The following is a 128,940-nucleotide window of genomic DNA, read 5'->3' on the forward strand; positions in this document are numbered from 1 at the left end:
ATGTTTTTCAGACAGAGCAGAAGAGCCCCTGGGTCTCTGTAGCATTCGGCTTCTCCGAGCTTGTTGGCCGCGCTCCTGGTGGAGTGTGCTTCTTGAGCCGTGCCAGGTCCCGGCCTCTGCACAGGCCCGGTGCTGTGGATGGCATTACCACCCTTTCCTTCAACTAAAAAAAAAAACAAACCTCCTCTTCCTCGAGGCCTAAAAATACTCCTCAGCCTTGGAGGGTAGCCTGGTTTTCATCAGTGCCTGTCCATTGCGCCAGTTCTTTTGGGACAAACCAAAAGCATAAAAGAAAAGAAGTCGTTTTGAGGGAGCTGACCCACATCTGGTTCTCCTTGAAATGCCCAGCTCATAGAAATAGCAAAAACCTTACCTCATTCAACTGTGAGAATTCTGTCCCACCCTCAGGTTACACTCTTTTTTTTAATTTCTTTTTTTGGGGGGGGATTTTTTTTTTTGAGGGGGATGATGTAGGCAGGACAGAATAAAAATTATTTTGATATGAGTTTTTATTCTTGCAGCTAAGATAAAGAAAACCGGATTAGGTGAATTGGATACCTTTTCCAGTCCTCCAAATTTAAAAATCTCATCATAATCATGTAAAATAAAATTTTCTCAGACAAATATTGGGTAGATATTGAGTGGATTTTATTTTAAGCTGTAGGTGAGATGATTTTAGTGCTTGGTGATACAGCATTCTACATTCATGGCAGTGTTGTTTTGGTTAATAGCCCCATATCTGGGGGTGGGGTGTGTTAAATATTTACTTTATTCAAATCGTTATCCCTTGTGCCCAGCATTCAAGGCCCTTTGGGATCACATGCTGTGAGTGGGCTCAGGAGGGTAGTGCAGGAGCTGGGTGGAAGTCAGCCGTCTGCAGCTTCAGGAGGTGTCAGTGGAGGAAGGACAATAGTCAAGGAAGAGGGCAAGGGGTCAGGGGCCATGACAGCAGGATCAAGTGTGGTCAGGTGAAGAAGAGTCAAGGGCAGAAGGGGAGCCCAGCAGTGAAGTGGCCAGGTGCCAAATGCGGATATGGCGAGTAGAAACACCGTGTGCAGAACTGACTGAAAAACAAGGAAAGCGGGGGCGGGGGGTGTCCACGGTTTGGAGAGAAAAGCAAAAACCTCCTGCAGCAGGTTCCTTGTTCAGCCTCACTTGCAGTCTGGGAACAGGACATTTCTTCTGTAATAAGTCAGTCACAGAAACAGCCTGTGGTACATCTGGTCTCGTCTCCCTAGACTTACTGCCTTACACATACGGTCGGCTCTAGCCAGACAAGATAGCTCCCACTTCCTCAGACTTCAGACTTTCGTTCTTCCCACCTTTGTTCCTTGTGTTTCCATTCTTGCACCTAGAACTTCTTTCTTCCTAGACCTTTGCCTGTCAAACCCAACCCATTCCTTCAAGGATCATCTCAGGTGTCACCTCTATCTAGCCTTCCCTAATCACTCAACCAGATGCCATCTCATCATTAAAGAAATTTGTCTACATTGTCATGGTCAGTACACTGATTCGGATGTAACTGAGAGAACAGGGTAGCAAAGGACAGAGAGAGGGGGAGCAACCATTCCATCCCATCTCTTCTGGGGCTCTTGAAATTTTCTGCATTTTGGAATAACCACTGATATATTTATATTGGTCTGTCACCTTACCTTCCCCACAATATTGTTAGATGCCTAGTTAAGGCTAGCAGTTTACTAACTTACATCCTGATAGTCAACCCAAAGGAGCTAGGGCAGTTCTGGAATGAAAGTAGCCAGAGTTACATATATTAGGCATTAAAAGCAATGGAGTGTGGAAGAGGAAATCTTTGAGTTTCATTCTGATTAGGTAAGCCATTTCTCACTGCTCTGATTCACAGTTTCCTCAGATATAAACTGTGGAGAGTTTATCCACCCACTCTGGATCCCAGAGTTTGAAAGAAAAAAAAGAGCTAATGCCCTTAAATGTTACAGGTTATATTTACAGGCTATAAAATGTTATGTAAATAGTGGCATTACCAAAATTATGTTCATTTGTTCATTGTTCATTCAACTAACATGTATTGATGCCTACTATTTAATAAGCAGGAGGGTAATTGAGAACATGTATATATGGATTATACCTCTTTATTGCATAATCAAATGAACCTGATACAAATTAGCAATTGAATGTTGATATGTGCAGAAATGAATACATTTTTCTCTGCATCCAACATTATGAAATAATTTCTCTTGACTTTAGTTCTTTTTCCAAATTTCTAGAATAACTATATATATATATATATATATATACATATATATATATATATATTACTTTTGTGGTTGGGGAAACAAAACAAAACATTGGTTTAGTTTTAAGGAAGTTAGTTTTGCTTCTCCCAAATTTCTCCATGAAGGGTCTTCCCTTATCTCTGAACAGATTCTGTGCTCGGTGCTGAGGTAAGTCACCACAAGTCCATCCTCCTTTCTCCTAAGTGCTTAATAAGCTGTTTTACATACAATAAGCCTCTGGATTCTTGTAGCACAGCACAGTTCCAGCAACTTCCTGGACAATTCTACCCATGAGTGCTCACAGATAAAAACCTTTGCTCTCCCACATTCAAATTAGGACTACATAATGTATGTATTCTCTGAAAGCTGAATCTGAGACTACTAAAAAGAGCCACGTAATACATGAAAAAATCAAATTATAAATGGCTTTTGAATGACCCTCACCATCTCTCTCAATAACTTCATGAGAACTCCCATATGTCTCTTGCTTATCTTGCTTGCAATATCTTTTCTTCTTTATAAACATATTCTCAGGAAATTCCACGGCTGGACATTTGGAAGTGCAGCTTTCTACTGATGGGACTTTTATACATGTGGGTATATGGTGCAAAGCTACCAAATTGGGACCAGAAAACCAACACATTCTGAAAACAACATCAACACCATCAGTTTTCAACATGTAGACTGATGGACCTAGAACCTAGTCCATGGAAAAGAGAAAGAAGAGGGCCACTGAAAACTTTCCTCTTGGACCCCAACTCCTCTAGGACTTAATGTCTAATCTCTAATTTTGTGGTCATACTACTTTCGATTTCAATATGAAAACTTTCCTATTTGAGAGGATCTTCTTCTGACAAATAATCGCTTTGAATTTTTAAAGCAGTAATAGATGCACCCAGCATAACATTCAAAAGGTACAAAAGGGTGTAGTATGAAACACCAGTCTCCCTTTGACCCTCAAACATTCAGCTCCCCTCCCTGGAGATCACCAGTTAACCGCTTCCCTGAGCATCCTTTCTTCATTTCTAACACCTAGACTGGACTCTCATTTCTTCATATCCATCTTAATGTAACAGCTTACACAAGTTTGTCTCTTTCTTGGCCAACTACCCTTCCTGCATCAGGTAGAATAGCCACAAAAAATGTCCAAAGGCTGACCTGGATTTTAATATACATAAGACATATAAATGATTCAAGAGCGAGGAGGGCATTGCATGGTGGCAGTGAGGCACTTACCTAAGAGCCTGGTACATGGTAATGCTCTGGAAGTGTGTTCTGGGTGATTGGAATGATTGGTGAAGCAAGCATGTTTTGTTGGAGGAGTCAGAAAGGAAGCTAGAGTTCAGAATAAGTGCAGTAGAGAATTCAGAATAAGAACTAACCAAAGACCGGGCCATTGTAATCACAGTAGTTAATATTTTTCGAATTAGTAAGGGGTGCCATACACTGTTCTAAGCTTCTAAGCATTCTATTGTCTTATGTATTCCTCAAAAATCCTTATGATTTTATTGATCAGGAAACGGAGTCTTGAAAAAGTTTAGTATATTTCCAAGAATACCTAGGTGGTGTGTAGTGAAAAGTCAAATCCAAGATACAGTTTCAGTTGATGGGGACCACAATGACTAGGATAAACCTGGAGCATTTGGAATTTGTAAACTAGAATTCAGAGACACTTTCTGTATGTTCTCACCATTCTAGGTGCTGATAAGGATCAAACAGCTGCATAAAATATGGCTCCTTCTCTGTAAAAATTTACACGCTGTATTTTATTTTCATCTGCTATCACATTGTTTTGAAGGTGACCTGAGCTTCTTCATTACTGCTCTCTTGGTTTCTCAGTTAGATTACAACCGCCTGATGACAGCGTCAGTGGCTACTCTTCCCCTGGAACCTCCTTGCTCTGCACAGACCAGTATTCACTCTTGAATTCCTTCCATTCCTGAGTGGTCGCTAGACCTAAATGTGACAGACAGCCTACAGGGTAAACAGTGGAAAGTAGAGAGCCCCTGACTCATGAGAGAAGTGGTCAAAAGATTGGTGAAATTTGAAAAAAAAATGCTTGAAGTGAATGTATATCTTTGACTTGTTTGCAGAGTAGAAAAGCAGATTATCCTGACTGACATCCTCCTTAAGCCCTAGTTCTCAGAGAGCATTTAGCCATCACAAATCATGGGCCAAGTGGCACAGGGAACTAGGAAGGTGTATCTCTCAACTGGGAATGAAACTTTGCATTTTCTTCTTTACATTAAAAAATAATACATTAGATTCTACTTATAAATATGCTTTTCACCAAAGGAGTTTGCAAACTGAGGAAGCAGAATATATTATCATGAGGTGACTGAAGAGTGAAGGACATTTTGTAGAGAATATAAAACAAGAAATACTTAATAAAGTATAAAGAAAATGCCTATGGGCAGCAGGAATGGAAGAAGAGAATATCAGAACTTTGACTTGGGCCCTAAATATGGCTGCTTAGTACAGGGAAATAGAACCACAGCTCACCTTAAAGCAGAGCTGCCCAACCAGTGTGTCTTGGCATCAAAAAGGCTACATACGTGCCATGAAATATGGATCCCTTGAGTCTTGGAGTGGCTGGGTGGGCAGGCAAGCCAGATCCTTGGGAGGTGGTCTCCAGCTCAGAGGGTAGCCTGGGATGAGTTAGAGTTTGAAGGCGTTCCCTAAAGTCCCCAGAGGAAGCAAGCATAATGGTGGCATTTGCCATGTGCTGAGTGGAACCCAAGAAGGGCATTTGCTTTAGCAGCCAGCTGGGAGTGTGATGGCGCTGGCTGCAGCCAGGAGACCCCTGGAGTTGCTGGGAAGGCTGGCATTCCAGGATGCCTGGAACAGGGCAGGCGGCCCAGAGAGTGGCCAGCCAGAGGAACGGTACTGGTAGGCCAAGTAGGTTGTTCTGGTGGGGGCGGCTCAGAGTGGTGGCTCCAAATCTTGGACTTCAAATGTATCAGGCACTTCTATATATATATATATGTGGCTGATGTGCCTTTTTAGTAGTGACCAACCTAGCAGCAGGGCAACTCCTTTAATAAACACATAGACTTTTTGCAGATGGGAGTTTCATCATCTTTTGAAATATTTGATATGAAGAAGAGTTCAAGTGCATTCAAAATTTATTCTCATCCTAGAAATTTCGACAGTGTATTCATCAATGAAGGGAAAAGGAGCTGGTAAATTTTAAATATATAATTTCAACAGTTGTGAAAAATATATATATGGTTTTACCTTTTCATCCTCTTCTTATGTAAAGATTCCCCATGATGGTAATTATTGGGAATTCAAATACTGTATGCCATCATTTAAAAAATTTTGATCAGGAACTGCATGTTATTTCAAGGGTAAAGCCAGATATTAACACATTTTGTTATTGGAATCAAGCTGAAATTTCTCCTTAGAAGTTTAAAAAAGACATTATTTAGAAACTAGACACATTAAATATTTTATATTTTCCTTAACCCTGTATATATATTTATATCACATAAAGAAATATAAAAACATAAAGAAATGTTCTCATCAAGCCCTTTATAGATATAGCCAAATCACTTCCACATTACTCTAGCCTACTACACTAATATATCTTTTTTTTTTCTCAATGTGCTAACATGAAAAATGTTGGGACACATTCCCTAAATGCATCTTTTACCACTAGAAAATAGTCATCCTTTTCTTATTGCAGGCAAGACAGGTGAGTAGGTAGACAGGGAATGGTATGCTATGTTGAGGACCGGTCTGGGCAAAAGCGAAACACTGAGAATGTAAGGATATCCTCCAAACTACCAGAACACCAGAACGAAGAGAAGACCTTTTTAAATTGTTGAAGGCACATACTTTAGTTTTGCAGGGCTGGAAGGAAAGGATCAGTAGGTGAAAATTAACCCTCATGAAATTAAACTGGTATTTGTATTTTATTCCTATCATTTAATATGTTAAATATGAAAAGTGATGCCAGGCAAGCCTGAGTGGCATGTCCAGAAAGGCCAGGAAGAATTTATGGCAGATGCCAGTTATTCTGGCTGCCCTGTCACTGCCTTTATCCACCAGCCTGAACCTTCCTTTCAGATCATCTTCTCAAATTATCCATAGGAGATTTATTCACATACTCAATAAGAAAAATATTTCTAATTATATCCAACCATTCTTCATATGAATGAGAATTATGCAGGGACGCAAGATTGCCAAGACTTTTTTTGCCAAACAATTCCTTTTGACTTAAGAAAGAAGAGGCAGCTGCATTGTTTCCATAGCTATCCATATAAAAGAGCCCTTGGAATGACACTGACTCGTCCTGCTTTAAAAAGCTCCAAGGTAAGTGGGAACAGGACTGGGCTTTCAGGAGGGACACTGGCCACACCGCCTGGTGTTTCCCTGCAGCTGCTCGTTCTGGTACTGCTCCTCCTGATACTGCATGTTTTACATCCATGACTTCCGTTGTCTTCTGTTTACAATAGCAAGTAATGCAGCAAATGGGTTTGGTTTTTGTTTTTGTTTTATTTTTCTGCTTTTGGTTAATAAAGTGTTTTTCCCTTTTCTGTTTTTTTTTTTTTTTTTTTTTTGCAGAACTGTCTCGCTTCCAGGGTAGATCTTCTCACTTGCTAACAAGGTAAGATTTGGACTAACCAGTCCCTGAAGGAGAAGAGCCTCTAGGATGGACTTGTGTCACTTAGCAACCTTTGAGAAACTGAGTGTCTCAGTAAATACCTTAACAACTGTACTTTGGTAAGGGAGCTGGAGAGGCAGAGAGGGAGAACTTGTCTTTTAGAACAGGGTATATATACTCATTGAGGACTCAAATATTGGTGGGATCACATTTTAGCAGAAGAGTCACTCAATAGAATTTTTTTTTCCATAGGGGGAGAAAATCTGCACCAGAATACCCTGGCTAACAGTCTCAAATTAGATACAAATGTATCCTGTTATTAGGATTCATTTAGTAAACAGGCTATCTTACAAATAAGAAAGGAGGTACTTAGGAAAATGATTCCTTTAAACTTCTTTAAAAACTTTTAAAAGGTTACCTTACCCAATACTGAATTTTACATGAAAACAAAACACTGAGAAACTTGTTACATATATGACGAAGGTGTTACTTTGCCCTAAGACCCCCTGAATTTCTAAAGAGAGAGTCTGGCAGATAGCTGATTAAAACAAGTTCAAGTAACTGCTCCCGTAATGACTGTGGTAGCATTCTTTGCCAAACCTTTGGTTCTATTGATGCCATTGGCAACCTGCAGATAACCCACATGGAGCACCGCCAGCTTGCATTCTTCAGAAGGAAATCTGGAATAGCAGAGGGAGCCCTTCAATGTTTGAAGAATGAGGTTAATGTTTGCCATGGCTTTGATCCTCAATTAGTTTAACCAGGTTAAACTGAATTAACTGAATTCAATAAGCAAAGAAATTATGTTTGGCACATTCTACTAAGCAAACAAACAAAAGGCGAACAAAATTACAATCCTCAAAACCACTGAATTTGAGCACTTATGGTTGAATATCAAAAGCAGGAAATAGAGTTCGCTTCCATTATATGTCAAGAAATGGAATTTATTACTTATCATAAGTGACATTTTATATATAAGTGGTAGCCTGAACGATTTCAAACTGCTTTTTCAGTCATCATTTTAACTTTTTTTTTCAAAGTATTTTTACAATACTTCATGGGCTGTGAATTAAGAAAGGCAAATACTGTAATCCCTATTCTTAAGATGGAGACACCAAGGCTCAAAGAGATCAAGGGTCTTACCCAAGGTCACAAGCTCCTTAGGAGCATGCTGAGTCCACAGCCCAGCTCCCTGATTAGCTGCCAGTCTTAGAGTATAAAAGAAGATAATGGATGTAAAGCCCCCAGTACAGTGTTGGGTACACAGCGTCCCCTGATATATCTGAGTCTTTATGGTCATGTTTATTTCAGTAACTATAGCGCAGTGGACAGAGGACATGCCTGTTGGAATTTATAACTAATGAGTTTTCCATGAAATATCATCAGTATAGAGATTTACTGATGCTCATGACAGTCCATGATCTCTAGTGTGAAGTGGTTTCATCTCCTTTAGGACCTCTGACTGAGTTCAGCAGCCATGAGTTCGGACCAGGAAATGGCCGTATTTGGGGAGGCTGCTCCGTACCTCCGAAAATCTGAAAAGGAGCGCATTGAGGCCCAGAATAGGCCCTTCGATGCCAAGACAGCTGTCTTTGTGGCGGAGCCCAAGGAATCCTTCGTCAAAGGGACGATGCAAAGCAAAGAAGCTGGGAAAGTGACTGTCAAGACTGAAGCGGGGGCAGTGAGTGAAATCCCAGGACCCGGCAACGTTTGATTGATCCTTTTTTTTTCGGTTGGGTCACTCAGTTAACGTAACAGTTACCTTTCCTGTTTACCAGACTCTGACAGTGAAGGATGACCAAGTCTTCCCCATGAACCCTCCCAAATTCGACAAGATCGAGGACATGGCCATGATGACCCACCTGCATGAGCCTGCGGTGCTGTACAACCTCAAAGAGCGCTACTCAGCCTGGATGATCTACGTGAGTGCCTCCCCACCCAGAGGAGGCTTCACCCTCATCGCCATGGCCCCCACCAGCCCACTGCTTCTTCCAGAGCATCAGTGGTTCAGAGTAGTGACTCATTTTACTTTCACTAGTAGTGTAACCAGTTAGTATAAAAGGTAACTAGTTAACTAATTAGTATGCTAGTTAGTTGACTAGTTAAAATATTCACTACTGCTATTGTAAAACACAACCGAAGAGCTGGAACTGTCTTCTCATTAAAAGCTGGGCAAGGCCATTGTCCACGTGGACTGGGTTTGCCACAGATCCCGCGGACAAACATTGGAGAGGCTACTGCTTCTATCTCCACTACATGCTTTCGTCTCTTACCATCCCCTCATCCCAGCTACAAAATCATCCAGAGGGAAAAGATAATACATTTTAACACATGAAGAAAATGTTTTACAGACTAGATTTCACTCATTTCCATTCCTCCCAAATAGCAGCATTTGTAGCTGTGTGTTCTGGTCCCTTCTGTGAATGTCACCTCCTTGAGGAAACCGTCCAAATTCCTCAGGCAAATTGGATGTTATGTCCTATTGTTTCTGTCCCTGCAATAACAACACTGACCACGTTTTTCTGCCATCATTCATTACCTGTCTGTCTCCTGTGTAGTCTGGGAGACCTTGAAGGAACAGCATCGCATTTGTGTTTTGTTCCAATGCCTTGCAGAGGCCCAGTACATAAAATGCTCTCAGTAGATATTTTATAGTTGAATTTATTAGGTGACATCAGCATTTTTGTATAATTTAGCCAGTGCTGATATTCAGCAGGACCACACCGATACAGGTGGACCTGGTCAGCATCGTCCTCATTGGTGGGTGCCTGTCTTATACCAATTGTCAAGATCTGGAAAATCCCCCTGTTGTAATCACAGTGTATTTCCATCATTCTGTGTTCTATTTCTTCCTAACTTAACAGTATGTTGCAAATATTTCCCCAACATTGCAGCCTACTTTCAAATTCACCTATTTCAATGCCTGCATCATAGTGTCTTAAGAAGATTTACCACATGTCACCTAACCATTTCCATATCGTTGTGCTCTTAGGTTGTGCCCCAATTTGTTTTCACGGATTTGAACTATCTTAATGCTGAAAAGGAAATATCTGCCTATATCCTAAAACACAGTAAAAATGTCTCACACTACCCACTGAACACAGTAAAATGTCTCATACTACATATTAAAAAAAAAAACTTTCAGAACTCTTGCTGTGACAAGGCCCAAGAGGTACAATAAAAGGTCTAAATTGTGGTCCCTTCCTTTGGGGGTTTTGCTGTCTCATTGTTGAAACTTCCAATTAGTTTTCAGGCTGATGCCTGAACAAATGTAGAATACTTACTTAAAGTGTTCCTTGTAGTTAGAATATTAATAAGTGAATTGTTCAACTAACAGAAAGGGCCTTTGGGTAGTTATTCCTTTTTATTTTCTGGCACAGACCTACTCGGGCCTCTTCTGTGTCACCGTCAACCCCTACAAGTGGCTGCCAGTGTACAAGCCTGAGGTGGTGGCTGCCTACCGAGGCAAAAAGCGCCAGGAGGCCCCGCCCCACATCTTCTCCATCTCCGACAATGCCTATCAGTTCATGCTGACTGGTGAGTCAAATGCTTTATGTGCACATAATCTTTTTGGAGCAGAACCACAGGAGAAAGATACTCTAACCATTTCAACATGATCTTTGAGATAGTCTCCTTTAGTTGAAGCTGGTGTATTTGTGAGGAAGAAGGTCCAGGAAGGAGAGAGTGTAAAAGATGACTTGCTATTATATAATTGCTAATTATCTCTTAAGCTTTTAAAAGTCAACAGAGGTTGGCCATAGTTAATAATTAGATAATTTTCTTTCAAATGACACAAAAACAAAAAAGCTTGTACAAAAATATAAATGTCTACATGTATGTATGCACACACACACACACACACAATCACACCTACAAACTGTGTTTCCATTACCAAGAGCTGAAAAACAGAATAAAAGTTGCTTATGTGGCCTTATCCTCAATATCAGAAATTATGACCAATGAACAGTCTCTCTCTATTAAGGATGATGTAAATACTATTGTCCTTTGCCCGGAACTGACCTGACATCACTTTAGATTTTAAGGCACATCTGGTATTAAAACAGTTACACAATGAATCTTCTTCCTGGAATATTGTCTCAGTAGGCCAATCTAAGGTACTTGTCCCACCTTGGGGAAAGGGCTTAAAGAACTTCTCTTTAGAGAGAGTAAAACGGAAAATGAATGCTTACCTTTCCCCAGAAATATGACTAAAGCCATGATCACTTCCAAAGCTACCACCTTTACTCTATTTACTCCTTTACACACTTTAAAATTTCTCCAATGCCTATTTTTCATTACTTCCTGCACCTGATACAAATATGTCACTACCTAAGCTGTCATCTAAATCCAACTAAAGACTCAAGTCCAATTTGACATTTATTTAGTGGCAGAGTATTAAAAAGAAAAGGGCTGGTGCTTTGTTGTAGTGTTCCCATTTAGATGGTTGTACCCATGCTAATGTTGGGAGTGGTGGGATGAAGAGCAGGCAAAGAGCATACTAGGAAAGGCAGTAGGCCCAGAGCCCAGGAAGCCCTGGGGATTGCAAAGCCCAGTCTGAAAAATACTAAGTTCAGTCCAGGTTACCTACAATTTACAAATATACAGGTAAACAGTGTTAAATGTCTGTAATTTCTCTTTCATAGACCGAGAGAATCAGTCAATCCTGATCACGTAAGTAGATTTTATGCCTTCTTTCCATGGCTGCAATAGCTGCCACTTTTGGGACCTCATCTGACTTAGTTTTTATTTGACAGTGGAGAATCTGGTGCAGGGAAGACCGTCAACACCAAGCGTGTCATCCAGTACTTTGCAACAATTGCAGTTACTGGAGACAAGAAGAAGGAGGAAAGTGGCAAAATGCAGGTGGGTCTGATTGCCAAGGTCAGAATCTGGGCTCTTGGGTAAGAAGTTCCTGAGTGCCAGACGTGAAACCTGCTCTTGCCTTTGCAGGGGACACTTGAGGATCAGATCATCAGTGCCAACCCCCTACTGGAGGCCTTTGGCAACGCCAAGACTGTGAGGAACGACAACTCCTCTCGCTTTGTGAGTCACTTGGCCACTGCTGCAGACATTGCCTGCTGGTTATAAATGATGAGATGCTGGTGAACACATTCTGGGAATCTTTTCCATTCACATTACATTGTTCTTTCCTTTTCCTCTGAGCATATAATGACCTGGATCCATGTCCCATCTAAAAAGATAGGTGACCCTACTTGGTTCTTCCTTATGTGTCATTACCTACAAATGTTCACAGTTTCTAAACTAAAGATAATTTTCATTTTGCCTACAAAATAGGGGATGCACCTTTTTTACCTGATAAACACAGTCTCTGACTTGATTTAATATTAATGAACTAGCAGTTCAAGTGTTTTGAGTTTCTCAAAGATTTGATATGACTTAAAACACAAAGCAGTAATATTGGTTTTCCTTTCAAGGGTAAATTCATCAGAATCCACTTTGGCACTACAGGAAAACTGGCTTCCGCTGATATTGAAACTTGTAAGTTCTTGGATAGCCTTTACCATTGTTTCTGTTTCTTACGGCCTATAAAGTTAGCCCATATTTGCATCCCATATAAATTGTGCATTTTTCCTCTTTGTTATTTGTTTACCTCCAGATCTGTTAGAGAAGTCTAGAGTTACTTTCCAGCTTAAGGCTGAAAGGAGCTATCATATTTTTTATCAAATCACATCAAACAAGAAACCAGAACTAATTGGTAAGAAATGTCATGACTTCTTTTCAGTATTGCACCCAGCACTTATCAATGCCTGCTCCAAACTAGTATTCCACAGAATTTTGTCAAGTTGATACATAACCTTGATTTTGAAAATAGCTTTATAAGGTTGGTAGAAATTTACATGTGCTTATTATAAAAATTTGAAAAGAAAACTGAAAACACTTCCAAATCCTATCACTATGAAATAACCATGATAAGCACCTAGATCAATATCATTCCAGTTATTTTCTGTATATGTATCTTTACATATAGGTACATACATAAAATAACTGGAATATAGTTTGATGTTCTTCTGTAATCTACTTTTTTCATTGATTAATATACTATATGAAGCATGGCTATTAGACAGATGTTCCCTCTACATTATTATTTCTGAGGATTATACAGTGTTACATACTAGAGATAGTATAATTTACTTAACGATATCATTTTAAGAATATTTAGGTTGTTTCCAATTCTGGATTTTAAATAGTCAACACTACACTGATTATCCCTACAGATATAACTTTTCCCAATATGTAATTATCTTTTTTGGCATCATGTAGTACCTAAGAATTTATCCTAGAAATCTCTTGTTTTAATGAAGACGATAATTCTGCTTGCCTTTGCTCTGTTCCTTGTACTTAGAAATGCTTCTGATTACCACCAACCCATATGATTACCCATTCGTCAGTCAAGGGGAGATTAGTGTGGCTAGCATTGATGATCAGGAAGAACTGATAGCCACAGATGTAAGTACAACAAAAGAAAATTAGAATGAATACATTGGATTAGAGCAATGATCCCTTCTAGGTAAATGTGCAATTTCTAGCAGAAATAGCAAAAGAGAGTTTAAAGATGAGCCACTGGAGTGGATGTACCACTGGAGTTAACTGACAAGATTAGGATGTTCCCCTACAACCTTTTACTTTCCTTAATAGTCTTTGAAAGGTCTTTCATTTCTGAATTCATCTAGACCATTGTAATCTATTGCATTAGGTACATACCACATCTCAGAATAGCAAGTTCCTTAAGTTCACTATCTTGTTCTCTGTCTTAAGTTTACTTTTGAATCCTCAGAGGGTATGTACCTATAACTCTAATGCTCAGTCTGGCTTTCGGTTTACTAGCTCCCTATACACCAGTCTAAGATGTGTCTTGTCCCTTATCAATACTGGTAGTTTCCTTGGTTTGATGAGCAAGTTAGGAATCGGAATGTGAACTCTTCATAGTAAGTGTGTGGAGATCATAACCTAACAGTATCCTATTGGTTATACTGGCAGAGTGCTATTGATATTCTGGGCTTTACCAATGAAGAAAAGGTCTCCATCTACAAGCTCACAGGGGCAGTGATGCATTATGGGAACCTGAAATTCAAGCAAAAGCAGCGTGAAGAGCAGGCAGAGCCAGATGGCACGGAAGGTATCAACTGAGTCATTCGCCTGACCTCATGTTTGTTTGACGATCACATTCTTAACTTGCTATTCTTGAGTTTTCCTAGGAAGACAAATTTATTTTTAAGAATTGAGTTTTAAAGTATACCTAGATAATATACTGTATGAAGCATGGCTATTAGATGTTCCCTGTAATTTCTGAGTTCTTTAGGGCACACTACTCATAATGACGGTCATGAGTTTAGTGAAAAAAATGGTCAGAAATGCTCAAAAAAATATTCTGAAAACACAAAAACCTGTAGCTTAAAAGATTTCTTTCTAAGGAAGTGGGTTGCTTTGGGCCAAGTAAACATCATTCTATCCTCTCGTCCTTTCAGTTGCTGACAAGGCAGCCTATCTCCAGGGTCTGAACTCTGCTGACCTGCTCAAAGCCCTCTGCTACCCCAGGGTCAAGGTCGGCAATGAGTTCGTCACCAAAGGCCAGACTGTAGAGCAGGTAGGTGCATAATTCAAATTCATTGCCAGTAATGCAAGCATTTTTAAGGTTCTTTAATAACCTCAAGAGATATATTTTTACCTATCAAGGTGACCAACGCGGTGGGTGCTCTGGCCAAAGCCGTCTACGACAAGATGTTCCTGTGGATGGTCGCCCGCATCAACCAGCAACTGGACACCAAGCAGCCCAGGCAGTACTTCATCGGGGTCTTGGACATCGCTGGCTTCGAGATCTTTGATGTGAGTAGGCAACTGGTTGGTAAGGGGATGTTACAGTGAGGCAATGACAATATTATTAAGAAGAATTTTGTGATTACGACCATTTCTTACCACTGTCAAAAAGTTATGCTTAGGCTTAAAAGAGTGTGACTGGGCAGCTACTAATCATTTATTGTAGTGGCAATTCCCTCTCTATAAGAAACAGTGCACTAAATAGGACTCTAACTTGCTATGTGATCCAAAGGGAGTGAGGAATTAGCTTAGTGTAATGGGGGGCTCTGAAAATCCCACTGTGCAAAATGAAGTTAACATAAAAACATCAAAGTAAGCCTGTGCAACATACACTACGTCTGAATACACAGTGGAAAAGCATTTGGAAGTGCTGAGGCAAGATAGTAAGAGCTAAGAAAATTCTGTCAGCTGAGTAATTTAGAGTCAGCATTAATTCTTATTAATGTGATAGCATAGCATAACAATTCATATTTGATGTTGAAATACATTTTTTTCCTGCTTACAGTTTTTAAGGTCTTTCTCTTTCCAATTATAAAAGCAAAACTTGGGCATTGCAGAAAATAGGGAAAATCAAGAAAAAGATTCCACATTAATTCCACTATTTATAGCTAGCTAATGCTAACATTTTGGCTTTTTAAAAAAACATGTTCAAGTTTTATTAGCTGTACGTGATATTAGGTATCTTGATTTTTTTTTCACTCCACATTAAAGAACCAGGGTGGTAATTAGTGTTCACATGCAATGAAGACTTCTATACAACAGAGATTCCTCCCAGCCAGCTTCTAATGGGTTGCAAATGAGCTCTTAATGGAGTCAACAGAAACAATGGGAATGCACATGGAATGATTAAATAGGAACTCAGAAAAATACCCAAGTAAACTTAAGCAAGTGCAGGGAAAGAGTATTTGTATGTATGATTTAAGATTTTGTATAAAAGGGCAGCAAATAATAGATTTCACAGTCCCCCTCACTGACTTTGATATCTGTAATCTAAGGGCTACTTAGTATATATTTTTAAATTAAAAGGTCTTATATTTTAGAATGTTCAATTTGCTAAATAGAAAACACACCTATTTATTTAGTACAACAGCCTGGAGCAGCTGTGCATCAACTTCACCAACGAGAAACTGCAACAGTTTTTCAACCACCACATGTTCGTGCTAGAGCAGGAGGAGTACAAGAAGGAAGGCATCGAGTGGACGTTCATCGACTTCGGGATGGACCTGGCTGCCTGCATCGAGCTCATCGAGAAGGTCTGTTTGGCTTTTCGGAAACCATTTTTTGTGACAACTAAATTATTCAATTCTAATAATTTAATTAGATTATTTAATCTAATAATAATTAAAATTATTTTAATTCTATAGACAGGGAAAAAGTTTAAATAGATTAAAATTTTGTGATGTGGTCTGCTTTTCAGCCGATGGGCATCTTCTCCATCCTGGAAGAGGAGTGCATGTTCCCCAAGGCCACGGACACCTCCTTCAAGAACAAGCTGTATGAGCAGCACCTTGGAAAGTCTGCCAACTTCCAGAAGCCCAAGATGGTCAAAGGCAAGACTGAGGCCCACTTCTCGCTGATCCACTATGCGGGCACCGTGGACTACAACATCACGGGCTGGCTGGATAAGAACAAGGACCCCCTGAACGAGACAGTGGTTGGGCTGTACCAGAAGTCTTCATTGAAAACTCTAGCTCACCTCTTCTCTGGGGCTCAAACTGCTGAAGCAGGTAACACTCAAACCTCTTATACTTTCTCTAAGTGTTACAAAATGTGATGTTAGGTTAAGGCTGCTGATAGCCCTGGCAGAAGGCTTAAAGGGCCAAGCCCATTGTTCTTCCAAGTTTTGAGTAAGTAGGCTGCATTGAGATCATACACTTGAGGCTCACTCCAGCATTGACAGAGGCCCTCCTGCAAAAGGCCAGAGAGGAACTATCAGGATCTCAACCAGTGAAAAGTCTCAGCTTCTTTGATCCTCTCCTGCTGCTTCTTTCACATCTGATGAATATTTTCACATCTGATTGAATGTGTGGGGATATGTAAAGCAATAGATCAACTAATTTCTTCTTCTCAATCTGAGCTTCTATTGGTGATTTTTGAAGTTACTGTGTGTCCCCAAATATCCTAATATTGAGGAGGCTCTTTCTATACAGTGAAGCGAATGCCCTTCACTGCATTTCCTAATGAAGAAAGAAATCACAGCAAAGTGGATGCAGACTTAATTGAGGGGTAAAAGTCATTCAAGTTCAGAGAGGCCAGTAGTGTTGAAAATGCTTCACTCGATGAGAACAGAAATTGGCAAGAAACAGTCCAAGAAATACAGTTGATTTGAAACTGTATTTGAGTGACACCTTTTCTTATTTTTTCTCCAGAGGCAGGTGCCAAGAAAGGTGGCAAGAAGAAGGGCTCTTCTTTCCAGACGGTGTCTGCCCTTTTCAGAGTAAGGAAGAAACTGGTTTTGACAGTCCCTGGTTGCTCTGGGAAATTTGTTTTTAAAAGCACAGGGTCTTCTTTCCAGAAGTCTTTTAGGAAAGGATGGACTTTAACTAATGAGTTGTTAATCTAGCTTTGGAGAGCAGAACTTTAAATTACTCATTGTTCTTAGTTCATCTTTCATGCCAACTCACACAATGAAGAATATTTTATAGGCTATTTTATAAAACATAATCCTCCTCTGCCATTCATAATTTAGGTGACTTGTGAAAGTAAGTGACACGTACTCAGAGCCACTAAGGCATCAGAAAGACTAATGAAATCTGGCAGCTAACCAATGAGGAACCTTAGGTATCCTTGTTTTTAATCCAGTCCAGTTCAGTTATAACAGTCAGAATTGCTTCCCTTATAGATATTTTTATGCCTTAGAATTTGAGAGTGTTGGAAAGGAGGAGTTACATTTATGAGAAAATGTCCAAATGCAGTTCTGGAGGAGAAAGGGTGACCATCTAGTACACAGGAAGGCAATGGTCTTGTAAATGCATGGGGGAGGAGGTGGGGGGGCCACGGACCAAGGCAGGAGGAAGGACAGTGCTTATATACACTGAAAAGAATCATGTGTCAGGCTGCTTTTCCTGTGTCACTCCTGCCAACTCAGTGGAGAGAGAGGAGAAAACTGCATCCCAGTAGAGGCATAATAAAGTGTAATCTTAAGCGAAAATGGTCCAAACTGGTCATTCAGCTCAGCCATCACCAAATGCACAGACCCATGTCTGAAGTCTGAAGCAACAAGATTTTTCCTGATTTTACAGGAAAATTTGAACAAGCTGATGACCAACCTGAGGAGCACCCACCCTCACTTTGTGCGCTGCATCATCCCCAATGAGACCAAAACGCCTGGTGAGCAGTTTTAGAGTGAAAGCACAAAGCATGGCTGCCACAGCCACTTTTAAAAAAAACTCTGTAATGAATAAACATGTATTATTTTAGGGGCCATGGAGCATGAGCTCGTCCTGCACCAGCTGCGGTGTAACGGCGTGCTGGAGGGCATCCGCATCTGCAGGAAGGGCTTCCCCAGCAGGATCCTCTATGCAGACTTCAAACAGAGGTCAGGCTCCCCTAATTATGGTATGTCTTAAAGTTCAGAATAAATGTATTTCGTGCAAGCAAAACAAGTTAGTGAAAAATATGTTTCTCTGTGTTATTTTTAATCTGCCACAAAAAAGTAGAAAATTATAAGCCTCTAAACACCTTTAAAATAAAGATAGGCCACGTATCAAGCACTCTGAGGCCTTTCTTTGGATGTACCAAGTTCTTGGCTTAGCTCATAGATGTATAACCTCAACTTCAATAATTTGAGAACTACCATTTTTGAGTGCTTCATAAATGGATTATCTCATTTAATCCTTACAAAAATTCAGTGAAGGGAAGTAATATCAGTACCTGATTTTATAGATGAATAAGCTGAGGCTCAAAGAGATTAAGCTACTTGTCCAAAGCTACACAGTTATTAAGTGGCTGAGTCAGGAACTCTTTCATGCATGGAGAGCTGCCAGTGAGTCATTTTCTGTCTCTTTGGTACCACCATTTTTTCTCTCATATGCAAGTTTCCCAGAACCAGGTCACAATTTCAGACCCTCAACTCTTCTTTTTCCTCCCTAGTAAAGTCCATCTTGAGAATCAAATAAGAGGAAGAGGGGACAAGGGGATGGCTGGCAGCACAGGGAGCTGGTCTTTCCTCAGTCTGGGTCTGGCAGAGTTGACAGAAAACTCAGTGCTCGAGAACTCCTACCTATAGTGTACCCTCTACCAGACTTCTCAATAAAAATTTACTTTCTTGGACTCAGGATCTTGAAAAGCAAATGCATCCAGCAAGGCTAACATGTTACATTTTATTGACCACCTACATCATAATGCTAACAGGATTACAGAATCCTTTCCTGAGAACAAGGTCTGATGGGCCAGAGAGTTGCAACTGTGCAGGAAGGTAAAATGGAGTAAAAATAGTCAATAATAGATTGACCATCCATGCAATGCACTTCCTGAGAACAAAGAATAATTTTTTAAAAGCTCTGAATTTCTAAGTGGATCATTTCATGTTGAGCTATTCTTAGTTGTCATTAATAAACCAAGTTTCAAAAAACTATATTTATTTTAACAGATACAAGGTATTAAATGCGAGTGCTATCCCCGACGGACAATTCATTGACAGCAAGAAGGCTTCTGAGAAGCTCCTTGCATCCATCGATATTGACCACACCCAGTATAAATTCGGTCACACCAAGGTAATAGTCTCTAAAGCCCGCCAGATGCTATTCCTGTCCCCTCAAAGTTTTTGCAGTTTCTGAGCTGCAGTTCTGCCCCCACACAGGTCTTTTTCAAAGCTGGTCTTCTGGGGCTCCTAGAGGAGATGCGAGATGACAAGCTGGCCCAGCTGATCACGCGAACCCAGGCCAGGTGCAGAGGGTACCTGGCAAGAGTGGAGTACCAGAAGATGGTGGAGAGAAGGTATAAAAACATTGTTTATTTAGTCACATCTTCCTTCTTCAGAAACACATTTGAGGTAGCTTACAGTTAAGACTTAGATATAATAAGGCCACCAATGTAAGAAGGAATGGATGAGTTCCATACTGAAGTGGGATCTACATGTACCAGAATACTTAAGGTGGAGCTCATCACCATGGAATACATTCTGAGTGTTCAGTAAAAAAAAGAAAAGCATAAAGTGTGTGTAGTTCTTATCCAACAAGAAAAAAATGTATCAGTGAGTAAGCAAAGACAAATTTTGCTCTATCACTTGGTTCTAATATGAATTTAATGGGCGGAAAATTAAATAAGTGACATTAAACTGTATATCAGACAGTATTTTCAACAGTGGTTTTATACAGGATACAGAAGCAACTTCCGTTTCATCATTTCTAATACCAAACTATTATGATTTAAGATGTTGAGGCCATTTATCTGTAAAAGATTATGTTTAGTAACCTGATACAATGTAGCCAAGGCACATAGCTTTCTAACATTCTAATGTGACTGCAGGACAGAGTTCTAAGATTAAAGATCCAGTCACCTCAAACTGCAAGGTGCATATGCACAGAATTCATAATGAGAAATGCATTTTATATTGCCACCTGTGCATCCATCCATTTTTGTATATATGTGTAAATAAATATAAATCATTTACATGAAACAAATTTTATTTCTATCATCTGTGGTTATGCTAATATTTTCTACCAAATTCTATTTCATTAAAAATAAGAAGTTTGGTTATGACCCATTATACATATCTTTGGGCAGTTCATTGCTTTTATGTGAGGGTAATTAATTTTTAAAATAATTAAGATTAAAACAAGCATGATATTACAGAACAGAATGCAAAATTCACACATTAAAACACAAAACCAGAGGCTTGCAAAGAAATTCTTGTGTTTTTAATGAGTCCATTTATCTCATGCCCCATATCCCTCAGGAGTCTAGTTTTCTCCCTTCACTGCTCTGAGAAGTTTGAGAAGCACTGATGTAGAGCAGTAGTTCTCCAAGGGTGGTCCTTGGACCCATATCAACAGCATCTCCTGCAAACTTGTTAAAAATGCAAATTTTTAGACCCCACCTAAGATCTTGCAAATCTGAATCTCTGACTATAGGGTCCAGGAACCCATATTTTAACAAGCCCTTCAGATGATTCTTAATGCATGCCAAAGTTTGAGGAACACTCATGCAGAGAAATGAATGATTCACAAGTCTTTGACCAGCACCCCTAAATATAATTTCTTTCATCTGTGCTTTGAAAGTAGGTGAGGAACATGGTGGGGACAGAACCTCCAACTCTCACTGCCGTGATTTCATCTCATTTCATCATCCCTACAACATCTAATCTGCATCAATTAAATTTCAGGGAGTCCGTCTTCTGCATCCAGTATAACATCCGTGCATTCATGAACGTCAAGCACTGGCCCTGGATGAAGCTGTTCTTCAGGATCAAGCCCCTCCTCAAGAGCGCAGAGACCGAGAAGGAGATGGCCACCATGAAGGAAGAGTTTCAGAAAACCAAAGATGAACTGGCCAAGTCAGAGGCAAAAAGGAAGGAACTGGAGGAAAAGATGGTGTCACTGTTGAAAGAAAAAAACGACTTGCAGCTCCAGGTTCAGTCTGTAAGTAGTGCTCTCATCCTGGGTGCTGCTACTCAGGCTGCAAGAACAGGAACCCCAGCCACCCGCGACCGGGAGCTGGGCAAGCACCAGAGGGAGAAGGTTACAGCACTCTGCTGGTACCGTCAAGTCCATATACTCCGTCATCCCCCAAGAGCCCCTCCCCAGCCAGGACCAGGGCAGTGAGGTACAACTGACCATTGTCTTCCATTTTATATAATCTCATCAAATTACAGGGCTTATGACTTTTTTCTCTTTGAAGACAGATTCTTAAAAGTGATTTTAATGGGAAACTATCCCAAATAAAAATTAAGGGGAGGATAGCAATAAGTGGGTTTTTTTCTCTGAAATTTCCTTGAACTTCTAGATGTCTGTGGGTCTTAAATCACAAAATGTACAGCTGACAAATGGCAGTATTTCTACATCAGATTTTACTGAATGGTTGTTAGTTATTGATCTCCAAAACTCAGATTTGCTCTTTCGGATCCATCTCTGTGGTCAGAGCCCCACAGTGCCACACCCGATCGCTGCCTTAGCACCTAACTGCTCTGCCTGGCCCCAGCTCTCTCTTCTTCCACCCACCCTGCTCCCTGCTCCTGAACCAATCATTTTAAAATTGCTTCCATCAACTCTGAAATGTAATTTTTAAGACTGTCTTTCATTTGAAGTGAACTGAATTGGTCTGGTATAATTTACTCATCACAAAATCATATTTTTTCCTGTTGATTAAGTAGTCTTTTCTTTCAAGTTTGGGTGGTGTAATCACTTCTTCTACAGAAGGAAATAACTACAGTAGGAAGTAATAACTACAGATGGAAAAAAAGGTGTTTTACTGCTCCCACCCCCCTCAAACCTATCCTGAATTCTCTTCTATTGTCCCTAGAGAAATACTTTGAATCTGTTCTCCACTACTATATTCACCACATGGCTATATTCAACACATTTTACTATTTTTGTGTATTCAAAGGCTGATAGGATATGAAGACTCAATGGTGAATGCATATATCAATATCTCTCTCATTTCCTGTCCATCCCTAACCTTCTTAATTGGGAACAGAGTAGGTTGCCAGGACTCTCTGGATTACTTTAGCCTCAACTTGAGTTTAGAGCATCATCACCAGGACCATCCTCCTGTACTACAAAGAGATACAGCTTAGTAGAAGTAGCATTTTGAATTTCTCCTGCTGGAATGCTTTCTCTCCTCCAGCTCTATACCCCAGTAAATTGATTTCTGCAAAACCAAATCCTACCCATCTTTCAAGGCCCAAGTCAAATGCCCCTTCATTCATGAAACCATCTCTGATACAACTTTTCTGATCTCTTATGTCACTAGTTGCTTTCTGTATTGATTGTAGCTGTGTGTGTGGTGGGGTAGGCTTTCTAACCTACCGCAGAATATACTCCTCTAAAGAAACGGTACAGTATCTGATATATTTGCATCTTTCCATGTTGTGGAGAATCCTGCACTGCACACAGCAGGTGACTCATAAAAGTTTAAATCTAAAGAACCAGCAGCAGAGATTTACACTGTTTTCATTGTGAAATATTTCATTCGTTCTTCCCAATTTTGATTTTGATTCCAACTCAAGGAAGCTGAAGGTTTGGCGGATGCAGAAGAAAGATGTGACCAGCTGATCAAAACCAAAATCCAGCTGGAGGCCAAAATCAAAGAGGCAGTTGAGAGGGCTGAGGATGAGGAGGAGATCAACGCCGAGCTGACGGCCAAGAAGCGGAAGCTGGAGGACGAATGTTCGGAGCTCAAGAAGGACATAGATGACCTTGAGCTGACACTGGCCAAAGTTGAAAAGGAAAAGCATGCCACAGAGAACAAGGTGTGAAAATATAGAAGAACATGTATGTTTTCATTATTATTATGGAGGACAAGCATAAATTTGAATCCACCAAAATATATGTAATGCAAAATATTTTTACTTCCCAAGGTGAAAAACCTCACAGAAGAGATGGCGGGCCTGGACGAAACCATAGCTAAGCTGACCAAGGAGAAGAAGGCCCTCCAAGAGGCCCACCAGCAGACCCTGGATGACCTGCAGGCGGAAGAGGACAAGGTCAACACCCTGACCAAAGCTAAAATCAAGCTAGAGCAGCAAGTGGATGACGTAAGTCTAGAATTAAGAAGGAAATTATTTCCTTCAAAAGGAAGCTAAGCATTCTTTTTGACTCAACAGTATTTATATTTAGCTTGAAGGCTCTTTGGAGCAAGAAAAGAAACTTCGCATGGACCTAGAAAGGGCTAAGAGGAAACTTGAAGGTGACCTCAAGTTGGCCCAAGAGTCCATAATGGACATTGAAAATGAAAAGCAACAGCTTGATGAAAAGCTCAAAAAGTAAGTAAGGAATAATTGCTTGTAAACTTGCTCCTAATGATGGATTTGGACTCAGTTGATCTCCTTTTCTACTTTTCAAAAAGGAAAGAGTTTGAAATTAGCAATCTGCAGAGCAAGATTGAAGATGAACAAGCTCTTGGCATTCAACTGCAGAAGAAGATCAAGGAGCTACAGGTAACTCCATGATTTCCATCAGACTAATTCAACAAGACAAAATTACTACCAGAAATAAGCTAAGTTTGTGCTTTTCACCACTTCCAGGCCCGCATCGAGGAGCTGGAGGAGGAGATCGAGGCGGAGCGGGCCTCCCGGGCCAAAGCAGAGAAGCAGCGCTCTGACCTCTCCCGGGAACTGGAGGAGATCAGCGAGCGGCTGGAAGAAGCCGGAGGGGCGACCACGGCCCAGATTGAGATGAACAAGAAGCGGGAGGCCGAGTTCCAGAAAATGCGCAGGGACCTGGAGGAGGCCACCCTGCAGCATGAAGCCACGGCGGCCACGCTGAGGAAGAAGCACGCGGACAGCGTGGCTGAGCTTGGGGAGCAGATTGACAACCTGCAGAGGGTCAAGCAGAAGCTGGAGAAGGAGAAGAGCGAGATGAAGATGGAGATCGACGACCTGGCCAGTAATGTAGAAACAGTCTCTAAAGCCAAGGTACTACAGACTCTGGGAAATTGTTATTAACAACGATAACCCTTTACATACACATCATAGTTTGCACAGGCCACTTGACACACATTATGCCATTTGTTCTTAGTAGTAATCTAGGAGGTAAGCAGGAAAGATATTGGCATTTGTATTATTTCCACTTAACACATGAAGAAGCTGAAATTCAAATAAATGCATCAGCCCCATCACACCATTAATAAATGACAGCACCAGGTTTTGCACACAGGACATCTGTGCTCTCTCTGTCTCCAATAATGTCAGTTATCCAAAGTTCCATTTAGCTAAAGGCAATGAGGTATTTGTGAACATGTTTTTAGGAAATATGCCCTAGAATTCTTACAAAATCTTAAATTGAGAACATAATCCATAAATGTTTTATATTAATATTGAATAGGACTTCATGGTTTACTTTTTTTTAAATCCCTAAATTCCCAATTTAGGACAGCAATCATAAAATACAAAAACATTTCCTATATATCAGATTACATGTAAGAGAATCTGGTTTATTTTGTATGTCAAAATAAATATTTTTTTTGTTTTAGAGGAAACTGTAGCTATAGCAAAATTATATTAAAATGTCCTACTTCTTACACTTTTTCTCACCTAGGGAAACCTGGAGAAAATGTGCCGCACTCTGGAGGACCAACTGAGTGAACTGAAATCAAAGGAAGAAGAGCAGCAGAGGCTCATCAATGACCTGACAACCCAGAGGGGACGCTTGCAAACTGAATCTGGTAACTGCCTCCTCTCTGATGGTGCCTAAAAGTAGAGATGATGCCGTTAAAAGGAACTGATTTGGTGATGTGAGAGCCTAATAAAAGCAACTGAGAGCATGTGTGATTTACCGAACAGCTCATCTCAACCTGCTTGCAAGGTCACTTGGGGACAACACTGAGATAAAGAATTCAATAGGACTGGATGAAGCTCTGTTCCTGAAAGGCCTTGAGTATTTGGCCATGTTGCAGGGGTGTTTGGGATTAGAAGTCACTCCAGCATGGGTCCAGGGTCTCTGTTTTAGACCAAGCTTCTTTTTATCTATATCAGAATGAACCGAATTCCTCTATAGGGCAGTGGATTACCCAGTCTCTCAAAAGTCTTATGAAACTGGGACTACACAGAATTAAATACTTTAGTTCCCTTTCTTGACAGGATCATAAGGTTTTACATAATATCATATCACCCAGAAACATTAGTTATGGAGAGAACAAGAAGAATTTAAGCTGCAATTTATTCATTCAGATTGCGTTTTGCCATAAAAATCAGAAATTTGACCTTAACCAAGAAGATGTCAACAAAGAATCCAGTTCTCTGAGAACTCAACTGAGGGGTGGGGTGTTAAGAGTTAAAATTTATTTCTTATAAGAGCTTGCAAATTTTTTTATCCACTGAAAAAAATGGTACCATTTCTTTTGACTCTCAGGTGAATTTTCACGTCAGCTAGATGAGAAAGAAGCTCTGGTGTCTCAGTTATCAAGGGGCAAACAAGCTTTTACTCAACAGATTGAGGAACTGAAGAGGCAACTTGAAGAGGAGATAAAGGTAACTATTATTATGACTCACTTTTCCCCCACGTCCTGGTCCTAATTGGAGTCCATTACACCAGCTTTTAAAGGGTTTTGAAACTTAAGAATTCAACATTTAAGCATCCTGTAAAAATGAAGGTGTGACTATCTCCTCAGGCCAAGAACGCCCTGGCGCACGCCCTGCAGTCAGCCCGCCACGACTGTGACCTGCTGCGGGAACAGTATGAGGAGGAGCAGGAATCCAAGGCCGAGCTGCAGAGGGCGCTGTCCAAGGCCAACAGCGAGGTGGCCCAGTGGAGGACCAAGTATGAGACGGATGCCATCCAGCGCACTGAGGAGCTGGAGGAGGCCAAGTACGTGTGCAGATGTGAGAGCATGCACAAAAGGCTTTGCACATTGAATTAGGAAGATACAGCCTCTGATGAGTGACTTTGCCTGCAAACGTTCATTAATTATCTCCTATTTCAGGCACTATCAGGCCCCAAGCACTATCAGGAATAAAGCAAACACGATCCCTGCCCTCCTAGCCTAAAATCCAGTCAAGGAAATAAAAAATAACAAAACATTATACAGATAATAGGACTTCCTGCCATTTGTCAAGCACACCAAGCTCACTGCCGAGATAAAGAATTCACTTGCTGGTCCTGTCTGCCATATCCTCCCCCAGGCCTCCTCTGGCTCACTCTCTGATGTCATTTAGATCTTGACCCAAGTGTTACCTCCTGACAGAGGCCTTTCTTAAGTATCTAGCACAGTTGCCCACCCCTTAACTCTATTTTATGTTTCTTCATTGCAGTTTTATCTGTGATGTGTTCTGCATTTTCTCATTTGCTTATTGTTTCTCTCACACATTCAGACATTTTTTGCCCTCTTCACTGCTGTGTATCCAGGGTCTGGCTCATGATTCGAGCTCATCAGTAACTGTTGAATGAATTCATGGATATTTTTAATGCAAAGTTCCCAATATTTTCAATGTGGTGATCATTCATAATTCTTGTTTTGGTTTGCTTCCCTCTCTACAAACCTATATAACCTTCAAGGAAGAAGCTGGCCCAGCGGCTGCAGGCTGCTGAGGAACATGTGGAAGCTGTGAACGCCAAATGTGCTTCCCTTGAAAAGACTAAGCAGCGGCTCCAGAATGAGGTGGAGGACCTCATGCTGGATGTGGAGAGAACAAATGCAGCATGTGCAGCCCTGGACAAGAAGCAAAGGAACTTCGATAAGGTAATTTCTGCACCAGCCTCTGCTCTCTCCTATCTCCCTCGATCCTTTACAGAAGGTGACCACTCTCAGTGTTTCAGATCCTGGCAGAATGGAAACAGAAGTATGAGGAAACCCATGCTGAGCTCGAGGCCTCCCAGAAAGAGGCCCGCTCTCTCAGCACTGAGCTGTTCAAGATGAAGAATGCCTATGAGGAATCCCTCGATCAGCTAGAAACTTTGAAACGAGAGAACAAGAACTTGCAGCGTGAGTCCCTTTCACTCTCAGTAATATTCCTGCCTTGGAGGACCAGTTCTCTAATGTCTTCTGTCTGACCAAGTCTCTACCTGTCTTTTACCCAAACAACAGAGGAGATCTCCGACCTCACTGAGCAGATTGCAGAAGGAGGGAAACGTATCCATGAACTGGAGAAAATAAAGAAACAAGTGGAACAAGAAAAATCTGAACTTCAGGCTGCTTTAGAGGAGGCAGAGGTACAGGACATATCGTACACTATAAACAAATAAGGCCAAAAAAGAATTAGGTCCACCTGCAGAGATTGAATAAAAAAAGATAAGTGGCACAAAAATCAATGAAAGGGTGAGTATGCAGAGAAACTTGTGAATGCTTCCATTCCCTGCTAACATCACCCCTTGCTGTCCATTAAGGCATCACTTGAACATGAAGAGGGAAAGATCCTGCGCATCCAGCTGGAGCTGAACCAAGTCAAGTCTGAAATTGATAGGAAAATTGCTGAAAAGGATGAGGAGATTGACCAGCTGAAGAGAAACCACATTAGAGTCGTGGAGTCGATGCAGACCATGCTGGATGCTGAGATCAGGAGCAGGAATGATGCCATCAGGATCAAGAAGAAGATGGAGGGAGACCTCAATGAAATGGAAATCCAGCTGAACCACGCCAACCGCATGGCTGCCGAGGCCCTGAGGAACTACAGGAACACGCAAGGTATCCTCAAGGTAAATGGGCGCAAGAGATGGTCCCAGGATGGCTGGAGTGACTGCAGCCCCGAGGACAAGGTGTCTCAATGATCATTCATTCCACAGGACACGCAGCTGCACCTGGATGACGCCCTCAGAAGCCAGGAGGACCTCAAGGAGCAGCTGGCCATGGTGGAGCGCAGAGCCAACCTGCTGCAGGCCGAGATTGAGGAGCTGCGGGCCACTCTGGAGCAGACAGAGAGGAGCAGGAAAATCGCAGAACAGGAGCTCCTGGACGCCAGTGAGCGTGTCCAGCTCCTCCACACCCAGGTGAGATTCAGCACAAAGAACACACCTTTAGTAAATGCTTATGTGTCCCAAAAAATATAAGACAAATGTTTTATATGACAGCTAGGTTTTTATATTTTTACCAAATTTTAACTCTATTTTGGAGAAATCACTTGTTGTTTTATTTTGCATAAATTACTGCTGATTCATTTCCTAAAATATTTTAAAGTTGTCCATATTCTTAACAAAATAATATTGAAGGGCATTTGACTTACAAATTATTATCTGAAAATGTTTTTAAATGGCTACCACTAAGTACTTTGGTAACATGATGAAAAATTTTATAACTTATTTTTTATCAGAACACCAGCCTGATCAATACCAAGAAGAAATTGGAAACAGATATTTCCCAAATGCAAGGAGAGATGGAGGACATCGTCCAGGAAGCCCGCAACGCAGAAGAGAAGGCCAAGAAGGCCATCACTGATGTGAGCAGAGGGCGACGCCATGGTCAGCGGGGATCTCGGCGTGCTATCGCAGCTCCCTCAACTGGCTTTGTTTTACTGCTGCTTAGGCGGCCATGATGGCCGAGGAGCTGAAGAAGGAGCAGGACACCAGTGCCCACCTGGAGCGGATGAAGAAGAACCTGGACCAGACGGTGAAGGACCTGCAGCTCCGTCTGGACGAGGCTGAGCAGCTGGCCCTGAAGGGCGGGAAGAAGCAGATCCAGAAACTGGAGGCCAGGGTGGGTGTCTCAGTCTCTACTCTTTCCATTTGTTCCCAATGCTTTATTGGATCAAAATTCTTAAGGGCCTATTTATTCATAGGTGCGCGAGCTGGAAGGAGAGGTTGAGAGTGAGCAAAAGCGTAATGTTGAAGCTGTCAAAGGTCTACGCAAACACGAGAGGAGAGTGAAGGAACTCACTTACCAGGTACAGCAATAGTTTTTGTCAGATAAGCGCAGCTCCAAATATATGTGAAACATCCATATGCAATAATACAGTAGTCATGTGCTTTTGAAGTAAAGTCTATGGTTTTTACAATCTTTCAGACGGAAGAAGATCGGAAAAATATTCTCAGGCTTCAGGATTTGGTAGATAAACTTCAGGCTAAAGTGAAATCCTACAAGAGACAAGCTGAGGAGTCTGTAAGTATCCTTAAGACAGAAGGGAGAAATCCTTTGTTAAGTAAAGCTAATAAATAAATAATTAGATTAACTAATCCTTGTAGTAAATAAGCTGTTTGCTTTTTAGAACACTGTTTACTTCTTAAAAACATTTGTGCATTTTTGTGCTTACTGCTTATTAGTTGTAATAGTAATAGCTTGACTTTCAAATTAAATTTTGATTCAGAAAGAGACATCAAAAAATTTCAAAGTATTACAGGCCACATTCTCTGGCCACAGAAGGATAAAATTGTAAGGCAATGAAAAAATATAAACAAATTCCCAAATGCTTAAATGTTAAAAAACTAACTTTCTTAAATAAGTGTTGGGTTAAATTGGAAATAAAAAATATAATTACTGACTATTAATTATAAATAAAATTTCAAGGGAGTTGCTACTTTTACAACTCCATTTAATGTAGTCAAAGTTCTCCTTGGAGGACAATTCACTGCTTTATTTGTTTCATTATGAATCGAAAAACAAATAATTGAATAAACTGATAGTCCAATGAAGAAATTTTTAAAATAATAAATTAATATAAGTAAAAAGTACTGTTAGAGATAGAAATGGATGAATCAGAGCATACTGTCTGCTAACTTGATAATTTCAGTAATATGTGATAATTTCTGGGGAGTTAATAAAATAAATAGACTTAAAACAAGTTTAATCAAGAAAAGGAAGGAAGAAAATACAAACTCATAACATTAGGGGTGAGGAAGGGGACAGACCATGTAAGTAGAGGATTTCTTTTTAATGTAAAATATAAATCTGTCAATGAAGGTGAAACCTTGAAGAAATTGATGCTTTTTATGGGAGAATATAAATTACTATGTTGGCTGAGTTAGTTACTTCAGAATTACTTCTGGAAATGAATTCAGGTCCAGGTAGATCTTTCAAAATTTCAAGGAACAGATAATCCCCAAGCTACATAAGCCATCCCAGAGCATGGGAAGATACGGAAAGCTTTCCAAATCATTTTAGGAAGCTCATATAATCTTGTACTGAAACCTGTCCCCAAGAGAATGGGGAGGGGAGGGTGACTAAAGGCAGGTTTACTCATAAGCATAGTTATAGCAAAAAAATATTAAGTCCCTGAAAACCTTACTTTATTGAGGGAATTGTCCATCAACAATCCATTGGTGATTAAATAGGGTTAATTCTAAGGATCACTTAATATTAGGGTATCTGTCTATAGAATCATTATATCCAAAGCAGGAGAAAAAGAGTGATTGTTTTGAAATGTACCGAAATGATATACGATAAAACTCAACATTTCTTTAAGGCAACTTTTGAGAATTCATCTTTAATATGATAAAGAATTTCTAACTGGAACCAACAGCCATCTTACAGCGAGCATTAACAAGCAGGCTCTGGTTTCTTGCCTTCTTCTCTGCTCTTCTATTTGGTTCTTGCTCTACTGGTGGTACATACTTTTTTTTAACATGTTTGGTTACAAAAAGAGGGATGCCATTATTTATGAGACACTGCGCCCCAAATGAATCATAAAGCTCATCTCAGTGATAAGCAAAATCCAGGAGGTGGTAAGATAGACAACAGTGTTCCCTGTGGAGTACCCTAAGTTTTCCATAGATACCAAGTCTTTTCTTCCTTTAGGCCTATGTGGCCTAGCTAGATGCACATTATGGGTTCCTGATGATTCCATTTTTATTCTCAGGAGGAACAATCCAACACAAATCTTTCTAAGTTCCGCAAGCTCCAGCACGAGCTGGAGGAGGCCGAGGAGCGGGCCGACATTGCTGAGTCCCAGGTCAACAAGCTGCGGGTGAAGAGCCGGGAGGTTCACACGAAAATCATAAGTGAAGAGTGATCATATCCTGGTGCTACAGAATGGCTGAAGAGACCCACACAATGTGGGCCTTCAGTCGTTTCTCTCTGTAATTATTGTCTATTTTACCCTATTGCGAAGGAAATAAAGAGCATAGGAGACTTTGTAAACAGTATCATTAGACCGGTCTTTTCTTTTTCCTCCTGAAACAGTTAACTTGCATTAACAACAACAAAAAGCTAGAAATAATCACAATGCTATCAAACAATTACATTCAACCTGCCACTAAGAAGTAATTACATATTCCCTTTTCTTTGAGGTCTATAACAGTATTTTAAGACTATAAAGTTGTGGCTTATCAGAGAATCCTGTTCTCAGGAACAGAAATCTGGAAGTCATTTTTCCTTCTTTTTAACCTCTCCTTAATATTGGGACATAATAGGATTTTAGAAAACTCCTGATTCCCCTAATGAGAACCTTATTTTTCAGGTCTGTGCAAAGAATGGCACCAGTGACATTCTCACACAGGGGATTCAGGCTGAATTGCATCAGTAATTCTCTTTGCTTAATACTGTTATCAAGGATACAAATCCACAGTATTATTATTAGCATATGAAGATTTTCATCATTAATGCCAATATGCTGTATATTCACATTATGTGCATTGGGTAATGGGGATGACATGAAAGAGTGAGATGTGACCTTTCTCACCCTATGAAAGCTACACGGTAGCTATAAAGTCTGGAGACAAAAAGAATATTATTCTAGATATTATAATCTAATATCAATAAGGTATTTATTAGCCTATGTTTCCAGACTTGATGGGCCCCTGTATAATCATGTGAAGAGTCAAAATAAAAGGTTAAAAAAGGGTCAGTAAAATATGAACCCTAAAATAGATCATTTAAATGTATATTCAACACACATGATAAGTACGAATTTGTTGCAAAAACCACATATAGTAGCAATCTGATTTACTTAGAGAAATTTCCCTAGAGGATCAAGATTTTTTTAAGCTGGATTTCTTTGAGATGCATATCCAAAAATATAACCTTCCTGGACAGCATAAAGGAGAAGCTAAATGGTAACTGACCCTCTGAATAGAAAGCAAGAGCAGATTAGTTTAAATGGCCCCGTGAGAGCATGCGGCACGTGGCCCTGGCTTACAGGTAACTCGGACTCACGCGGCCGCACCGGCCCCAGGAAGGCTGTGGGACCGCCCTTCTCACTGCGTTGGCTCCTCTTCCACTTTGTTCCCGAATCACCCTTAAATATTTCAGTGCCTCCTAACTTGGCAGCAATGACCAAAAACGACTTATTTCTATATATTGAAAAATCTATCCAGTGTAGGTCAAAAGGCTGCCTTAAAATTCCCATCAAATCCTATTGAGAGCATTAGTAAAACGTTCTCTCTTCCTGAGAATCATTGCCCACATTTTTGAGATGCGTGATAAAACAGACATGTAAGAAAGTAAAATGCTGTACCTGTGGTAGCCAAGTGGGTTAAGAGTTGGCGAGGAAAGCCCCTCTGAGATGCACGTCTCCCGTAAGACCCTTCCTGATGGCTTTAATCCACTCCAGGCAGAAGAGTGTTATCAACAATCAGGCTGGACGGCAAATCAGGTGACCAGGGTCTAGACTGCTGTGTAATTTGTGGAGACTCTTCTATTCTTTGCATCTCACTTGTTTTCTTAGTCAAATGAAGAATATGGATTAGATGGTCCCTTACAGTAATAAATCATGACCATTAAAACAGTACCTCCAGACATCTGCTTTCATAAGGCAACTTATTTCATTAAATCAATTGAAGTGCAAGTACAATAATACAGGAGTGGTAGCAAAACAGGGCATATGAAGCAAATTTGGTCTCAGTCCCAGAAAGACAGTGCTGACAGAGAGAGATGCAAAGCCATAGAGATAAAACCAGAAAATTTTTTTTATTAAAAAAAAATCAGAATAGATAGAAAATAATGTTCAGGTATTGTTTATGAGCAAAATGTAAAATATATACCATGGGTAGCTGATGAAGGAGAAGTCAGAGACACTGCATATTTAGACAGAGAAATGGCCTGTTTTCTACTATTTTCCTATGTTGAATTTCATAGAGGAAACAGGATTTCACAAGCAACTTGCATTAACAAAAAAAAAAGAGAGAGAGAGAGGAGGACAGCTCGGCCCAGGAAGGCAATACAATGTTGGAGCAGGTCTGAAGTGGGAGTGGTGTGATCTGACGATGAGGCAGACAACTCACTGGGAGAAACAAAAGACCCTGTCTATCTTTGGTTGTTTTTCACAAGGCAAGTTTTAAAGTTGAATTTCTAAGCATCCTTGGAAAAGCACAATAAATGGCAAGAGAAAAAAAGTAATGCCTTCTTGGGAGGAACTAACAATCTTTTTATAACACTCTGGTGAAAAGCAGAAACTTCCCTCCCTACCAGAGTCTCTGCAATTGTGTGGGCAGTTGAAAAGATTTCACATGGGCGAGTCAGTGAAACAGAAGGGCAGCAGGCAACAAAGTCCAGAGATTGCAGAACATAGCTGTCTCTGAAACAACACCTTACATTATTCCAAAGGCAGATCCCTTTCAAGTTGCCAACATCACAAATTATTTATAGGAGATTGATTCATATACTTAACCCAATGTGCGAGAAAATATTTCTAATTATATCCAAACATCTTTAATATGAAGGGAATTATGCTTGGAGACCTTCATTGCCAAAAACATGTTTTGCCAAGCGTTTTTTAAGAAAGAGGAGGAGACTACGCGTTTTCCATATTTGATCCTATAAAAGTACCCTTGGAATGAGGATGGCTTGTCTTTTCTCATAAAGTTTCAAGGTAAGTGTGTGTAAGGACAGGGCTCCGTCTGGAAGGTGGTAAGGGATATCTGGCTGCCCACACACATGCCACACATCCTGGCTCCCACTGCCCCTGGCAGCCCTGCCAGTGAGGCACCGACCAACTCCGTAGCAATCTTAATTAGATGTTTTAGTGTTCTCAAGTATTTCCTGGTTCTTAATGAAGAATTAAGCTATTATTGGGAATTGTTAGAAGTTAATCAGAAGAAATCTGCTCTTTTTTCTTACAGTTCAGACCCACTTCAAGGTTGCATCTCTAAGGTAAGATTCTGACTTTTTTCCTCATTCCTTGCAGGGTACAAAAAATCTTCTGCAGTGGTTTAGAGAGTGCTCAGGGGGTTATCAAATGAAAGCATTTCAATTTCATGGCTGATCATGCTTCCCTTGAAGAATGCTGAGGGGGACTTTAAAAACTTGTTCTCATTCATTTGTATCCTTTGTAATATATGAAAATGTTTTCTCAGAGGCTTTATATGTGTTTTATACACAGTTTTTCTCATTTTTCACTGCAGTTTGTCTTTAAATAATTGAATTATAACATGCAATACATTTCAGGGTCTTATTATTCATTTATAAAGAAAATGTAAATGTCCTATACTACAGAACCATATAATATGAAAAACCTTGAGATGCTGTCTGAATAGACTGAATGCTTACTTGGGAAAAGTAGCTTAAATCTGCATGTTGTTTCACAATCTGTAAAATGGAAACTTTGAAAAACATGATATGGAAAGCAATTGTGAGTGTTTTCATCAGGACAAACATTTTGTGTTCTCTGAATCACTGTAGTGTGAATGGGAAAATGTAGAAAAGTTTATCCAAGTGCTTTGAGTTTTCCTGGAAAAGATAAGATTATTATTATAAAATAGGTAACCTATGATCATTATGGACAGGTTTAATGAATGTCAGTTAAAGTGGCAAGAGACAGATCTTGAAAAAAGTTTTATGAAATATTAATGAGAATCTTAATAAATAAGGCAAGAAAACAAAGATAATAACATGGTATAATAAATGTTTGAGAAATACGAAATTGAAGCTGACTTCATCAAAATTATGATATAGGAATCAGAGAAATTGACATACAATAGAATATTTTTTAACAAAACAATCCAAAACAAAGCTCCTCACATTTCTGCTTTCCTATATCAGACAGTCTTTGTAAATACCAAATCTATAATGAAAAGATTTTCACCATGTAAGGAATAGTCCCTAGAATTTTAGCAACATTTTTCTATTGTTCTTTCAATTCCCAAAGCCAGCTTTGAGCTCTTCCTGGTATCCATCAGGTGTTGCAACAGGTGTGAAGGATGCCCCAAATGGAAACATAGTCCCTGCCTACAAGGTGCTTATAATCCAACTGGAAGATAAGAACTAAAAGCAAGAAAGGTGTAGAACACCCTGCCATCATCGTAGCTTTGTGTTCTGTATAAGCCTGTGATTGGCAGCGTATAAAGACTAATATACATAACAAATGAGACAGAGAAAGGGGCTACAATATCATACATCAGCTGGGCCAGGAACAACAGTGTCTTTCCAAATGCAAGATCAAATACTTATCACCACCGGCTCAGAACCAGAGACTTGACATTTCACCTCTAGCCTAGTCACGGAGGTGGTCATGTGCAATTCAATGCTGAGCGCTCACTGGGTCAGTGGAAAAATAATGTTTTGTTTCCTTAAAATGTGAATCTAATCATCCAGTTTCTGAATTTCAGTAATATCTTTTCTTCCTCTGCCAGGAAGGGTTTTCAACTAGGCTGCCATCAGTAAATAACCTGCAGCCATGAGTTCGGACCAGGAAATGGCCGTATTTGGGGAGGCTGCTCCGTACCTCCGAAAATCTGAAAAGGAGCGCATTGAGGCCCAGAACAGGCCCTTTGATGCCAAGACATCTGTCTTTGTGGTGGAGCCCAAGGAATCCTTCGTCAAAGGGACGGTCCAGAGCAGAGAATCAGGGAAAGTGACCGTCAAGACTGAAGCGGGGGCAGTGAGTGAAGTCCCAGGACCCGGCAACATTTGATTGATTCTTTTTTTTTTTTTTTTTGGTTTGGTCACTCAGTTGACATAACAGTCACCTTTACTGTTTACCAGACTCTGACGGTGAAGGATGACCAGGTGTTCCCCATGAACCCTCCCAAATATGACAAGATCGAGGACATGGCCATGATGACCCACCTGCATGAGCCCGCGGTGCTGTACAACCTCAAAGAGCGCTACGCAGCCTGGATGATCTACGTGAGTTCGTTCTCATGGCCTTTTTGTTCATGCAGGCAGTCAATATTTTTTGAAAGGTAGTGGATTGTGAAGGTCCCCATAAAGTAATCATATTCCTGTTTTTTTTTCTTTCTGGTGCAGACCTACTCAGGCCTGTTCTGCGTCACCGTCAACCCCTACAAGTGGCTGCCGGTGTACAACCCCGAGGTGGTGACGGCCTACCGAGGCAAGAAGCGCCAGGAGGCCCCACCCCACATCTTCTCCATCTCTGACAACGCCTATCAGTTCATGCTGACTGGTGAGGGCTCGACAGTTTTTCATGCAAATCATTTTACCACTTACAATCACAAAATGTTAGAGCTAAAAATTTAGAAATAATCTAATGCAACCCCCTGGTTAGACAAAAGAGGTGATTGAAGCACAGAGGGGTACTTGCTGTCTAAGCTGGAACTAAAACCCAGTTCTCCTGATTCCACCTCTGGGATTTTACCTGACCATCCTACTGCTCCATCCCTATTAATTTGTTTATAGTCTCCTTCTGGTAAATAATCACTTATTGTATATATTTAGGTAAGGAGAGGAGATTAACAACTGAATCGTATTGCCTGAAGAGAAATAAAAAATAAGTATTCAATCCTTTTGTGCCTAAGTTTCTTGTTGATTATACATTTGATACTTTAGAAGTATTGTTATCCCTTTACAGTCATCAGCAACCATCTCAGAGACGATATCCTCTCTTTGAATGAAAGTGATATTTGGAGGCTACATGCATATAAACAAGTTGTTTGTTTGCTTCCCTTAAAAGGATTTTGTTCTGACTGAGGAATCCTCCTCACCTGGTCTTTCTTTAGCTAGTGGCATCCTTTGGGGAAGGCTGATCAGAGCTAAGGCTCCAGTCTGTGGCCATGGGACAAAAAATTTTTTTTCTTTGTGAGGTCAGGTGAGGTCAGTTGATTCATTGAGAAACTAAATCAACCTTGGTTTGATTACCATTATTTTAACCTATTACACTACATTTCAAACCCTTAGCATATTATGCATTTTCCCGTTATATGCACTAACCAGCAGACAGTATGTCACTGAAATCTTCAGATGACAACTAAATAACGTATCTACCTTTGGAAAGTACTGCTTTTAATCCAGAAAAACACATTTTATGTTTCTCTTCCCCAACTTAATAATAATACCATAAATAACTTTACAATAAGCTACTGAAAAACTCCCTTGAAAATGACGCTTATACTCAATACCCTAAGTGTTTCCCTATAGAAAGTTCTGTTTGTTTAGCTAGCATACATGCTGATTGTCCACTGTTTTTCTTCTAGATCGGGAGAATCAGTCTATCTTAATCACGTATGTATTACTATTCTGAGACTTACTAGTATTGTATTCTCCCTGGGAAAATGACAAACCACACCAAGAAATTAGTTAACTCCCCCATATTAAAGCAATGGCATGATCAGGCTGGAACTAGATATTGCTTTCACTTTACTATAGGGTTTCAATGCACCAGAATATAAAATAACAATGTCCTAAATTATGTCATTTCCTACTTCAATCTTGGAGTTTCCACAGAACTTTCTTGAGAACAGGAGATGTAAAACCCCTTTTCTGCACAAGGTCAGAGCCCCGTACAGGGCAGTGAAAAACATTCTGAATGCTGAACAGTTTGGGAATGTCACCAGTGGCTTTATTTTAATGTCTACTTGAAGAATGTCTGTTCCTTCAAAGACCTACCTTGGGCCATGTCTTTATTCTAAGGAAGCTGAGGAACACATGCATTGCTTTGTAGAAGTTTTATTTTGTTTTGTTTTTTTGTTACTTGTTTCATTTACTACAAAGTTGTTGAGTGGGCTGCTCTTTGGACCCCTCAAGCCCAGGCCTCAGCACCTAGAAGAGAGTCTGGCACATTTTAAACACTTAAGAAATATGTGCTACGTGAATAATGAATGAATTTCTCTACTTCTTGCCAGTGCAAAGCAACAGAATATGAGCAATACCAAGAGAAAGATCTAGGAGACTCTGACAAAGACATAGAAAGATAAATGCCTAAGGCAGTAAATGCTGATTGTAGAAATAATTTCATTTGTCACAAACCTTAACTTATGTCTGGTCACTGTTTGGCAGCGGAGAATCTGGTGCAGGGAAGACTGTGAACACCAAGCGTGTCATCCAGTACTTTGCAACAATTGCAGTTACTGGAGAGAAGAAGAAGGAGGAATCTGGCAAAATGCAGGTGGGTCTAATCTCCAAGGTCAGAATCTGGGCTCTCAGGTAAGAAGTTCCTGAGCCCCACATGTGAGGACTGCTCTTGCTCTTGCAGGGGACGCTTGAAGATCAAATCATCAGTGCCAACCCCCTGCTGGAGGCCTTTGGCAATGCCAAGACTGTGAGGAACGACAACTCCTCCCGCTTTGTAAGTCTCTTGGTCACAGGAGGGTTTTCTTAGCCTTTAAGCACCAGAAAAAGCATGTCTGAATTATTATTTCAATCTCATCATTTCTGTGTACTTCAAGTTTTGCATATACCATCATCTTTTTTTCACTTGCAAGGGTAAATTCATCAGGATCCACTTCGGTACCACAGGGAAACTGGCTTCTGCTGATATTGAAACATGTGAGTAACAGGACCTTCCAAACAGAGTCCAAGAATGACAAATGATGGTTTGGAGGAACACTTTGAAGCTCCTGCCGAGCCCAGAGCCTGTGAAACACTAGTGGATGCCAAACATGCCCATGGTTAATGCCAGTCTTATCCATAGCCCACAGTGTGCTTTATCCACTTCAGTCATGAATTAGTGATTCTGTAGGAACTGCCAGGAGCCGCTGGGCTTGTCTGAAGTATTCCAGCCTCAGAATGAATTTCCAATTTTTCTAAGAAAAAACTAACACTAGGAGTAAATGAGCTACCTACAGATTGAGTATCTGTGATTTCTTCCTAGTCTGAGGCTTGATAAATAAATGTTGCCCTTAGTAGCCCCTCTATTATGCAGTGAGAAGAGACCCTGGGGAGGGAGGGGTTTCAAAATCAATTATATTCCCAATGTCAAGGATCTTCAGTGTAAGAAATATATATGTCTTGGGGCAGGCATGCTTAAGTTTCTTTCTAGAGGTGGTGAAAGCAACTGGAATGGTGTTTGTGGAGATGTAGTATGGGGTACCTCATGGGGACATTCAGCTGAAACCTCAAGGGGCCAGTGAGATTTCGCTAATGACCCCAAGTTCCAAAATCACTGCAGGAACTTGATAATGTTTCTGCCTAATTCAATGTCTACTTTCCACTGCAGATCTCCTGGAGAAGTCTAGAGTTACTTTCCAGCTAAAGGCAGAAAGAAGCTACCATATTTTTTATCAGATCATGTCTAACAAGAAGCCAGACCTAATTGGTAAGAAAGAGCTTGCATTTAAAAGACAGAAGTTAATCATTATATTAACATCTTCTAATATAAAACATATACCCTGAATTCTATTTCCCAGAAATGCTTCTGATTACCACCAACCCATATGACTATGCCTTTGTCAGTCAAGGGGAGATCACAGTCCCCAGCATTGATGACCAAGAAGAGTTGATGGCCACAGATGTAAGTTACACATGTAGTTTCTTTAAAAAATCCATTATATGTGGGAATGACAGTAACAACTTACCGCAGGTGTGGTTAAGGTATAGCATAAATTCTCCTAAATAAGTTAGTGTCTTCTGACCTAACTTTTGCCCTCTCATTCCTCCTGATAGAGTGCCATTGAAATCCTGGGCTTCACTCCTGAGGAGAGAGTTTCCATCTACAAGCTCACAGGGGCCGTGATGCATTACGGGAACATGAAATTCAAACAAAAGCAGCGTGAGGAGCAGGCTGAGCCAGATGGCACGGAAGGTACCATATGAACTTCCATCTGGTTTTAATAAGAGAATATAGGCCAAAAATCCCATTCCACACTCATGTCTCCTTTATAGCTGAGCTTCTGATGAAAATGTGCAAGTTTACCTCCCACACAGTCTTTCCAAAAAGTGATTCATTACTCTGCCCCTGTGAATTGTGGAACTCTCAGTAGGTCATGCTGGGTACCTGAATTGTGTTTCTGCAGTTGCTGACAAGGCGGCCTATCTCCAGAATCTGAACTCTGCTGACCTGCTCAAAGCCCTCTGCTACCCCAGGGTCAAGGTCGGCAATGAGTATGTCACCAAAGGCCAGACTGTGCAGCAGGTGAGTGCATGACCTCAGTGAATCACACACATACCAGGCCTTTGCGGCCTGTCTTTAATAACACCAACAATCATTACTCTAACCCTGAAGGTGTACAACGCAGTGGGCGCTCTGGCCAAAGCTGTCTACGAGAAGATGTTCCTGTGGATGGTCACCCGCATCAACCAGCAGCTGGACACCAAGCAGCCCAGGCAGTACTTCATCGGGGTCTTGGACATCGCTGGCTTCGAGATCTTTGATGTGAGTTAATATTAGATAAGGTCCATGAAAAAGAGCTGCATTACAAGCTAAATTAACACGTGAAGAAGCCAAAAGTCCATGAAAGGGCATGAACTTGGGAAGAGACAGATCTGGACTCAAACTCCACCTGTCAGTTCTTGCCTGTGTGACCTTGCATAATGGGAAAAGGGTATCCGACCAGTCACTGGGCAAACTGAACTAAGCCTGTATGTATGCAAAGCACCTAGCACTCCAGATAACACACTCACTTCTGAGACCTTTCTGCCAGTTACAAGATTTCTGAATGCCCTAAGCACCACCCTCAAGTGTGTAGATGGCATTTGGTAAATGATAAAGAAGGTGGTGAGGGTAGCACTGGCAGCCAAGATGCCAGTGGGAAAGACAGTAACAAATTCAAGGAAAGATTTTAAGATTCCTATCTGCCCTGCAATATCCAGGTGTAAGAAGGGAAATGGCATTATAAGGAAACTCAAATTCATTTGCCTAAGCAAGAATACCTCCCAGGTGGTTTAGGAAACAAGGTCACCAAAGTCGCCTACCTGACAGCAGAATCAGTGTCTGATCCACACGCTGCATTTCTGCACCTTTTTCTGAGTGACTGATAGATGCTGGAGGTAATTTTCTGTGTTTTAGAGACAAGAGCATTTCCAGGAATTCCCAAGCCCACATGAGAAGAGACTTATAATCTAGCACCATGCAAGAACAGGAAACGCAATCCACCATTTCTCAAATTAGAAAACCAAAGACAGTGTCAATTTACAACCTCTTAGCATATTTTTAGTAACAGCTTTATTAAGACATAATTCACATACCATACATTCACCTATTTAAAGTACTTAATGCAATAGTTTTTAGTACATTTACAGACATGTGCAACCACCGCAATAGATTTTAGACTTTCATCACCCCAATAAGAAGCCCCATCTCCATTAAGCTGTCATTCCCCCTCCCCCCTCACTCCCAGTCCCTGGCAGCCACTAGTCTGATTTCTGTCTCTATGCATATACCTGGACATCTCATATACATGGAGCTATACAATATACAGTCTTTGAATGACTGGCTTCTTCACTTAGCTCATCCATGTTGTAGAACTTCTTTGACTTCTGTGTATGGTAAAGCTGCTCTGACACAAGAGCATTCCCAGTGTGTGTTTTCATCTAGGTGTCCTGAATAGTGAAGCAAAGCGGTTCTCCTCAAGTTCAGGAATAGCTAAAACACTGGCTCTGCTGTCAGAGCCAAACCTCGCTGCTCACATGCTTGCATGCTCCTCTTGCACTGGGTATTTAATCTCTCTAGCTGTTTTCTCATCCATAAAGTGGGCAAATAGTACCACCATACAAGGTGGCTGTGAGGATTAAACTCAGTAACTTATGCAAAGCACTTAGCACAGTGTCTAGCATATGGTAAATGTTCAGCAAATGTTACCTGTTGAATTTTTACCACCATTATTAATAACAACATACAGACCCCAATGGCTCAGATATACACTTAGCTAGTTATATAATATAATCATAAAGAGATAAATTACTAAGAAACCTCTGATCAACAAATATAGATACTGTCAAAACCAAACAACTGTTTTATTGCACAGGAAAACATCACTCAGAAACTGTTTACCCCTGTTGAAGAGAGACTTCCAACAGTGTGCTGACACTTCCCGGCTGGCGGCCACAGAAAAGAAAGGAGAAAGGGCCTGGTAGAGGCAGGATAAAACCACACCATCCTAACAGGGCACTTAGGCTAACCAACCAAGAAGGGGCCCTTTCAAAGAGAAGCTTTTATTATAAGATGAATGTTAATTTGTATTTTCTACTTATTTAGTTCAACAGCCTGGAGCAGCTGTGCATCAACTTCACCAACGAGAAACTGCAACAGTTTTTCAACCACCACATGTTCGTGCTGGAGCAGGAGGAGTACAAGAAGGAAGGCATCGAGTGGGAGTTCATCGACTTTGGGATGGACCTGGCTGCCTGCATCGAGCTCATCGAGAAGGTTCGCTTGCGTTGTTCATACCACAGATTATAATGCTGAATAGTATTTAAATGAAAATCATAAAATCTTGATATATACTATGGTACAAGGTTTCTAATTTTAAACAAAATCAGGAAAAGTCCTTCTTTTGCCAAGTTTGAGGCAAGTGTTCTGTTAAAAGGGCACTGGATATTCTCTGTAGATAGCAGAAGTATATATTTCCCCACAATTTGCAATGCAGAGTCTTATACTTAAAGCCATTATTCCTTAAGAGAAAGCACTGATGAGAATTATTTTTTATGTACTATTTCTTTGTCATCGTTAGATTCACTATTACTGGCAATTAAAATATGGATTTCAGGTACTTTACAGCACAAGCTGTCAAACTTCAGTTGTGCCAAAGAGTCACCACAAGTATTTCATAAAATTGCAGATTTCCCTAATCTCACCTTAGATAGAGCCTTGGTATCTGCATTTTTTTCCCCAAGTGATTCTGACTAGTTTGCAAATCACATTTGGCAAAATATTGCCCAAAAGCCTTTAGGGCAAAGACACAAACTCCACAAGAGCACACCTTTCATTTATCACACTGTCCATCATATCCCAAAGCCTGACACAACACCTGGATCTTGATAGGCACCTGATAAATATTTGCTAAATTATCAACTCTGACCAAAGAAGTAAGTTTTCATTAACTATGGGAATTGAAGGATGAATCGACTCAAATAGGATCATAATGTTACATATATTTCTACAGGCAGACAAAATTCAAATGGCATTTCTTTCTTTCCATTCTTTCAGCCTATGGGCATCTTCTCCATCCTGGAAGAGGAGTGCATGTTCCCCAAGGCCACGGACACCTCCTTCAAGAACAAGCTGTATGAGCAGCACCTTGGAAAGTCCAACAACTTCCAGAAGCCCAAGGTGGTCAAGGGCAGGGCCGAGGCCCACTTCTCGCTGATCCACTATGCGGGCACCGTGGACTACAACATCGCCGGCTGGCTGGACAAGAACAAGGACCCCCTGAACGAGACAGTGGTCGGGCTGTACCAGAAGTCTGCAATGAAGACTCTGGCTTACCTCTTCTCTGGGGCAGCAGCAGCTGCTGAAGCAGGTAATTTTCAACAGAATTAATCTTTTATTTAATATATAAAACATAAACTCTGATTGTTTATGCTTTCTCTGCCCCCTGTAGAAGCCGGTGGTGGTGGTGGAAAGAAAGGTGGTAAGAAGAAGGGCTCTTCTTTCCAGACAGTGTCTGCTCTCTTCAGGGTACAAACTTCATTTTCTCTGTCTAATTAGATTCAGGAAATTAAGCTGGACTTTATTTATGGGGAAGAGGAAGTAAGTAAGCTTGCAAGTATTCTAGAACTGGGTGTGACTCAAGGAGACAGGTCAGCTGGTAGTGGTATAACTGAGTCTTAAAGGGTAGTAGTTTGGGTAGTTTGGAAAGGATGTCTCAGTGTATAGGAGATTCAGACACCAGGAGAAATGAGAGTGAATTGCAGATGTCGGTATCAGATGGTAAAATTCTACTCTGGGGCTGGAAAATGAGGTCATTTGATACCTAAGAGGTTCTGTTGGGATAGGACCAGTAAAACATGAGACCTGCATGAACCGAGGAAGCTTCCAAATGATGTAGGTACTCAGGTGTATATTGCCATAGAACTGAAATGAGTAGATTTTGAAAGTGGAAGATGAAGAACAGTGGTGGGAACTGGAGCCTGAGTTCTAAGGAGGAAATAGGAAACCAGAAGTGATACAAAGTTTTCTTTAAAGAAATTTACTTTTCTTTTGACAATTCCATCTGTAATATCTGATGTTCTAGTTATTCTGAAAAACTAGGACTTCCATAAGTTGGAAAACCTCTTACACTTGGTAACATGGCTGTCAGTTTTCTGCCAGTTTCCAGAAGGAGGCATTAAAAGACCACTTCTATAGAACACACAGTTTTGTAACTATGATAAGGAATAAGCATGTGATAGAGAAGCAGATACAAATGAAAGCCAGGTAAAGAAAGAAATGGGAGATTTGGAAGAAGACACTGAATTATTTGTAAAACCAGACCACATAACTAGGCAAAAGAGTAGGAGTGTGTTTGGAATGTCATGCTAAATTCACAACACATGCTAGGAAATCCAGTGGCAGTGAATAACCTCTTCCATAGCTAGACAAAAATACGTTTTCAATGCATAAAATAGGAAATAGAAGGACATGTTGGGAAGTGGAAATTCCAGAGATAACTGTCCAAATTCAAATCTGGATACTATTCATTAGAATCGAACCAATGTCATAGATTGTGAGGATTATGTCCATAAATATGAATGGATGACAACAGCACATTTGTAAACCAAATATTCAATATATTCCACAGGAGAATTTGAATAAGCTGATGACCAACTTAAGGAGCACCCACCCCCACTTTGTGAGGTGCATCATCCCCAATGAGACCAAAACTCCTGGTAAGACACTTCTGATACCCAGACGGGCTCCAGTGTGTTTGCTAAAGGCCATAAAAGAAGGCACGTGTGTTCTTCCTGTTAGGGGCCATGGAACACGAGCTCGTCCTGCACCAGCTGCGGTGTAACGGCGTGCTGGAGGGCATCCGCATCTGCAGGAAGGGCTTCCCCAGCAGGATCCTCTATGCAGACTTCAAACAGAGGTCAGGCTTTCTCAGTGTGAATTATTTCAAGAGGTTCTTGCTATTTACTTTAATTTTTCACTTAAAGAATCCTTTATCCCTTTTATTAAAACTAAGTAGAAGAGAAATGTAACAGACTCTGCACTGACATACCAAAAGTTTGACACCCTTTGAATATAAAGAGAATAGATATTGAGGTAGATGTGATTGCTTGTGTATGTTTGTTAGACTACCCGAGAGCTTTGTGGCTTCTGTGGTAGGGGGAAGGTTTCTTGTTGGCGACACGCCTCTATTATTTATTTGTTTGGCTTAAACAGATACAAGGTATTAAACGCGAGTGCTATCCCCGAAGGACAATTCATTGATAGCAAGAAGGCTTCTGAGAAGCTCCTTGGGTCCATCGATATTGACCACACCCAGTATAAATTCGGTCACACCAAGGTAATAGTCTCTAAAGCCCACCCGATGCTATTCCTGTCCCCTCAAAGCTTTTGCAGAGTTTCTGAGCAGCAGTTCTGCCCCCATACAGGTCTTTTTCAAAGCTGGTCTTCTGGGGCTCCTAGAGGAGATGCGAGATGACAAGCTGGCCCAGCTGATCACGCGAACCCAGGCCAGGTGCAGAGGGTTCCTGGCAAGAGTGGAGTACCAGAAGATGGTGGAGAGAAGGTATTATTATAGATACTTTACTGAATCCCATGAGCCTAGGCCTTTTAATTCTGCCTCCTGGCTTTGAACACTTCTGTTTCTATCACAGGGAGTCCATCTTCTGCATCCAGTACAATGTCCGTGCCTTCATGAATGTGAAGCACTGGCCTTGGATGAAGCTGTATTTCAAGATCAAGCCCCTCCTCAAGAGTGCAGAGACAGAGAAGGAGATGGCCAACATGAAGGAAGAATTTGAGAAGACCAAAGAAAGCCTTGCAAAATCGGAGGCCAAAAGAAAAGAGCTAGAAGAAAAAATGGTGGCTCTGATGCAAGAGAAAAATGACCTGCAGCTCCAGGTTCAGTCAGTGAGTATCAGGCCCATTTCTTGCACCTGATGCTAAAATCACAGTTCAGTACTTGCTAGGGAGACGTCTAGAGTCCACCTTACTGAGGGAATGATTATCAACCTTTCCTCATTCACAGCTCCTTAGAAGTTCTATAAAACTTCATATACAATATTACTAAATAGCACTGGGGTAGGACTCCTTGTTGTTGGAGGGAAAAACAAAAGCATTTTTATTTTCCCCCTGCTGTTTTTCCTAGCAGAATGCTGGCAAGAAATAAGGTGATCTTTGCTCTCTAAAAGTCTCCCTTCTGTAAATGCAAGTAAGAGCAGTGAAGAAAGAACAATATTGACAGGGAAGGAAAGAGACTTTATGATAAAAATATATCAGCTTGGAATCAATATCCTGAAGTTTTACATCTATGGCCTTTTGGTAACTTCTAACTCTATTTTTAGAATCTCTAATATCTGAAAGGACAGGACCATTGCGAGGATAATGGTAATGCTTTTTAAAGGTAGTGTTGATTTTTACACAGGCATGAGAAATAGGGTTGATATTCTTGTTCTGATGTCCCAGGAAATATCAGAGGGTTGGGGAGAAATATTTGATCAAATGACACTGTCTAACCTACTTTTGTGACCCAAATGACAAGAGAATTTCAGCTGCTGCTACTAAAATCAACAGAAACATAGGAGATTACCGTCTACTTCTCTGAATTCAGAAGGGAATCTGCATTGGTCCCCTTGAGCATATAGGTCTTGGTCATGCAACTAGAAAATTTAAAGACAGATGCATTGTGATTTTCCTTGTAGTTGATATAGAACATCATTTTCCAAACTGAAGAGAAGTACATCACATCTTCAAAAATGAAGGGATAATCATAGAGGGTGTCAGAGTTTGATCCACTCCTGCTCCTCTCCTTTGAATATGCTATGACTCCCTTTTAGTGTTTGTCTATCAACTGTCCATTTAATAAATATTTAATGAAGGTTCAAGCACTAGGAATATGACTCAGAGCAAGAGACACAGTCCCTGCCATCACAGTTTATATTCCAACTCTCATTTCGTTTCCTGAGAAACATACCAGCTGCTTGTCTACACACTACCTTTCAACACTTCAGCTCCCCATAGTTTTTCCACGTGCTCCCCTTAATTCCCAGCTACTCTGTCACTGCAGGACTTATCTTCCCTGTAAGTCACCTTTCTGATATTACTCTGCTCTCCTAGCAACTTGCAAGACACCCAACCATTGTGTTTGTTTTTCATATACTAAACTTTTCCAGAAATAATATTAAATAAAAAAACTGATCTGAAGTTATATACCAACCCATTAAATATAGGTTATTGTATAGGAATGGAAGAATTTTCCTCAACCCTCTTAGAGTCCCCTGGCCTGGGTCTGAAAATTAAACTGACAAAGACAGATTAACGGGAGAAAAGCACACACATTTTATTCAATTTTTTCATGGACATGGGAGCCTTGACAAAAGAATAAAGAACCAAAGAAGCGACTTATATCTGTTAGACAAAGAAACATTACATTTGTGATGAATTAACAGGACAATGGGGTTGGAATAAGAGTAGTAAATGATAAAGAAGTAACCAGGAAGATAAGGGTGAGTTTAACAAGTTTGTTTATACAGTCTTCTTGGCCCTAAATTCCCCATCTCTGGTGATATGAAAGTCTTCTATCCTCCTAGTACACAGAGGGTACCATTCACTCAGGAGTTTTATGTCCTGTTTCAGAGAAAAAGGGGAAGGGGAGAAGGTCAGGATGGGCTTCCCACATCTGCCATTTTTCAAACTTCTCAGCTTAAGATATTCGTTTTGCTAGGGTGCCATACTCTGGGATAGTGTTTCCTGAACCCCAAATATAATTGTATCATCATTTCACCAAGAACCATGACATAAATTCCTCCTTTTAAAATCCTTCATTGCCACAATAGGAGCCCAATAAATATCTCCTAAATGATGGAAAGCTAAGAAAATTTAACAAAAAGCTTTAAAATATAATTTATTTGTTTGATTTCAAGATATTAATAAAATCTGAAAGTGTCCAGAGGATTAAAATCTAAAACAATCTATTGTCCCTTCTCAGGAAGCGGATAGCTTGGCGGATGCAGAGGAAAGATGTGACCAGCTGATCAAAACCAAAATCCAGCTGGAGGCTAAAATCAAAGAGGCAGTTGAGAGGGCTGAGGATGAGGAGGAGATCAACGCCGAGCTGACGGCCAAGAAGCGGAAGCTGGAGGACGAATGTTCGGAGCTCAAGAAGGACATAGATGACCTTGAGCTGACACTGGCCAAGGTTGAGAAAGAAAAACATGCTACAGAAAATAAGGTATGAATCACACCCTGCACTACCACGGGGAGGTTCTGCCATCCAATAAGCTGCTTGGTGGCAGAGATACTCTCTTCCTTAACCTTCTAGGTGAAAAACCTCACAGAAGAGATGGCGGGCCTGGACGAAACCATAGCTAAGCTGACCAAGGAGAAGAAAGCCCTCCAAGAGGCCCACCAGCAGACCCTGGATGACCTGCAGGCAGAAGAGGACAAGGTCAACACCCTGACCAAAGCTAAGATCAAGCTAGAGCAGCAAGTGGATGATGTAAGCTGAACATCTTGTCAAAAATAATTTTTTATTTTGTAGCCAGCCAAGCAAGCATAGGTTTGCAGTCTTAGGATGTAATGAGCACCTTTCACGTGCTCCCAATGAACATGTAGTATAGGGCCTCATCCCCGCTACAAGGACTGAGGTGGACACCCAAGAAGTCAAAAACATCCATAAAGTCAGCTGTGAGTAACCAACAATACAGGTAAAAAGAATTAGGGGAAGAGTAGTTTAGTGTGTTCACCAAGAAAAGCTGTCCGACCAAAATGGGTTTGGGCTGGGCCTGAAACACCAGGGGCTGTGGGAAGCTATAGCAGAGAGGAGGTGCTCTAAGCGGGGAGTGTGGCAAGAGCCAAGAGGTACTCATCATCCGTAAAAGTTTTTCCTACAGGAACACGTGGGATTCTGAATACGGAATGTGGAGGATAAATTTGGCTTTAAACATGATCTGATAGTGAACAGAGAACTCACTGTAAATGTCTCAGTAAGGGAGAAGCTGACAAAGGTCATGGTTGGGAAATCTTGCTATGGTGTCCATCCAGGGTGGTGAGGTGGTCACAGTGGATTCCAGTGGGGACATATAGGTATATAGGTGGCATGATATCTCCCTACTAGTTTACTTTAATAATATGGTGATGAGGTACACTTCACCTTTTCAATGATGATGAATGCTTAGACTAGGTAAATAGTAATGAGAACAGAACAGATAGGGCAAACTTGCCTAATTCATAGAAAAATCAGCATAATTTGCTTATATGAGTTAAACGTTTACAAATTCAAGCTGGGACAAAAGGTGGTAACATTCCAAGAACTGTATTCATGGATAATTAATTTTAGCTTGAAGGATCTTTGGAACAAGAAAAGAAAATACGAATGGATCTAGAGAGAGCAAAGAGGAAACTGGAGGGAGACCTAAAATTGGCTCAAGAATCCACAATGGATATAGAAAATGACAAACAGCAACTTGATGAGAAACTTAAAAAGTAAGACATAAGACCAAAGTTTCTTGGGGAAACTGCATTAATATTTCTGCGACTGACATAAAGTGCTTTTCTAAAAGGAAAGAGTTTGAAATGAACAATCTGCAAAGCAAGATTGAAGATGAACAGGCCCTTGCAATGCAGCTACAGAAGAAGATCAAAGAGTTACAGGCAAGTCATAACCTCTACCTTTTCTGGGCTTTACAGATATCAAAACTGCCATGAATTCACACTAACATTGATACGTCTCTCCCAGGCCCGCATCGAAGAGCTGGAGGAGGAGATCGAGGCGGAGCGGGCCTCCCGGGCCAAAGCAGAGAAGCAGCGCTCTGACCTCTCCCGGGAACTGGAGGAGATCAGCGAGCGGCTGGAAGAAGCCGGAGGGGCGACCACGGCCCAGATTGAGATGAACAAGAAGCGGGAGGCCGAGTTCCAGAAAATGCGCAGGGACCTGGAGGAGGCCACCCTGCAGCATGAAGCCACGGCGGCCACGCTGAGGAAGAAGCACGCGGACAGCGTGGCCGAGCTCGGGGAGCAGATTGACAACCTGCAGAGGGTCAAGCAGAAGCTGGAGAAGGAGAAGAGCGAGATGAAGATGGAGATCGACGACCTGGCCAGCAACATGGAGACTGTCGCCAAAGCCAAGGTACAACCACGGCTTAAGTCTTAAAGAGGTTTCTGCAAGAAAGGCGTGAGTGAGTTTTCCCAGAATAATTAGTAACTGGCAGGAGACTAGGCAGTGGGGTGGGGTTGGGGGTAGCTTGGGTGCTTGTTCTTTAGGTGAAAACAGCCACATAGCCAGACCCAAAGAATATGCATAGTGAAAATTAGGCTCCTTCAAATAAACATAACTCAACTGTACATTTTGAGATTTTTAAAAATACCTTACCTTGATTAGGCTTTTTGTTTTTCCCTCAGGCACAAATTAATCGCTTTTCAAAAAAACCTCATGGGCTAAATCAAGCATCATTATACTCATATCACAGTTAAGCCATTTGAGTGAAGACATAAATTAAAAAAATAATTTAGTGGCAGCGTGTTCAGACTATGTATCCCATTACTCTCTCCATCACAATCTAAGGCCTCTGTCGTTTTAGTTTGTTTATAAAGATAGTTTAGTCTCAAAATAAATGAGTACCCCAGCTACTGTGGAATGCTTGGACTACTGAAAATGTCTATGATTTAAATATTTCTTCATGTGCCTTCTACCACTTTTTTTGAATGCAGGGAAACCTTGAAAAGATGTGCCGCACTCTAGAAGATCAATTAAGTGAACTGAAGACCAAGGAAGAAGAGCAGCAGCGGCTGATCAATGACCTGTCAGCCCAGAGGGCACGGCTGCAGACAGAAGCAGGTGGGCCACAGGCTAGCCCTGACCTTGAATGACAAGTTTGTCTTGGATGCTCAATTTGCCACAAAGCTCTGCATTGACTTACTGGAGATCACGTATTACCTCCCTGGGAGGCATCCACTCATATAAGCACATTCCTGGCCGCTGACTGGCATGGACATTTCTTTTTGTTGTTTTTAATAAAGAGATTCAGGACCTTTTGTTTTTTAACATCTTAAAGCAGATTTGACTTAAATCAAAAAGTTACCAAGTTAAAAGTGTCCCTTTCCCAGTATTTACTTTCACTTTTCAAAATGCTTGCACAAGTTATTCATTAAGTTTTCATTCTCATATAGTCTGTATTATTACCCCCATTTTAAAGACGAGATTATGGTAGTGCTGAAATGACTACCCCACGAGTGCTGACTACAGTTTCCTTCCTGAAGTCTTGCCAATTGCTAGCAGCTCACCAGTTAAGCAGGGAAATATCCAGTAGGACAGTCCAGGCCAGGAGCATCCAGGTGAGGTCCATAGTCTGCATTTGCTCCTCCCCTATTAACTCATCCAACTTTCTACCAAAGTTCTACCTCCCTAAGTGAGAGATAACAAGATAGAAATTGTTTTATGGGTCATTTGGACTATTAAAGGAATAAGCAGTTCAAAGTGTTTGGAGAACCACTTTAGTGTTTCATATTCATTCAAATAGTTCTTTCTAGAACAAAGATCTAAGATTTTTATTATTGATATACAGTGGTTCAGTTCACTTCATTAGGCTGTATTCTCAAAGAATCAATATGCTCCTTGAGTCTCTCTTCATCAGTGCTGTTGCTCCTAGTTGTGTGGGGAAAAGAAAGTTGTGCTTCTTATTAAAGACTAAATAGATGAGATTTCCAGTTAAGCAGTTCAGAAATGATGCTGAAAGGTTTCCTGCTTTAAATATAACATACTGTATTTTCTGAATTATGGTACTTAAAGATTTGGAGACAAATTTAAACGCCATTTAGTTTAGGAACTGATTAGCTGTCCATAAACCAACTCATTCTGAGGATGGAAGGATACATGACCATCCATTAATATAAAAATGCTTCCAGGGTTTTCTTTTGAGCATCACTTCCACTTACAGAGGGAATTGCTCAAAGTCTTCTCTTTCCAACAGAATAAATCATTTCAATCAATTTTGAATGGCAGGTACACTAGTACAACACTACTGCCCTAGACAAAAAGCCCTGGAATGTTTTGCTGGTTTGATCTATTTTTCTTCTCATGTACTTCTTCATCAATTTCTATTGTGATCAAATAATCATAAATATCTCCCAAAATATTCTGTATTGCTCTTAAGCACATAATCTGCCTGAAAGTTCTCCATGCCTCTCATTGTTATGCAGATTTGCTCATCACATAGGTTGCAGTGGATGTTGTGGTTTGTTATGATCTGTGCTCCCCATCCTATTTCAGACTCAGCTCCCTTTCCCTGATCCAGTGTTTAATTTAGAGCTTTAATTTCCAAAGTAAGGTGGAGTTTTCTGGATCTTGGTCTTTGTAGGTGAATATTCACGACAGCTAGATGAAAAGGATGCACTGGTGTCTCAGCTCTCCAGGGGCAAACAAGCATTCACCCAGCAGATAGAGGAACTGAAAAGGCAGCTTGAAGAGGAGATCAAGGTAAGCCCTATATATATATTGTTGCTCTCATTTTGTTTTTGAGGTTGTTTTTGCTTATTTCCATAGCTTTTCATTTGGTGGTGTACAGGAGCTTAAGGATTAAATATCACCTTCAAAATATAAAATTAAGTCACCAATCTCTATGTTCTCAGGCCAAGAGTGCTCTGGCACACGCCCTGCAGTCAGCCCGCCATGACTGTGACCTGCTGCGGGAACAGTACGAGGAGGAGCAGGAAGGCAAAGCTGAGCTGCAGAGGGCAATGTCCAAGGCTAACAGCGAGGTGGCCCAGTGGAGGACCAAGTATGAGACGGATGCCATCCAGCGCACAGAGGAGCTGGAGGAGGCCAAGTATGTTCTAGATTTAGTTAAAATGGAAATATCTCTGTTGCCAATCAAAGTGCATGTGCTATAAGCCTATATGGGCAAATGTCCATTGTTCCCAAAATAAACAAAACTCTAGGGAGAAAACATGTGTGGACATAAGCCTAAGCAAGAAAAATTAATATTCTAGGTTGTCTAGGGAAAGAAATCATGCTAGAGAGTATAAAGACAAAGGCAAGAAGAAGTTGAATGATTAGTTTTGAAAACGGGAGCTTTTGACATCACTCTATGTATACAGGTGTAGAGAGAATAATTTGTTAATCATACTCTTTTGTGTCTCTCCTCCCCCTTATTCACTAATGGCAAAATTGAGGCATGATAGTTATGTAAGAGAAAAACAATCAGGCTGTAGAGCATAGCTCTTCCTCTTGAGATGTGGCTATGTGAGGGAAAACTTAGCTATACATAGGGGGAAAAAAGAAATATATTCTTAAAGACTAAAAAGCAAACATAAAATTCTCTAATAAGAAATAAAAAACACTCTTTTATAAAGGATTAAATATTCAATGCAATCAAAAGTCCAAGACTGAACTGTAAGACAAAGTGGGCAAGAAGGGACCTACTTATTTAACAGAAAGTTTAAGGAAAGATTTAGTCATTTATTCTGTGAATAGTGTACAGCCATATAGTTGGAATTATAACATTTTGGTGGATGCCCTAGAAGAGATTCAGAGTGGCGCTCTCAAAGAAAATTATATTGGTTTGGGAAACCTACTTTTTATTAAATGACTGATGAAAAGAAGAAAAAAGTAAGAGACACAATTAGCCAAAACCAAGTGTATTTCATTGGGATTCAACTCATCCAACATTTGAATATTTGACATGTGGCAGCCTACAAGAATACAAAGATTAGCAAGATACAGACTCTTCCATCTGGAGATCAAAATCCAGTGGAATCACAAATCATCAGGGAAATGAAAATCAAAATTACAATGAGCTATCACCTCACGTCAGTCAGAATGGCCACTATCTAAAAGACAAGAAATAACAAGTGTTGGGAGAATGTAGAGAAAAGAGAACACTGCTACACTGTTGGTGAGAATGTAAATTGATGTAGCCACAGTAGAAAGCAGTATGGAGGTTCCTCAAAACACTAAAAATAGAAATACTATACCACCCAATAACTCCACTTCTAGGAATTTACCCAAAGAGAACAAAATCTCTGATTCAAAAGATATATGCACCCATATGTTTATCACTGTGTTATTTACAATAGCCAAGATATGGAAACAACCAAAGTGTCCATCAATAGATGGATGGATAAAGAAGATGTGGTACATATACACAGTGAAATGTTATTCAGCCATAAAAAAGAAAGAGATCCTGCCAGATGTTACAATGTGGATGGACCTAGAGGGTATTATGCTAAGTGAAATAAGCCAGAGAAAGACAAATACCATTAATTTCACTTATATTTGGAATCTAAAAGCAAAACAGAACAAATTGAACAAACAGCAGTAGATTCATAGACACTGAGAAGTGACTGGTGGTTACCATGTGGTAGGGGTTGGGGTGGGTGGGAGAGTGAAGGGAATAAAAAGGCACAAAATTTCAATCACAATGTAAGTTGGTCACAGGGATGGAAGTGCAGCGTGGGGGATACAGTCAGTGGTTCCATCTATGTTGACAAATAGTAACTGCACTAGTTGGGGGTGAGGATTTAATAATGGGTGCAACTGATGAATCACTGTGTTGTATACTTGAAACCAATGTAATATTGTATATCAACTATAATTCAATATAAAAAGGAGGGGAAAAAAAGAGAACATCATGCTGAGTAAAAACATCCAGTCACAAAAGACCACATGTATGATTTCATTTATGTCAAATTTCCAGAATAGCAAGTAATTAGAAACAAAGTAGATGAGTGGCAGAGAGGGGCTGGGGCCTAGGCATGTGTAGCAGGAATGGGAAGTGAATGTTATTGTGTAAAAAGTTTCTTTTTGGAAGCTGCAAATGTTCTAAAATCAGATTGTGCTGATGGCTCAATAACTCTGACTATTCTAAAAAACAGTGATCTGTCTACTTTGAAAGGGTGAATTATGTGGTATGTGAAATACATTTCAATAAAAATGTAAATACATTTTTTAAAACTCCAGGGGAGACAAGATGTAAATAGCAGTATCAAGGTATATATTAAAAGTCTGTAAAAGATGAATATATCAATTACCTTGAAGGGTAAAACATTAGCTTGGGCTGATCATGATGTCCTTAAAACCAGCCTTTAAAGTATGGTGACACTGAAATTTGGGTTGTTTTCAGTATTTGCTTGGTAGGAGAGCAGGAATGAGTTAATACATAACTGTATCTACAAAATAAACTTGAAAAGCAAAGTATCAGGAATCTGACTATAGAAATCCCTCTCTGGTACCCGCTTTGAAACACTCAGTTCTGCTAGTGGTCATTCACTTCTTTTGTCCTTATTTCACTTTCTAGAAAGAAGCTGGCCCAGCGTCTGCAGGATGCCGAGGAACATGTGGAAGCCGTGAACGCCAAATGTGCTTCCCTCGAGAAGACGAAGCAGAGGCTCCAGAATGAGGTGGAGGACCTCATGATTGATGTGGAGAGAACAAATGCGGCCTGTGCAGCCCTGGACAAGAAGCAAAGGAACTTTGACAAGGTAATTTCTGCACCAGTTTGTGGCTCAGCATTCAACATGTGATCATGTGATTGAAGATAGCCTGCCACTGTCAGTGTGCCTTACTGCAACCATCTGAGGGCTGTTCTCAGTAGCTCCTGCTCCATGGCGGGTGGAAAAAGAAGCAGCGGAGACTCCTGTGGTTCCTACTCTGGTCACTCATAATTATTTTTCAGTCCCAGATCATCTCAACTCTGAGAGTTTCCAGAATAAATGGTCCATCCCATCAAACATTCTCCACTAAATGTCTTGACTATTCCTTGCCCCTCAGGTCCTTTCAGAATGGAAACAGAAGTATGAAGAAACTCATGCTGAACTTGAGGCCTCCCAGAAGGAATCTCGCTCCCTTAGCACAGAGCTGTTCAAGATTAAGAATGCTTATGAGGAATCCTTAGACCAACTTGAGACCCTGAAGCGGGAAAATAAGAATTTGCAACGTGAGTACATTTTACCTTTTCATTAACGAAAGATTTGGAAGAATGTTTTCCCTCACTGATCAAATTTTTATTTTCATATTTTTGTTGACCAACAGAGGAGATATCTGATCTCACTGAGCAGATTGCAGAAGGAGGGAAACGTATTCATGAACTAGAAAAAATAAAGAAGCAAGTTGAGCAAGAAAAGTGTGAACTCCAGGCTGCTTTAGAGGAGGCAGAGGTAGACATTTTATTGTACACTCTAAAACAATTCCAAGAACAGTTACGGTGTACTGCATGCAAGAACTGATGAATCAAGAGAAAAATGTAATTTTGACTCTGTGTACTAAGTATGAATTGACCATGTATACAACTGACACAACTATATGTCAGGAACTGTGCAAGACACTGAGAAAACAAAGATGAGTAAATTAAGGATATAAAGTATGTAAAACAAACAACACCTTGTAGAAATTTCTATACCAATGGCACAAAAATATGTTATGACATCACAAAGGTAGGAAGATAATTCTTACTTCTATAATATTATACACTTGCATATCCTGCTAACATCACCCCTTGCTGTCCATTAAGGCATCACTTGAACATGAAGAGGGAAAGATCCTGCGCATCCAGCTGGAGCTGAACCAAGTCAAGTCTGAAATTGATAGAAAAATTGCTGAAAAGGATGAGGAGATTGACCAGCTGAAGAGAAACCACATTAGAGTCGTGGAGACGATGCAGAGCACCCTGGATGCTGAGATCAGGAGCAGGAATGATGCCATCAGGATCAAGAAGAAGATGGAGGGAGACCTCAATGAAATGGAAATCCAGCTGAACCATGCCAACCGCATGGCTGCCGAGGCCCTGAGGAACTACAGGAACACGCAAGGCATCCTCAAGGTAAATGGGCGCAAGAGATGGTCCCAGGATGGCTGGAGTGACTGCAGCCCCGAGGACAAGGTGTCTCAATGATCATTCATTCCACAGGACACCCAGCTGCACCTGGATGACGCCCTCCGGGGCCAGGAGGACCTCAAGGAGCAGCTGGCCATGGTGGAGCGCAGAGCCAACCTGCTGCAGGCCGAGATTGAGGAGCTGCGGGCCACTCTGGAGCAGACGGAGAGGAGCAGGAAAATCGCAGAACAGGAGCTCCTGGACGCCAGTGAGCGCGTCCAGCTCCTCCACACCCAGGTGAGTCAAACAGAATAGTGAAAAACACAAAGGAATGAAAGTGAAATTCTTGCTCATATCTTAGCACTATCTAAAAAGGTATCCCATGGAGAATAAAGTTTACATCTAACAATTTTTAGATTAACAATATTTTTGTTTATTTGAGCTGTGACATCCAGAGTTGATTATCTTTTAAAAATATTGTCAATTCTGATAACCTATGAAACAAGGAGGGATATTAGGTTAACTTAATTAACAAGTTTGTGAGTTCATTAGAACATTGGACATCCATGTACTTAATATTTCTAAATTTGATATTTTAACCAGAACACCAGCCTGATCAACACCAAGAAGAAGCTGGAGACAGACATCTCTCAAATCCAGGGAGAGATGGAGGACATCGTCCAGGAAGCCCGCAACGCAGAAGAGAAGGCCAAGAAGGCCATCACTGATGTGAGCAGAGGGCGACGCCATGGTCAGCGGGGATCTCGGCGTGCTATCGCAGCTCCCTCAACTGGCTTTGTTTCACTGCTGCTTAGGCGGCCATGATGGCCGAGGAGCTGAAGAAGGAGCAGGACACCAGCGCCCACCTGGAGCGGATGAAGAAGAACCTGGAGCAGACGGTGAAGGACCTGCAGCTCCGTCTGGACGAGGCTGAGCAGCTGGCCCTGAAGGGCGGGAAGAAGCAGATCCAGAAACTGGAGGCCAGGGTGGGTGTTCTGATCAACATATGTCCCATTTTACTCCAATCCAATGCATGGTTTTGAACACCTAGCACTGCCAGATGATGTGGGGAATACAGAGATGAATGAGAGATGATTCCTTGCTGCCCAATAGCTTTTACAGGGACAATTGGGGATCAAAACTATAGATAAAGCAGAGTAAAAGAAGTATTATGGGTCATTTGATGAAACAGAAATCCACTGAGTGAATGAATCATAGCAAATGTCTTTAAATGCCCATCTTCTTGCAGGTACGTGAACTTGAAGGAGAAGTGGAAAGTGAACAGAAGCGCAATGTTGAAACTGTCAAGAGTCTACGTAAACATGAGAGAAGAGTAAAGGAACTCACTTACCAGGTAAGAAAAATGGCCTGTCTAGGTTTGCACCCTAGTCTGCAAGGGATCAAAAACCAAATGTACAACAATACGTGACGGTATTTGTACTTTTAAGAAATTCACTCTTTATGTTATTATTTCAGACTGAGGAAGACCGTAAGAATGTGCTCAGGCTCCAGGATCTGGTGGATAAACTGCAAGCAAAGGTGAAATCTTACAAGAGACAAGCCGAGGAAGCGGTAAGTTCAGAACCCCTTGGGGTGACTGGACAGCCTCCAGTCTCAGACATGTCCAGGCCAATTTTGTTAAAGGGGTGAAAGAAAACAAGGGTAAAATGAAGAAGGATCAAAGGAAAATAGCCAGTCATGTCCAGAAGAATGAAAAAAAACAACCACTTGATGAGCCAGAGGAAAGTGTTCTAGGGAAGGGGAACAGCCTTGCAAACTTTTGAGTGGAAGAGAGTCTGGTTCAAGACCCAGAAAGAACAAGAGAGAGAGCAGTATGGATGGGGCTGGAGAGTGAGGCAGGAGGCAGATCACAGGATCATCCAGGCCAGGATAAGAAATCTGGATTGTCTTCTACGTGCAATGGCACTGGGGCCTCCTAGGACACTGGGGAGCCATAGGAGGGCTTTCAGTTGGTTCAGTCATGCCCTGATTTCTACTTCTTAAAAAGAGTATTTTGGCTACTATGTGGATAATGGATGGTTAGGTAACACAGGCATGCTCAGGGAGACATTTGGGGGCTTTTAGGGTGATCCTGTGGCTTGGATCAGGGCAGTAGTGGAGCAGATGGAAAGATGTGGAGAGAGTCAAGATATATTCTGGAGGCAGAAACCACAAGATGTGCCAACAGGTCGCACTTGAGAGGTGAGAGAAAGGAAATCAAGGGTAGCTCATCAAGTTCGTGGATGGTGTAACAAGTACTAAGGAGAATTAAGGAAAGACCAGATGTACAGGGCAAGAAGGAAACAGGAATTCTGTTTTGGAAATGTTGTGTGAAATGCCATTATATACATAAGTGAGCATGTGAAGTAAGCAGTTAAATATTAATTCATATCACTGGATTTTTCAGCCTCCACCTCATTTCCCCAATCTGTGATTAATCTGAAATAATTATCAAATAATATGGATTTCCTAAATATGGAAATATGGATAGACATACTTACATATCACCTATTAGTTCCTTTGTTCATTTACAGCTTTTACATTTCTCCTGACCTCTAAAGTCTGAGGGAGAGAGGGAATTAACCTCTCTCTAGATCCTACTTACCTCATTTGTACCAGGAAGTCCTGAGGTTTTTTTCAAACTCTATTGTATAGTGATTCTAAATTTTATCAGTGTTCTAAATCGAATGCCATATTTTGGACAGTTCTTAATGAGACTTTAAAAAAGAACTATAACCAGACACTAAACCAGAATTGTCCTCCTCAAGTCACTGTTACATATTCAAACATAATCAGAGACCACTAAGACTATTCTAGGAAACAATCAACTTCTCAGTTAATTTCTAAACTGCATTAAGTGGCCATAATTTATACTCAAGTGGCAATAACTCATATCCAAGTCTATTAATTTGGTATAATACAGACCGCATACCTGCATTTTTTAAAGATCTGGTTCCATTCTCAGGATTCTGAAAAAAACAAGTTGGACACTGGCATACATAATAGTAGTTTCAAGATGTTTGGACTTTTTAGAACTTTTAGAAGTTTTCCTTTTAGAACATCTTGAAGACAAATGTCATGGGTCCCTCCTTGTTATCCATGAGTTCAAGAAGCAAGAGAGGAGTTAATACCAAAAAAAATTATTCAAGAGTATTTCTCCAGGTTCTTAAAAAAGGTTTACTAGAGTGAATCATTTTTAAGTAAAAAGAAATTCAAGACCCATTGACTTCAGAAGCTAGAAATTCTGAACTTTTCTCCCTTCTAAATGCATTCTCCTTCATTCTCAGGAGGAACAATCCAATGTCAACCTCTCCAGGTTCCGCAAGCTCCAGCACGAGCTGGAGGAGGCCGAGGAGCGGGCTGACATTGCCGAATCCCAGGTCAACAAGCTGCGGGTGAAGAGCCGGGAGGTTCACACGAAAATCATAAGTGAAGAATGATTCCAGCCAGTTGCTAAGTGACCAAAGAAATGCACAAAATGTGAATATCTTTGTCACTCTGTTTTGTACTTAATGATTTTTGCAGATAAAAAATTTATCTGCAGGGAACGTGTGAGTCTCTTTTTTTCCCCCATGGTCCATTAGGTTTTTATGCACCAAGAAAAGAAACAAACAAACATTTTGCTTTTATCTTATGGAGAAGGGTTTAGCCACCAAGAATAAAACCTGACAGGAGCAGCCAGGCCCATCGCAGGTAGTAAACGCCCTAAACCATGCCTGTCTCTGTGGGAAGCAGGTGACTGCCAGGGGCAGATCCCAGGCATACAGAACATAAGACTATTCGGTAAACCAAACTTGGCAAAGCATCAGTTAGTTATCAGAAAAGCAGATTTCTGTTAATTGAGCCACTGATTTTCTTCATAAAAGAGTAAGAAATCCTTGGTCCCAAGACTAAGTAAAAATAAAGACACTAATTACCTGCAGAGAATAAAAGAAAATGTAAAAAAAATTGGATTAGACACCCAAAGATATTCAAACTGCAAACTCTCCATTATAACTCCATGAACTATTAAATTGAGATTAGGATCCCTAGAGAAGGAAATACGTTCCATAGATTTTTCTGGTGCTTTCTAAATGTAAGAGATTTTTAGTTTTTTGGTATCTGCAATATGCTTACTTGTTTGTTTTACTGAGCCTCCTGCCTTGTTACCACATTAGAATGATAAACAGGAGTTAAGAATGGCTGTATTCTCAGTATTTTTCATCTATCTCTCTGGAAACTTTGTATCTTTTACAAGGCTCTCTCTCTGTACTTCTGATAGCAATAGAAGGCCAGTTAATATTTCTTTTAAAGTCAGTTCCCCACACTCTATTGTATCTTTAGATTGCCACATCATGCCTTTCTACCATAGCACTGTGTCATCATGATTAGAATCGGTACTACTACAAATTTACATGTGTGGAGGGTAGCATGCGCCTTCTGCTTATCTCATGTTTAACAGACAGGGAGCAATTTTCTTAAAATAGCAAGTATCTTGCCTATTAGGAATATAATAAAGGTCTTACAAAAAGAGCACACAGCCTACTTAAAAGGAACAATACAAAATTAAATATTTTAAATTATATTATCTAGTAGGTTAAATCATCCAGCTGCACATGTCTGCACCTCATCTCCTGGAGAAGATTCCCACTGGGTTGTTCTGCCCCTCCACTGGTTTCCTGTTGATACTTGGAGAAAACTGTTTATTCTAACACTAAACTCTGAGCTGCACTTTAAAATAATTTAGAAAGCAGTTTTTAACAATCCTTAATATATTATCCAATTTTCTGCCAAAGATTACAAGCTAGTATTCCAAGTCCACATTGCCATTTCATTTGGTCATTGACTAAATGATAAAAATGAATAGATAAGCAGACAAATGTTAAGCAAAGAGGCAGGAAAGGAAGGTAGGGTCTGATCATGTTAGCCAATCTTAGTTGTACCCTCACTTAATACTGACACTCCTGGAAAACATGAGACTCCTTGTGCCCCTTGAACATTGTCCCCACCTCTTGGCTTAAACTGAAATCTGTCCCAACCTTGGAAGTGCTCTTATTCTCTCTTGCTTTAAGAACTTAAGTCCTAAGCTAGAAACAGTATCCTGCCTTGATCCCCACTGTTGCTTATCTCCTTGCAGAAAGCTCTTCCTTGAGATTCATGCTATTCCGCTGTTCCACATACCTACTGTGGTCATCTACTGACTTTTCATTCATGAAAACTTTGGGCACCTCTTCTCTCTCCCCGTGATTCATACCACATTTCTGGAAGAGTTCAGTGTCCACATGGATGATTCACCAAATTCATTGACCCCCACCTCCACTGCCTTCTCTTACACTCTACCTCTTCCACGGCCTCACTTAGGAAATGCCCAACCGTCACTGTCACCAAGTCAAGCGTCTCCTTTCTAATTTTCTAGCTTCTTGTTGGACTCTCCAACATAACAGTTCTTCAGCCCCACTGGCACCTCCAGTATTCTGACCTTTTACTTCTCCCATATTCATCAGCCCCTATTTTATCTTTATTTCTCTCCCAACCAAGCAACAGCTCATAATATTTCTGTACACTCCTTGTCATCACTTACCCATCATCGCACTTGAGTGGGAAAACACTAAACCTGAATGAATCCAAAAATTCACTACTCCACACTCTGGAGAAAACAATACAACAATAAATTCCCGATCACTAATCTCACTAGGCCTTCACTGCTGGAATTATGTAGTCAACTTACTGAGTCATTCTAGTTCTCTCTGTTGCAAATCTCCACTCTCTTCAAATCCCCATTCTCCCATTTGGCCCAGAAAATGATCTCAAATCCTCCTTAAAAGAAAAAATAGGAGCCATCGGATTAAATGGTCTCCCCTTTCTACTGTCAAGCAGTCTCATCTCCTCCAGTTCGGGGCCACCGCTGCTGCTTGGCTCTGACTCTTATCCCCTCCCTTCTTAGAATATTTATACCGTGGACTCTCCTTATCTTTCATTTTTTTTCCTAATATCTCCCATTCTACTGGATCCCTTCTCAAACTCACCCTTGACCCTATTTCTTTTCTCCAGTTATTGTCTCATTTCTCTAATTTCCTTTAAGATAAAATTTCTCAGAAGTGTTGCATTTCCACAGCCCCCATTTCCTCACCTCCCCCTTACTCAGCTCATTCTTATCTGGCATTTTCTCCCTCTACTCGATCTAAATGGACTTCCCCATGACCCTCAGTGACATCTTCATTACTAAATCAGATGGACACCTCTCAATTCATAATTAGCTCGACCTTCTAACTGCTTGTTATACATCTGACCATTCTCTCTTACTGAAAATGTTCCAATACTCTGCCCAGTTCTGCTTTTCTTCGTAGCTCATCTTTCTCTGTCTAACCATCAGGTGTTTTTGTGTACTTTATGTGATGTGGCCCAAGTTTCCACCTTAGCGCCTTCTTGTCTCACTTTGTATTTTCTTCTTGGATGATCTCATCCACTCCTATAATTTCTATTACTATCCATAACCTCTGAATCCCAAATTTATAACCCAACTCTGGTTCTCTACTCTGAGCTCCAGACTTGGTATTTCTACTAATAGGCACTTCAACTTAACAAAGTCAAGACAATCCATTACCCTGGCCTCCTCTCCCTTCAGCCTCCCCTGTGTTCCTATGCTGTTTCTCATCATAGTGGGTGGCAACAGTAATCACTCAGTGGCTCAAGCTAAATATTTAGTGCCGGGAGCCATGCTACTCAAGCTGTGTAGCAAAGCTCAGGCTGGAGGAAGACCCCCACAAAGCAGGGGCCTTCGCAGCTGGCTCCCCCTATTACCCACCTTGATTTTGTTTTTTTCCATTATACTATTGGCTTTGCTTTTGCTTGCATTTTTGCCAAAGACTAAGCTAAACTTTGCTAAGCAGCACGGAAAGGAGGACAGCATAAACTTCTCAGAAGCTTTTCAGGACAGTGCTCCTGAAGAATAGAACATGCAGAGGCCAGATGGCATTCTTGGCATGGAATACCAAAACCTGCAGGTAGCTAGTCAAACATTGACTGCCCCATCTCCACCTAAGTGGGAATGCCCCCCTTGTTTGCAATGCTAGTGAAATTAGTGATGAAGAGTTATATAGGAAAATTAGAGAAATAGAGTTATAGGGGAATACTGAATGGAATATCCCTGTCTGACACTTAATCCATCTTCTCATGTTTCCTTCCATCTGCTACTTCTATAACTTTTCTTCTTTCTTCCTAATTACAGCCTTTTACTAGAACCTGTGCCTCGTATTTGGAATTACCGAGTACCATAATTTTTCCAAGAGGTAAAGATACCTCAAGACAAGTGCTGGGCCTGGAAGCCACAGGGCATAAATTTGCAAAGAAGTAAAAAGATAACATTTTCAAAGAATATTGCTTCTCTCTCACTTACCAGCTTTACATCTCCCTGTATGGCCCTGGAAGATGGCTGGTTAGCCAGAGACGGGTAAGATTCCTCATGGGAGGAACAACCTAAGACAGGCACAGTCACAGGGGGGGCCATCAGGTGAGAAAATGGGGGCCAACAGAGGTGAGGCTTAGAACCTCACCCCCCGAGTGTTGAGAGAAATTGTCTACCCCCATGGATATTTTGTTGCCCTTGTCTAGCTTGGATCAATACCTGGTCTATAAGCACAGACCTGATCATCTATACTTGCCTTCTAACAGCACTAAATCATGCTTTCTATCTTCACTTTGCATCTACCTATGATAGAATAAATATTATGAGGGGATAAAATGTACCCATTGCATTAGAAATATAGATGATGATACCTGCCTAACTAACTGTAGTAGTGAGTGACCTGTATTTCACCCTGAGCTGATAGACTCCATAGTTGCTGCTACATGCTGCACGTTTCTGTGGTCACATGCATTACTCAGAAACCACTTTGCATAGAAGCAAGAGACACAATAGAGTACATGTTGCTAGGAAAAGTTTAGGTCAAGGAACAGAAGAAAGATCACCTGTCTAACACTTGGCTAACCATGTATAGATTAGAAAGAAACAGAAAGAAAAAAGCTTGCCTATGCTTGTTAATCAAAAGAACAAATAAAAAAAATCATATCCTTGTGCAAAATGGTATAAATAAAGCTGTCATCGGCACTTTGTCAAGAGACCTCCTCCAGCTGACTCCATGTCCTGCCTCTCCGTACGCCTACTCCATCCTGCACCTTCGGGCATCCCACCCCTAGGCTGGAGCTGGACTCCCACAATTTAGGAATAAGCCTTGAAATCTACCTGTCCTTAATGCACCAGAAAATGATGGATTGGATATATACCCAATCAATCATCATGTTTTTTCTTTATTACTCCTAAATATCTTTCAAGACTATCAACTTCTGTCTGTATTGTCTGCCATATTCCCCACCCAAACTCTCATCACCTACTGCCTGGTCTCTCACACATCTATTCTTCCTTCCCAAATCTAAACCATTCTGGCAGAATCTAAACTGCATCCAGAGAGATCTTTCTTAAAAAAATCATAGACTGATCATGTTTTTCTCTGGCTTAAAATCCTCCTTTTACCTTATCATAAAGACTAAAGTCCTGAAGATGGTCCTTGTCCACCTTGCAAGCTCCACCTGGTGATACTCTCTTCCTCCCTTTATGTTTTAGCTACACTGACCTCCTTTCCATTCCATGAATATACTGTGAGCACATGTTGTTCCTTCAGCTTCAAGGACTCTTTCTCACTTCTCATTGTACTTTGCTTAGCTAAGACTTACTTATCCTCTAAATATCAGTCGAAATTTTATTTCTTTAGGAAAACTTCCCTAGAACCTCCTGAAGAGGTCAGATGTTCTGCGTTATATGCTCTCTTCACCTATCACTTACTAAACTATAAATAAATCATGCCTTTCTCCCTCATTAAAATGTAAGCCACACTGAATGTAGGTTTGGGGTCTTACTTGTTCATTCCTGTATCCCTTCATTTGGCATTGTGCCTGGAAAACAGTACATGCTCAGTAATTATATTTTGAAAGTATGAATGAATGAATGTTTCTGTACCCTTGAATTTGTTGCCTGCATGCCCTCCAACTTTTGTCCATTGGACAAATGTTACCCATTGTTTAAGTCTCAGCTTAAACATTATGCCCTTTACTGCCTTCTTGAGAACTCAAAAGCATTCACTCTTACATGTTCTATGACACCCAAGTAGACATAATGATATCTTTCCCATACTTTAATATCACTGTCATATTCTTCTTGCTCCTGTTGCCTCTGACCTTAATGCTTTCCTCTTTCAGGGGCTCTGTCTCCAGGAAACTTTCCCTAATAGAAGGGAGAATCTCTCTAGAGCAATTGCCTAATACTTTCCACTGTTAAATTATTGCTTCCTGTCTTATTTCTCTCATTGAGTTATTCAAACCTGTCTTATCTCTTTCGGTCCATTATTGCAACCTGTCTATGTCTCCTGCTCAATTTCTGTATCTTGTCTTAACTCTCTTTAAGAGAGTTATTGCAGTTATTTCATGCTTTCTCACTTCTCCTGCACATTCATTGCGTCCTATCTTATTTCTCAGTTGCATTTACTGCATTCGGTCTTACCTCCTCTGTCCAGTTATTCCACCCTGTCTTATCTTTTCATTCAGTTATTCTATTCTGTCTTATTTCTCCTGCTCATTTATTACATCCTGTCTTCTCTCTCCTTCCTTTCATCTTTCTCTCTCTTCTTCTCTTTCTCCCTCTCCCTGTCTCTCATTTGTTGTACTCTTGTCTTTTCTCTCCCTCTCATTTATTACATGCTTCCTTATCTCTCCCCTTCAGTTATTGTCACCTGTCCTGTCCCCCTATTCAGTTATCCCATCCTCTTGACTCTCTGGTTCAGTAACTGCATCCTGTCTTCTTTCTCTTTCCTGCTCTCATTTATTGCATCCTTTATAGCTCCCCTTCACTTATTACGTCTCGTCTTATTCTTCTGTTCAGCTATTCTATCCTGTCTTATCTTTTACGCTCAGTTATTGCATCCCGTCTTGGGTCTCCTGCTCAGTTAATGCCTCCTATCTTATTGTTCTTCTTCAATTATTGCATCCTGTCTTATCTCTCCTGTTATTCAAAGAAAGTCCAGATTGTGGATTGATTCATTTCCTTTGCTTATTTAAAGAAAAATAGTTACACTTACTCACATTTTACTTCTGACTTTTCCCCAACTACAACATATCCTTAAGAAAAAATTGGTTTTTAAAATGTTTTCTCTTAGTTTCAGCACATTCAAAATCAATAGGTAACCTTTTACATGGTAAAGTTCATAGAAATCCAGAATATCCTCAAACTGAAACATTTACTCCAGTTTCCCTACAAACTGCCTCCTACTCCTTTACCCTTATCTCTCGTTGATATCCCTCTACTTTGGAGCAGTGTGTTTTCCTCCCACCTCTACTTGCAATTCTATAGCAGACTCCAGCTGTCAACAGGGACAGCAGTGATTTTCGTGGTACTTCTTTTCTAATAAAGATAAAGGTATTTTGGTAGCATACCTAAAACTTGAACCGACAAAAAAAAATCCCAAAAGTAAACATGATATTAAACATAAAAGTCCTCCTTCTGGAGCAAGATGCCCAGTGTGTCTTGCTGTCTAACTCAAAGTAAGAAACGAGAATTTAAGGAGACTTAAGTTAAAATTAAATTTGTCCACTGATATTTTTAATTATGCTTCATCAGCACACAGGAAATTAGATTCTCAAATAGTAACTAATTAATATTGCCTGAGCAGTGTGGGCGGCACATGATTTTTTACCACTTAAAGTAGAAATGTCAGATAACAACTAGAGGGGAAAATAAGAGTAAGGCATACAAATAAATACCAATGCCTAGGAATCAGAGAAGCCCCAAATAATGAAATAGAACAACTGGGGAGACTTGAATGATTCTGTCTCCCCATTTGTTTCCCATTTAGACTCACTTTCACAGGAATCAATGTGCCTCTGAGTTAATTATAACATCTAGCAGATGCTTCTCTATTCACTCTGTTCAAGCACGAGGAAAGGCGCAGACAGCTATAAGGGGAAAGTGGTGAATGAGCAAAATATACATACATGTAGCAACAAATGATGGCTATGTTACCAAGACAGAATTTCTGAAAAACATTTTCAAGGCTCTACTTCTATCCTGTAGCACAGAAAATGTTAAGCCCCTTCATATCTCTGTCTTTTCAGTATCGTGTACTTCCCATAGTTCTGTGTACCTCGGGGTAGTTTATTATGCTGGCTTCTGGTAGGACAGCATTACGGCATGTTCAACAACAGGGCACTGTAACACCACGTGAGATAAATGTAGGTTTTCATCAAGAGTAAGTACTTTGGCAGAAGGTCTCTCACTTACTATTCTGTTAGCTTTTACTTCTGCCACAGTTTTTATTGTGTCAGTAAAATCATTAGATAAATTCAGAATCTTCAAGATGAAAGGGACACTAGAGGCTGCACAGCTAGAAGCAATGGTCTCCAGGGCAACCCTGCCTGAGCTGAGTCTTGACTCTATCACACACCACACCAGCACTAGGCAATTTATTTAACCAGACTGTGGCTTGATTCCTCTCAGTCTGTGGCAATAATTACACTTTTTACTCTTTAGGTTTGCATGAGGATAAAATGAAGCAATATATATCAAATTTTTAGAATATATATATATATATATATATATATATATATATATATACACCTTTTTAGAATGTCTACTAAAAACCATGTAGTAGACATTCTAAATATGGATCTATTTTTCACTCTCTCATTTCCCCATAATTTTCCCCATTTAGAATGGTCTTCATTCACATTTTTGCACATTATTCAAGTCACAGCTCAAGGAAGCCTACCCAGTTGCCATACCAAATATGGCCCCCTGTCCATCACTCCCTCATCAGTCTCTACTCACTAATTTATGGGTTCCATAGTATATCATTTAAAGTAAGAAAATACTTTTGAACTTTTAAAAATGGATTTATTGTCTCCACCATCCCCCACATCAAAACATCAATTCCATGAGAGCAAGGGCTTTGTTTTTAAGCTGCTGTATGTCTGCTCAATAAATACCAATTAAATGAATGGATGTTGGCATGAAAAGAAGCTCAAAATGCATAATGATGAGAAAAAAAGTCCAAGACCATCAGTACAGAATGTTCCCATTTGTACAAGTATAGATACATTATATATATATATATGTGTGTGTGTGTGTGTGTGCATAAAAATGTTTGTATGTATAGAAAATTACCCCTGGGGAGTAGTTTGAAGTAGATCAACATAGAATCATCATTGACATTCTCATTATCAATATCTGTACCTTCACAAAGGTCTCATTTCCAAGCATCCCATTCAATCTCTGCACAAATTACCAAAGCACACAAGAAGAAAGGGATCATCTGAGTAGGTTTCTGTTAAATAAATAGAATCAATAATTAATAAGCTTCCAAAAAAGACAGTACCAGGTCCAGATGATTTCATTAGTGAGTTCTCCCAAACACACAGGGAGAAATGATACTGATTCTCCACAGTGTCTTTAAGAAAATAGAAGCAGAGGGAATGTTTTCTAACTCATTCTATGAGACCAGCATGACCTTAATACCAAAACCAGATACAGATGTTACAGAAAAGGAAGACCACAGACCAGTATCTCTCATGCACGTAGATGCAAAAACCCCAAACAAAATACCAGCAAATAAATCCAACAGCATATAAAAATTATCATACATGGCGACAAAGCATTTATTCTACTCAGTGTCTATCCAGTACCTCCTCTTCCTCATCTCACCTACCCCAGCTATTCCATCCCAGTAATTCTTTGACATTATCAAGATTCCATATCCACTGACTCCCACCACTTTTTCACTGTCTTGATAAGTCCCCACACATCTCCCCTCCTTCCTAGTCAAACTTAAATTTCATGGTCCAATATTATAATCACTTGAAAAGATTCTTAACTCCTTTGCCCTTCTCTCCCTAAATTTCATTTTCCTGACAAAGTCTCACCTTGGTTAAATTCAGCTTTTTTGTGGCCACATTCAAGCACTTGAAGTTGATGGGGAAAAACATACAGAGCTGCTAAACTGGTCTCACTTGAACTTCATGATTGTACCTGAATACTTCCGGGCAAGTCTAAGACACCTCCCACTCTTTAACATAAATATTTTGCCCCTTCTCTCTGCAGACCCGCTATACCTCCACCAGTGCCTCACTCTCAGCCAATGACCTTGCCTCATATTTCAATGAGAAAACAGAAGCAAGCACATAGGAACTCCATCCCCCACCATCAAATCTACCAACTAACCAGCATCTTGCCCTCACTCTCTGCCTTCTTTCCTAGTATATGAGGTATCCCTGCTCCCATCAGAGTCCAAACCTCCCGATTGGCCTCTGGACTCGGCCCTTCTCACCTTGTTTCCCACAATAATGCCCTCCCTCTCTTGCATCGCCAATTTACTGACTCTACAGAATTCTTCTCATTAACACAAATGTGCTTAGTCTCTCCCCTCTTTTAACAAACCGTCCCTTCACCCCCTGTCTGCCTCCAGGTACCACTTCATTTATTAGCTATCCTTCCCAGCAGTCCTTTCTTCCTCCAGACTTTTTTATGAGACATAATATTTGCCCCTAGCTGTTTAATCACTCCCAGGCTTTGGATTCTCAGAGGCCCCAGATATTGTAGAAGAAACTGCTGTGTCCTAGATTCCAAATTCCTGACCCACAAAGTCCATGGGCATAACAAAATGGTTGTTTGAAGCCATTGTGTTTGGGGTAACTTGTTCTGCAGCTACAGTAACTGGAGCATGGCCCAAGCCACTACCCTCTGCCATCTATACTGTTGCAATGGCCTGCTGCCTACCCATGGCCTCCTTTTGCTGCCTACGATCTACAGTCAACACAGCAACCAAAGTAGTTTTTTTTAAATCTTTGATCAGACTACATTCTTCCTCTTCTTGAAATTCTCCTCTGACTCCTGTTCCATTCAGATTAAAAACTAAAGCCCCTATACTGTCCTGTGAGGTCCTACATTAACTGATGCCCCTTCTCCCCTTGCCCATGTTGCTCCTGTTACAGGCTTCCTTACTGCTCCTTGAACACTTTAGGATCTTTGCACTTTCTGTTCCCTCTGTCTGAAATACTCTTCTCCTGGACACCCATATTACTTGCTCCTTCATTTTGCTCAGACTTCTCAGATCGTCACCTTGTTAGGCAGAGCCCCCCCAGATCAACCAGCTCGGTGCGATACTCCCTTTCCTTCTTACCCCACCTTTTTGTTCTCTTTAGCACTGATCCCACCTAGCCTACTACATGCTGACTTGTTTATCTGTTTGCTTTTCACCCATTAACTGAAATTGCTACGAGGGCATGGGCATGGCCAGTTTTGGTAGTAACAGTGCTAGACCAGTGACTGACACATAGGAGAGACATTCAATAAATATATATAGAATAGACAAGTGAGTGAATTACTATATCCACATGTTAGAAGGAGAATTCTGCAGACTGTTACAAAAAATTGGCTTAAAAATGAGTATATAGTGAATACTATTCAGCCATAAGAAAGAAAGAAATCCTACCATTTGCAATAACATAAATGGAGCTGGAGGACATTATGCTCAGTGAAATAAGCCAGGCAGATAAAGACAAGTGCCAAATGATTTCTCTCACTTGTGGAGTATAACAACGAAGCAAAACTGAAGAACAAAACAGCAACAGACTCACGGACTCCAAGAAGGGACTAGTGGTTACCAAAAGGGAGGGGTGTGGGAGGGTGGGTGGGGAGGGAATGAGAAGGGGATGGAGGGGTATTATGTTTAGTACACATGGTGTGGGGAGTCACGGGGGAGACAGTGTAGCACAGAGAAGGCAAATAGTGAATTTGTGGCATCTTACTACACTGATGGACAGTGACTGCAATAGGGTGTGGGGGGACTTGATAATATGGGTGAATGTAGTTACCACATTATTTTTCACGTGAAACAGTCATAAGAGTGTATATCAATAATACCTTAATAAAAAAAAAAGAATGTACAGCTTCCTGCTTGTAGTGGTGAACCGCTGGAACCCCACAGAAATTTACAAGAAAACTGAACTCAATCTGACTTGCCAATCTAAAGGGTTTTCCTGAGTCATGTTGCCAGATTGGACAACACAGATGCTAGACATGAAAATCTCCAACCTAGTTCCCAGCTGCATATTTTTTGAACAAAATTTATTTAATAAAAACACAGCAGCAACAAAAATAATCATGTTCACTGACATTTCCTAACCACTATCTATCTTTAGCCCTTTACCACCATTTTGATTCCCTGGGTATATGTGGGAGAAGTGTCAGCATGTCATTGGGACCTTTACCTCGTATTAAGAAATGTCTGCTTCAACATGGATGGAGCTAGAGGGTATTATGCTCAGTGAAATAAGACAGGCGGAGAAAGACAAGTATCAAATGATTTCACTCATCTGTGGAGGATAAGAACAAAGGAAAACTGAAGGAACAAAACAGCAGCAGAATCACAGAACTCAAGAATGGACTAACAGTTACCAAAGGGAAGGGGACTGGGGAAGATGGGTGGGAAGGGAGGGATAAGGGGGGAAAAGGGGCATTACGATTAGCACACATAATGTAGTGGAGGGGGGACACGGGGAAGGCAGTATATACAGAGAAGACAAGTAGTGACACTATAGCATCTTACGATGCTGATGAACAGTGACTGTAATGGGGTATGTGGGGGGGAATTGATAATGGGGGAAGTCTAGTAACCATAATGTTGCTCATGTAATTGTACATTAATGATACCAAAATAAAATAAAATAAAAAAGAAATGTCTGCTTCAGCAGCCCCTGGTGACACTGTTTTAAGCATTTGACAAATACGTGTGCATATGTGTGTGTATCCATTAATGAGAATTAATTAACTAATGTGAATTAAATGAAATTATGTATAATCTCCTTTAATGGTATAATATCATTATCTATAATAATGTAGTATTTATATAAATATTATATATTATAGATTACTTATATAATCTAACTTAATTCATACAACTCAATAAGGGAAGCAACTATTAGGTATTCACAGAATTTATGTTTTCAGTAAATAAAAAAGTACAAGATCACAAAAGCCTATATTATTTCCGAATCTTCAGGAGAAATGTTAGGGAGAAGCTTTTATCCAGACTGTTTAAATATCGCATCTAAAGTCACTGTCCTAATTTGGATTGAAGCCATCCTTCCCACCCAACTGTAGGCATTAAGAATCACACAAATACAAGAAGTGTTGGTATTAATGTCCCGTATTTCCTATTCAGTCCTTAGAGAAGCGGGTGTAAGGGAAACGTCGTCTCCCTCATTGAGCACTGCTGCTCTTCTCTCCTTCCCCAAGCTCTGCAGAGTTCTCGGACCCCCTGCTGGTGGTCCATGCCCATCTCCACCAGAATATCACTGTCTTGTTTTAGAGCTCTCAAGGGCTGAGTGATCGGTCCATCTGCAGCTGCTCAAAGCTCTCACTTTTAGGTGACGAGTCCTCGTCACTAGCATTGTATGACTCAGCCCATGAGCCTTGGTTTCATCCGGAGTTTCTTCCTTTATCTCTCAGTCCCAAAAGTAGTGCATGTGCTTGATAATATTTACTATGCTTATAATTTAGATAATAAGTTTAAAAAGAAATAGAAACAAATCTTAAATTACAGAAAAATCAGAAGATGTTTCTTCTTTCTGGCTTACAGCCTAACATTCTGTGTAAGTCATTAGAATTCTGTGAGTCATTTCCATGGAAAAAAAAAGAATCCTGACCATCTATTTCATTGTATGGTATCAGAAGAAGTAAAAAGTATGTAAGATTCAATAGTTAATGTGTTACAGAGAAATTCTAAGTCAATGGGATGTATAAAAACCGTGATCACATAATCAGCAATTTAAGCTAGTAGATGACAGTCAAAAATATCACACCATATCTTAGGGACACACTTAAAGTAGAAAAATTTCCTGTCATATTCAGCAACAGCTGGGCATGTGGCAAAACCACCTAAACCCAATTTCCACGTATCAGGGGCACATGGGATGGCCTGCTCATCTTCTCAGTCCACAGAGAGTCTTGTGGGTACCGTGTCTTTCCTCCCACCTTAAATAAAAACAGTGATACCCACCTCAGAGCTACAGCTAGGCATGAGGATTTGCCAGTGAACTAGGAATGCATGTTTGAGTCTCCTTCCATTATATGATGGAAACATGGCATGGAACATCACACAGCATCCTGTCGTCCCCTGCTGCAAACATATGAGCTGGAGATATCCATGGCAAGGCCTCCAAAGAAGGAACTGAAGTGTTTATATCTACTCTAAATCCCTCATGTCTTCACCACTAGTCCATCACCACTGCCTAAGCTGATAATTCACTTTCTTCTTCATGTGCAGACTTTTAGACTTTAAAAGAATCTATCACCAGTGTTTCTAAAATCTGGACCCTGGCAAGGAATTTTCTGCCTTAATATCCACCACTCACTGCTTCCAATCATAGTGTCAGATCTAAAATTCATCCAAGCTCTGTAACAGCTCTAAGCACTAACAAATCAATTAGTCCTCAGCTCCTCGTGTCAGGCTCATTCTGTCAGGCCAATTTTATAGGCAGGAGAGTAAGTAGGAACCTGGCTTTGAAGTCTGTGATGAATGATGCAACAGCAAAGCTGGAGAAACAGCCTTAGAAGCCTTGGATCCCCATCCCCTATCAAATGCCTATAAAGAACCCTAGATTATCCTCCCTCAAATTATTTATAGGTGACAAGGAATATTTCTAATTATATCCATTCACAGCCACAGTCAGCGAATATTGTGCAGATTGCCAAAAAAGGTCTTGCCAAGTAGGTTCCCAACTAGGACAGCTGAGATGGATGCTGTGTTTGCAGAATGGTCTCTATAAAAGTGGAGTTGAGATGCCTCTGTCCCGTCCTTCCTCAAAGTTCTTAAAGGTATGTATATGTGATAGAACACTTGGCCAGTCTTACATTCCTGATGATAATGATGATGATCATTCACTTGCAGGAGATGGCTGCTGTTTCCCAAATTTTAATTTTTCTTTCCAACATGCCTAAGGATGACATTGTACACAATGTAGTTACTACACTGTGATTTTATTGTATTTTGTGATTAAATGAGAAAAAAAGAGAATCTGCATTCTCGTCTGTTTATCTTTCAACAGGGGTTATCTGCTTTGAGCCTGCCGTCTTCTTCATCTGGTAGCACAGGAGGTAAGAGTAATTTTTTATTGTTATGCTCTAAGAACAGATGAGTCTCTATTGCTATGCCTTTAAGACCTACCATTTTATTTTCTAGTTTAGTATTGGGAATAGGATACAAGGAGCAACTGTTCTTCAACAATGGTTTCTCATGAAATTTTGACTTTTTGGGCCACTTAACCAAACAAAACTTAATGCCATGTCTTTCACATGTTATTCAAAAAGTTTATAAAAGATGTAATGATCACATGTAATATTTAATGTGAACTACCACTTCAACTTAATCAATAAGAATGTATTGTAGAAATTGAACGGTAAAATCAGCAATATGTTGATCTGGAAGTCAAAATTTCTAGGTGCCAATGGAAGCTTTTCACTGACTCTAGTTGCCTGAGTCAAGCCAGATGGCTTTTATGTACCTTGAAATACATTGTGTGTGCTGAACCTGGGCTTAAGGAGAACAGGGCTCATGTCCCAGCACCACCACTTACACCTCTGTGACACTGAATGACCCTTCATCTTTCTGGGCCTTACTTTCCTCAGGAGTAAAATGAGGAGTCTGGGTTTTAGTTGCCTGTTAGCGTCTCTCAGGCTCTTGCTATGATCTAAGTCAGTGGTTTCCAAGTAGTTCTCCACAGAATCAAACTTTTAACAGCATCCTCCAACCCCACATGTTGGGACCTTCCTTTTAGTATTACATTAAGAATATGCATCATGATGAAAACCTACTATGCATTTAATAATTATTTTAAATTAGTGACAGTTTATTCAGCAGGCATATTCATTTAGAAAACTATAGAAAACATATTGTTTGCTTGGTCATGTTGCTTATTTGAACTTGAGGCAATTATCACTGTGCAGGGAGATCCAAGACTCCCTGCAACAACTCTGAGGACCCCTGGGGGGCTTGTGAGCCACAAGCTGGGAAACCACTGAGCTCAGACGTGAGTTGGGAAGGGTAACATCCTTTCTGTGTCTGTGGACACACTGTACTATAGTAATCTCTCCATGGTAGTGTGCTGTTAACTCAAAATTGCCTGGTGTAAAAACAGACACAGAAACAAAAAAATAACCTAACAGAGTAACACTGCTCATTCAAAGAAAAAAACCCTGACTTTAAACGTTCAATATTGTCCCCTGAAAATGTGTCTAAATTTCACTGTCTCACCAAGAGACTTTCACAGGTGTGAACTAGGTTGCTTTTAGAGAGAGCGTGTGTGGCAAATGCTATATATAGCACTCTAAGTCGAGAGGAAGTCTAATGTGATGACAAAAGACCAAAATGCCTTCTGGAAAACTGCCAAAAGGTTGAGGCTGTTGTCATTGGTTGGCAACCAAGACAGGGCTTCCCAGGAACCAGCCTCTCCTCTGCCCCACAGAAGTCACTCTTGTTAGCTGCTCACTCACCCTGTCCTTGCCATCAGGGCAAGAGGACATATTTTCTTGTCATTAATTTGTCAGTGGGAAAATTTTTTTAAGTTCGTTTTGGCTTGAAACTTAATTTCTTCTGAAATGAGAGATGTTTAGAGAATTGGTATTAAAAAAAAGAGGAGGGGAAAAGAGAGAGACCTAAAATAATAAGACTCAGATAAAAACATCTGGTATGCTGAAATTCAGCTCAAAACATAGACTAAAATTATACAATCACTACAAACTTTTTTAGTTTGGGTGTTGTTTTTCTTCAAGAACCTTTTAAAGTTATCTTCTGTTTTGATAATACTGCTGACTCTCACACAGTTGAAGAACCTAATTTTGACCTGGGACAAAACCATCTGTGGCACTGTGCACTTCCCCTTTACTTTCCTACTATATGCCAGTTACCTAGGAGTTTATTGCGCTTACAGGTTTCCAATTCAGACTATGTCCTGAAAGAACAGACGTACCTTTTCATACATTCAACTTTAATAATTTTTACATCCCATTTATACATCCGGTTTCAATAATTTGGTGCAGGAAGGAAATTTGCCTAAATATTTGAGTTTTTGAATAGGTTCATTCAGATTATAAAGCCACTGGCAACATTTATTTTCTGTTTCTTTGTATCATCACAATGTCAGAAGAGGGGAAGTGGAAAAAGGAAAAGAAAGAAAAGGAGACATATAAAGAGAAGATTCTGAACACAGTTGGGGCACCAGAAACGTTGCTGATTGAGAACGTGAATTCTTCCACATTTCTCAACTAAGGCTTACAATACAGAGGAGGGAATGGAGGCTCAAAATATCATTAAAATTAAACCACCAACATAAGGCTTTTAAAAAAATCAAAGATCTGACCTCTGGGCACCTTTCTGCAGCACGTAGGAAAGATCCCTAAAGGCAGCGGTGAGATCAGCATGGTGGGTGAAGCACATCAGGGAGAAAGCAACAGGACACCGCCCACGCCCACCCCGGGTCATTGTGCTGTTTCTTCCCTCTAGGTACGCCTGGTGCCCGCGCTGCCGTCAACAACCCACAGCCATGAGTTCAGACGCCGACATGGCCGCTTTTGGGGAGGCTGCTCCTTACCTCCGAAAGTCTGAAAAGGAGCGTATTGAGGCCCAGAATAAGCCCTTTGACGCCAAGACTTCTGCCTTTGTGGTGGAAGCTAAGGAGTCCTACGTGAAAAGTACAATTCAGAGCAGGGAAGGGGGGAAGGTGACAGTGAAGACGGATGCTGGGGCTGTAAGTAACGTCAAAGGATGGGATGCGTACTTGCTCCTTTTCTACTGCTTGGTTGATGCGTGCTGGTCTTCTCTTGCCAGACTCTGACCGTGAAGGAAGACCAAGTCTTCCCCATGAACCCTCCCAAATACGACAAGATCGAGGACATGGCCATGATGACCCACCTGCATGAGCCTGCGGTGCTGTACAACCTCAAAGAGCGCTACGCAGCCTGGATGATCTACGTGAGCACCCCCTCCATGTTCCTTCTCCCTAACTCCATGTACTGTGTTGGTTGAAACAAAGACTTTATGTTCAGATTGGCTGCTACAATACTGTCTTAAGACTAATCATTGGTTAGTGTTATAAATTCTGGTGTATTTGAAAATGTGCATGTGGAAAACCATCTACTTACTGCTGATTTTTTTTTGGAAAACGGAAGCATTTTGTGCAGCTGTGGGTATTGGAGGGCGGCAGCAAATGAATGAATCGAGTAGCCTTGTGAGAACTGCTGCAGTTCTCAGATCCCTCCTGCCTTGCTCTCAGAGCAGTATTTCCAAGGCAGATTAATGAGGTGACTGCCAACTAGCAACCTTGTCATTTCCCACAGACCTACTCGGGCCTCTTCTGCGTCACTGTCAACCCCTACAAGTGGCTTCCAGTGTACAACCCCGAGGTGGTGGCTGCCTACCGAGGCAAGAAGCGCCAGGAGGCCCCTCCCCACATCTTCTCCATCTCCGACAACGCCTATCAGTTCATGCTGACTGGTGAGTGACTCCATAACTACACTTTCTATAGCCATTTGTGAAATACTTATATACTAGTAACAGGAAGAGACAGGAACAGTACTGAGAATAAAATGTTCAGCACAAATATAATAACAGTAATAATAATAGCAAAAAATAGTATGCTAACATAATTAGTACAATAATTAATAGTATAGTAATAACAACAATGGGGGGAATACATTTAGAATAGACCAGTTCCAAAAATCTAGGGAATTTAGCTGAGGTTTTCATGCTAAATTCCAAATTAATTAATGCTAACTCCAACTCAAAACTAACCAAATTTAGGCATCAACTCTGCACTTTAATTATAGCTAATATGTCATCCTCCTAAAAAAGGTAGCTTTAAAAATCTTATAGTGACAATTTGTCACAATTACCATGTAATACTTTGGATTGTACATTAGTAACATGACAGGATTCTGAACTGAACCAGATGACTAAATGAGACATGCAAGTATTACTACTCATCAGGTATTGAAAGATCATTCTCATAGATGGGATGGTGAAATAATGTGCTACATATCTATCACATTAAAGGTAACAGGAGTTTAACACACTGATTAATCAGCGTATCTTTTCCCATTTATTTCAAAAAGAATCTTGTGAAACAAATAAAGCACCAGTTGATACAGTTCTTTATTTTATGAGTCGGGAGGTTTAAAAGACAACTTTGAGTTCACAGGTACTGTGTTAATCTATGTGCTATTTTTTAAAAATATTTCTTTGGTTTCTCTTTCACAGATCGTGAGAACCAGTCCATCCTGATCACGTATGTAGATTTCACACCTTTCTGTTGAGTGTTGATCATTGTGGTGGTTACTATGACCTAAGATTCTGACTTTTTCTTTCATTTGGACTTGACAGTGGAGAATCTGGTGCAGGGAAGACTGTGAACACCAAGCGTGTCATCCAGTATTTTGCAACAATTGCAGTTACTGGAGAGAAGAAAAAAGAGGAACCTACTCCAGGCAAAATACAGGTGGGGATGAAATTCATCCAAGTACGAAAGAGATTAAATAGACTTTTAAAAATGTGACCAAGGTACTTCAGAATCATAGCTACCAGTTGCATGCTATGCCAGAGTCTGGGAAATAAGCCCTTGGAAGGGCTTCTGAGGATGAGATGTACTGCTAGGTTCAATAGGCAAAAGTTCTCACAACAGTTTTATCAGAAGGAAAAAGGGGGATATAAAAATCAAAGCCATGTCACTGGAGTGCACCACTTTCCATTACTTTGAGTCACTGCAATGTCAAAAAGGGGGGAGAGTAGAAAAGGGAAAGGAAGCAGAAAAATAAGATTCTGAACACACTTGAGGCATCACAAGCATTGCTGCCTGAAACATGAATTCATGAACATTTCTCAATTAAGTCTTACAATACCAAGGATTTTATGTATTTATATTTTATGTCATTTCTCTTAAAAAACTTGAAAACTCATGATGACAAGTTATCATTATTACTATATAAAACTTTGGATTGGACATTAATAACATGACAGGATTTTGAACTATGAACCAGGTGACTAAGTGGGACTAAATCCTTCCCCCTCACCCACCAATTTGTCTTCCTTCTCCCTCGCATCAGAAAACCTCACCCAGAAGTCACAGAATCCTGGGGAGGGGAGGGGGCCAACTGGAAGTTATCTTAGCAGACTGCAATTCATCTTTTCCAGGGTTTCTTTACCTATCTTATTCACTTCTCTTAAGGGGACCCTGGAAGATCAGATCATCAGCGCCAACCCCCTGCTGGAGGCCTTCGGCAATGCCAAGACCGTGAGGAACGACAACTCCTCCCGCTTTGTGAGTCACCTGCTCTTCCTTCTCATGTGGGGGTTGGCACCGGCCCTCTGTACGTGGGGTATCAGTACCTTTTCCACCAATTTGGTCCATAGCTAAAGAAATAATGCCTGCCGTTTAATATGCACAATAAGTCCTCCTTTGCCTTTTTTAAGGGAAAATTCATCAGGATCCATTTTGGAGGCACAGGCAAACTGGCTTCAGCAGATATTGAAACATGTGAGTTAACAGATATTAGTGATTGAGAATCATTGTCTTTGGGGATATATCTTGAACATCTTGTTTCCTGTGTTGTGTGAACTTTTCAAATGCTTAATTTTCTACTGTGGCCTTTTCTCTCAAATGTGCTTAATCTGACTTTCCAGATCTGCTGGAGAAGTCCCGGGTTACTTTCCAGCTAAAGGCTGAAAGGAGCTACCACATATTCTATCAAATCATGTCCAATAAAAAACCAGAACTTATTGGTAAGAAGTATCTTTATATCTACCAAGGCAGAATAACAGCCCTTCTAAGAAGTCCCTCTGAAATGTTTTTGATGACCAAAGTATTTCTGGCTGTATTTGTTCTTTCCCATGTGTACAGAAATGCTTCTGATCACCACCAACCCGTATGACTTTGCCTTTGTAAGTCAAGGTGAAATCACAGTGCCCAGCATCGATGATCAAGAAGAGCTGATGGCCACAGATGTAAGTAGCAGGTGCGAGGCAGGAAAAGCACATCCTTCTTCCAGTATACAGTACTCTCCTCCGTGAGAGTGGGCAGCGTTAGCAGAAAGACCATAAATAGGCCATACTAACTTTCAGGCTTTCTTACTCCCTGGAATAGAGTTAAGGGATATTTCAATGTTCTCTACCCCCATGTATTAGAATGCCTTAAAGGTCTTGTATGCCTTGGCTAGTTGGCTTTTTTTTTTTTTTTGGTCATTCTAGGCCAATTTTTGTACTCCAGTAGTGAATGTTTCTCTTCTGGTTTATGTCAGACCCTACCCCCAAGAATCCAGAGAAGAGCTACAATATTTTTACACTTTTTATGACAGAACGTGGAATTCCCACAGTTCCTCTATAGTCAGATGTACACACAAACTTTGTTTGCAATGTACCTCTCTGGGCTCAGCACAGCCGGCTCCTCCCTATGCAGCATCAGAAGAAATAGATAGTCTACATCAAAAACACTCCATGCAAGAGTTTACATTGTGAAACTATTGATTGTCTCCCTCTTTTTTTTTTTAAGGATTATTGCTCTTTGGCTTATTTTCTTTATACATATACTTTATATATTTCATATTTTCTTTTGCATTTCTGAATAGGCAAACTTCTTTGATTATTCTTCACTTTATACCAGCAGAAATATCTCAACATTCCCAAAATAGGATTGAAAGTTGCTTGCAAAAATATTATTTCTTTTAAAATATTATTTTCAAGAAGTCTGTAAACTGTGTGCCTTTATCTTACAAATAGTTAGCTTTTACTGTCTGTAACTCATTCTGTAATTCAGATTTCAAAAGTCATATGGAGCTGAGAAAGACCCTCTGGTGTCAGAGGTTAAAAGGAAAATGAACAGCCTTGTTCCAGGACTTCTGTAAAAAATGTCTACGTTCTGTAAACAGGTTGAGTCAATGAGCTAAACCTGGAAGGCACTAATCTGGGAAATGAGTCTTAGGAGACTAGAATAGTAAGTAAACATACTTTCCTCTACCTTCCGGATGCCTGCCCCCATCGTGTAAGCTGTTTCAAAGCTTAGCATGGGCAACTGAGAAGGTAATCAAATTCTGATAGAGAAAAAGACACACAGATATTTCAATTAAAGAAAAAAGTTCTTTTCATGAATGTCTCTTCGATACATGAATAATGACCAGATAGAGTTCGCTGCCAGACATCTCATGGCCAGCTGAGCTATGACCTGATATCAGAGAGTCATGTGGAAAAAAACTCGGGCCATCGCTGTTTTCACATCCTCTTCCCAGCTGCATCCTTCATGCCCAATAGTAGGAAGGTAGATTCTGATTATGTATTAGGCTCCCATGACATAAGAGAAAAAGGAGAAAACAGAGTTTTGTGAGACTGGGGAAAAGCAGCAAGGAAAGCCATGAGACAGTGAGAAGCATGTGGAACAAGACCAGGCTAATGTGGAGAAATAGGAAAACCTCCAGTCTTGGTATCCAAAGATGTGGCTCTGAGTCCTAGCTGAGTGAGCGTGAACAAGTCACACAACACCTTTACTGTCCGCTCAATGCAATGGGAAGACTAATGCATACCTCTTGGTGTTGCTATGTGGACCAAAGTGGTAAAGGATATGTATGAGTGCTTTTGGAAGATGGCAAAGTGCTAGCCAAATATAGGCAAGGCACGAGGAGGGAAAAGTGGGGAAGGAGGCCCCCGTGTCCCAGGGAGTCTGCCACGGTGATAACTGTGAGATGAGTTAAATTCAACTGTTTCTACAGAGTGCCGTGGACATCCTGGGTTTCAGCAGTGATGAAAAAGTGGCCATCTACAAGCTCACGGGGGCTGTGATGCATTATGGGAACATGAAATTCAAGCAAAAGCAAAGGGAAGAGCAGGCAGAGCCAGATGGCACGGAAGGTACCACTCCCTGTTACCAATTGCCAGAACAGATGCCATCAGCTCCTCTGATGCAGGGACCATGTTTTTCCTTCCTTTAACCTGTTTGACCGAGGGGAAAGTATTAGGGGAAATACAATACACACTCCCTGAGGTCTTTCATGACTGAGCACATTTGTGGTGATGTGATTTCTGCCCATTCCAATCTTCACTGACTGATGGTAAGCTAGTATTTGCCATTTGATTTAAACATTTTATTCCAGTGACTACTTTGTGTGTGCATGTGCAGCACTGGAAGGAAAAAAAATCTGAATTTTCCTGTCGCTACTCCTGTAGAGAGTCTCCCACATTTTTTATCTCTGGTCTACTTTTGCTGTGTTTTAAATATCACACAGAGAAAGCATCAATTCCCCAAGTTTCAAATGATCATCACAAAATATAAAAGACTAAAACTGGCGTGAAAGGTGGCACTGCATTTGAAGCAATATGAACAAGGAAATAGGTTTTACCACATTTGCACATGTTATTCTTTGAGTAGAACTTTTTTCCCATGTCATTGTCATTGAAACCTTAAACTGTGTAAGCCACGGCCAGCTTCACCATTCTCACCTGTTCGTGCAGTTGCTGACAAGGCAGCCTATCTGACAAGCTTGAACTCTGCTGACCTGCTCAAAGCCCTCTGCTATCCCAGGGTCAAGGTCGGCAATGAGTACGTCACCAAAGGCCAGACTGTGCAGCAGGTAAGCATGACTTAAACCTCCTGCTCTTTGAACCACAAGCAGACTCAAGGGTCATCATTTTCAATTATAAAAACTATATTACCACTGTTCTTGAAGGTGTACAATGCAGTGGGCGCTCTGGCCAAAGCCATCTACGAGAAGATGTTCCTGTGGATGGTCACCCGCATCAACCAGCAGCTGGACACCAAGCAGCCCAGGCAGTACTTCATCGGGGTCTTGGACATTGCTGGTTTCGAGATCTTCGATGTAAGTAGTGAACTGACAGAAAATTAGCAAACTGAAATCCCCAATCAGGTGATCCATCTTGTTAGAGCATGTAAAGGTATCTTTACAAAAAGTGCAAAATGGAATTTGTGGTACAGAAGGGTCTTTGACAGGGGTCTACAGAAACAAGTAAGCAGGAATAAATAAGAAAAGGGAGTTTTATTCTTTCAAGTCTAGAAATCTGAAAGAATGGTTCATGAAAGATTATAATATTCAACATCTATCTGGGATCAAAGCAGATATACACAGAAATACTTCCTTAAGTTATTCTAAGGGAATATTTAAAAGACAACCTCATTTAACAGCATTTTGCCTAATATGCATGAGTTCATGCAGTTACTTGGAAAGCAAAGCATTTTAGAGTCAGTTCTCCTTTGTTTAGTATTCTGTCATATATTAAGAAAACACTCTGGATGTTTATAATGTAATAAACCAAAATGCCTTAAATACAGAAGAAAATATCAGTTGCTACTCTATAGATCCAAATACTTAAGTCAGGAGTAACTTTCTATATTTATCTTTTCCCATAGTTCAACAGCCTGGAGCAGCTGTGCATCAACTTCACCAACGAGAAACTGCAACAGTTTTTCAACCACCACATGTTTGTGCTGGAGCAGGAGGAGTACAAGAAGGAAGGCATCGAGTGGGAGTTCATTGACTTTGGGATGGACCTGGCTGCCTGCATCGAGCTCATCGAGAAGGTGTGTATGACTTTTCAAGCCTTCCAAACTTGAAAAACAAATTCACCTCCTTATGCTTAACTGCAATCACAATTCTCAAGAACAAGCAGTGTTTTATCACATCCTCTGTACTCTGATCAGTTGTGAGGTGTGTCACAAGTGATCTGTTGTTAATGCATAAAGTATTTTGTACAAAAATAGTGGCAACACACACACACAAACATAGACACAGGGATTCCGTTTTTTCCTCTTATAGCCTCATTCTCCCTCACTTTTATCCCCATATGATTTCATGTGCATGGGAGAAAGGAATGAAATTACAGCTAGTATTGTGATGCAGAGTAGTAATTAGCTGCAGTGAACCCATGATGGTGCATTGTGTGTACATCATCCATCCTTCATGTGCATCATGGCAGGACGTGTCAAGATGTGTTAAAGGTTGGAAGGTTAGCTCATCCACTGTTGCAGTCATGCAACTATGATGACTACTGAACAAACACCAAACCTCTCTGTGGTTTACCTGGAAAACAAGTCCTGAATTCCTCATTATCAATGGGGTGGAATAATAGTTACATCAGTTCTGAGTATGTTAAAACTCATCAGGCAATCATTAAACACTTTCAAAAGTGTTTGGGGAACTCATCATATACCTACTGGTATGAACAAAGTATATGATTGGACTTAGCAGGCCTTATGCTAAATTAAACAAGTCAGAACAAGAAAGACAAATGCCATATGTTTTCACTCACATGTGGAGTCTAAAAATGTAAATGAAGAAAAAAATAAAAATGACATGAAGCAGGTCATTTTTAATATAGTTACTATACTCCTAGAAGCACAAGGCAGTAATATACTGTTTATCAAAGACAAGAGTTTAGCAAAGCCTAACATAAACACCAGCCAATCTGGGTCTCAGGAAAGCAAGTGAGACTTATGAGTCTGTTTTATGAGGAACAGACTCATAAAAACAGAGAATAAACTATTGGTTGCCATAGGAAAGGGAGTGCAGAGATGGGTGAAATAGGTGAAGAGGATAAAGAGGTAAAACCTTTCAGTTATGAAATAAATAAGTCATGGGGATGAAAAGTACAGCATAGGGAATATAGTCATGGATTTTGCAATAACTTTGTATGGTGACAGATGGTAACTATACTTATCATGGTGAGCATTTCATAATATATATAAATGCCAAAGCACTATTCTGTACACTGGAAACTAATATGTCAACTATACTTCAGTTTAAAAAAAGCATATTGGGAGTTCATCACATACCTATTGACTCCAATAAAGTATATGGTTATGTGTGAACTCTACCCTAAGCAGTGGGAAGGGAAAAGCAAATGCAACAGCCATGGAGGAAAATTTCAAATATTCATGTCAAAATTCATACAAATATGAAAGATGAGAGTGTAAAAGCAGACTAGGCCTGCCCAATTTGGGGAAAAGGTATTTTCATCTGGTAATATAGTATCTCTACTATTCATAAAAACTATATAGTTTTTTCCTAATATTTCAGTTTCTGGAACATCAAAATAGCTTTGGGAAAACAATTTGTGACTGAGGCAAAATTATCAGTATTGGATCTTCTATCACTCTTTCAGATCAAATTTGCCACTGAGAAAAGTCAGTCTACTTACAAAGCTAAACCAAATTATCATCACTTGCCTCCACAGTGATGGAGAACCCAGCTTAGCATACAAAGAGTTTTGACAATACAACCCTTTTCTGCTGGGACTGGATCATTTTTAGTTATACAAAATCTTTCTTCTCTTCATACTTTGGTAGCATCTAGCTTAAGGTAAAGTTACAGTGTTGGCAGGGAAGAAAGTACTTAGATATATACATTTTGAGGATGAAGAATTCAGCTTTGGATTTTTATTTTATATTGTGAACATAAAGTTTGCCAAATGGCACAGATGGGCTTCTTTTTTAAACTCAGTCTTTCTAAGAAACATATTTCCCATATGTCCTGGATACACGATTATTTCACATTTCAGCAGTAGAGAGAAGCAGTAACATAGGATCATACTTATTTTATTTCTGATCATCCCAAGTTTCCCTTAGAACATTATATTTTCAGGCTTCTACCAAGTACATAAACTACTGGAGCATATTTTTCTGAGGGACTCATCATTATCATCCCTTTTTTCCTACTTTCAGCCTATGGGCATCTTCTCCATCCTGGAAGAGGAGTGCATGTTCCCCAAGGCCACGGACACCTCCTTCAAGAACAAGCTGTATGAGCAGCACCTTGGAAAGTCCAACAACTTCCAGAAGCCCAAGGTGGTCAAGGGCAGGGCCGAGGCCCACTTCTCGCTGATCCACTATGCGGGCACCGTGGACTACAACATCGCCGGCTGGCTGGACAAGAACAAGGACCCCCTGAACGAGACAGTGGTCGGGCTGTACCAGAAGTCTGCAATGAAGACTCTGGCTTACCTCTTCTCTGGGGCTCAAACTGCTGAAGCAGGTCATTTTTATTATCGTTACTATACTTCTAGAAGCACAAGACAGGAATATACCGTTTATCAAAGACAAGCCAATCTGGGTCTCAGGAAAGCAAGTGATACTTAGTAAGTGTGGCACAGTCTCATACTGACAGCCCTTCAGAGCTAAAGTTGACTCTGTAGATCATTTAGTCACCGGCCTCATTTCACCAGTGAGACCCAGAGAGATGAAGACTTGCTCCAGATCAGACAGCTCAATTCTACCATTTTAGTAGTATTGGTGCCTTCAAGGACCCAGCTAAGTTAGAAAAGGAGGAAATCCTTTGTCAGGGCACTCATGTTTGAGGAATTGGAGCTCTGTTCCCTTAAGTCCCCCAAGAACCAGATGCAAAAGGAATGGTATGGAAGCACCGGCAAGTAGGAAAGAAGACTTCCCTGCAGGCTAGCAGAGACTCCCTGAGACCTGGGACCAAGAACGCACCCTTGCCTGTTCTCCGGGGGATGTGTGTGCTATGGAGGCAAGACTGCTCCGTCTCCCAGGCCCTTCCTTCAGGGGACAGACTTCGCTGATTTGGAGTAGAGGAGTCCCATCCCTTCCCCACGACCACCCTTTTCATCCACAGTCTTTGCTTTTTGCTATTGATTTTATTGTTTTCCCAATGCCTATAACGTGAGTCAATGTTTATTTTTTCTTAATCTACAATTGAAGGAGGAAAGATACAGAAAGAAGAATAGATATGATACAAGTCAATGACCGCAAATTTAAATTTCAAAGGGAATTTCAGCAGTCCTGATGTCCATGGAGAGTACTTAGAAGACTTTTGCAAATAATTTTAATTTTTCTATTTTATTTTTCAGAAGGTGGTGGTGGAAAGAAAGGTGGCAAGAAAAAGGGTTCCTCTTTCCAGACGGTGTCAGCTCTTTTCAGGGTGCAGTATTTTCTTAAATTCTAAAAGATTATTTTTGTAAGAAAAATAAAATTATCATAACTTAAAAAAAAATGTTTTTAAAGATCTATGATGAAACTGAAAAAAGTAGTGATGTACTAAAAAAAATCAGGAAAATGCCTTAGGAAAAAATTTAAAAAAGAAGACCCACAGTCTGTCTCTTCACACCAAACCCTATAATAAATGGGAACATTTTCCCTTTAGGCCCCCAATTTAAAAGATACACAAACAAATTTCACATGAAATCAAACCTTCACTGTATTCAGTTACATCTACTTCACATGACCAAAGTCTCAATGCAAATTTTCTCTGATGGGCAGAGCTTGAGAAAAATAAGCTGAAATTGACTGACTTTGTGGAATCTGTAATTTCCTATCTATACTCCATATGGATGATTTCTCTTGACCACTGTGATTTTTTTCTTCATTGAGACAGCTGATTAAAACTCATGAAATGGGGCACATTAACTACAGATTATAGATAGGGACTCTCATGTAAATGCAACTAGGAATTTTTTTTTTTTTACTGTTCATTATTATTTTTGGGGGGTATCATTAATCTACAATTACATGAAGAACATTATGTTTACTAGGCTCCCCCTTCACTAAGTCCCCCCCACATACCCCTTCTCAGTCACTGTCCATCTGCGTAGTAAGATGCTGTAAAATCACTACTTGTCTTCTCTGTGTTGCACAGCCCTCCCTGTGCCCCCAACGCACTATGCATGCTAATCATAATGTCCTCTTTCTTTTTCCCCACCCTTATCCCTTCCCAGTTCCTTTCCCTTTGGTAACTGTTAGTCCATTCTTGGGTTCTGTGATTCTGCTGCTGTTTTGTTACTAGGAATTATTTTAAAGCTTTTTATATGTTTTATAGGAGAATTTAAATAAGCTGATGACCAACCTGAGGAGCACCCACCCCCACTTTGTGCGGTGCATCATCCCCAATGAGACCAAAACTCCTGGTAAGAAACATGAGCATGAGATACTCCAACAGGCACAGGGTGAAAAGTCAGTGCCCAGGAAGGCGCACTCTGCTGTGTTTTAGGGGCCATGGAGCACGAGCTCGTCCTGCACCAGCTGCGGTGTAACGGCGTGCTGGAGGGCATCCGCATCTGCAGGAAGGGCTTCCCCAGCAGGATCCTCTATGCAGACTTCAAACAGAGGTTTTTGTCTCATCATTTTTCCCTTTCAATGTGTTAGTCTGTATCAAAATTGTGACATAGTTCATTTTAAACTTTTCCTTGAAAACTGAAATGCAGTAATTTGAAAAGTGATCATGAAAGAAAGGCAACTTGGTTTATGTTACCGTAAGTTTTTCATCATATCCTCCCAAGTTTTACATAAAGTAGGTTTGATTGTTGTGATGAAATTTTTTCTGCAAAACTCAATCTATCATTTTTTTTTCCAAATGATAGCTATCAAGAGTTCTACCTTTTTTTTTCAATGAAGAAAACCCACATTGTTATACTTTTTATTCTGACAGATACAAGGTTCTAAATGCAAGTGCTATCCCAGAGGGTCAGTTCATTGACAGCAAGAAGGCTTCTGAGAAACTTCTAGGGTCCATTGACATTGACCACACCCAGTACAAATTTGGTCACACCAAGGTACAAACAACTGAAATTTCTGCCATAATTTCATCACCACCGGACTTTCTCATTAGTAGAAATAACATTTAACTTGTTCTTTGGCAAGGTTTTCTTTAAAGCTGGCCTACTGGGAACTCTAGAAGAGATGCGAGATGAAAAGCTGGCTCAACTTATCACACGCACTCAAGCCGTGTGCAGAGGGTACCTGATGAGAGTGGAGTTCAAGAAGATGATGGAGAGGAGGTGAGGGACCAAGTACAGGTCCTCCTCCTCCACATGGTCATAGTAGAATGCAGTGTGGTCTGTACTTTGTTGAGGGATGGTCACTTTCTACATTCTTCTTCATTTGCATCTTTTTTCTTTCCTACAGAGAGTCTGTCTTCTGCATCCAGTACAATGTCCGTGCCTTCATGAATGTGAAGCACTGGCCTTGGATGAAGCTGTATTTCAAGATCAAGCCCCTCCTCAAGAGTGCAGAGACGGAAAAGGAGATGGCCAACATGAAGGAAGAATTTGAGAAGACCAAAGAAGAGCTGGCTAAGTCAGAGGCAAAAAGGAAAGAACTTGAAGAGAAAATGGTAGTTCTGATGCAAGAGAAAAATGACTTACAGCTCCAAGTTCAATCTGTGAGTATTATACATTGCACAGTTCAACCTCACCTTATCATCCAATTACTATATGACTGGCTATGAGAATCTTTTTAAGGTTATAAACAAATGATTTCTACCGAAACATTTGTTGTAGCTGTTTGCCCTTCAAAACCACTAGGACCCAGACCGAAAGAAGCAACAGATGCAGTCATAAATTATGCTGCATATATTCATATGTGCATTCATACATAGTTTGATCATCAGTGAGCAAAATCACAAAAATATCCATAGACATTTTCCTCCCTTTATAGGACCTTCTCTTAAATTATTCTTGGTGAACATTTTGTGCATGAAATAGAAGTTATGTTGTTTTTACCAAGGCACAAAAAAAGGGGGCTAGATTAATCACCCCTCAAATGTGAGAGGACTGAGTCCTCGAATGAATAAATGAATTTTCCAAAGTAGCCAATGTACAGATTCTGCCAAAAGGCCATTTTTCCTTAATTGACCTTCCAGGCATAGATATCTGGAAGAAATCTGTTATCATATTTTAAAGTTGGCAAGTTAGCTGGCATGTGTTGACCAAACTGGGTGAGTCATGGGAGTTTCCACCCTTTAGTAAATTATGTGTTTGTAGATTAAGCTTAGACACATGAAAATGTCTCATTTCCCCTTTTAGGAAGCAGATGGCTTGGCTGATGCAGAGGAAAGATGTGACCAGTTGATTAAAACCAAAATTCAACTTGAGGCAAAAATCAAAGAGCTGACTGAGAGGGCTGAGGATGAGGAGGAGATCAACGCCGAGCTGACAGCCAAGAAGCGGAAGCTAGAGGACGAATGTTCAGAACTGAAGAAAGACATAGATGACCTTGAGCTGACACTGGCCAAGGTTGAGAAGGAGAAACATGCCACAGAGAACAAGGTACAAATCATGATCCATTTTAAAGTACTTTTAAGTGCTAGCTCATTACTAAAGTACTTTAACTGAAAATTTAATCTTAAAATTATTGAACATGAAAGGAAAATACTGTCAAAATTATGTCATACCTTCAGTCTTTACCATTTCTATTTGCCTTGACCTTTGTCTCCTATATTATTCAGCTACATAAGCCTGGGTTAGCTTCTAGTTTTCCATCTCAGGCTGACATTGTCCTAAGATATAATCATATTTTTCATCAAGACAAGAAGATGTCATTAACATTCCCACAATTTGTTCAAATCAAAAGGTGAAAAACCTCACAGAAGAGATGGCGGGCCTGGACGAAACCATAGCTAAGCTGACCAAGGAGAAGAAGGCGCTCCAAGAGGCCCACCAGCAGACCCTGGATGACCTGCAGGCGGAAGAGGACAAGGTCAACACCCTGACCAAAGCTAAAATCAAGCTAGAGCAGCAAGTGGATGATGTAAGTGTGTCTTTAATATCCACTTGAAAAGTTTTTTTGTTTTAAATATACTTTCATGTATAACACAGTGACTTTCTCCTTAGCTTGAAGGGTCTCTGGAGCAAGAAAAGAAACTTCGAATGGATCTAGAGAGAGCAAAGAGGAAACTGGAGGGTGACCTAAAATTGGCTCAAGAATCCATGATGGATACAGAGAATGACAAACAGCAACTTGATGAGAAACTCAAAAAGTAGGGACTCCAAAAAAATTCTGTATGGTGTCACCTTTCAATTCATGAGTATTAATGTGTCTTGTTCCTTCTTCTGTCTAAAGGAAAGAATTTGAAATCAGCAATCTGCTAAGCAAAATTGAAGATGAGCAGGCAGTAGAAATTCAACTACAGAAGAAGATCAAAGAGTTGCTGGTGAGTCATCTCACCTCCATTTTTTTCTGCACCTCCAAAATACTTGAAAGTGAGATGAGTTTCTGCTAATGTGCTTGGGTTTCTCCCAGGCCCGCACCGAGGAGCTGGAGGAGGAGATCGAGGCGGAGCGGGCCTCCCGGGCCAAAGCAGAGAAGCAGCGCTCTGACCTCTCCCGGGAACTGGAGGAGATCAGCGAGCGGCTGGAAGAAGCCGGAGGGGCGACCACGGCCCAGATTGAGATGAACAAGAAGCGGGAGGCCGAGTTCCAGAAAATGCGCAGGGACCTGGAGGAGGCCACCCTGCAGCATGAAGCCACGGCGGCCACGCTGAGGAAGAAGCACGCGGACAGCGTGGCCGAGCTCGGGGAGCAGATTGACAACCTGCAGAGGGTCAAGCAGAAGCTGGAGAAGGAGAAGAGCGAGATGAAGATGGAGATCGACGACCTGGCCAGCAACATGGAAACTGTCGCCAAAGCCAAGGTCTTTATTAACTTGTCTCCTTTTCATCTTTATTTTCAGTGATTCAAAATGACAGAGTTTATATATGACTTTATCTACTCTAACTGTACAAACTTTAGATGCTACGTCAAATTTTAAAATTATTCCTAACAGGCATCACTATATTGAATTATTTCAGTCTTCATGACTTATTTGTAGAAATCACTTAAACTTTGTCTCTATTACAGTGAAAGAACACAGTTACAGAAAAAAAATGCTTACCTAAAAACCATACTCTAGATGATGCAGAATTTAAATGATGTTGATGCTTTCCAAAAGAGAATAATCTAATTATTATTCACAAAAATTTATTCATTCATTTAGCCAAAATAATATGCCTCTTTATCCAAGGCACCACACAGGGCTTTGAAACAGATATGAAAGTAATTAAAACTCAGCCCTTTGCACAACTAGTTACAGATTCCCATATCCCTGACTTACAAATAGAAATTTTTTCCTGTTTTCTGCTTAACCACCACAGGGAAGCCTCGAGAAAATGTGCCGCACACTAGAGGACCAGCTTAGTGAAGTAAAAACAAAGGAAGAGCAGCAACAACGCTTAATAAATGAATTGTCAGCCCAGAAGGCACGTTTACACACAGAATCAGGTCAGTACGTGAACAGGACCAGCCTGTGGAGAGATGAAGAATGAAAGGCAAACCTCCACCTAAGAAATGGAACACAAACCATTTCTCAGGTCATGTGTACCCATTTATCATTGATTGGTGATTCCTGTTATTCTTGCATCTTCTTAGTGTGAGAAGGTAAAAAGAATGATTATAAGCTGTAACTGAGAAAAAATTAAGCTCCCTTTTTGAAAAAGCATGAATAACCTTCTCAACAGTATCAAAGCTCTTGAGTTATTCATCAGGGAATAAGAAAGTTCTAATGTTACTTCATTCTTTAAATTATTCTTCACTACACAACAGAACTAAATTGCTCATGTTTTGTCCTTCGCAGGTGAATTCTCACGACAGCTAGATGAGAAAGAAGCTCTGGTGTCTCAGCTATCCCGAGGCAAACAAGCCTTTACACAACAGATTGAGGAATTAAGGAGGCAGCTAGAAGAGGAGTCTAAGGTGAGAGTTCCCCAGCTGATACTTTCAGTCACGTGAACTTTGCAGCATGACATGCTATGGAACTTCAGATAGAGCATATCAATGATCAGAACGTAAGCTGACAGTGCACACGCTTTGGTTGGTCCAGGCCAAGAATGCCCTGGCGCACGCCCTGCAGTCAGCCCGCCACGACTGTGACCTGCTGCGGGAACAGTACGAGGAGGAGCAGGAAGCCAAGGCCGAGTTGCAGAGGGCAATGTCCAAGGCCAACAGCGAGGTGGCCCAGTGGAGGACCAAATACGAGACAGATGCCATCCAGCGCACAGAGGAGCTGGAGGAGGCCAAGTACAGACAATTAGTGCAGAGTGGGGGGTAGAAATAAAAGTTAAAAAACAGCAGAAGTAAAGTAAAAGAAAAAATATTCCAGGCATGGAGATAGGTGAAGGCTTTCAGCCTATTTGCTGAGTGGTAGATTCCACCATATTCTCCTTACAACCTAGTGTATGTCCCCTGGAGAATGGACCAAGATGAGAGCCCTCTTCCCATTCTGGTCTATTACAAATGGATCTTAAATTTCTTCCACCCAAAATGAATTCATTATTAACAGCATACCTTTATGAATCAAGTAGAATTAATGTCTTTTAATGTAAGGAGACACTGAGATTATCTGGCATATTATTATATTATAATTAACAGTAATCAGTTTATCCCTGCCTGCAGTATTATAAATTCAGAATAAGGCTATCATACCCTGCCATCATTTAACTAGCAAGTATCAATGAACTTATTCACTAGTGACACACATTTTTTGTAGAATAAAATTCATGGGAGTTACACACGGAAGGAAAATAACTGTTATATTCCCAGTGAAGGAAGTGCCCCTGACTTTGATTGATCTCAGCAGTAGTTAGAATTAAACAGAATGAGAGGGTTTGGCAAGAATTTACAGAAGGAGAATTCTAGGTAAGAGTGTGGGCTGGGAGAGGTGGTGAATTAGGTGAGCTGGGGAAGGAAGCTATAAGACTTTAGAGTTTATTTGGGAAATGGAGTAAGATTTACTGTCTGGGATGGACAAATCCAGTCAGCTAGTTTATAACTTTGTAAGTTGCAAATCCAGAAAATGTAATTGTGAGACCTTAGACATGTCACTCTGGGCCAGTTTCCTCATGTGTAAGGAAGACCATATTAGAAAGTGTTTCAAGATTCTATTCAGTGCTAACATTCTTTGAAGGTCCGCCTCCTGTTCATGGCTGTTCCTTCCTCCTCACCCTCACACCCTCGCGTGCCATGGCTCACTCAACTGAAGCACTTACTAATAATCTCTCTCTCTCTCTCTCACACACATACAAAAAAAAAATGGCCTCATAAATATGTTTGACAACACCTGAAATAAAGATACAAGAATTCACTAGGGAAAACAGAATTATTCAGGGATAAAATGGGTACTGAGAAGATATTTTAGAAAACCTTAACAACTGTGGACAGAGGAGCAAAAATTCTTCAGGAAAATATGCTTTCCTAGTCAGCAGCTTTATAAAGTTTACTGTGGTAACTTTCTGCTCCCATGTAATCAAATGACCAACTTTCCAGGAAGAAGCTGGCCCAGCGTCTGCAGGATGCAGAGGAACACGTGGAAGCTGTGAACGCCAAATGTGCTTCTCTAGAAAAGACGAAGCAGCGGCTCCAGAATGAGGTGGAGGACCTCATGCTGGATGTGGAGAGAACAAACGCGGCCTGTGCAGCCCTGGACAAGAAGCAAAGGAACTTTGACAAGGTAGCCCACAGTGACCGGCTTCCTAGGGAGAAATGCTCATGATTCTTGGTTACAGAGGCTTAGTTCTGATGTACTTCCAGGTCCTATCAGAATGGAAACAGAAGTGTGAGGAAACTCAGGCTGAACTTGAGGCCTCCCAGAAGGAGACCCGTTCTCTCAGCACTGAGCTGTTCAAGGTCAAGAATGCGTATGAGGAATCCCTGGATCAGCTTGAAACGCTCAAGAGAGAAAATAAGAACTTACAGCGTGCGTCTCTGTAATCATTTTGGTTAAAAAATGGTAGGGAGATATCTTTTTAATTTTTTATTTTTCTTAACTGAATTTGGTATTTTGTTATTAAACTACAGAGGAGATTTCTGACCTCACCGAGCAAATTGCAGAAGGAGGAAAGCATATCCATGAATTGGAGAAAATAAAGAAACAAATAGATCAAGAGAAGAGTGAACTACAGGCTGCCCTAGAGGAAGCAGAGGTACATGTTTCATTTGCTCACCTATGCATTATAGATAAATTGAAAAATTAATAGCAACTGAGATCTATCATGTAGCAAACCTTTAGGGGATAACTCATGTAATTCAGTGAGAAATATTGAATTGTACCTTGGGAATACAGAACTAACATGCTAAATTAAGATGTATGAAAGTTTGTGAGTTTTTTTAATGCCTTCTGTACCAAGAAAAAAAAAATAACTCTTTAGATAACCTAAACGTTGTATTTTGAAAAGGCATCTCTTGAGCATGAAGAAGGCAAAATCCTTCGCGTCCAACTTGAGTTAAATCAGGTTAAATCTGAGATTGACCGGAAAATTGCTGAAAAAGATGAAGAAATCGATCAGCTAAAGAGGAACCATCTCAGAGTTGTGGATTCTATGCAAAGCACCCTAGATGCTGAGATCAGGAGCAGAAATGATGCCCTGAGGATCAAGAAGAAAATGGAGGGAGACCTCAATGAAATGGAAATCCAGCTGAACCACGCTAACCGCCAGGCTGCCGAGGCGATAAGGAACCTTAGAAATACACAAGGCATCCTGAAGGTATATTGGGATAAACACACAGTCTGGGCATTAGTTGTGGAACTCAAAGTTTAACATTTTAGGAGGACTATATGCATAAATCTAAATTATATGGTAACCAGCTGCCAAGTTTATGTTCACCGCTGAAAACAGTTTAAATCAGGAAAGCCCAGGACAGAGCTGACCTGATGAGAAGGCTAAGTGGTGAGGGGTAGGGAGAAAGAGGAAGGGATGAGCGTTTTACCACATGTCACCACACAAATCACTTCATTTATGTAGACTTCATTTGTTTAATGTACATAGATATACATATATTTATTTATATATATATTTAATACACATAAAATAGCATCATTAGACTAGCTCATCTTTAAGGATCCTCTCTTGAGCCAAAATTTTGTAGCTTTAGCCATGGATTTTTTTTTTATGATTCAGGATCTAAGATGATATAACATCATGTTCTTTTGAGTAGAACCACTACCCTAGGTTACAAAGAATTTGTCACTAAAGGGGCATGCAGATTTTTCCTATCTAATCGTACTCTAAGTTACTAAGATCAAAGTGTGTATATTTTGACCCTAAATTTATATTTTTTTAATTGAAACATGAGTAAGAGTCTTTGTCTCCTGTGCAGGACACTCAGCTACACTTGGATGATGCCATCAGAGGCCAAGATGACCTTAAAGAACAGCTGGCCATGGTGGAGCGCAGAGCAAACCTGATGCAGGCTGAGACTGAAGAGCTTAGGGCATGCCTGGAACAGACTGAGAGGAGCAGGAAGGTGGCAGAGCAAGAGCTTCTGGATGCTAGTGAGCGTGTGCAACTCTTGCACACCCAGGTGAGGTTCAGGACTATGGCTGACCAGATGCATTCCCTGAAGTTAAAGACAATTTGAGAGGATAAGCTCATTTATAAAGAAAGAGGTAATCTTGGCAATCTTGTCCCTTTTTCAAGTTCTGGAAAATGTACATCAGTCAGTATGTATTCAGTCCTAACTTGTCCGCAGGTACATTTATGGACTGGCATAATCATGTTGGTTTGAAACAATTTAGTGTTCTAGAAACTTTTGTACAAAAGCACAGAAGATCACCTACTAATAACCATATATACATTAGTGGTCACCTTGTCTTTTGCAACTCTAAACTGCAAATAGATAAGCAAATAAAACAGAGGAGAAAGAATAAGCCACCAAGTAATACTTACATAGCATGTATGCACATAAAGTTAACTTCATGGATATAAAAAGAAGCCCCTAAGTTCAAATTCATGGAGGCCATCCTTACAGTGGTCAGCACTGTTGTCTATAATGGACTTGTTAAAGAATTGGTGGTACCTCCTCACAACAGCTAATACACAGCCTTGCAGTATGTATGCATTTACTGCCATGGAAAGATGTTCTCAATGTAGTTAGTGAAGAAAGCAACTTAAAAAGAATATATAAAGCATGATCTTTCTGTTGAAAATATACAGGAAATATCCACAAGGATAAACAAAAGTGTTATCAGTAGTTATCTCAGGTAGTGAGAACCCAATAATTATTCTTTGTGTCTTTTTTGTTAATTTGTATGTTCTATTAATTTGTACAATATACATATGTTATTATATACCTTTTAAAAGTTGCAATATAAGGCAATAGTCATCATGGAAATGTTACCATCTACTACAAATAATTTTAAATTCAAATTAAATGCAAATTTTTCTTACTCAGTATCCTTGACTTGACTGAATATTTTAAACACCATCAACTTTCCAAAACATAAGGGATTCTTGGTTCATTTTTGTATGAATAATGATGCCATTTATGTGCTTTAAAATACAGAGCCAACAAACATGAATGAACAGCTAAAAATTAATAACCCACTTATTATAAGCTGTATAGTGCTATGTGGTACAGCCCTTAAATTTTTTCTTGGGCTTAGAGTTGTGCTTTATGCTTACAGTAGCCAACGACTATTGTCATTTATCTTTGACATCAAAAATTAAATTTTACTTGAAAGAATTTAAGAGAACTTTAATTAATAGAAATATGAGTATAAAGAAGAAAAAGCATAAGCTTAGAATCAACTTTTGTTTTTGTTTTTATTATGAACATTTCTTAGATCAATAATTAATACCTGTGTACAGCAGTAAAAATGACAATGTATATAGTTATAATTAAATATGCTGCCCTTCTTTTTTATTTATTTAAAACAGAACACCAGCCTGATCAACACCAAGAAGAAGCTGGAGACAGACATCTCTCAAATCCAGGGAGAGATGGAGGACATCGTCCAGGAAGCCCGCAACGCAGAAGAGAAGGCCAAGAAGGCCATCACTGATGTGAGCAGAGGGCGACGCCATGGTCAGCGGGGATCTCGGCGTGCTATCGCAGCTCCCTCAACTGGCTTTGTTTCACTGCTGCTTAGGCGGCCATGATGGCCGAGGAGCTGAAGAAGGAGCAGGACACCAGCGCCCACCTGGAGCGGATGAAGAAGAACCTGGAGCAGACAGTGAAGGACCTGCAGCTCCGTCTGGACGAGGCTGAGCAGCTGGCCCTGAAGGGCGGGAAGAAGCAGATCCAGAAACTGGAGGCCAGGGTGGGTCCCCATCACTTCATTTGATTCCCAGCCTGTTCATGAGCTAGTTACAGCCAAATTACTGAACACCTCTGTTGTCTTCCAGGTGAGGGAGCTTGAAAATGAGGTTGAAAATGAACAGAAGCGCAATGTTGAGACTGTCAAGGGTCTTCGCAAACATGAGAGAAGAGTGAAGGAACTCACTTACCAGGTGACCAGGCTTTCCATATTTTCCAGGCCAATAGCTTTCAAGAAAATGAAACTGAGTTGTTTTCAAGTAATGACATCATTTGCTACCCCTTTCATTTCAGACTGAGGAGGACCGCAAGAATGTTCTGAGGCTGCAGGATTTGGTGGACAAATTACAAACCAAAGTTAAAGCTTACAAGAGACAAGCTGAAGAGGCTGTGAGTATCTTCACACTGAGACAGAAAGGTTCAGGAGCCGGCTTTGGTGGAGCCTGAAGTTCACAGAACTTAAGAGGCTTTGTTTAAGGTGAAGAACATAAAACTGGGAATATATAAGTAGGTAGGAAAATGAGTATTTATTTAGAATAAACATTTTTACCACTAATTACTGGAGCCATTCAGGTTCATTTCTTCTGAGACCTCATTAAGCAATTTCCAGACATGTTAGTGTAGATATGCTTCTAGTTTCAACCTACTTCCTTCCCTATCCAAAACATTCCACAGCTCCCAGCTATTCCCAGCACTCACTGGGGACGTGCACATGAGGGCTCTGAAGTCCAAGCCTTATTTAACTTCATGATAAATCCATCTCAGAACATTTCTTTTTCATGTGGCTGCAGTTATCTTTCTCATCCTGTTAACTCTGAAAGCTTCTTTAAGGTTCTCGGCATCCAATATTCCCACTGTGCCTATTTTTTAAAGTTTATTTCACAGAAACAAGATTGATTCAGATTCCTGCTACTTTGATCTCCCTGTTGTCACTGTAGTGTCTTTAGTTTGCCAGGAAAAGTCAAGTGAGAGAGACTGAGCAGGAGGGTTGTAAGCACATTCATTCATAGAGGCAAGTATGTGGGATGTCCTGCCCCCACATAAGTATGTCACCAACTAACAGAAACTTTTGAATCTCATTTATGAAGCACATCTTGTCCTGCTTCTATTAACAAAGGCAGTAAGAATCAGCAAATGTCAATGTCAAGTTTGCTTGTTCTCTCAAATGCATCTCTTTCCTCAGGAGGAACAATCCAACGTCAACCTTGCTAAGTTCCGCAAGCTCCAGCACGAGCTGGAGGAGGCCGAGGAGCGGGCTGACATTGCCGAGTCCCAGGTCAACAAGCTGCGGGTGAAGAGCCGGGAGGTTCACACGAAAATCATAAGTGAAGAATGATTCCAGCCAGTTGCTAAGTGACCAAAGAAATGCACAAAATGTGAAGCTCTTTTTCACTGTCACACATCTCTATAACATCAAGGCAATAAAATCTGCAGACAATTTTGCAGTCTGAAAACATGTGTCTCTTAATTACAAGCTCTATAGTATTATTAAAACTAATTCATTTATTTGACATTTGTTAAGCTGTATGCAACTGGAGACTATGACAAAAACCAATGCGGTCCATGAACCATCAACTTTAATGAAAGGCAAACGAAATTCCGTGCTCTGTGAGGGTGGTGACTATACTCTTAATTCCATTCAACCAGTTTTACTGACCACCAAGTATGTGTCTATACAGAAATAGCACCAAAGGTATGACAACCATCGCTGCCTTTGAGGAGCATGGGCCTGTGGGAGACACAGTGATTCAGATTATGCTACAACGTGCACACTCTGATAGAAGAATGTAAACAGTGCAGCAAGATCACTGAGTAAACTGCTAACCTGGGGAATCCAGAAAGGCTTCTCAAAGGTGATTGTGGTCTAGCTGCTTAAAGATGAGCAGATAGTTACTAGGGAAAGAGAATAGGAGATGATCATTCTAAGAAGAGAAAACAAGCAGGAGACTTCAGAGTAGTTTAAGCATAGGCTCCATGAGCAAAGGGCCTCAGATGAAGCCAGAGAGGGAAGTTAAGCTCCGACGGTGAAGGGAACAGCCTCATAGGCAGTGCTGAGGAGTTAGAACATTTCACAAGGAGAGATGACACAATTCCGCAGTACTATGGAGGATGGGATTGAATAGGAAGACCGGAGCCTGGAAAGCCTGTTAAGGGTATTAAAGTGGTCTGATGTAGAGATGATAGTGGTAACATAAACAGGTATGCAGGATGAAGACAAAGTTCTAATACTGGTGTAAAGAAAGGACTGGGAGAGTGCTTAAGAAGTTAGTCTCACAGCATTCAAACCTACCAGTCCCTTTGTAGTTAGAGATTTTATTTCCTTCTGGGGAAAACTCTTCCTCAGAACATTTCCAAGGAAAAGGACAGAACTTTTTGATAAAGCTTCCTGTTGACCTAATTTCTACATACAATTCTGCCTCCCAAGGAACCTGCATTTTCTCAATACCCTACATATTTTAAGGAGGAAACAGAAAGGGAATTTATTTCTTCATATCAAATAGAGTGGGACTGAAATCATATCGTACCCATTGCCAGAGCAGTTTTCCTTTGAATCTTTTTTCATGCTTACAATTTGGCTTCATTATGTAGTTATTTAGAAAATAAGATAATTGGTAGAATACAAATGTATTCTTGTACAGTGTGGACAGCTCCTTCTACTTAGGAGGCTGCATAGGGAATCTCCTTCCCCAGAGTGGGAATCCTAATTGGTAATGAAAAGGCTGCTTCATGTGAAGAGGATTTAAAAGGGGAGAAGATAATTATAAGGGATATTCAGCATAGGTCATGATGAAGATTAATGAAATTTCCTGCCTAGAGTAGACACTTATTATCAAATTTTAATTGAACTCTGTAGAGTTAACCTATGGACCTCAAAAGCACAGGGCAATTGCTTTATTATTCTGTCTCCTAACTATTTAAATAATTGCTTATGCAGAGAGTTGAGAGTGGGTTTCATTACATATGGGTCAATTATTCTGGGGTCCCTGATTAAAGCAGCAAAGATTCAGAGTTGCAGCTATTCCAGTTACTATCCTTCCTCATTCTCCTTACAGCTTAGGTGATTTATAGACTTATTTCCTTATCTCTTACAACAAAACCACGCACAATAATCTAGAAATGTTTATAATACTCTCTTTTCTTTAATTGACGGGAGGGATCATTGAGATTTGGGAACAGTGTTTGACCTACTGATGCTGGATATAAGAACCCAAACAGGATGTGTGCAAAGAGAAGGCGGGAGGCTGTATCCAAGTACAACTTTGAATTAGGAATCATGGAGGTAGTTTAAGTCTGATTTCACCCTGACATTAGCATTAAGACTTACTGTGATGGAGGGAAACTGAGACTGGAAGATTGTGAACTGTTACAAAGAACAAAGGACTTTTTCTCTAACCTATAGAATAAACTTATTAAATATGTAAGGAACTAAACAGAGATGACCATGTCCTAGTGTTTCTGGTATACAACCAGGCAGCATTATACCAATAAAAGCTCCTAAGAATCTGTAATAAGTTTCTGTACTTCCTTATGATCTAAGGGCTTAAAGACAATACTTACTGAAAACAAATTCTGGGAGCACTGGCACATTGATACTTGGAAATATCCTGTATCTTTTCCCCTCAATTCATAAGTCTTCAAATAACTAAACAGATATCAAGAACAGAAGAAATCTCAAGATCCCTCTATTATAAAACATTACTCCCACTCCTATCTATCTACTATCTATCTTACATCTGAAGTTCCTACTATTAGAGACTGAATCATCGACATTCTGGAAGATTTCACTTTATTTAATCTCTTATTAAATTGAAAATATACTGATTTCAACTAACACCTTGAGAGTATTATTGACTAACCAACTAAGAAAGCATCTAAAGAAAGGTCTCTTAAGGTGCACCGAAGGAAAGGCAACCCTGAGGAAAGAAAAGGAGAAAAGAAAATGCCTCTACAAAGGTCCTTACTCACAATTTTGTTGAAAGCTGACTCTGGTTATTAAGACCTCCAGGGTCTTTCCTCATGACTCTAGGGATTATGTGAACCTCCACATCAGCAGCTCTCAAATTTGGCATGCAACAGAATCATCTGGAAGGCTTATTAAAACACAGATTGTGGGGCCCCCTTCCAGAGTTGCTGATTCAGTAACTCTAGGTTGGGACCTGAGAATTTGAATTTCTAACAAGTTTCCAGTTGACGCTGATGCTTCTAGTCCAGGGCCACACTACAAAACCACAGCCCTACATTATCACCAACTCTTTCACAAAGGAATTGCATACAACATTCTAACAGCCCCACACTGACACCTACAAATTCTGCTAAACCTCTCTGGGCCTCAGTTTCTTCATCTATGAAATGAGGAAGTTGAGCTAAACAATCACTAAAACCTGATCTAAATGCTGTACAGCACTGCCAGTAATAATGGAGAGGTTGTAATATCATCCATCTATAGAACACTTTGTTTTATTTGTAAAATACTTCTACATATAATTTGTCAGTTACGGATACTCACAACAATGTGCAATAGAATCCTTTGGGAAACTGAGGTACAAAGAGAATAGTAGTTTAAATGTTTACAGTTGTGTAACTAATAAATGATAGAGCCAGAGCTATAAGCAGACCAAGATCTTCTAACTCTTCATGCTGGAAGTAATGCACTGTCCTAGACTTTCAACCTAGCCTGACCAGTGAAAGGTTCTGAGGCTTGAAATATGGTCAGTAATTTATCATCTCACTGGAGGAGACAAAGGGTCTCTGCTCTTCATCAGGATATTCACATGGTTTGCTCCTTCATAGCTGCAGGATTCTGGTCATATCATATTACCTCTTAATAGAATGGACTTCCCTTACTACTCAGTATCAAAAAGCAACCCTTCCTCCTTATCCTGCCAATTATACTTATCCCCTTGACTTGCTTTAAATTTGACTATGCAACTAATCATCACCTTACTACTAATTCATTTGTTTAATACCTGGCTCCCTCTGCTAAAATACAAGCCCCACAAGGGCAGGACTTTGTTTTGTTCACTGTTGAATGCCCAATGAGTTGAACATTACCTGGCATGTAACAAGTGCTGGAGAAATATTTGTGGGATGAATGATAATTTAATAAGAGTCTAACATGCCATGCATTGTGCTAGATACTTTACATACATTATTCAAAACCAAATCCTGAAGTGTAGGATATTTTAATATCCTTTTCTCAATAATTGATAGAACTAAAAAAAAGATCAATAAGGAGACCTCTGTTTCCAGAAGGCAGTACTGACCCACTTTTCCCTATTCTTCCCACTAAGTACAATGAAAACCCCTGGGCATTACATAAACAACTAACATAAGAGATTCTGAAAGGTGAAGAGAGGTATATGGATGAGCTAGGTAAGTTCCCTGCATTTTCTTTCTGCCTCATATGCCCCAGACTTGGAGCTAAAGAAGCTGACAACCCAGAAACACCAGTGCATGTAAACAAAAAGCCTGTTCTCTCTAGCCAAAGAGAAGCCTAGGAAAACAGGAAACTTGTAGATAAAAACTGCTCTCCTCTACTCAAATAACAAAGAAAAAACTATGGCCCCACCCTATCACCACCAAAAGACTAGTGGAAGTCTATACTTGCACCCTTGTGAAGTTGTAATGAGGTGCCTCAATTCTCCCACTGGCGTGGTAACAGGAGAGACCAAGCAGAAGGATGAGCCTTCCATGCCTGCTGGACCGTAAGGGGACCCAACGACCATGTCAGTGCAGATGACATGGTGACCTTGGACTCTCAACCACCTAGCAGGAAGAAGGCACTTCTTGTCCTTCTCACTGTCGAAAGAAGCCTAATGGAAAGTCAACACTTCCATCATTGTCCAGTGGCAATAAGGCCACCCTCCCCCAACTGTGGTGTCAGAGGAGACCCCAAGGGAGCCAGAACTTCCATCCCCCCACCAGGAGGAATGAGGAGACCTCCCTCTCAGGTGCCAAAAGAAGGAACCCTGGACTTGTACTTCTAACTGGCAGTAATGAAGTGGCACTACCACCCCTCCCCTTGACAGAGCAGTGCCACAGAAAGTCAGCTTAAAAATTCAAATTAGACCCAGAGTCTTTGAACATAATACAAAAATGTACATCCTTCAAATGACAATCATCATATCAAGAAGATCTCATATTGAATGAAAAGAGATAAATGAATAGAGATGAATAGAGATATTAGAATTATCTGACAAAGATTTTAAAACACCCATAATAAACATGAACATGCTTGAAACAGACAAGAAAAAATATGAAATCTCAGCGAAGAAACAGAAGATATAAAAAAATAACAAATGGATATCTTAGAAATGAAAAATACAATAACTGAAACAAAAACCTCAGTGGATGACCTCAGTGGAAAAATGAAGGAGACAGAAAAGAATCAGTGAACTGGAAGGTAACAACAGAAATAACCCAATCTGAACAACTGAAAGAAAATGGATGGAGGGAAATGTAGAGAGCTGAGGGCTCTGTGGCTCTATTAACAAAGAAAATCTAACATTCATGTTATCAGAATCCTGGGAGAAGAGAGTGGGACTTAAAAAGTACTCATAGATATAATGGCTGAAAAGTTCTAAATTTGGCGAGACATGACCCAGAGATTCGAGGAGTTCATTCTAAAAGGATAAACCCTGAAAAATCCACCACACAACATAACTTAAATTTCTGAATATTGAAGGCAAAGAAAAATATATTGAAGCAGCCAGAGAAAAATGACATCTTGCATATAGGAGAAAAATTATTCTAATGACAGAGGATTTCCCACCAAAAACCATGGAGGCCAAAAAGAGGTGGGATGTTTTTCAGGTGCAGAAAGAAACTGTCAGCCTGGAATCTCACACCCAGGAAAGATATGCTTCGGGAATGAAAGGGAAATCACAACATTCTCAGATGAATGAAAAGTAAGAAAATTATAATCAGCAGACCTGTCCTAAAAGAATGGCTAAAGGAAGTTCTGTAAACAGACCCAAAATAATAAAAGAAAGAATCTTAGAATATCAAAAAGGTAAAAGTACAGTAATCTAAAATATGAACAGTTACAACAGGCTTTCTCTTCTTGGATTTTCTAAATTATGTCTGATGATTGAAGCAAAAATTATATCACTGTCTGATGTGGTTCTAAATGTATATAGAGAAAATATTTTAGACAAGTATAAACATGGGAGAGTAAAGAAACTTAAAAAGAGGTAAAGTTTCTATGCTTCACTTAAACTGGTAATATGACAACAAAAGAATACAACAGTAAGTTTTATATATACATACCTAGAGCAATTACAAAAAACAACACACAAATAAATACATACACACACACACACACACACACACAAATACTATAGGAAGGAATGACTTCTAGCAAGACAGCCTGAGGAACTACATTGCCCTTCCATCCAGTGAAACTGGTAAAAATTATTTTAAAAACATTTAAAGCCTCTATAAATAAAACTATGAAAATTCTGTAAGAAAAATGTCTGTGGTATTTGAATCAACGTAACTGCCTCTCTCATACCCTCACCACTCAGAAAATCAGGGACTCTACTCCAGATTACTACAGCAAAGAACACAGGGCTTCTTCTTCCCCCTACTTCAAGCCAAGAGAAGAGCAACAAATAAGTATTTCTAATTCTGCTCCCAGCTACCTGTTTCTGAGGCTAAGTCCTCAGCAAGTGTGGTCAAGAGAGGGTCAAGTCACCACTCATGGAATAGAGCTCCATCCTGGTATAGTGTGCTTAGAATATTGGGGCCCTGATCAAACCTTCACTTGGATTGTGAGGTGGTAGTTTCCACACCAGGAGGAACAAGCCAAGAGGACCTTACACATCTCTCCCTTACCACCAAGTGTTTGGTTTCTAGAATAACCAATGGTGTTATTCAGAGAAAAGTTTACAATTGTAAACTTCAGCTCCGAGCTCTGGCTCAGACATCTTGCTTGTGGGTAAAAATAGGCCATAAAACACACAGCTCCTAAACTTTGCCAAAGGAACTGATTTCATTTGCAGCAGAGGGCAAAGAAATTAAAGCCTAAGTTCACTCTCAGGGACAGTAGAAGTTGTGAAAGGAAATTGGGAGAGATTCAAGATACAGGCTAAACAGTAAGCGATAAAACAAACCTTAGTAAATTTAAAAGGACAGAAATGATCCAAAGTATGTTCTCTGGTCACAGTGGAATGAAATTAGAAATGAGCAATAGGAAAAAAATTGGGAAACTCACAAATACGTGGAAAGTAAATAACACACTCCTAAGCAAGCAATGGATCAAAGAAAGCTAGAGACACCAGAAGCTTTTGAGACAAATGAAAATGAAAACACAACACACTAGAACTTAAGGGATGCAGCCAAAGCAGTGCTTAGAATTTTATAGCTGTAAATGCCTATATTAAGAAATATTTCAAAAAAACAACGTAACTTTCCACCCTAAGTCACTGGAAAAAGAATAGCAAACTAAATCTAAAGCAAGCAGAAGGAAGGATAGAATGGAAATTAATGAAATGGAGAATAGAAAAATAATATAGAAAATTATAGTCCAATATCCCTGAGGGATGCAAAAATCCTTAACAAAATATTGATAAATCAAATTTAACAATAGCTAACAACATTTGGTGATGATGATAATAATAACAACAATAATAATAAATTATGACTGTGATTTATCACAGGAAGGCAATGCTGGTTTAACATTCAAAACTCAATGCAATTCATCACATTCACAGAATAAAAGTGAAAATTATATGATCATCTCAACAGATGTAGTAAAAGTATCAAACAATATCCTGTACCCATTCATTTTTTTAAAAAGCTTCTCAACAAACTGGCAATAAAAAAAGATTCTCTCAATTTAATAAGAGGCAACTATAAAGAAAGCATAACCAAAGTTAATGATGAAATAGTGAACTCTTTCTGCTTAATATTGGGACTAAGGAAAGGATATCCACTTCTATCATTTCTGTCTAACTACACTGGCAGTCCTAGCTAATGCAATAAGGAAAGAAAAAAAAATAAAAGGTGTAAAGGCTGATAAATAGATAAATAAATAAATGAAATTGTCTTTATTTCCAGATGACAAAACTGTACATATAGAATATTTAAATAAGTCCATAAAAAACTAAATCTAAGAAGTAAATTGAGCATGTATAGAATTAGAAGGTCAGTACATAAAAGTAAACTGTATTTTAAAAATAAATTATATAGAGAGCAAACAATTACAATCAAAGAAACCACAAAATATTCTAGGAATAAACTTAACAAAAAAATGTAAAAAATAACCTCTATATTGAAAACTATAAATCATTGCTAAAAGTAAAGAATATCTAAATAAGTTTTACACACATATATACATACTATCTATGCATATAAATGTTTGTATATAACATACACACACACACACATATATATTATATTTTATATACATATATAAAATATAATATATATACATGAAGAGAGAGAGAGGAAGACAGAGATGATTTTCTTGTATTGGAAGACTCAATATTACAAATCTGTCATTTCTCACCAAATTGATCTAAATATTAAATGTAATCCACATCAATATTCTACCAGGTATTTGTTTTTAAGAAATTGGCAAACTAATATTAAATGTATAAGGAAATACAAAAGACCTAGAATAGCCAAAACAATCCTGAAAAAGAAGAAGAAGGAAGCCAGAGGACTTAATGGATTTTTTAACCTATTATAAAGCTATAGTAATTGAAACAGTGTGGTATTAACATAAGGGTAGAAAAAATATAAATCAATGAAACAGAATAGAGAACCTGTAAATAAACCCACTACATATATAGTCAAATTACTTTTTACTAGGCTGTCAATGAAATTCAATGTGGAAAGAGAAGTCTTTTGCAACAAATGATGCTGGATCAATTAGATATCTGTATGGAAAAAAATAAAAACTCATGCTATACACAATAATTAACTCAATATGGATAACAAACCTAAATGTAAATCCTAAAATAATAAGCCTAAAAGAAAATGTAGAATACCTTTGTGATCTTGTACAAAAATTTTAAGTAGAACATAAGAAATGCTACATACAAAAGAAAGAAACTACAAACTTACCCTCTTCAAAATTAAAAGTTCTGTACACCAAGATACTGTTTAAAACATAAAAAGGCAAACCACAGGATTGGAGAAAATATTTGCAATATACATATGCAACAAACAACCTTATTGTATATAAAGAGCACAAACAAAACAATAATAAAAAGAAAACAAAAATAGGCAAAAGACTTTGACAGACACTTTCAAAGAGAAGATATGTGAAGACCCAATAACAAGATTAAAAGATTCTCAGTATCACTGGTCTAGAGGATACAGATTAAAACCAGAAGGAGATTCCACACATATCCATATCCATAAGAATGGCTAAAATTATAAAGACTGACAATGACAAATGTTAACAAGGATGCTGAGCAAATACATCACTCATATATTGCTAGTGGGGATGTAAAATGGTTCAACTGTTTTTCAAAAATTGGCCATTTCTTGTAAGTTATATACACACCTATACACTTTTTGATCTAGCTATTCCATTCCTTGGGTTTTAACCAAAATAAATGAAAGATGTGTCCACAAAAAGATAAGAAGAATATCCATCAGCAAAAGGCTATATGAACAAAATATGCTTTATCCTCACAATGAAATACTACTCACCAATAAAAAGAAATGAACTATATCCAGAATCTAGATGAATCTAAGTGGCATCCACCTTTGGCATGTCTTATGAAAAATAAGCTGCTTCTTTTGAAGATGAAAAATTGCTGAGTTTCACATTAGAAAAGGTACAGATGCCTTAAGTGAATGTAATTCTGCTTTTTCTTGCTGGAGAAAAGGGAAGAGAAATTCTTAGGGCAAAGAGAATCTTAGGAATTGTAAGCTAATTTCTGGCAAGTACTCTTGGAGCAAAAAGATCATTAGGTACTGTAACTTAATGCTAGCTCTGGACTTAATTGTAAGCAGATACTCTCAAGAAGAGCAAGGACAAGGGATATAAGCCAGACCTTGGAAGAGGTTTTACCCTAAGTTAAAAGAAATGAGTTGTCACACAAGAATTGTGTAAGAGATATCTGCACACTGGAGAAGGGCTGGAATATACAATAAATAGGCTTTGGCAAAATATGTCTCACAGTTTAGTTTTCTTATATATATATTGACCATTAAAACTCTTTCCTTAATTATTTATTATTATTTTAAATAAGGTTTTCCACTTCCAGGGTTGAATCTCAAAGAAAGCAAGTGGAAAATGCCTTATGTTGATCCAAATCTCAGATTAAAGTGTCAGGTTCCAGCCACTGGCCATATGATCAGAGCACTACCACTTAACAGGTGGCCACCTAGTTAAACTACAAACAAAGTAACTGAATAGATATCTAAGCTGTTTCCAAAGTTTTGCTATTAGAAGAAATGCTAAATGCACAGCCTTTATTTATCTCCCTTTTCCCCTGTGCTTCTGTAGGAAAGAATATGAGGAGAAATAACTGCAATTTTAAATTTCGAATGATGTAACAAGCTGCCTAGGAATTGTACATCCTTATCCATGGCAAATGATACCATCCAGTCCCCCACACCACCATATGCTACTATCAATTTTTTATACTTTTGTCAACTATACTAGCTGTGAATTACACTAGCTGTTATCTCATACCCCCTAAGGTTGAGTATGTTTTCAAGTTTAATGGATATTTCTATTGCCTCTTCCTTGAAACATCTATGTATATCTTATGACCATTTTTTCAGTTTACTTTCTTCTTTATTTGAAATTCATAAAGAAATCTTCTATTACTTTTATAGTTTTGCTTTGTTTTAATGCTTAAGACTTCAATTCACCTAGAACTTTTTTATAAATGGTGTCAGGCAAGGACCTAATGTTATTTTATTTTAAATACTAAGTCTCAACTCCCTGCATTGAATTGTCTTTTTTCCCTTCAGTAATTAGAAAGGCCATCTTTATTATATATTAAATTTCCATACATGTGAAGTCCATTTTGGGATTATATTATGTTCTTTTGATCTACTTGTCTTTGCCTACACTAATTTTAAACTGTTTTAATCACCATATTGCTAAAATATGTTTGATATCAGAGGAGGTGGCTTGTTACTCTGTTATCTGGTAAAAAGTTATTAGTCCTGGACTCTTGCGTTCTTTTACTATAAACTTTTAATATTTCAATTCTCCATCAAGTTATAATCTCTACCCTTTATCTATTACTTCCAAGTCTGTTCCCTTTCCATGAGAAATATTGCCCCCAATCTCAGGAAAATTTTGTTTATTTTTAGTTCTCCTGGGGTAGAATAAATTTAAATGATTCCTGAACATCTAAGATTATTTCTACTTCACCAGTCAAGTCTACAATCTCAATACTCTTGACTTCATACCCTTCTTTTCTTTTCTGAGAGTTATTGGCTTAGTTCAGGTTCTCAACTCTTCTAAAATAGTACAACTTCATTAAGTGGGTTTTTTATCTCTGTTTCACTCCTGTAATCCATCTTCCATGTTGCTACCATAATTGTGTTTAAATCACAAATATTATGAAGTTAGCTCCTTGTTTAAAAGACTCCAGTGATATCCTGCGGCTCAGTGATAGGGCTGATCTTTTATATTATTTTAAATAGGATGACATTGCCAGCATTTTTTAAATACTTTCTGTGTTGCCAGATGCTATGCTAGATGCTTTACATATATTTCTCACTGAATATTCTTATTTGTCCTGCAAAGTGGTGGAAAATTACATTATTTTCCTTTAACAGATGAAAAAATTGAGACAGAGGTTAGGTGACTTGCTTAAAATCACATGAAGTAACATCTGGCTAGTTGCACTGATATTTAAAACATTGTGCTCACCATAAAAGCATGCCAACCATTTTGTTGCTTCTTAAACTTACCTATTAAAAAAGGCTCTCCTAATGATTTTTAAAGTAGCTACTTGTTTTTAAAAAGTTTAATGTAAAATAAAATAACTCAGAAAGGTTGAAATTAAAGGTATGGGAAAAGATATATGCCACCAAAAAGTAAAAGCAAATACAGCACAATATTAGCAAAAACAGAATTCAAGGAAAATAATACTGAAAGTAGTAGGGATAGTTCATATTTTATTTTTTAAAGTTACATCTACCAGAAAGATGAAATGATCACAAATTTCTATGGAGTTAGCAACTGTCTTCGACTTATACAAACATAACCCTGAAAGATCTGAGAACAATTACAGTGGAGGGTTTTAACTTGCATCTACTAGAAAAATTACACATCAAGTAGATACAACTAAAAACACGGATGAACTCAATAACACAAATAACAAGTTCAACAGTAAAAATAAATATAAAATTTTGTGGCCAACAAAGAGGGAATATAAATGCTTTTAAAACACCTAATATATGCAGTTTCAATGGAGGTGATATCATTCCTTAGGGGATGAAAATTAGTTCTCAGGGGAGCAAACATTATCTTAGATATTATAACAGTTTGTGCTTCCCTCTACCCTAAACTCAACACTACCTGAAAATCTTATTGCTTAATTTCTCTTGTTAGGAAGAAATTAAATTTAAATTTAAATTTACTTAATCAAAATCTCATTGCTTAATATTTCATTTCTTACAAAGAAATTAAACCTTATTAATGAATTTAATTTCATTTAATTAATTTTTTTCTTCAGTGGACAGTAATGAAAAAAAAGGTTTAAAAAGACCACTGATCAAAAACATTCACAAAAATTGAGCCGAGCCATGTAGTGGGTCAAAAAGAATATATGTATATTGGCTAACACATGCATAAAATACCTCTTAGAGGCATACATGAATCTGATAACTGTTGTTGACTCTGGGGAGGAAAACTAAATAATTTTCATTGTATAGTCTTTGGTGCTTCTGAAATTTTGAAGCATGTAAATGAACAAAATACATAAAAAGATATCATTTCTATTTTAAAACAAGAAAAGTCATTGAAGATCTTCAGCAAAGATACCAAGGTCATTCATTAGGGAAAGGATAATCTTTTCAACAAATGGCACTGTCACTGAAACAACTGGATATCTACGTGTAAAAACAAATGAACCTAGACCCTTCACACCATACACAAAATTAACTTGAAATGGTATATAGACTTAAAGAGCTATAAATATCGAATATATAGAAGAAAAGTATTTACCACTTTGCATTAGGAAATATTTCTAAGATATCACAGCAAAAATACAATCCATAGAAGAAAATATTGATAAATTGGGCTTCATCAAAATTTATAACTTTCCCCTTAAAAAGACATTAAGAAAATGACAAGACAAGCTACAGTATGGAAGAAAATATTTGTTAATCAATCATATATATCTGATAAAGAACTTGTATCAAAAACATATACACATAAAGACATAATAAATTAATAAGAAAATGATCCAATTTTTTACAATGAGCTGAAGATTTGATTTGGATAAATACTTCATCTAAAGAAAATATATGAATGGTAAATAAACACAAAAAGTGATCAAAATCATTATTCACTAAAGAAACAAATTAAAATCACAATGAGATACCACTTTACACTCATTATTACACTATAATAAAATAAGGACAAGTGTAAGTGAGAATGCAAAGAAGCTGGAACCCTTATATTATTGGTGGAAATGTAAAATGGCACAGTCAGTAAGGAAAATAATTTAGCAATTTCTTAAAAAGTTAAACATGTACAACCTTAGCAGTTCAACTCCTAGTTATCTACCCAAAAGAAATGAAAACAAATGTCCACATAATGACTTGAATGAATACTATTAATGGCATTATTCATAAGAGCCAAATACTAGAAACAATTCAAATGTCCATCAACTGGTGAATGGATAAACAAAATGTGGCACATCTATACAAAGATATACTTACTACCACTACTCAGCCATAAAAAAGAATATACTACTGGTCAGCTCCCAGCCACTCAGCTAAAGCAGCAGCCAGCGGGTAAAAAAAAAAAAGAATGAACTACTGACATATGCAACAACACGGATGAGCTCACCCTAAAAGAGGCAAATGACACATTTGTGTAAAGAAGCCATACACAAAAGACTACACATTATAGTCCATTTATATAAAATTTCTAGAAAAGGCAAAACTATAGACCGAAAGCAGATCAATGGTTGTCTGGGTTTGGAGTTGGAATAGGAATTGATTACAAATGGACAATAAGGGAAATTTTTGAGTGAACAAATGTGTGCAACTGGATTGTGGTGATAGTTGCACAATTGCATGCATTTACTAAAGCCCACTGAACTGTATACTTAAAATGGATGACTTAAGGGCATATAAAATTCTACATGAATTCATAAAAGCCACTAAGAGAAGAAAAGGACAAGGAGGAAAGAGAGGAGAGGGAGGAGGAGAAAGAGGAACAATTGACCCATGTACAAAGCCACAGATTTATCAACTATTTCTAGAACAAGATATTGCAGAGGTGTCAGCCACTATTCATCTTGCAAAAAATAAATAAAATTTAAAACCTACAGCAAAAAGACTGGAGACAGCCCCAAATTTTGTCTACAGTAAAATAAATAAAATTGTCATATTAATATAAAATGTAATAATGAAAAGTAAAATACAATCACATGTAACTTCATGGAAAAGAATCTCACAACAGTAATGTTGGGCAAAAGAAGTAAGATACTAAAGATTAAATAAAGTTGTATAATAACAAACTATAAAGAAAAACAGAGAAATAATTATCATAAAAGTAAAAATCATAGTTACATTTATGGTAGGGAAATAAGAGTTGTAATAACAAGAATGATGAGAGGCTTATGGGGTGTTGGTAATATTCTTAACTGGTTGGTATCTGAATTGTTTTATTACTTACAGGCACAAACGCAGACACATGAACCACATCCCTCATTCCTTGTGGGCCTACTAGGAAATGAACTGCACACACACACACACACACACACATAAACAAGATAAAAAGAATTAACAGCTAAAAGAGAACCCTCCCCCAAATGCTCAAATTCTGGAAATTTTAAGAACAAACATGCTTTAGATAAGGGGGTTGAAATGCAAATAGAAATCTTTAAACAATTCTAATTGAAGGACAATCACAGTACTACATACCAACCTATGCAGTTCAGCCAAAGTAGCAGCCAAAGAAAAATGTATAACTACAAGGAATTTGTAAGATCATAGGAAAAAATGAAAATAAATTAAGTAAACTTTCAATTCAATATGTTAGATACAGACCAATGAAATAAACTTTAAGAAATAAAAGAAAGGAATGAATAAGAAAAGAATACAATAACATAGAAAAAAATTATTTGGTAAAGCTAAATTTAAAAGAGCAATACAGAATTAAAAACTTCAGCAAATATTATTTAAAATAAGAACAAAATTAAGAATAAATGGACTACACAGGAATTTTTAATTATAAAAGGAAATGCTCAGAAATGTCAAAAAAAGTCTAAAAACTCACATGAAATGGGCAATTTTCTAGGAAAATATAAAATTTCCAATAGGCAAAAAAAATAAAAATAAACTCTGAGAAGGCTAATCAATAGTCATTAAAAAACTTAAATAAGCGTAAAAGATTTCTCCTCCAAAGAGGCTACTGGCCAAAAGAGTTCCATGAAAGAACACTACTAAATGTTCATGGAACAGATTATTCATATCCTAAACAAACTGTTGCAGAAAATAGAAACAAACGGAAAGCTACTTATTTTACAAGGCTAGCATGATCCTGATACCAAAATAAAGAAAAGGAGAGCATGAAAGAAAAGAAAACTACGACCTACTCCCATAATGAACTCAGATGCAGAAATCCAACATAAAAAATATTAATAAGCTTAAAGTAGTAGGGAATTAAACAATATTATACAATAGATTTTATATCATGCATTCTAGAATGCTTAAAGTAAGAAAATCTACCACATAATTTACTATATTAACAAACTCAAGGAGATAAATAAAAATCTCAATAGATGCAGAAAAAACACTGATAAAATCCAATGCATTTTTTAGATATAATTCAAACACCATAAAATTCACCATTTAAATGTACAATTCAGTGGTTTTAGTAGATTCACAGTTATTCAACCATAACTGTTATCTAATTCCAGAACATTTCATCACCTTAAAAAGGAACCCCATTAGCAGTCATTCCCTAATCTCCCTTTTCCAGAATATTCTCTGACAACCACTAATTTATTTTCTGTCTCTATGGATTTGCCTATTCTTGACATTAGATAAATGGAATCATCAAGTATGAGTGCATTATGTCTGGCTTCTTTCACTCAGTGTAGTGTTTTCAAGGTTCATCTATTGTATCACGTATCAGCACTTCCTTCCTTTTTAGGGCTCAATAATATCCCATTGTATGGATATACCACTCTTTATCCATTTTTCTGTTGATCAACACTGGGTTGTTTCCACTTTCTGGCTATTATGAGCAAAGTTGTTATGAACATTTATGTACAAGTTTTTGTATAAGCATGTTTTTAATTCTCTTGGTCATATACTTAGGAATGGAACAATTTAATTCATTGTTATGATTAAAATTTTTGGCAAACTAGATATAAAATATACAACAAATATTATACTTGATAAAACATTAGATGCAATCCAATTAAAGCCAGGAACAAAATAAACATAACTTATCTTGTATAAGTATACAAGTATCCTTGTATTATTATTCCACACTGTCCTAAATGTCTTAGATAATGCAGTAAGAGAAGGGGGGAAAGCATATCAATTACAAAAGAAAGAAGACACAAAATTGTGATTATCTGTGCATGTTATATCGAAAACCTAAGAGAATCAAATAAATTATCACAAGTGATAGGAAGTTCAACAAGAGGCCAGATAAAAGATAACAAAAAACAGTAACTTTCTGAGCCACTGTGTATCTATTAGGGATTGTGTTTGTATGTAACAGAAAACCTGAGTAAACAGTGTCTTATTAATACTAGTGGTCTATGGTTTTCTTCAGATAATAAAATTCAGCTCACAGATGTCACAGCTGTCTCTGAAATTCTCTTGCTCTTTCTTTCAAGGCTATAGCTCCAGCCATTACCTCTGTGTTCTACACAGGAAAAAGGGTAGGAAGGGATAGGGAAAGGTAGTACCAGTGGAGTTGGCTCTCTCTTATCAAACAGCTTTTCTGCAAGCACTACCCAGTAACTCCTGCTTGAATTTCATTAGCCAAAACAGTGTCTCATGGTTACCCTATGCTGCAGAGGAGTCTGGGAAATGAAGCTGAGTTGGCACGCTGCTACCACTAACAAAACTGAAGTACTGAGTAGGCAAACTCACCTGCCACACGCAAAGTAATAACCAAGCAGAAAGTATAATAGGAAAAATAATCCCATTCTCCAGAGCAACAAAAACCTACAGAATTCCTAGGGATAAACCTAGTAAGAAATATGTTAAGACCTTTATGAGGAAAAATAAACTCAGAAAAAAATGACTGAAGAATATTTTTTAAATACACTTGGAATAAACAGAAAAGTACATCAATGCATGGATTGAAAAGCTCGCTATTGCAAAGATATCAAATCTCATCAAACTAACCTATTAATTCAGTTTAATTCAAATCAAAATCCCAACATGATTTTCCATATAATCTGAAAAACTGATTCTAAAATTTATACATACACAAGAAGAATTGTCAAGACAGCTTTGAAATAAATGAATAATTGGAAAATTTGCCCTACTAGACATCAAAACATTTGTGCTATTGGCACAGCAATATGGTACAAAATATGGAATCCAGAAACCAATTACATTCTCCTTCTCTCACACACATCCACACTAATACAGCTAGATTACAAATCTCAGTATTTTTTAAAGCATTATGTTGACATACAGAACATATTAACAGCCCTGTGTCCCTGAGTTAGAAAAGGCCTTCTTTTACAGTACACACAAAAAAAGCAAAACTATAAATGAAAGGTATACAAATGAAAAGTTTTTGTGACTTTGAGTACATAAAAATTTAAAACTTCTATAAAACTGACTAAGATACCATAATAAAGATCATTATTAGAACAGGAGAAACCTTTTACAACTTGTGTAAAAATAAAATGCTCATAATCTAGAAGACAGAGAATGCAACACAAAAAATGCTTAAGTGAGTAGTATCAAAAAAAATCCAGGGATGAAGGGACTGGGTAGAGGTATATATGAAATGAGATTGATCATGAACTGATAATTACTAATGTTGGTTGATGAATACAATTGGTTCATTATACCCATTTTCTCTACTTTGTATGTGTTTGAAAATTTTTCCATATTTTAATTTAAGTACTAACATGCAAGATGATGCAGGTATATAGAAAAAAAAGTAAGTTGGTAAATACATAAACTATGATCATATCTATATTTTAAACAAATATATTTTTCTAACTATAAGTTAGTAAGTACACACAGAAGAGATCTGGACTATTACACACCTGACAGTTACCTCTAAAGAGAAGTAAACTACCTAGTCCATTGTGAGTGTTCATCAAAGGGGAATTTTAGCCTCATCTATGAGACTTTAAGTTCTCAAGTAATTAGAATGTAAGAGGTTACACAACTGTACACACATATTTATCAAAACTCAAAGAAATGGAATTATTCTGTATCCCATCTTTGGTGACGGTTACAATAACCAAGGCACATGTAAAAATTCATGGAACTATACAACAAAAGAAATGAACTTATTGCAAATTTAAGAAGTTTTTAAATAGCAGCAGCAAAAAAAAAAAGCTCATACAACTGTCACCTAAAAAGATTGAATACAAACAATCCCTCAGTATACCTGACATTTAAAAAAGGAAAGATTTAAGAAGAATGATCATAATATAATTTGTTTAAAGAATAAGGGTGTAACTTATATCAGTGGTATGAAAATTACTTATGATACAATTGTTAAAGTTTATAAGATATAGATGTACTACATTTGTTAAATGTACTATAATTGTTAAAGATTTTAAGATATAGATATACTAGTTACATATATAGAGTATGATCCCACTTTTATGTCTATATCTTATTTTATCTCTGCATACTGGGATTATAGAGATTTTTTTCTCTTTACTTCTCTGTATTTTTTCCTACAATGAATACACATTATTTTCTAATGAAATGGTATTTTTCAGTGTTGGGAGAGTGGCCACTGGCCCAACAGCGGAGACTCAGTGTAGATTCTCCTCTTGCCTTGGCTGTTGCCCAAGCCCAGACTCCAAGAGCGAGCCTTGGCCATGGCCAAGGGAATGAAGTGGGGGGTTCCTGTGGCAACAAATGAGGAAAGTGTTTAGGGCCCTGAAGGCAATGTGTGGCTAACTATCTGATCATTGGGTTACCACAGTTAAGCATGAAAGAGTTTGCCAAGTTGAATATAGTAGCTCCTAGAAACTTACTCTGAGGCCCTACAAGGCACTGTCAAAGATTACCTTCCCAGCGTACTAGAAAGCATTCTCTGTCAGCAGACCGGTCCCTGTCAAATTATTTATAGGAGATTGGTTCACATACTCAAAATGATATGATTACTTCTAATTATATCCAAACATGCCAAATGTCCATATAAATTATGCTGAGGGTTCATGTTGCCAAATGTGTTGCCCTAACAAAGAGGAGGTCACTGCAGCATCAGCACACTGGCCCTATATAATCACAGTGATTCCTCCTGCCCTATCTCCACTGAGAACCCAGAGGTAAGTGATGGGGCCCTTGGGACCGAAAGGACACTAGGGGACAGAAAGCTGACCCCGTGGCCCATCTCTGAGCATGAAAATGGTCCTTCCAACTTTGCCTTTTATTTTCATGGAACCACGCTTTATATTAAGGAAACTTTAATTCTGTAACTACCTTATGGGAATTTCAGAGCTTCATTGAATAGAAACTTTGTTTTTACAGTGTTGGACGCTTCTGAACCTGCATTTTCAACTGGAACTCCAGAGGTAAGACATGGCTTTATTCATTTATTGAGGACAGAGGGGATTTAACCTAATGAAGCCAGAAACAGTTCTTAATTGTATACCATTTCCATGTTTTTACAATTACATAAATGGAGGGTGCTTCTGAATGACTATTTATAAATGCTGGGAAATCATTTTTTCAGAATGTCTTATTCTCAGAGACTACCCACATTTGTGTTCCAGGATTAAAAGGACCATTTAGGGCAGAATGAATTTTGACTGTGAGTTCTCAGCTGCACTTAGAACTGTCCAGGGGCAATAGACTATTCCATGCCAAACTCCCTCTACTACTGCAAATGTGTTGAATATTTAAACGTTTTACAGGTATGTTTAAAATACTCTGGGAAGAGTCTTATGAAAAAATGTAAACACAAACAAACATCTTGTTAAAACAATATTTTACTACTTCTGGATGATTATTTGTTTTAAGATTGAACACTGTATGTTTAAAAAGTCACAAATATGAGAGGGGCAGAAGATGGCGGCGTGAGTAGAGCAGCGGAAATCTCCTCCCAAAACAACATATATCTATGAAAATATAACAAAGACAACCCTTCCTAGAATAAAGACCAGAGGACACAGGACAATATCCAGACCACATCCGCACCTGAGAGAACCCAGCAACTCGCGAAGGGGGTAAGATACAAGCCCCGGCCCGGCGGGAGCCGAGCACCCATCCCCCCAACTCCCGGCGGGAGAAGAATAGGCAGAGCGGGAGGGAGACGGAGCCCAGGACTGCCGAACACCCAGCCCCAGCCATCCGGGCCAGAGTGCAGGGCGCTCGATACTAGGAAAACAGGGCAGCAAGAACAGTGAGCGGGCACTGGAGGCCGGGTGTCGGAGGACATAAGAAAAGCACGCGACCATTTTTTTTTATTTTTTATTTTTTGCTTTTTTGCTGTTTTGTTTTGGCGAGCGCTTTTTGGAAGTCTAAAAGGGATAGGGACCCCAATACTAGGGAAACAGGGCAGCAAGACCGGTGAGCAGAGGCCTGAGGCTGGCACCGGAGAATAAAGAAAAACGAGCGACCACCTTTTTTTTTTAATTTAAAAATATTTTTTCTTTTTTTTTTTTTTGGTGGTCGTTGTTTTGTTTTGGCGGGTGCTTTTTGGAAGTCTTAAAGGGGCAGGGTGGGACACTTAATCCAGAGGTAGGGAATCCGGGGATCTCTGGGCACCCTAACCCCTGGGCTGCAGGGAGCAGGCAGGCCCCTTACGGAGATAAATAGCCTCCCAGACGCTCCTGCTCCAACGCGACTCCACCACTTTGGAGTAGCTGCCCGAGCCAGGCCACGCCCACAGCAACAGCAGAGATTAACTCCATAGCAGCCGGGCAGGAAGCAGAAACCCTGTCTGCGCACAGCTGCGCAGCACAAGCCACTAGAGGTCGCTGTTCTCCCAGGAGAGGAGGGACACAAATCAACAAGAAAGGAAGTCCTTCCAGCCATCACTCGTCCCAGCTCTGCAGACTATTCCTATCACCATGAAAAGGCAAAGCTACAGGCAGACAAAGATCACAGAGACACCAGAGGAGGAGACAGACCTAACCAGTCTTCCTGAAAAAGAATTCAAAATAAGGATCATAAACATACTGACAGAGATGCAGAGAAATACGCAAGAGAAATGGGATGAAGTCCGGAAGGAGATCACAGATGCTAGAGAGGAGATGGCAGAAATGAAACAAACTCTGGAAGGGTTTATAAGCAGAATGGATAGAATGCAAGAGGCCATTGATGGAATTGAAATCAGAGAACAGGAACGCATAGAAGCTGACATAGAGAGAGACAAAAGGATCTCCAGGAATGAAACAATATTAAGAGAACTGTGTGACCAATCCAAAAGGAACAATATCTGTATTATAGGGGTCCCAGAAGAAGAAGAGAGAGGAAAAGAGATGGAAAGTATCTTAGAAGAAATAATTGCTGAAAACTTCCCCACACTGGGGGAGGAAGTAATCGAACAGACCACGGAAATACACAGAACCCCCAACAGAAAGGATCCAAGAAGGGCAACACCAAGACACATAATAATTAAAATGGCAAAGATCAAGGACAAGGAAAGAGTGTTAAAGGCAGCTAGAGAGAAAAAGGTCACCTATAAAGGGAAACCCATCAGGCTAACGTCAGATTTCTCAACAGAAACCCTACAGGCCAGAAGAGAATGGCATGATATATTTAATACAATGAAACAGAAGGGCCTTGAACCAAGGATACTGTATCCAGCACGACTATCATTCAAATATGACGGTGGGATTAAACAATTCCCAGACAAACAAAAGCTGAGGGAATTTGCTTTCCACAAACCACCTCTACAGAACATCTTACAGGGACTGCTCTAGATGGGAGCACTCCTAGAAAGAGCACAGCACAAAACACCCAACATATGAAGAATCGAGGAGGAGGAACAAGAAGGGAGAGAAGAAAAGAATCTCCAGACAGTGTATATAACAGCTCAATAAGCGAGCTAAGTTAGGCAGTAAGATACTAAAGAGGCTAACCTTGAACCTTTGGTAACCACGAATTTAAAGCCTGCAATGGCAATAAGTACATATCTTTCAACAGTCACCCTAAATGTTAATGGATGAATGCACCAATCAAAAGACACAGAGTAACAGAATGGATAAAAAAGCAAGACCCATCTATATGCTGCTTACAAGAAACTCACCTCAAACCCAAAGACATGTACAGATTAAAAGTCAAGGGATGGAAAAACATATTTCAAGCAAACAACAGTGAGAAGAAAGCAGGGGTTGCAGTACTAATATCAGACAAAATAGACTTCAAAACAAAGAAAGTAACAAGAGAGAAAGAAGGACACTACATAATGATAAAGGGCTCAGTCAAACAAGAGGATATAACCATTCTAAATATATATGCACCCAACACAGGAGCACCAGCATATGTGAAACAAATACTAACAGAACTAAAGGGGGATATAGACTGCAATGCATTCATTCTAGGAGACTTCAACACACCACTCACCCCAAAAGATAGATCCACTGGGCAGAAAATAAGTAAGGACACGGAAGCACTGAACAACACAGTAGAGCAGATGGACCTAATAGACATCTATAGAACTCTACATCCAAAAGCAACAGGATATACATTCTTCTCAAGTGCACATGGAACGTTCTCCAGAATAGACCACATACTAAGCCACAAAAAGAGCCTCAGAAAATTCCAAAAGACTGAAATCCTACCAACCAACTTTTCAGACCACAAAGGCATAAAACTAGAAATAAACTGTACAAAGAAAGCAAAGAGGCTCACAAACACATGGAGGCTTAACAACACGCTCCTAAATAATCAATGGATCAATGACCAAATCAAAATGGAGATACAGCAATATATGGAAACAAATGACAACAACAACACTAAGCCCCAACTTCTGTGGGACACAGCAAAAGCAGTCTTAAGAGGAAAGTATATAGCAATCCAAGCATATTTAAAAAAGGAAGAGCAATCCCAAATGAATGGTCTAATGTCACAATTATCGAAATTGGAAAAAGAAGAACAGATGAGGCCTAAGGTCAGCAGAAGGAGGGACATAATAAAGATCAGAGAAGAAATAAATAAAATTGAGAAGAATAAAACAATAGCAAAAATCAATGAAACCAAGAGCTGGTTCTTTGAGAAAATAAACAAAATAGATAAGCCTCTAGCCAGACTTATTAAGAAGAAAAGAGAGTCAACACAAATCAACAGTATCAGAAACGAGAAAGGAAAAATTACAACGGACCCCACAGAAATACAAAGAATTATTAAAGAATACTATGAAAACCTATATGCTAACAAGCTGGGAAGCGTAGGAGAAATGGACAACTTCCTAGAAAAATACAACCTTCCAAGATTGACCCAGGAAGAAACAGAAAATCTAAACAGACCAATTACCAGCAACGAAATTGAAGTGGTAATCAAAAAACTACCAAAGAACAAAACCCCCGGGCCAGATGGATTTACCTCGGAATTTTATCAGACATACAGGGAAGACATAATACCCATTCTCCTTAAAGTTTTCCAAAAAATAGAGGAGGAGGGGATACTCCCAAACTCATTCTATGAAGCTAACATCACCCTAATACCAAAACCAGGCAAAGACACCACCAAAAAAGAAAACTACAGACCAATATCCCTGATGAACGTAGATGCAAAAATACTCAACAAAATATTAGCAAACCGAATTCAAAAATACATCAAAAGGATCATACACCATGACCAAGAGGGATTCATCCCAGGGATGCAAGGATGGTACAACATTCGAAAGTCCATCAACATCATCCACCACATCAACAAAAAGAAAGACAAAAACCGTATGATCATCTCCATAGATGCTGAAAAAGCATTTGACAAAGTTCAACATCCATTCATGATAAAAACTCTCAGCAAAATGGGAATAGAGGGCAAGTACCTCAACATAATAAAGGCCATCTATGATAAACCCACAGCCAACATTATATTGAACAGCGAGAAGCTGAAAGCATTTCCTCTGAGATCGGGAACTAGACAGGGATGCCCACTCTCTCCACTGTTATTTAACATAGTACTGGAGTTCCTAGCCACGGCAATCAGACAAAACAAAGAAATACAAGGAATCCAGATTGGTAAAGAAGAAGTCAAACTGTCACTATTTGCAGATGACATGATACTGTACATAAAAAACCCTAAAGACTCCACCCCAAAACTACTAGAACTGATATCGGAATACAGCAAAGTTGCAGGATACAAAATCAACACACAGAAATCTGTGGCTTTCCTATACACTAACAATGAACCAACAGAAAGAGAAATCAGGAAAACAACTCCATTCACAATTGCATCAAAAAAAATAAAATACCTAGGAATAAACCTAACCAAAGAAGTGAAAGACTTATACTCTGAAAACTACAAGTCACTCTTAAGAGAAATTAAAGGGGACACTAACAGATGGAAACTCATCCCATGCTCGTGGCTAGGAAGAATTAATATCGTCAAAATGGCCATCCTGCCCAAAGCAATATACAGATTTGATGCAATCCCTATGAAACTACCAGCAACATTCTTCAATGAACTGGAATGAATAATTCAAAAATTCATATGGAAACACCAAAGACCCCGAATAGCCAAAGCAATCCTGAGAAAGAAGAATAAAGTAAGGGGCATCTCACTCCCCAACTTCAAGCTCTACTATAAAGCCATAGTAATCAAGACAATTTGGTACTGGCACAAGAGCAGAGCCACAGACCAATGGAACAGACTAGAGAATCCAGACATTAACCCAGACATATATGGTCAATTAATATTTGATAAAGGAGCCATGGACATACAATGGCGAAATGACAGTCTCTTCAACAGGCGGTGCTGGCAAAACTGGACAGCTACATGTAGGAGAATGAAACTGGACCATTGTCTAACCCCATATACAAAAGTAAACTCAAAATGGATCAAAGACCTGAATGTAAGTCATTAAACCATTAAACTCTTGGAAGAAAACATAGGCAAAAACCTCTTAGACATAAACATGAGTGACCTCTTCTTGAACATATCTCCCTGGGCAAGGAAAACAACAGCAAAAATGAGTAAGTGGGACTATATTAAGCTGAAAAGCTTCTGTACAGCAAAAGACACCATCAATAGAACAAAAAGGATCCCTACAGTATGGGAGAATATATTTGAAAATGACACATCCGATAAAGGCTTGACGTCCAGAATATATAAAGAGCTCACACGCCTCAACAAACAAAAAACAAATAACCCAATTAAAAAATGGGCAGAGGAATTGAACAGACAGTTCTCCAAAAAAGAAATACAGATGGCCAACAGACACATGAAAAGATGCTCCACATCGCTAATTATCAGAGAAATGCAAATTAAAACTACAATGAGGTATCACCTCACACCAGTAAGGATGGCTGCCATCCAAAAGACAAACAACAACAAATGTTGGCGAGGCGTGGAGAAAGGGGAACCCTCCTACACTGCTGGTGGGAATGTAAGTTAGTTCAACCATTGTGGAAAACAGTATGGAGGTACATCAAAATGCTCAAAACAGACTTACCATTTGACCCAGGAATTGCACTCCTAGGAATTTACCCTAAGAATGCAGCAATCAAGTATGAGAAAGATCAGTGCACCCCTATGTTTATCGCAGCACTATTTACAATAGCCAAGAATTGGAAGCAACCTAAATGTCCATCGATAGATGAATGGATAAAGAAGATGTGGTACATATACACAATGGAATACTACTCAGCCATAAGAAAAGGGCAAATCCTACCATTTGCAGCAACATGGATGGAGCTGGAGGGTATTATGCTCAGTGAAACAAGCCAAGCGAAGAAAGAGAAATACCAAATGATTTCACTTATCTGTGGAATATAAGAACAAAGGAAAAACTGAAGGAACAAAACAGCAGCAGAATCACAGAACTCAAGAATGGACTAACAGGTACCAAAGGGAAAGGGACTGGGGAGGATGGGTGGGTAGGGAGGGATAAGGCTGGGAGAAGTAGGGGGGTATTAAGATTAACATGCATGGGGGGGTAGGAGAAAAGGGAGGGCTGTACAACACAGAGAAGGCAAGTAGTGATTCTACAACATTTTGCTATGCTGATGGACAGTGACTGTAAAGGGGTTTATAGGGGAGACCTGGTATAGGGGAGAGCCTAGTAAACATAATATTCATCATGTAAGTGTAGATTAGTGATACCAAAAACAAAACAAAACGAAACAAAACAAACAAACAAAAAAAAGGGCAGTTCCTGTGTGGTAACCTCCAATGAGTTCTACACAAGGGTATAAAGGGCATATAAAAGTGTAGGCAAAGGGTCTGTTTGCGTTTATACAGAAGATCAAAGCCTAATTGGGCTACCCCGAAAATGAACTAAGATACGATATGAAAGAGAACTTCCAACATCAGCACTCTCTGGAAGACTCATGCCAGAAGATGATCATCAAAAAACCCCAACAAAGATCCACGCACTGCTACAGCTGTAGACGCACTCATCCCACCAGTTCCTGGACTTGCCATGGGAATGAGGAAGGAGATATCTAAGCTGGCCTGTGCATACAGTAAAACAACAAATTTGACTGGATCTATACTGTTGGAACTCAATCAAGAATTAGGAGAAGTGCAAATTGTAGCACTCCAAAATCTTACAACTACAGACTATTTACTGTTAAAAGAACATAAGGGATGTGAACATTCCCCAGGAATGGGTTGTTTTAATTTGTCTGATTTCTCTCAGACTGTTCAAGTTCAGTTGGACAATATCCACCATATCATAGATAAGTTTTCACAAATGCCTAAGGTGCCTAACTGGTTTTCTTGGTTTCACTGGAGATGGCTGGTAATTACAGGTATGCTTTGGTTATGTAACTATACTCCTATTATGTTAATGTGTGTGCGCAATTTAAGTAGTAGCTTAAAACCTATACATGCTGAAGTTACTCTACAAGAAGATATGTCAAAGAAATAATCAATCTTCCCATGTTTTCTGCCGCCTGCTACTTCTATAGCTTTTCTTCTTCCTTCCTAATTACAACCCTTAAATAGAATTCGTGCTTCATATCAAATTTACCGAGTATCATAATTCTTCCAAGTGGTAAAGATACCTCAAGACAAATGCTGGGCATAGAAGCTACAGGGCATAAATATGCAAAGAAATAAAAAGCTAACCATTTCAAACAATAAGGCTTCTCTCTCACTTACCAACTTTACATTTCCCTGTATGGCCCTGGAAGATGACTGGTTAGCCAGAGACGGGTAAGATTCCTCAAGGGAGGAACAACCTAAGACAGGCACAGTCACAGGGGGGTCATCAGGTGAGAAATTGGGGATCAACAGAGGTGAGGCTTAGAACCTCACCCCCCCTGTTCTGAGAGAAATCTTCTGCATACGTGGATGTTTTATTGCCCTTGTCTAGCTTGGATTAACACATAGTCTACAGGCACACACCTGATCATCTAGATTTGCTCTCTTACAACACTAAACTATGTTTTCTACCTTTATCTTCTATCTACCTACCACTTCAGCATTTTATTAAAAATAATAATAATAAAGAGAGAAATGTGGTATCCACATATAAATCACGTATAAAAACCAAATGAGTATTCATATTTGAACTGACTGTTTATAGTTCATAATGCATGAGCAAAACCGAAAGTTTCTGTGATGACTGCCCTTGTACTGTTCACTATGTAACTTATTCATTATATAAGAATTTGTTCTCCATGTAAGAACTTGTTTGTTATGCCTCAGAAGATTGGAGACTGACGAAAATTAGGCTTGGGGTGGATTAATGATTGTGCATTGAGCATTGACTCCCCTATACAGAATTTTATTGTTGTTAACAACCATTTGATCAATAAATATGAGAGATGCCCTCACAAAAAAAAAAAAAAAAAGGACAGACTTCCAATGGTAAAATAAATAAGTAACCGGGATGTAATGTATAGCATAAGGAATATAGTCAAGATATTGTAACAGCTTGGTAGGGTGATAGCTGGAACCTAGAATTATGTATATAAATGTTTTATCACTGTGTTGTACACTTGAAACTAATGTAATGTAATACTGTGCGTCAACTATCCTTCAATAAAAAATAATTATCTAAAAAAAAAAAAAGTTACAAATATTACAAATATCAGACTTAATTTAGGAGAGAACCTGGTCCTTCCCCAAGTAATTTACTGCTGAAAGTACAGGAAAGACTCAAACAATCTCACATGCCAAATTGCACAGGCAAATATTTCAGTAAGAGGACAATGGCTTACATGTGATGAACCCTTAAATTTTTATCTTTGTCTCTTCTTCTGTGTGGAAAGAAAAGAAGCCTGTGGAATTTATGTGGGAAAAGGGGTCATCTTTGGACTGAAGCTCCCATTTCTCCCTGGTGAGGTCTGTTTGC

General features: G+C 39.5%; 3 protein-coding genes and 1 long non-coding RNA gene across 6 annotated transcripts; 3 read left to right on the plus strand and 1 right to left on the minus strand.

Moving 5' to 3' along the window:
• Window positions 1-6,482: 6,482 nt before the first annotated feature.
• MYH2 (myosin heavy chain 2) lies at window positions 6,483-31,361 on the plus strand. 3 transcript variants are annotated; one of them, XM_036927734.2, is made up of 40 exons: window positions 6,483-6,569; window positions 6,822-6,864; window positions 8,315-8,542; window positions 8,640-8,783; window positions 10,242-10,398; window positions 11,505-11,532; window positions 11,616-11,724; window positions 11,812-11,904; window positions 12,297-12,360; window positions 12,479-12,577; window positions 13,226-13,329; window positions 13,861-13,999; window positions 14,349-14,467; window positions 14,557-14,706; window positions 15,780-15,950; window positions 16,115-16,424; window positions 17,067-17,134; window positions 17,940-18,027; window positions 18,118-18,235; window positions 19,289-19,412; window positions 19,499-19,635; window positions 21,023-21,278; window positions 22,865-23,107; window positions 23,216-23,392; window positions 23,475-23,620; window positions 23,704-23,794; window positions 23,882-24,271; window positions 24,894-25,020; window positions 25,707-25,825; window positions 25,966-26,162; window positions 26,850-27,033; window positions 27,111-27,276; window positions 27,379-27,503; window positions 27,678-27,986; window positions 28,074-28,277; window positions 28,598-28,723; window positions 28,810-28,980; window positions 29,063-29,167; window positions 29,287-29,382; window positions 31,076-31,361. In XM_036927734.2, the coding sequence occupies exons 3-40, from the start codon at window positions 8,339-8,341 to the stop codon at window positions 31,226-31,228; spliced, it is 5,811 nt and encodes a 1,936-aa protein (XP_036783629.2). In that variant the 5' UTR covers window positions 6,483-6,569; window positions 6,822-6,864; window positions 8,315-8,338; the 3' UTR covers window positions 31,229-31,361. The 3 variants fall into 3 exon arrangements, with proteins under 3 accessions (XP_036783629.2, XP_036783630.2, XP_036783631.2); XM_036927735.2 differs by lacking the exon at window positions 6,483-6,569 and adding an exon at window positions 6,594-6,647; XM_036927736.2 differs by lacking the exon at window positions 6,483-6,569 and adding an exon at window positions 6,610-6,715.
• Window positions 31,362-34,168: 2,807 nt separating this feature from the next.
• LOC118933445 (myosin-1) lies at window positions 34,169-60,759 on the plus strand. The gene is made up of 39 exons (XM_036927732.2): window positions 34,169-34,305; window positions 35,784-36,031; window positions 36,136-36,279; window positions 36,400-36,556; window positions 37,584-37,611; window positions 38,386-38,494; window positions 38,582-38,674; window positions 38,811-38,874; window positions 39,545-39,643; window positions 39,735-39,838; window positions 39,991-40,129; window positions 40,341-40,459; window positions 40,550-40,699; window positions 42,521-42,691; window positions 43,472-43,784; window positions 43,866-43,942; window positions 45,045-45,132; window positions 45,215-45,332; window positions 45,629-45,752; window positions 45,841-45,977; window positions 46,066-46,321; window positions 48,399-48,641; window positions 48,732-48,908; window positions 49,749-49,894; window positions 49,972-50,062; window positions 50,148-50,537; window positions 51,119-51,245; window positions 52,765-52,883; window positions 53,036-53,232; window positions 55,702-55,885; window positions 56,175-56,340; window positions 56,436-56,560; window positions 56,914-57,222; window positions 57,310-57,513; window positions 57,820-57,945; window positions 58,032-58,202; window positions 58,466-58,570; window positions 58,693-58,788; window positions 60,504-60,759. Exons 2-39 carry the CDS (start codon window positions 35,828-35,830, stop codon window positions 60,654-60,656), a joined length of 5,823 nt encoding a protein of 1,940 aa, XP_036783627.2. The 5' UTR covers window positions 34,169-34,305; window positions 35,784-35,827; the 3' UTR covers window positions 60,657-60,759.
• On the minus strand, window positions 42,521-74,432 carry LOC118933450 (uncharacterized). The gene is made up of 2 exons (XR_005033119.2): window positions 74,295-74,432; window positions 42,521-42,726 (listed from the first exon to the last, which is right to left on the minus strand). It is a non-coding gene; the product is annotated as an uncharacterized LOC118933450 (long non-coding RNA).
• Window positions 74,433-75,342: 910 nt separating this feature from the next.
• Window positions 75,343-100,577, plus strand: LOC118933446 (myosin-4). The gene is made up of 39 exons (XM_057500861.1): window positions 75,343-75,391; window positions 77,796-78,039; window positions 78,120-78,263; window positions 78,629-78,785; window positions 79,548-79,575; window positions 79,671-79,785; window positions 80,512-80,604; window positions 80,757-80,820; window positions 80,967-81,065; window positions 81,184-81,287; window positions 83,042-83,180; window positions 83,781-83,899; window positions 83,996-84,145; window positions 84,694-84,864; window positions 87,004-87,313; window positions 88,149-88,219; window positions 89,114-89,201; window positions 89,285-89,402; window positions 89,723-89,846; window positions 89,935-90,071; window positions 90,199-90,454; window positions 91,098-91,340; window positions 91,645-91,821; window positions 91,905-92,050; window positions 92,134-92,224; window positions 92,314-92,703; window positions 93,203-93,329; window positions 93,682-93,800; window positions 93,928-94,124; window positions 95,370-95,553; window positions 95,634-95,799; window positions 95,901-96,025; window positions 96,278-96,586; window positions 97,200-97,403; window positions 98,759-98,884; window positions 98,971-99,141; window positions 99,227-99,331; window positions 99,432-99,527; window positions 100,321-100,577. Exons 2-39 carry the CDS (start codon window positions 77,836-77,838, stop codon window positions 100,471-100,473), a joined length of 5,820 nt encoding a protein of 1,939 aa, XP_057356844.1. The 5' UTR covers window positions 75,343-75,391; window positions 77,796-77,835; the 3' UTR covers window positions 100,474-100,577.
• The last annotated feature ends 28,363 nt before the right edge of the window (window positions 100,578-128,940 follow it).

Source organism: Manis pentadactyla, chromosome 4 (assembly GCF_030020395.1).
Source record: "Manis pentadactyla isolate mManPen7 chromosome 4, mManPen7.hap1, whole genome shotgun sequence".
NCBI lineage: Eukaryota > Metazoa > Chordata > Mammalia > Pholidota > Manidae > Manis > Manis pentadactyla.

Coding starts and splice junctions, on each gene's coding strand:
- MYH2 (XM_036927734.2), top strand. CDS start 8,339: ATGAGTTCGGACCAGGAAATGGCCGTATTTGGGGAGGCTGCTCCGTAC. Junction 23,108..23,215: donor AGCATGCCACAGAGAACAAG/GTGTGAAAATAT, acceptor TTACTTCCCAAG/GTGAAAAACCTCACAGAAGA. Junction 28,724..28,809: donor CCAAGAAGGCCATCACTGAT/GTGAGCAGAGGG, acceptor ACTGCTGCTTAG/GCGGCCATGATGGCCGAGGA.
- LOC118933445 (XM_036927732.2), top strand. CDS start 35,828: ATGAGTTCGGACCAGGAAATGGCCGTATTTGGGGAGGCTGCTCCGTAC. Junction 39,839..39,990: donor AAGAGTTGATGGCCACAGAT/GTAAGTTACACA, acceptor TCCTCCTGATAG/AGTGCCATTGAAATCCTGGG. Junction 51,246..52,764: donor ACGGCTGCAGACAGAAGCAG/GTGGGCCACAGG, acceptor TGGTCTTTGTAG/GTGAATATTCACGACAGCTA.
- LOC118933446 (XM_057500861.1), top strand. CDS start 77,836: ATGAGTTCAGACGCCGACATGGCCGCTTTTGGGGAGGCTGCTCCTTAC. Junction 83,900..83,995: donor AAGGCCAGACTGTGCAGCAG/GTAAGCATGACT, acceptor CTGTTCTTGAAG/GTGTACAATGCAGTGGGCGC. Junction 84,146..84,693: donor CTGGTTTCGAGATCTTCGAT/GTAAGTAGTGAA, acceptor CTTTTCCCATAG/TTCAACAGCCTGGAGCAGCT.